The following is a 130,330-nucleotide window of genomic DNA, read 5'->3' as shown; positions in this document are numbered from 1 at the left end:
TTAGGAAAGAAGATTCCTGAAGATACACCAGACTGATTCTGGCAAGCCGTCTGTCGTCTAGATATGCAGTTGTTCGTCATGGTCAGCAATCTTCCTCGTTCGTCCTTTCGTTTTCCTGACCACGATGATGACAAGCAGCTCTCATGCTCAGGTTAGTGCTGTACTTGTATGTCTGGGCACACAACACATCTGAGATTCACCCACTGACGTTATCGAACTGAAGAATGCAGCAAGGGTTCCTCGGATTCTCTTGATTTCGGAACAAATTTCCTTCACTTTCACCCTCTCAGTCTCTTCCCCATGCCCTCCATGTGTAACGTGCGTGGTCTAAGGCTAGGAGGCTACTACCCACAGTCAGTCAACTAACATATCAGAACTTACTCCGGCACGGCCTGGAGGTTATCTTATATCAAAGTGAAAGTGAACCTGCTCTCTCTCTGATCTCTGATCTCTCGTATGAAAACTAGAGAACTTATACAGAATCTAACAAGGCCGTTGGCAAGGGGGCCAGCTAGGAAGCTTCAGCTGGTGTCTATTGCGGGAAACAAGCAGCAGGCAGCAAAACAGCTAAAGAATGTATGTGATAGTGTAGCAAGCAACCTGGAAATGCCATTGATTACTCGCAGCGCGCATCAGTGCTACAAAGGAAGCATTGGAGCATGAGACTGATATCGCAGTGAAGATAAGTCCATACAACTGCACAAGGACCTCTTGCAAATGAAACATAGCGGCACAAGTATTGTATTTGGAAACAATGAAGGCTACTGATAATTAGTGTTGGTCTAGCTACTCTCCAGTGTGTAGTGGCGCCATGCAAGGATCATGGAAGAACAATCGTAAATGTAGGAAGTACTGTATGCTTCTAAACAATAAGAGTCATGCAAAATACATGTACTACTAGTCATGTGTACTGTAAAGCAGGGATACTACACATGCATGCACAATCGAGTTTGCATTTCAAATGTTGTTTTTACTTTGGCAGTGCGTTCGATAACGTTAGGACAGTCTAAGTTAGGTGTTCTTCTCTTCAGGCTTATTGGACGTGTAAAAATTCTAAAAAAATAGCTTCCATATGCTAAACGCAGATCCCTATGAATACGGTTTTGCTGGGCAATGATGTTTACACCAATCTACACTCTATGCTGTCACAGCATCCACAACTGATCCTCTCTCTCTGAATTAAAGGGGAAGTTAAGACAAAAATTAAAATTTCACCAGTTGTAGTCTTCGGGGTGCTGAGTCGAATGGTCTTGGTCCGAGAAAGCTGAGACGCTCCCTTCCTACTTGAATCCCAATCGAACTCGCGCACTTCCACCGAAACTGGGTGACTGCGCCCTACTAGATGGGGATTTGTATGCAAAATGTCACTAAAAGCGCCATTTCGTTCTTATAAAAGCACGGATGACCGTGATTGGCCCATATGTTGTAGTCTTTTGGACGCTGAGTCGACTGGTTTTGGTCCGAAAAGGCTGCGATGTAGCGTTCCTCCTTTATTCCCAATCGAACATGGTTGAAGAAGCGGTCACGTGCTCCTGGGTGCCCAAATCACCTGGTCACCACGCCAGCAGGCGACAACTTTCACACCAAGTTTCAACTCGAGTGACAGGACTGCACCCAAAAAAGGTCAAACAGGCTAGTAAGTTGTACCCTGCAGGCACGGTGACCAGGTGACTGGCGTACGCAGGAGCACGTGACCGCTTCTTCAACCATGTTCGATTGGGAATAAAGGAGGAACGCTGTATCGCAGCCTTTTCGGACCAAAACCAGTCGACTCAGCGTCCAAAAGACTACAACATATGGGCCAATCGCGGTCATCCGTGCTTTTATAAGAACGAAATGGCGCTTTTAGTGACATTTTGCATACAAATCCCCATCTCGTAGGGCGCAGTCACCCAGTTTCGGTGGAAGTGCGCGAGTTCGATTGGGATTCAAGTAGGAAGGGAGTGTCTCAGCTTCCTCGGACCAAGACCATTCGACTCAGCGCCCCGAAGACTGCAACTGGTGAAATTTTAATTTTTGCCTTAACTTCCCCTTTAACCCTTTACCGTTTTAGGTATTTGTACAGCAAAAACCGACCATCATTGTTCATGCCGTAACTTTTTTATTTTTCACTTTTATTATGTACAAAATGGGGTGATTCTGAAAGTAAAAACCCTGAGGAATGCGATGCAAGAACTTTCAAGTCCAGAAAACGAACACAGATTTCACTATTTAGCACTAATATTTATTTGGATTTATTGCCGACCGGGGAAACTGTTGCAATATGCAATAAATCAGATCCTTGCACTGGAGTGGGTCCCTAAGGTAAGTGGATACCAGGTTCGTTCTCTGGGTGGAATGCAGGAGTGTTACCAGTCACAGCAGTGTCAGCATTGTCCCAAGTATTGCAAATATCGACTAGTGCAGGTTGCACCGCTGGCTGTACATAGTACCTGTGCACCACGACCTCTACCGTGCGACGGCCTATTCCACGGCCGAATCCTCTCTCTCTGCCACGTCCCCTTCCACCATTAGAGGCACTCATCTCAGCGACACTGTCGTCGTCTGTGACATCCATGTCACTCTCACTGGCGCTGCTTTCACTCGCCATGTCATCGTCGCGGTCGTCGTCAGAATAAATATTTTCAACAGGATTGTCTGGCTCCACAAACTCATCTTCGCTGGATGAGGCAGCGACAGAGTCGTCAGGTAGGTCTCCAGAAGCGAAAGAGCTTGCTCCGCGTCCATGGCTTGCACAGCAGGGCAGACAGTCGTGAGGCCAGCTCAAGCAAAAGTCGAAATAATCTGCAGGCAATACCAAAAGTCGCAGGGTACGCACTTTTCCCAAAGCGCATTTTTCAAGTCGCGATTTTCGCGATTTTTTGTATTGCATCACACACAAAATTTGTCGGCACCCTCTGCGCGTACATCTTGGCTACCAGTAGGGAAAATCCCAGCTCTCTGCGGTGAACCAGTCCAGCGCTGTGCGCATAGAAGTCATCGACCGCGAGCGGTCGAAATTTGTACGTACAAACGGTAAAGGGTTAAAGGGGAAGTGCATCGATTTTTCGAGTATGGTCCAGAAGAAGGACAATTTGATATCGGTTCGAATGGCATATCTCTCGCTTCCATACTATATGCCAAACTTGCCAAATCGCCAATTGTATACTCACGTTGCCATAGCGACCAGCGCAGTGATGACGTACGAAAGGCTTAGCTCCACCACAGAGAAGGTCGATCACTGCAGAATTTGGTCATTTTATTGGTTTATTGTATTCACGAAGTGAAAGAAGGGCTGTGTTCAATGCTGTTAGTGCAGTGAACTGTTTGTTAGTAGTCCTCTTGGTTGTGTACTGGGGCGTGACACCGACAGGAGAAAGCTGGAGTGCGGAGACGCCAGCAGACAAGCGAAAATAGTGACGAACAAAATGCTGAAATCTTGGTTGGGACAAATCAGACGTTCAGCATTTCCCCCAACCAAAGACCATGCCGTTTGCTCTTTCCACTTCCTGAAGATGAATGTGATGCTTCCTGGCGACTCTCCTATCTCTCGTAACATCTTCTGAAGCAAGGTGAGACGACGGGTGGTGGAGATTGATGTCTCAGGAGAGACGGTGAATTCCAAGCACCTTGTCCTGGAGGAAACCATTTCCTAGGCACAGTCAGCCTAGGGAAATGCATGAGAAGGGCGACAAATAGTTCACGGCACTAACAGCATTGACCACAGCACTTCTTTCACATCGTGAATACAATAAGACAATTGAAAATGACCAATTTCTGCAGTGATCGACCTTCTCTGTGCCGGAGCTAAGCCTTTCATACGTCATCACTGCGCTGGTCGCTATGGCAACGTGCGCATACAATTGGCGATTTGGCAAGTTTGGCTTATCGTATGGAAGCGAGAGATATGCCATTCGAACCGATATCAAAATTTTGTCTTTCTTCTGGACCCTACTCGAAAAATCGATGCACTTCCCCTTTAACTATTTGATAAAGCCAATCTTTAAATCGCTGTTGCACAGGATCTCGGATGGGAAGAAGCGATGAATCGATACATGGCATTGTGAAGAAAAGAAGAACAAATTCACATTGCACGTGAGACTCGGTTAGAAAGACTGAGTTTCTGCATTCATAAGAATGTCACACCCCGGGGATCATGATAGAGAAAACATATGTCGTGAAAATGACTGAAAGAACCAAAGAAGTATTTGATCTTCCAGCCAGCTTAGCCTGGCACTACCATACTAGCAATGCTACCAAGTACCAGCCCTCCATATTTTTCTGTATTTGTACGGAAAATCACTCCTTGTGCGCACTACAGAAATTGAGCAAATGGTATAGAAAATCGGAGAGGATCAATCAGCTGTGTAGAAGCATTGCAAGTGCAAGCTGAGCGATGAATAGTCTTGTACCAAAGTGAGTGCATGCCGTACCACAACAACATGTACATGTAGCACAAAAATAATAATGTCGTGAGTGCAAGTCACACATGTTTAACACTACCAAATGCAGCCACCGACATGCATGTGCGTGTCAAAAAACATTACAGTGCAAGTATGCATGCAATGTACACGGCAGTACGCAAAACACTGCAAGATACGGAAAATCAGAAGTCTGAGTACGCAAAACAGACTCAATTGGTGGGCAGCTCTGTACTGGCCTGTACGGAGGGAGTGAATCTCAATGTGTGCAATGCACGCACTTTGGCCGACAGTGAAAATTATGCAAGTCGTGTTGGTTTGCAGGATGAATGTGAGTCCTTTTAGACAAGCGCCTTAGTGGAGTAGCCCACCGAAAGAAGAGTACTTGACACCGCGAAGTGGAGTCTGCGCATACAACAGTGAGGGGGTAAAATTAGCTATGACTGATTCTGCATGTGTTCTGCATGTGTGTCACATTACACTAGCAGATAGGCACACCTGTTGTTCCAAAAAGATGCTTATGTCAGTAGTAAGTAACGAGCGGGTTCTGGGACAGGGGGCGCCCGGGTCCCAAAAAATGGGGTATTTTTGCGGTGAAAATTATTTTTGGCCCGGTTTTTTTGCGGATAAAAATATGTGCCAGGGGGTGCCCCTACCTCAAAAAAAGGGGGTATTATTGAAAATATGTATTGGGGTGTTATGCTCTACCCTAAACAATAAGGTAATATGGTGTCATGATTTGGAATTCTGCATGTATCATTAATTTTGATTTTTAGGGGTGGGTGTTATGTCCTGCCCTACATCATAATATTGCATTCCGATGTCTAAAATATTACTATTTCTAATGTCAATGTTATCTCACTTTTTCCAATTTTATATTAATCAGAACTCATAGTTTTGCAGTATTTTGACTTGTAATTTCAATTTTTCGGATCATTTTCCGGACATCATCGGCCTTGCGCTTCCGGCTTACTACAGTATCACACGAGACTTCCGGCATCTTCTCAGGATATCCTTCATCGTCAATGTCGATCGTGCCGACACGCACAACAACACGGGTTATCCTCGTCGACATGACTGAGAGGCGGACAGATTTCGTCGTCGCTTGTGTATCCCCGTCTTTTCGAAAGACCTTGCGCTCATTAAGATCCTTGATGACACGGATGAGTTCCTGAGCTTCGATCTGCTCACCATTTTGAAATGTCTCTTCGACAATATCCAGAACACCTGCAGCCTTCATCACGTTGTACATTGATCTGCGCCCGTCGTCCCAGCAGCGCAGCAGTCTGCCTGTATCCCGGCTTGATGGGCTTCCGTAGTCTGCAACACCGTCTACAACTATCTTGGGTAGACGTTGGAGTTTGTCACCGCTCACGAGAACGCGCGACGACACCCTACACAGATACTCCGCAATCTCCATTGGAGTCATGTCTACCCGATCCGGGTGCAGTAAAAGAGGCCTCAGTTCATACGCTGTACAAATATCTGTCAGTAAGCGCACGGTCAATTCATCCTTTCTACAAGAAAATAAATACCACTTCTCAACATATGGTTCGGAGGTTGACCAGGCCGACATCTTTGATCTGATAGAGAGAGAAATTCTGGAGACGGAACTCGATCATCCAATGGACTCAAAAATGAATTGTGAACCAAAAATGAAATTATATCAGGTTTTATAGGTCCCGCCAAGTCCCGTCCCGCCGGGTCCCGCCTCCGGGAAGGTGACGACCTTGGAGAACACGGTGAACACGGTGCGCGCCAAAAACCAAAACGTTGCTCGCGACATGCCGTGTCTTTTTTTGTTCGGGTTTGGAATCTTTCCATTGACATAAGTCAATTAGTTTTCCATCTATGTCCGTAATCGAAAGGTCCATGAGGTGTAGAATTTTTCTAGCTTTCCTCTCGTATAATTCTTTTCGACATACAACAATTCTTTCTCGAACTTTTAGCTGCTGGAATACCGGATTCATCTTGACCTCAGATGCACAGATCAGGCATCCATGCATTGACGTCACAGTACATCATTGCAGCACTGATTTCACTGTGAAGTGTGGAACATGGGTCAATGCGCGATAAAAGGATGAACGTGATTTCAGCGGGAAGTGCGCTAATTGGTCACATGTTTTCAGCGGGAAGTGCGGTAAGTGGTTAATTGTTTCCAGCGGGAGATGAGTGGATTGGTTAATTGAAAAACAACCAGTTATTCCGAATTCAACTATTACGAAAACCCTATAAAAATAGGTCCTCGGTACCTTGTCAAGCCATTGTGTGGTTGTCCGCCACCACCCCTGCTCAGGATGGAACCCCTTCGGAAGAAACCTCGTCAGTCTTTTGATGTAGTGAGATCATCTGATCTGTTGCAATTCTTTAGTTATTGTCCTGATCAAGAGTTTGCAGATGTACTAAAGTTTTTCTCTCATGTTCTACCGTCGCTGGAGCTGCTTCTTGAAGAGAATATTGAGCAATGGGGTCAGTACAAGTGTTCTTTGGTAGTTCAGGTGGTGATGCAGAAGCTGAATCCTGCTACAGGACAAATGGTTTCCAACACATTCTTCTTCCGATCGAGTACAACGCTGGTGCTCAACACCATGGAGCTGAGGGACCTTCTCAGTACGATGATTGCTCAGATCAACGCTCGTCTTGATGATTTCGTTCGTCATGGATCAGGTTGGGTAGTTGAACGGATTTCCTGTTTACACATCGAAATGTCACGCTATTGTGTACTTGGAGGAAGTTCGTACATCCCCTTGCCACCGGAGTTGAAGTCGAAGAAGGCCATTGTTAACGTGCAGAACACTGACAACAAGTGTTTACTGTAAGTATAGCAGTGGGGTTTCAGTGTTGTGTTATGGTGTATGGATTGAACTGTATGTTCTGTCCATGTCTTATGTCATCCGTACTTTAGATGGTCAATACTGGCTGCTAAATTTTCGGCAGACAAGTCTCGTCCATGTCGTCAATCGTCGTACGCAGAACATGCGGATACTGTGGATGTGAGCGGCATCGAGTTTCCAGCAAAACTGGAAGACATACCAGTCATCGAAAGACTGAACGACGGTCTTTACATCAACGTCTTCGGATATGAAGAGAAAGTCATATATCCGTTAAGAATTTCTCAGCAACCGCAGTCCGCCATCAATGTATTGCTCATCCAAGACGAACGCAATGACGTGGAGGTGCAGCACTGGGTGTGGATAAAGTCATTCAGTCGTCTTGTTGCTACTGGAGCACGTCGAGCACATTTCGTCTGCTTCAGATGTCTCTCAACACACGTCACGGAGAAGGCATTGAATAATCATATGATGTACTGCAGTGAACATCCTGAAGCTACGGTGGAGATGCCAAAGGCTGGCGATAGAGTGATGTTCAGGAATGTGAACAAGCAGCTTCAAGCCCCATTTGTAAGTAGAACACTTAATCAAGGTGAACACACTGTGGTATGTTTTTGTTTTTTTGTTTTTCTTCTTTCCTGCACATGTTTCTTGACTCTGATTGTTCACCTTTCTGCTGTTTTACTCGGTGTTGTCTCTGCAGCTATTCCTAATTCTCTATCTGTCTTTTCTGCTGTTTTACTCGGTGTTGGCCCTGCTGCTATTCATACTTCTCTCTCTCTCTCTCTCTCTCTCTCTCAAATGCAGGTGATCTATGCCGATTGTGAGGCCTTCATAGAACCTCTGTCCGCTGTCAAGAAAATCGGTCATTCGACATTCCAAAAGAACAAGCATGTAGCCTGTTCCTGTTCGTACATTGTAGTACGATCTGATGGCGTCGTCACGAACCGTTTCTTCTACCGTGGAGAAGATTCTATGTTCTGTTTTCTGCTGTCACTTGAGCAAGAGGAGGAGATTATCCGTGATGAGCTTCTTGCATGTAATGCTGGTCAAATGATCATTTCAGAAAGTCAGCAACGTGAATTTGAAACGGTAGTCTCCTGTTGGATCTGTGGTGAAGCGTTGGGTAGCGATCGTGTACGTGACCACTGTCACATCACCGGTGCTTACCGTGGTGCAGCACACAACCATTGTAACCTGAACATGCGGATTGAGCCATTCAAGATCAAGATTCCTGTGATCTTTCATAACTTGAAGGGATACGATTCTCATCACATCATATCTGCCATTGGGAGAACGTCCACTGATGAGATTACGTATGTGAACGAGAAAGGACAAGAACGGGTACGTTACATATGCGTGGTGTGTATGTGTGTGTGTGTGTGTGTGCGTGTGCGTGGATCATGATGTTTTTCTAAGAAGGAAGATCATTACTATGTTGGTACTCATATTCACGTTTATATGATTGATATTCATCTTTACAGCTGCACCTTAAAACTGTGTCTCCTCTTTTTCTTTCTTCTTCTCAGACCAAGCGTCTCGGTGCTATCAACGTGATTCCCATCAACAGTGAAAAATATGTCACATTCGGATGGAGACAGTTCCAGTTCATCGACAGCCTGGCATTCTTGAACACCTCCCTAGACCGGTTGGTTTCGGCTACACCACCAGATGCATTCGCCCTTCTATCCGCACGATTTCCAGACGAGGATGAACGCAAACTGTTGACACGAAAGGGTGTCTACCCGTATGAATATATGGGGTCGTACGACCAATTCGAAGAAACGCGTCTACCACCCAAGGATGCATTCCACTCAACGCTAACGAACACGGTGAGTAGTGTGACAGATATAGTAGATCTTTCTCTCTTTCTTTTTTCACCATCTTACTTCGAAGTACTAAAATAAGCCAAAATGTGTTTGAACGCTTCCTGCAGCTTCATACTAAATAATTGATTGTGTGGGCGAACTACTAAAATAAGTTCGTTGATTTGTTTTTCTTTTTGGTGTACATTTTCTATTCCCTAGGGTATCAGTGATGAAGACTATGCCTATGCGCAAACAGTATGGACTGCGTTTGACTGTGAAGATCTAGGAGACTATCACGACCTCTACCTGGAGACTGATGTGCTGCTGTTGGCTGACGTTTTCGAAAACTTCAGAAGAACTGCTCACGCAACCTATGGATTGGATCCCGCTAATTACCTCACCTTACCGGGATTTGCCTGGGATTCGCTGCTGAAAATGACGAAGGTGTCCCTTCATCTCATTTCCGACATTGACATGTTCAACTTCATTGAGCATGGCAAAAGAGGTGGCATAAGCATGGTGTCCGCTAGACACGCCACCGCCAACAACAGATATCTATCGGAATACAATCCAGACGAGCCGTCAAGCTTCATCCAATATTTAGATGCGAACAATCTATATGGATGGGCCATGTCTCAACCCTTGCCCGTGTCGGACTTCTGCTTTGAAGCAGTGACGGATGATCTTCTGGAGACGGTACTCGATCATCCAATGGACTCTTCGACGGGATACATGGTGGAGTGCGATTTAAGGATTCCAGATGGTGTGCATGACATGATGAATGATTATCCGTTGGCTCCTGAGAAGATGAAGGTGACACGAGATATGCTTTCTCCATATCAGACCCACATGGCAGAGAAACTAATGGCAAGTCATGGTCTATCTGGTGGATATGCTTGTATTAATCTTCTAAGGTTTGTGCATATCTATACTGTACTCTTGTAGGTGAGCGGTTTGGAAGCGAAGAAACTGGTGCCAAATCTACTACCGAAAGAGCACTATGTTCTGCACTACAGAAACTTGCAGCAGTATGTGTCCTTGGGTGTGGAGATTACAGATGTGCATCGTGTGCTCTCCTTCACACAACACCCATGGATGAAGCCATACATCGACACTAATACTGACCTGAGAAAGCTATCAACTTCTGATTTCGAGAAAGACTTCTATAAGGTGGGTACTCCACATCATGTGTGTGTGTGTGTATTTAGCGATAGTGTGGGATCTAGTATGTACTGGAAGTGTGAATGACCTGAAGATAACAGTTTTCTTATTGTTGTTTTTCTTGTCTTTTCTTTGTATGCCTGTTTATCGTAGTTGATGAACAATGCTGTATATGGCAAGACCATGGAAAACGTTCGAAACAGAGTAAACATCAAGCTCATTCGTGAACAGGATGAAAAACCACGTCTCCAGAAAAGCATCAACAAACCTTCGTACATCCGCAGTGTAACCTTTGAGAACGATCTGATAGCAATCGAGTTTGCCAGGACAAAGGTGACTCTCAATAAACCCATTTATGTGGGTACAGCCATCCTCGATCTGTCGAAGCACTTGATGTATTCCTTTTACTATGAAGTTCTCCTACCCCGCTATGGACAAAATGTACGTTTGCTCTACACTGATACTGATAGTCTGATCGTACATATTCAAACGGATGATCTGTACACGGATATGTCAAACAACATAACAGCCTATGACACATCCAACTATTCACCATCCCACCACCTGTACAGCACGGTCAACAAGAAGGTGGTAGGGAAGTTCAAGGACGAACTAGGTGGCAAACCCATCAAGGAGTTCATTGGTTTGCGGAGCAAGATGTACGCATACCGCTGTGAAGACAACGACGACAATGGCAAGCGTGCCAAAGGTGTGCAGAGAAGCGTGTTGAAAAACACCATAACCGTCGATGATTATCGAACATGTCTCGTCGAGGAGTCTCAGCTGAAGAGAACAATGAATGTTCTTCGAAGTCGACGACATTGCATTCACGGAGAGGACCTACACAAGATTGCCCTCAGTGGATTCGACAGTAAGTGCTACATTCTGGAGGATGGTATCAACACCCTGGCATTCGGACACAAGGATATTCCAAAGCACTGATGGATTTCCACACATACTAGAGCATATGTCATATCTTCTCATGAAATACATTGTAAATACTATGCGATTCATAATATTCACGTTAATCCAAAGCATGAGCTACATTGTACATATGAAATGCTAATACTTTTTGAGATCATTCACATCCTTCTTTGTTAACCAGGTATGGAATTTTTCGTCTTGATAACCCTTCCATTTGACGAGCCGACTGTTCTTGTTGTATTTCAACACCTTATCGAATCTCAATCCTGTGTGTCTGGCATGTTGTAGCTCAGCTCCATAGAACTGTCCTTGAATGACTTCTCCCATCAGGTCTTGAACACGATAGGTGTGGGGTACAGTGGGTAGGACATCGTTTATCATGAACACTTCCTCTGTCCAGTTGGGCGTGTACCCTTTCTCGAAATGACGTTTAGCCACAGCCAAACGCACATCATCGCCCACTTTGAATTTAGCTGGTGATTGCTTCGAGTGTACGTCTGCATCTTTTGGTTTTCCATCAAGAGAAGCTTTCGTGGGACTCATGCCGATACTGCGATGTTTCGAGCTGTTGTACTTGGCCATAAGCTGAGGAAGGACGTCAAGATACTGTGTCGTAGCTTTCTCCGTGAAATGGCGCCACACTCTGCCTTTCAGTGTTCTATTGAAGCGTTCCACCACCACGGCTTTTCCTTCGTTGTGGGTGCTGTACATGATGATGTTGTGATCCTTGACCCATTGCTTCATTGTTGCATTGTAGAACTCCTTGCCTTCGTCTACCCATAGTTTTTGTGGTACCCTGTTCGATGTTTTCAGGATCAGGTCGAATGCATCCCTGACAGCAGAGCCAGTTTTGGTTTTCAGGGGTACTGCCCAGGCATAGCGACTGTACAGATCGATGACGGTCAGCAGGAATTTGTAGTTCTTGTTGCTTCGGGCAAACCGTTGCATATCCACTAGATCGGCACTCCAGATGTGATCCACAGACCTGCTCTTCACCTTGCGTCTTTTGAAATGCACTCGTCTGGGTTTGTGCAATTCGTTAGCCAGTTGCGTGTGGAATGGTGTGGACTGCGACTTCTTCTTCTGTCTTCCATCATGAAGTGCTTTTTGCACTTTCGTATCCCACAAGGCTCCACCACCTCGCAAGGCACCTAAACTGAGAACCAGTTGATCGTTTTCCAGCTTTTCATCCTCATCGAAGACTCTTCGGAAAATTCGAAGTGCTTCATCCAGACCATATTTGGAAAATAGCTTTCCCATCAATATGGCATACCATCCACATACTGCTGTGCTTCTGTCTTGAACGGCTTGGGTGTTGGTGATGATCTTACAGTCTGCATAGGCTTCTTTAAAGAAATCGCACAGTGCAGGTTCAGTGTAATCTTGCTCCATAGTGTATAGACTGCGTCCGAAACTGTCAAAAACCAGGATCACGTTTTGCTCGCGACACACGGTCAACCAATGATGTCCACCTTCCGGTGCATCGTACACCGGTAGAACGTTGTCGGTGTTGACGATACAAAAGTCTCCATTGTTCAAGGGTGGTAAGAGGTCGTAACTTGTACACCCCACGAACCCTCCAACACCATTCAATCTTCCTTTGATGTCGGCACTGCTGAGAGGGTAGTCCATTCTTGATCATAGCCTGAAAATTTTCGCGCGCGTGATCACATTGAACGTCCACTCAGGATATCCTTGATGATACGAGTGATCCTGCTTTTATCCTTCAGAACCTCTTGAATGAATGATGCATCGTCCACCATCACCTTTTGTGCTCTGATCATGAAATGCTCGGGATGGATCAATTTTGCTTCAGTTGTTCTACCATACGTAGAAGTCATATCGTTGAGATCTTGAAACTTGAGCTGCGATCCTGGTACAGCTAGCACTAGGGTGGCTAGTTCATGAGTCTTTCGTTCTGATCGAAGGAATCCATCGACATGTTTGTGGATTCCCACCGCACCCGCTATGGTTGCAAACGGGTACCTGGACATGTAGATGCGATTCGTCTCGTTGACCAGAGTAGTGTAGTCGTTCATCGTCTGCGTCTTCAGGGCATCCGCAGCCGCTTCCACCCGACTCCTGAACCTCAGTCGATCTTCATCGTAGAGTTGCAGCAGTTGTGATCGGCTTGTGAAATAGTTGCTCTTCAAAAAGGTTGCCGGTATATTTGTATGTCGGAGGAAACTGTCCAGGATTTGTAGGATCCATCGGTCAAATTCGTGGTCTTGTAATAGATTGAAAGGCACTGATGTTAAAGGTGCCTTTCTCTTCTTCCTGACATCTGCAACGGAATCGCGAACTTGATCGGTAGTGGAATCATAGTTGAGTATGTTGGATGCAATCACATTTCTCACAGACGGGTAACTGATGTGATCGGGATTGTTTTTGAAGTGGGTGTCATATAGACGCTTTACTCGCGGATCAGCTTGCAGTTCCAACAGGGTGGAGGTGCTCAAACTGTGATCTGGCACTTGGGAAAGAACTTTCTTGACGCTTTTCAAGTAGGTATTGTATTTATTACCTCCTTTTTGCCGCATGAGTGGTGGTATACCGAGAACTTCCCACGAATTTACTCTCTTCTTGAGGATGTGTTGAGGATGTTTCGACATAAACTGCAAGGTTTGCAACCTTTTACGCTTGGGTATCGAGAAGGATCCCTTTCTGGACCCCACCCTCTGTATACTGCTCGGTAGCCCATTTGAGAATTTCACCGTAAGATGCTCCATTCTTATTCATTATTGGAATTTTTTTCAATGTTTCGGCTAACTTTTCGGCTAACTTTTCGGCTAACTTTTCGGCTAACTTTTCGGCTAAACACGCACATCAACGAGGTTTTTATTCAAAAGTCACCTTTAATGCAGTGTCTTCGCAATACGTGTAGTACTGATTAGAAGAGCAATCAATGGTTAGGATAGGTCTGCGACACACCGCCAATAACTTCTCATACAATCTAAAGATAATGGATGACTTCGTGCACAGACCACCAAACAGAGTATTGAGATAACGCTTGATATTGCTTTTATCAGTGAAGCGAAATAGATACATAAAGTTTGCATTGATCTTCATGTCCTTAATGTTATCAAAGCTCTGAGAGAGAAAGAACACGTTCAACTTATGATGATGACTGTACATGGTGAAGAACTTGTAGAGACACTCTCTTTGGCTGCCGTGCTTCAAACCCATCACTCTGATGTCATCAATGATCACATAGGTGTTAGGCTGGAGATCCATGTCTTCGATACACTCGGGCATGGTGCTGTAATGCTTGAAGGATTTGAGGCTTGGGAGACGATACTGATCGGCCGGCGTGTTGGAGATGACAACTATACGCTCAGGTTGCACACGTTTCAGGAGCTTGATGAGAAAGTAGGATTTACCCATGTTGCTCTGTCCCAGAAACAATACGTTTTGACCCCAGGATTTCAGAGCAGGAATGATTTCCGTGAACCAATCCTTAGACTCGAACTGAAGACCAGGAATGTGCAGCCCGTGTCGAGCAGTGGCCGTGGTCGGAACATCGTCGTTCCTTACGGGACTAGTCTTTTTCTTCCTCCCGATTTCCTGTCCAAGGAGCGAGATAAAGTCCATGATCAGATGTTGTAGGATGGACCGATGTGAGCGGAACTCATAGAAGACGGTCCTGCACTGTTAATGTTCTGTCGAATTTTTTGAGCAAATGGAGTTTCAGGACGGGTTAGGGATCTACGAGGTGCAGACAGGAACGATGAAGCTTCGTCGAGGGCACGATGTCCTAGTTTTTTGAACAAGGCCCTTCCTTGTTTCTTTATTCCTCGTGCCCTGCGGCCTTTGGAGCGAACTTGACGAGCTGGTTTCTTGGTTTTTCGAGATGCTCGTTGACGAATCTTCTTCGGTGCATGCCGACGACGACGACTTTTAGTGCGCTTCATGGCACCTGCTGAGCTTCCCTTCCTTACTCCTCTGCCGAATATTTTATCCATTACGTTGTCACCCAGTGATGCCATGGTACCCATGGCCAAGGGAGCAGCCAGGTTCGTCAGGAGTGGTATGGCCTTGGCGGCTAATCCTGGTGGAATGGCTAGACCTCCTCGGTGCATGGCAGGGTTGTAAGCTGTTTTCATTTGCGCTTCCACAATGTCTCCGGACTCTCCTCTCCCCAAAAGCATGGGAAGAAGTGTCATTCCTGCCATGGCAGCCAGGGGTCCAAGTCCACCGCGTTGCATTGCATCTTGTTTTGTCGTGGGTTCCGCCATCTGCTTTTCCATCTCATCCGGTCCAGCACCGATTAGGTTTTTCCAGAAGCTCTTTTTCCAGAAGAATCCACCGTGTTGTCGACTCGATGTTTTCAAATCACCACCGTAGACACGATGTCTGGTCTCCAGGTCACCACCTTCCATGATGCCCTTTTACTACTAGGTCGGAATTAATTCATACAACTTCGGCTTTGATACCTTCATCTTTGCTCATGGTGTACAAGTACTTGTCCATGCAGAGAAGGTTGACTTTGATCGAGGCGCCATTTTCGCTAGGTCTCCTCACGGGGGCGTTTGTCACGTCGCTAAATTGATAGTCGATGGACAGATTTCCTCTCGATCTTGGATTGTCTGTGGTCCGATCCAGATTCAAGTTGATAGGCACCATAAAGTAGTGATTGCAGTAATCTGCAGCGGTGATGGGGATTTGCGTTCCATACGTCTTGCCGAAAAAGTCTTGAACCAGATTGTAGCCACGCAGGTAGGAGGATTTGTTGTAATCGTAGAAGTATTGCCCTTCAGTATTACGACTCACATCCCACTGGAACTTGAGCGGGTTGTCAAAGAGCGTCTGGTCGTTGACAGTGACACGAAGTTGACTGAGATTTGCATGAATCATGGCCAGTCTGTTCGAAGAATGCGATGCTTGGCCTCCAGCCAATGCTGGCTGTGTACCATGAGTCAAATCTGTGAAGAACAGGATCATCCTGCGTGGAATGTCCGCATTGTGAAGCAGTTCCAGTGTACCAGCATCATCTGAAATGCTCTTTTGTATGAGACGAGGGCACCACGTGTGGAAATAGAGTTGTTTGGGAAGGCGTACACGATCGGTGAGATTGGGTTCCATGCGATAGGTAGTGTACACAAAGTCCAATTGGAGTAGATCGATCTCAATATCACCGACGCTCAGAGCACTGTTGGCACCACCGCCTTGATCGCTAAGCATGATGTATCTGGAAAGCTCGGATTGTGGCAGATCAAAGCGAAGCTTCACCTGTGTACCCGGGGGTAACCAAGCATCGTCCTGATTGAAAAACGGTAGGAAGGGTCTCAGCTTGTACTGAAACCGTCCAACAGCTGCACGAAGTGCATTTTCCTGAACCGTGTTGGAGAAGCCTTCGTTGGTGACAAGCTCGACGGTGGGTGCACGCTTGGGTGTGAAATTAGCGGCGAAATCCGGTGCTTGTGCTGCATTAGCGTTTGCAGCGTTTGTTTCGAAGGCATAGCCATGCTTACGCTTCACACCAAGTTGATAGGGCGTTAAATCCACACCTCTCAATGCTCTTTGCGGATCCAGTTTCTGTAGACCGTAGAGATCCGAGTCCACGTACTGAAGGCGTTCGCTGCTGCTTTCCATTAGACTGAGGATATGCTGAACCATTTGCATGTCGGCAACTTTACTCGATTGCGTGACCTCTGTTCCGTTGATCTCCACTCGAATGTTCTTGAACCACGAAAAGGCTGGTGACGTGGTGCACACCCATCGCGTGTAGTCTCCAGGCTGGTTATTGAGATTGTTTTTGACACTATAGCGCATTTTCACGATGAAATAGCTCTCCCCCAGAGCAATGAAATTCGGCGACGAGATGTCTAGTTCATTGTTCAGGGATGGTGGTGATCGATCTGCTGTGGAAAAGAGTCGTACTCCGCGTCTACCCTCAAGCAACGAGAGTTTCTTCTCCGTCCTGTCGAGGATGTTCTTCTGAACGATCTTCGTGTTGGTCAGGAGTCCCGTGAAGGACTCCGGAGCTTGTGGTGAGTATATCTCCTGTGCCATTCTTGCGAGTCACATTATAATAGGGGTGAATTTTTTTCAAAGATCCAATATCCAGTGTCTTGCGAAAGTCGTTCATCATCGATATCAATCGTTGATGCTCCTCGTTAGTGAGCTTCCCATCTTCAAGAGTAATGCCCAATTCCAACATGAACGAGTCTTCAGCTCTCTCCATCTGCTGCAGTTGTTCAATACACTTGACAAGCTGACGTTTGGTGTCGAGAACGTGTTTACCAATGCATGCCATGATCACGCCGATAATCGTGCTACTGATGGCGATGATTCGAATGCGATGTTCTCCAGATACAACACCACTCCCTTGAAGGATATTGAGAATGGTTTGAATGAGTATGAGAAAGGACAAGATTGCAGTGTTGTAAATCACGTACTTCTCCCGGCAACGCACCTTTTCGCTCTCCAATTTCTTTCGTTTTGCTATATCCTCCACCATGTCACGCACGTGACGGACACGAACATCTGGAAGATCCATCTAAGTCGTGTTGGTGATCCGAAGATCAAGGTAGACGGGATATCCGGAAGTAATGTGTTCACCGGTGTTGAATTTCAACCAGAACGAAATGCTAGTCACGTTTTCGTGTGGAAGCAGCAGTCGTTTGTCTTCTTTCCCGAACACGTAGTTATTCAAACCGTTGAGGGTTTGAATAAGAAAAGTCTTCAGCACCCTCGAATCAGTATTGTCTTCGTACTCCACAGCAGGTCCAATGAGGTCGGTGTAGAGCAGGACAAGTCTTCTACCTTTCGTCAGATCCACAGCGAACGGGAACGTGTGAGATCCCTCGATCGTGTATGGCTTGAGAATAGTGCCCACACCCAGCACCAATGCGGGTGAGTCCTTCTTCAACAAGCACCGTTTATTCCTGGGTACCGAGACACTTATGCGGCTGGTGTGACGAGAGTAGGAAAACACAATGTCTCCGTGTCCTGCTCGTTTCAGAGTGGCATTGATAATAGACGCCAAATCGTCTACATCGCTGTATGTTCCAGTCTTGATGGAAAGTCTATCCTCTTCTTCTTCTTCTTCTTCTACACCATGTACCACATAGAGTTTGTTCGTTGCCTCGTCTATGTTCTCAAAGTGTACTTCAAACTGAGCCGATTCAACATGCAGGACTTTATCACGCGTATCGAGCTCCTTCACATTTAGAGTAAAGTTCGGTTTGTGCAATCCCCTGCTCACGCCCGACGTGTTGTTCGCCACTGTCAATATCACAGACATTCTGGTGTTGTGATGACACTCACTATAGATAGGTTTTATTTTTCATTTTCATCTCAAGAATGTAGTGTAGCATGTGTGCTATATATTATGTACAATCAAAGTAGCACTTTCATATATCGTAGTGTGCCATGAGTTCTGTGTGGATGCGCTGGATTGTATGAGAAGATAAACTCTCTGCAAAGTGCAAATGACAGAACAACTTTGATGAAGTGCCGTTGAAGAATTGAGTACCACCAATGCTATAATTGCAATCTTCGATTCCATTGGTCCTGGAAAATGGGACAGTGTCTAAGTTGGAATGTATCAAAATGGAGTTTACGTATAGAGTGAATAGGCCTTCTGAATTCCGAGCGTAACTTATGACACACTTTGTACCCAAGAGATCCGTCATGCTCGACACAGGTTTATCCAAAGCCGCCGATAATTGGTTCGCTAAAGACGAAACGGGTATGTTGAATGATGAATGGCCGGGACGCGTGAAGTAGTTGCCACTTATGTGGGTGGCAGTGAACAACACGTACAAACTATCCAAGCTGAAATTTCCGACAGTATCGATATCGAATGCCTTCAATGACATGTTTCTAGGGTCAGGTGTGTCCACTTGAATTACTTGGAACATTGCAAAAGACATGTTGTCGTGAAACAGATTGACGAATCGTTCTCTAATGGAAACTTCGCTGGGTTGTGTAATGTTGAGGTAGAAGTGATCGTCTCGGAACATGTCGATGCTGTTCACGTTGATTCTCTTGTCCTTCATGTCAACGATATTTCCCCCTCTGTATCTGTTTCTGCTCACCCTGTTGACGGATTCAAATCTGCTAGGATGAGAGTATATGTAGAGGTAGGCGTTTCTCCGAATGAGAGGTAGTAGATGAAACGGATCGGATAGGTTCTGATTTGATTGCGGACCCATGGGACCTCTGGTTCCTTGAGGACCTATGGGGCCGATGATTCCTTGGAGACCCACGGAACCTCTGTTTCCTGGAGGACCGGTTGGACCGATGGTTCCTTGGGGACCCATGGGACCTGTGGTTCCTTGATCACCTTGCACACCACGTTCACCTTGTGGGCCGTCTTGCCCATCTTCTCCTCTAGGTCCAATCTCACCTTCAGGCCCGACCAATCCACGTTCTCCACGTGGTCCAACTTCACCTCTGGGACCTTCTGGACCAGGTATTCCTTGATCACCTTTTTGACCGCGTTCACCACCTTGCCCATCAGCTCCTCTAGGTCCAGTCTCACCTTCAGGACCGATCAATCCACGTTCTCCACGTGGACCAGCTTCACCTCTTGATCCATGAAGCCGACCAAACGCCTTCCATTTCGAGCTGAATTTCTTGTACACGATGAGCGTGGTTGCATCGAGATAGAAGTCACCATTTCTCCCTACAGAGTTCAGTGGCATGCCACCTCCGCTAAGCCATCCCAATCCCCGATCACCACGAGGTCCTTTCATCTTGCGCACAGTGTCCATACCAGTTTGCAATCTCGATGATGCTTGTTGGATTTCGTTCCTCACCCATCCAGCAGGGACAGCACATGTCAAAGAACTATCATCGTACGCCAAATTACAGATGGAATGCTCGTTCATGTCGAGGTTAGCATCCATGGACACGGATCCATCTGTTTTCACGTGCAGCTCATCAGCTGCTATGGCTTGATCTGTGTAGCGCGTAGATCTGTTTTCCACATCTTCCACTTTGCTCTCATCGGCTTTCACCTCTTTCAGTTTCTCCACATCATGAACCAAGGTGTTTTCGGTGTCATCGTTCCCCACAACTGATTGTATTTCGGTAATATCATTCTGCATGCTTTGCATGTGCTTGAGGGAAGTCTCCTCCCCATCACTCCTATGGAAATGCGTAGCCCAGTACGCCATCTTCACACACACACACACACACACACACACACACACACACACACTGTTCTAATTATGATAGGAAATATTTTCTTTCTCAAATAAATCATTATGATACTCATGTGTGCTAGTGGTAATCTAATGAAGCGATGATATGTTAGCAAGAGAGAGAGAGAGAGAGAGAGAGAGAGAGAGAGAGTGAGAGAGCATGAAAAAAAAAAAAAAAGGGTTAGGATATAAAGTCTTTCTGATCAATCAATGTGGTAAGATAGACTAAGCATTTAGCAGATTCAAGTCCAGTGAATTGTCCGGTAGGGTGTCAGGGAGAGACGCTGCCGCCGCCACCGTTGTGTCAAACGCAATGTCAGCAGTCACGTTGTCAGCAGTGCTCCACTTCTTGAGGAATGCAATCACCAGTCGAGTCAATTCAGCCTCGGGAAGGTCTTGCACGGTGTCGTGATCCCTTTCACAAAGCCGTGAGTCTACAAACATCAGGGGGATTGCCGAAAGCCATGCCTTGAATTCGCACTTCTCCCTGTTGAAAGATATAGTGGAAGGATGCAGATAGAGCTGACACTCTTCGTTCATCGGGAAGTTGGGCACACCCTTGGTTGGCTTGAGATACAAAGCAGTCACACTCTTCCCTTGGTACATTGCAGGGAAGATGTTACTCCGTATCCTGTTGATATGTGGAGATCTCACGGCACGTCTCAAAGGTGTTGAGGTCTTCAGGAAGAATTGAATGAGATCGTCTTGTGAAGCCTGGACGTACAGCTTAAGTTGACCAAAGCGTCCTTCACATACCGTGCCATTGACAAGCATGCCCGGTAAATCACCGCGCGTATAGTAGAAATCGGTGCCAGGAGCAACATGATAGTCGTGGGCGGTCTTGCTGTACATTGCTTGAACACACTCTGCTGCCCCATCCGTAATAATGGTGGCGACACCTGGTAGTATGGTAGGACGAGGAGATGGCATCTTGATCTTAGGCAGAGGCTCCAGATTCGGATTACGGCTAGCACGTCGCTTGTAGAGACCGGGTTTCTTTATCGTCTTGATAGCGAACGGGTCAATACCCAAACAGTCCACAACATCTTCACCAGCAACAACAGCATCAGTGGCCATCATGATATCAGTCACGAGAGATCCAGAGAGATCCAGAGGGAGAGAGAGAGAGAGAAGGCTTGAGCAACGAAACAACAAAGGCAGTTGTGAGTGAATGGAGGACTGTGCTTGCACATATATACCCTTTTGACCGCCGCCGAGTTTGAAATAACATCCTATGGGAGGTGACGACCTTGGAGAACACGGTGAAATTGTTCAAGAATCAACCAATCAGAGGACACGGTGAGCGGATGATAAGATTTAACCAATCACAGCACGACTTGCACTTGACCTGTCGGAACATGTCTCGGTCATGACTGAACGTGTCTCGACCATGTCTCAGAACAGGTTCCCGAGAGTGTAAATCTCCAACGCATTGCTAACATTGATGACGTACTGCAGTCTTGGTAAATTGATAGAGTATGTTGGCAAGATCAGGTGGGAGAGAGGTCACGTGATCTACTAAATATTCCAGACTGTAGTCATGCCAACAATAGGCATCTATTAGAAGATGCATCATGGACAGGTCTGCAGGTGACATCAAGGACAAATTAACTTTCAGAGTGTTCAGCTGTCTAGCGGACAGAGGACCCTTGATGTGTTCCATGAGATGTAGAAGAAACATCAGTGGAAAACATGATGGAAGAGGTTGTGTAATGCGGCTGCTTCTCAACCATGATACATTACTGCGCGGTAAAGAAGAACGCAGTGTGCGCACTGCATCATGATCCTCATGAAGTATACACGATAATGCTATTGCATAGTTCATGCTTTTATAGCTACTGGACTTCTTCATTGCTTGCAGTGCCTCTTGAACAGGGTGAAACTGTGCATGCGGTAAAGTGAAGTCGATCTTGTTGAGAAAATGTACAAGATGACGATTCACACCTTGAATGCGATCGGAATCCGTGTAGGTCTTTATGCTAGTACAACGCTCTCTCCACTTTACCTCGGGCATGTAAATGTCCGCCATTACCAATCCACACTGAGAACAAACTCTATGACCAGCATGCTCAACTTGTTCTTCACGATGATAACACACTTCTTCACTTTCCTCTATCTCCTTCTTCTTCTTCTTCTTCTTCTTTTCCTCCAGCGCACATTGCTTCTTTGAACGAACATAAGCATACAGGATCTCAAATTCAGAATCCATTTTCACTGCACCACAACAACTTGAAACTGACTGGATCATCATTCAAGAACACACCTTTTATACTTACATAATCATGACACCATATTACCTTATTGTTTAGGGTAGAGCATAACACCCCAATACATATTTTCAATAATACCCCCTTTTTTTGAGGTAGGGGCACCCCCTGGCACATATTTTTATCCGCAAAAAAACCGGGCAAAAAATAATTTTCACCGCAAAAATGGGGTACTATTAGTACCCCATTTTTCAATAATACCCCATTTTTTGGGACCCGGGCGCCCCCTGTCCCAGAACCCGCTCGTTACCTACTACTTATGTCAGTGTCTGAATATGTCGTGTACCAGGTAATATTGTTGCCAGGATCTCACGGTGAGAGTCAGACTTGGATATGGTATCAATAGATTATCAATTCAATATCATACATCACCATGTACCACCCAAAGTATAATAGCCGAAGGACCCGTTTGTGTGGTGGTGTATGATTTCGTGAGCAAGATGAAGTGGCTACAGATGTGTCTTATATAACACCCTAAGAAAAGATCATCAATTCTGGGAAAAGTGATTCTGGTAGCATGTTGTATCCAGTGTGGCATGATAAAGACTCCCTCGATTTAGCCTGTGGAGAATCCGTAAATACATACAATACATACAGGCATCGCAACCTTCGGATTATATGCTCTTTTGCTTGCCTCCTGGAGTGTGGTTGTACCTTGGTTCACTGTATTAGAATAATAGTAGACTTTGTTTTTCGAATTCGTTTCTATAACATTAGGTTTCTTTCTGTTGCTGCTATGTCTTTTCATGTGTTTTACAGGATTGCCATCTGTTGATGAATACCACTCTGAGGCACTCTCACGAGCGAAGGCGTTTGAGAATCCATGTCGGAATGATGGTCGTGTTGGCCTAAAGGTGCATTACATTGCCGATACTCGCCACCTCCACCCTGGAACATGTTCAATTTCTGTTTCTCGTATGGAAGGACCGAACAGGTTGTTTTCCTGTCTCAGTGGACCACTCAAGACTGAACAGCACTGATGGAAGAAGATTTGCCGTGAATCTCGTTCACATAATCAGCCTGTTTAATTGCTGTACTGAGGTGACTGCTTCATAACAATGACCATGCAGCATTAATTTTGCATAGTATTGCAGTGCCCCTAAAATTGGAGAATATCGAATTTCTCTGATAGCATCGTGATTCATTTGTGAATAAACATCACTACTCTTTTTGAGTAGCATAGCAATGACAGAGTTGGTTTAATGTATGACAAAATGGAGCCGCTTTTTAACTTACTTGTACTATAATCAGTACCGCCGGAAGCAGTTTTTGATTGGTCCGGTAATTTCATGGCGGGTACACACGTCCTCCACGGTAGGAAACGTTTGTTGGTGGCCAACAAGTTGGTCTGGTGATAACCTGACCAACCAGACCGGCGGGCCTGATAATTGTGGGGCTCATGAGCAGCTCAAGTACTTAGTATGGTTTTGGACATGTCCCCAGTTAACCAATGAGAATAACCCGAAAACAAGGGGGGCTTTAGATACCGGGCTGACTTAACAAGAGGCAGGATAAGCGCGTTACGGGTTGAGCTTGTCGAAAACCAATTGTACTTCATTATGTGTGAAGGGGTTTTATGAAGAAATATTTTATGAACCAGTGTACAGAGATGGTGCTTATGACGAAAGGAGAGAGGAGAAGTGTGTGAAAGTCGATAAAGGGCATCCGAAGGAACACATTGATCCTTGTTGTAAAGAATATTAAGTATAAATCTATGGTTGAACCCTACTTCCCCAAGCGTTCTCTGAGGGGACCGAGGTCTACTCTATCATGTATTCTGTGAAGTGACATGACCATTCGTGGGGACCTTGCTCATAACTGCAATAGTCCTCGTCTGATTTTTCCGCATCAATTGAACGTTATACATGTGCATGTAGTGAAAGCCACATGCAAAAGGCTGTTCCATGGCACTCATCTGCCACCAAGCTCTGGGTTCATTGGCTGAAAATATTCTTCGGCACAGTAAAGTCGTGCGCCCAAGAACGTGGAAGCCTACAGAACATCCAACCTGGAATACTAAGAACACCACAGCCCAAAATTAAGAATTGCGGTGTAGGTTTGTGCTGTTGTCAAACACCGGGATTGTTATGTTGCACATGTATCTGAGCTTTACCACTACATACACGTCTGTCTTTACACAATTACCAATCTGCAGACAGCATGCTGTTTCGTCCTTTAGTTACTAATGGACTCATCAATGCAGCACAGAGAAAATGAGGCAGATGAATGTCCTAGGCTAGAGAGCATCAAATACAGGTATAGAATCATGCCTTGCAGATCTCGTTACGGCCCCTTCGATGCATGTCTGAACATTAGATGGCTGTGTAGCTTCAGTTATCTCAGAATATGTACTATTTATCCAGCAGCAACAACGTTGGGCACACAACTATTCACTATAATGAGTATGCTTTGGAACACTTTACCCCGAGTCATACTATAGCAGTGTATGCCATGCATGGGTTTACCTCACACACTGAATTTCATAATTTGACATCCAAGTCACAGAAGAGTGGTGTTCCAAACTTTACGTAATTGCACTCCTGCGAGCTACAGTAGAATACTTCAATAGAAAACTTCTTATAGCACGTTCTTAGAAACAAATCGTATAGGTTCGAGGCTGTCAACCCACAAATTTGTGATTTCACAGCCATAGATGTTACCAGTCAGGTCACTGTATACAGTAGGTATGGAGAAGAAAATACTAGTAACTCTCTGTGGAAGAGCTGTGCCAAAATGTGTACAGTACAGTAAATTAATAAAAAAGGAGAAAAGCAGTGACAAGGCTGTGCATGATGTAGATCTACTCGTACCAGTAAGTACAGTGCACCAGTGAAATTGTTGGTGTAGTACCGGTATACTACTATAATTATGGCATGGCCCATGCCACTACAATCTATTTGCAGTGGGCCGCAGTAGGCCAGTGCAACAGAAAGCATTTCAGAAGCTGTGTGCAATGTGAACATCTATGACATACAAGTAAACTGCCATATAGCACAATCGATTACTCTCAGCCCACATAAGTACAATGTAGGCCAATCAGTAGTATAGATACATAGAGCACACTCTACATCATACATAGTCGGCACCAAATCTATGTTGTCGATGTACTTTGCAATGATGAAATGATGGCAAGCGTGCTTGATTCATCATAATATTGCCTTGTACTTGGTTGGAAGTTAGTTGTAAGTTCAGTGGTCGAGGTAAGCAGAGCTGCTCCAGCTTTCAGAATCCTGCATGAAAAAGGCAGAAAGCAAATGTAGGTATGATAGTAGCAAGCTGATGTAAAGAGCCTGTCTTTCAATGCAATAATTCCATCCACTGCATGGACAGACCTGGTGCTTCATTCACCTCTGTTTCTTGCTTTCTCAGAAAACAGCCATCTAGCTCATGATATACATTTTCTTTATGCCTTTTCAGCCGTGGTCGACTTTCGCCCCTCCTGTTTGATTGGCAATTGCAGTCAACCTGGGGAATACTGACCCTCGATTGTGAATGAGAAAAGTGTCGCTATTCGCATTGTTGTTACTCGTGAGGTGGGAAGTATGCAATCAAATGTTAACAAGATCTGAAGATTGTGTCGTTATTTGCGAGTTGTTTTGTAAACCCGAGAGAGATTATTCACAAGGTTGATTGTACATGCTATGGGATGTACAATAACTAACCACACAATAATGGTGTAACAATGATTTGAGTCCATATCCAATTGGATGAACCTAGAGTGCATGATCCATTCCAGAAAGGCGACTTCAGTGAGTCTTGAATTGTCAGCAGCATCATACTTCCATCGAGCTTTCTTTCTTTTTCGACACGACCCTCTCTTTTCAATTCGAACGAAGGTCAACATACGATTATGGCAGGCATGCACGCACTGATCTTCACTGTATACATGTGCATGTATACTGTACTGTAGTCTGTACAGTCAACTAGTCGTGTTCCACTTGGCTTACGGTAAGTATCACTACAAGTGCATAGTAGCCCCCCCCCCGGGAGTGCGCGTGAACGGCAACTGTGAACTGGTAAAAGAATTATTTGACACCTTCGTTCGTTTCGATGGAGAAGGTTCATCTGGCAAATTGAGGCCTTCGTTTCACTCCTAGCCCCAGGAGCGAAATTTTCACTCCTTGGCTGCCTGTTTGAGCCGTCCTTGTGGAAGGGATGATTTATGCATGCCCGCATATACATGTAGACCTTATTCAATAAACGTCACAATCACGTGAACCAGGGTCCCGGGAACCAGGGAGCGGCAAGAGACCTGCACTCAGTGCACAGTGGACTCGGCGTGGGAACATAGGAGTAGAAAAATACCGGTATTTTACTACTCCCTTGTACGAACTGGGCCTTTCTTGCCACTCGTTTCACGTACGCGTGCCCCAGCTTACAACAAATCCCTGGAGGCGAGTCCAAAAATCACGTTATCGAATAAGGTCTATAGAAACACAGATCACGTAGAACTACCCCATCCGGGGTCAAAACTCACAACGTTTTGGGTACTTAGGTCTCATGTCGTCTCCCCAGGTGCTATGAATTCCTGATGCACATGTATCTACATATACAATGTAACCGTAACTCTACCAATATTGCGGACGATGACCCCCCCCCCCGGCAAACAGAAAGTCGCTATGTCCTGGCCGAGTTTATCTTTTAATTAAATGGTTTTCTCGGTTGGGATTTCATACCTGACAACCATCCCGATTTGGCCGGGACATAGGAGTAGAAAAATACCGGTATTTTACTACTCCCTTGTACGAACTGGGCCTTTCTTGCCACTCGTTTCACGTACGCGTGCCCCAGCTTACAACAAATCCCTGGAGGCGAGTCCAAAAATCACGTTATCGAATAAGGTCTATAGAAACACAGATCACGTAGAACTACCCCATCCGGGGTCAAAACTCACAACGTTTTGGGTACTTAGGTCTCATGTCGTCTCCCCAGGTGCTATGAATTCCTGATGCACATGTATCTACATATACAATGTAACCGTAACTCTACCAATATTGCGGACGATGACCCCCCCCCCCCCCCCCCGGCAAACAGAAAGTCGCTATGTCCTGGCCGAGTTTATCTTTTAATTAAATGGTTTTCTCGGTTGGGATTTCATACCTGACAACCATCCCGATTTGGCCGGGACATAGGAGTAGAAAAATACCGGTATTTTACTACTCCCTTGTACGAACTGGGCCTTTCTTGCCACTCGTTTCACGTACGCGTGCCCCAGCTTACAACAAATCCCTGGAGGCGAGTCCAAAAATCACGTTATCGAATAAGGTCTATAGAAACACAGATCACGTAGAACTACCCCATCCGGGGTCAAAACTCACAACGTTTTGGGTACTTAGGTCTCATGTCGTCTCCCCAGGTGCTATGAATTCCTGATGCACATGTATCTACATATACAATGTAACCGTAACTCTACCAATATTGCGGACGATGACCCCCCCCCCCCCCCCCCGGCAAACAGAAAGTCGCTATGTCCTGGCCGAGTTTATCTTTTAATTAAATGGTTTTCTCGGTTGGGATTTCATACCTGACAACCATCCCGATTTGGCCGGGACCGTCCCGATATCGAGGGCGGTAATAGGCACCCAAAAGTGCACTAGTTCCATGCCTCACCGCGAGCTTCTTTTGTATACATTTTCATGCCTAGGTATGTCATTGGATCTCAGGTTTGCAAAGGTTGGCAGATATGGGATTTGTAGAGTGACCAGTTTTGACTATTGCCACCTGCTGTGCAGAAGTGTCATTCCTACATCCTGGCTGCAAACGTACCCCCCCCCCCCCCACACACACACCACCACCAACAATGTTCGATCCTATTTACAGGACCTCACTCTATATGAAAGTGTAGCAGAGGCACTGCCAAAGTATAAAAAACAGCATTTGAAATGCAAACTCGATTGTGCATGCATGGAGGGCATGGAGAAGAGACTGAGAGGGTGAAAGTGAAGGAAATTTGTTCCGAAATCAAGAGAATCCGAGGAACCCTTGCTGCATTCTTCAGTTCGATAACGTCAGTGGGTGAATCTCAGATGTGTTGTGTGCCCAGACATACAAGTACAGCACTAACCTGAGCATGAGAGCTGCTTGTCATCATCGTGGTCAGGAAAACGAAAGGACGAACGAGGAAGATTGCTGACCATGACGAACAACTGCATATCTAGACGACAGACGGCTTGCCAGAATCAGTCTGGTGTATCTTCAGGAATCTTCTTTCCTAATCGCATTCAGCAGTCAGCTTCGAGGTCAAGAACGCGATGATATTTTCAGAAGGAATAATTTTCAAAAATTTTAAATTTTGGAGAAGAAGCTTCCTTTCTAAAAAAAAAAGCGTTCCTTGCTTTCACGCAAGGAGGTGCCTTGCCGGACATGTCGTCGACAGCACAGTGTCGGCAGATCCACGTTTGTAGGCTGCAGACCCGGCAGACGTTTTGATCATCCCGGCCTGGTGGTGAGATTTTGGACCCGGGAGTACTAAAAAGCTGCTCGCATCCCAGGGTGCTCAGTTTTATACCTCCTCTCCGGCCGACCTCAACACGTTGCCACAGCACACCATCAGCAAAACGACACTTCACAAAGTTCACAGCAAACGGCCAAACCATCAGCAAAACGACACTTCAGACAGTTCAGTGAAGTATCGTTTTGCTGATGGTGTGCTGTGGCAACGTGAAGTGTCGTTTTGCTGATGGTGTGCTGTGGCAACGTGAAGTGTCGTTTTGCTGATGGTGTGCTGTGGCAACGTGTTGAGGTCGGCCGGAGAGCGCAACGGTGTGGTGTGGTGGTTGATAAACCACGATCGGGGACAAGGATTCTTCATTATTTGCCAAGTTTGGGCTGAGCTGCGATCATGGAGTGTGCTCCAAAAACAACAACAACAAAAACGGCCGAAAAAGTACGAAGTCATGACCTCGGGATTTTAGCAGCTGTGGCTGTGCAGGCTGTGGATATTGCTCTAATAATAAGGACGTTTAGCAACGCGAAAGTTCGAAAGAAAATTCGAGTCTGGGAATGAGTACAGAAACAAAGGTCGAAACTAATTACTTCGAAAACTTGGACGCGAAGTTGCAGTGATTTGCGAAATTACTTCGAAAACTTGGACGCGAAGTTGCAGTGATTTGCGAAAGTAACTTTCTCTTTTCTCAGTACGCATTTCACTACAGGGAGTAGTAATTTTACAGCCCCCTGCTTGAGACTGAGCTAGCTGCATATACCATGTATACGGTACGGTACTATAAAAATTCAAACAGCTTCGAGAAAAAGTCGTTTCGCATTGCTAAACCTCACAAGTTTTCTTTTTCGAAATAGATTTTCGCGAAATATCGCCACCACCAAAAGTTCGAATTTTCGCATTGCTAAACGTCCCTAATAATTCCAAAATATCAAGTGAGGTATTGTTGATGTTCGATCATGGTGGTAGGAGAGGTGGAGCTAGGAGAGAGATGAGCTGATTATTCGCAGGGTGAGGTTGATATTGGTTGGACGAGTATGATGATTACGAAGACAGTCAGTGAGTTGAACATGATAATTTTGAAAGGTAACTCAAACAAAATTTAGCAATGAAAATCTTTTTACAAAAGAAGTCAACTAGTGAATAGAAGATGCAATGTTTTCTCTTTTCTTTGTTGATCTCTAGCATGCATGGACACCTTGGTATGGGGATACTCATGTATTTTGTTGTATTTATGGCCACTTGCAGGCAGGCACAGTGGGTTGGTCTAAGACCATGATTGAGAAAGGAGAGGTACCAGGTTCAAGTCCTGCTTTGAAGCGGAAGGTTTTTTCCAACCGTGCTGCGACCCACAGTTAATTGGGAACTCGTGGCCTGGCTAGGCTCCGGCGGATTGTGCTCGCGAAATAATGGAATTATGCTTTCATGGATTCTCGCATTATGCCCGCAAAATCCTTTTAATTATTATGCTTTGGCACGCGGGGATACATATTCACATTGTTTTGTACTTATGGAGCCTCAAAGTTTGGAAAATTGTGCCTTTTTCGTACTTGCAAGTAGCCATAAGTACAACAAAATACATGAGGATCCCAATACCAAGGTGTCCATGCATGCTAGAGATCAACATGGAAAAGAGAAACCATTACTTCGTCTATTCATTAGTTGAGATCTTTTGTAAAAAAAATTCATTGCCAAATTAGTTTGAGTTACCAAATTACCATGTTCAACTATACTCGTCCAACCGATGTCACTCTCAACCTGTGAGTAATCAGCTCATCTCTCCCGTAGCTCCACCTCTCCTTCCATCCTTCATTTTTTTCAATATCCATAGCCTGCACACTCATAGCTGTTGAAATCCAGGGTCTGGCTATCTCGTCCGCTCCGTGATTCCTGATAAAGGCTGGTTCACTTGCATCTTTTTCTACATGTACTGTATCAGTGTGAGAAAAAACTTTGAAGAAGACGAGTTCGAGCATACAATAATGATTGTATTGCCGTGATTTCTACCCTGCTTTTCATTGAAAACACTACCTGCATGACCTCCGAACCCTTTATCATGGAGCCCAACAGCACTGATCAGGTGCATTGTACAACATTGTGTAGCCTACATACTAGAACTGTGGTAATTCGAAGTACAATCATTGTAGTTATGCTTTTACCTCCGAAAGGATGCCAAATTATGCCAATAATTATGCCGGCATAGCTCGACTTGTCAGGGGTCAGCGCAGCCATCACGGTACACAGTTTTTGGCTTTCACACTTTTTCAGTTGTAAGCATGCAGGGAGTACAGTACTCAGTACGTACTTTTTCAAGCTCAACAAAAAAAGGAAAGGCAAAGAAACATGACACAGGAACAAAACACAATCTGACAAAATTAATGAAAAAACAATACCTGATCTTTTTTCTCTTTACATTGCCTCACCCTGTTATGGTTTTCTTCAGGGAGTATTGTACTACTCCCTGGTTTTCTTCTTGTTCTGGTAGTAGTAGTAGTAGCAGTAGTAGTAGTAGTAGAATTTATTGTTTTGATAGGGAAGGCCCTACAGACGTTGCCGTCTTGTTACAGGGAACCCTAAGTGCTCTTTACAGTGGGAGTTCAGGCGCCACATATTGTGCCGGTACTCTTGTAAGTCCTGATCTGTGCGTTTTTCTCTTTGAATTTTCTCAGCCAATTTTTGAGGGGGAGGGAGGGTGATCAGTCGGGGAGATGGCCTATCTACTAGGACATCGCACTCTGAATGAGTCTGATTGGTTACCTGTCCCAGAGTTGTCATGGAAGCGTCGGTCGCGCACACGCGATGAAAAGAAGTGCTGCGTGAGCATTTCTGAATGTATGTGGAGGATGCACGATCGTAATGGCGATGGATTTCTTTCCGAATTGGTCAAGTTTGAAGGAATAGGCGGAGAATATCAGACATCGGCGGGGATTGAGGTAGTGTATATTCGATTCGCCATTGAACACCCGACCGAATGGCCGTTTTCGTTTGGGGATTGCATGTGGGGTTTCTCGTAGCCACGCGGCGCTTCTTCGGAAACGATTGGTTCTAATTATTTGAATGTTTTGCCTTTGGAATGTTTCTTCACGCCCCGTGCGTTCATTTCGCCCCAAACCTGGCCATGCAGTGCAGAGGAGGAAGACGAGGAAGCAGGCACTAGGCGCGTAAATCACTACCTGGAAGATATTATTTGGCCAAAGCTTGCTGTTGGCGTTTTTGATTTCTTGGATACGACAGCTCTTGGCTAAAACTGGACCTTGGACGGCCTTTCTTGGATATCAACCCAGGACGTGGTGGTCATGGACGTATCGCCATCGCTTTCAGCCAGATCCTTCTGCTGCCTGAAACCAATGGCGAAAGTAAAAACTTTATCGCAGCAGCAGCTACTGCTCTGCTGAAATTGCGAACACCAATTGCTTCGCCAATCCTCTTGTGCACTTGCAATTTTCAATGCGACCAAAACGATTCGCTTGCCAGTTCCTTTGTCCAGACGTCGTACTCCACAACGAGGAAAATAAAATTCGTGAAGGCAAGAGGCAAGATACGAATCTCGACTCGCTTGAGGCAAGCCGCCAGGAGAACGACAACTAATACACTCATTGCCGAAGTTGTGTTGCCATGGTGCAAAAATGGCGTTGGATGGCTACGCCTGAGCGCTCGCGCTGTCATCGCAGCCCACGACACGTCTTCCTGCTGTGCTTTCTTGACAAATAATTTTGTTTCGCTTTGTCTTTGTTGCTGGAGGGTTTGATTCTTTGAGATACTGTAGAGCGATTTGGAGTTGGTCAGCCGAGAGTAGTCGTGAGAAATGGAGAAAGAATGTGAGAGAACCTGGACTGCGGATAAGTCGCTCTGTTCCAGCGGAGGCGAGCAGAGGGTTACGATCTCAGTGCCCAGGCACGTCGCTCCTGATTATTTCAAGGGGCTCGATGTGCAAGTGGCGCTCGAAACCAGTGCTGCGCAGAGTGCCCATGTTCCTGCCAGTGTCGCTGCTTCAGCCGGGCTGGCGCTGGCGTCTCCAGTGCAAGCAGTATACCTAGTAGCTGAAACCACTCCTGAACCTGCTGTAAAACCCGCCGCTCAGGGCCAGTGCAAACAGCAGCTGATGCTGCTACTGAAAGGGCCACATATTCACTTCTGTCCAGCTCTGTCCTGCGCGCTCCCACCTCTTGTGGGGATATCATGCGCTTACGCATGCAAGGGCTGCGCCAACTTTGCAAAGACGGTATTCCCTACCAAGGGCGTGTATCCAGACGTGATCTTTACCTTCTCATCTGTGAACATTTCCACTTGAGTACTGCTGGCGAAGGGGTTCCAGACGAGGAGGCAGACAAGCCTGCATTACCAAAGCCAGTAATGGCAGCGTACAAGAAGCTACCAAGCTTTTCACACATAACATCTGGCTGGTCTCTATCTCGCCTAACTAAAATCCCTTTCTTCATTACTGAGGCTGTCAAGCACTATCTGTTAAATTCCCCGGAAAAAGATTATGACAAGGAGAGCTTGCAGTGCTACAAGCAACTTCGTGCGTACCAATTATTTGATGAGCACCACCTTCACCATTTGGAGGGAAACCTGTTTGCAGGTGGAACAAACTTTTGTTTCGTCCGTGCGAAATGCTGGCCATCCCAAGATACATCAAAGCAAGCCTACACGTGTATCGTCTGCATCAGCAGGGACGATCCAGTGTGCTAAGGTGGATACTGCCAGTGCATTTCCGGATAAGGAGAGTGCTGTTCACATGTCGCGGCTTTGCTGTTTGCGCAGGATGATTTTTGCAGCCATGGCATGCAGAGTTTGTCTGGACCTTCCGTAACAGACATGTTGTATGCATGCACGCTTGTGCTTCTGACTGTTTTTCTAGATCATGGCTGCTTCTCTTCTGATCTTTCCTCGTCATGTCTGTTGACGTTTGTGAATTATATCATCTTGTCCAACATAAACACAGTACACTGTGAACGAAAGCAACATTTCATTCCACCTCACCTCTCAACCCCTCACAAACAACCGAAAACTCGTCATCGATTGCACTGATTTTTTAACGACTTTCTGGATCAATAATCATCATTTTTATGTCTTCAAACCAGAAATTGGCAGAGATCAAAATGGTCTGTCATCATAGTAAAACATTGACTTACAAGACATTACTGAATAATAATTCGGACTGATGTTAGATTATTACTGGAACAAATCATTTCTGAATGCACAGATTGAGCTAAGTGGAATACTTGGTTGGTTGATAGAACTTGTATTTCCGGGGGAATATATGGAATATATGTAACAATCTTTTTCACATTCACGCAGTATTTATTGGAACAAATTCATATTCTGTGATGATGATGGTCAGCCAGTGTCTGAAACGTCTAATGGCCATCGCTGAGGACCAGTGGCATACAAATGTCTAAGGGTAGATAGGCCGCGCCAAGTTTGCATCCTCTTGGCTTTGGGTTCGAGGTATTTGAACAGGGCAGAGAACACTGCGTAGTTAGGCAGCCCGGTGAAGTGCCTGAACTTGTCAGGATTGTTTCTGATGCTGGCTAAATCGATCGAACGACACTTCAGGCTCTCGTACTCTTTTTTAATTTCACTGAAGTCTTTTTCTAGGCCAGCCATGTGATCATCAACTTCACTCGGGTCACTTACACTGATATATCTGTGATCACATGGCAAACCCTGCACAGGACCAGGGGTCGGTGCTGGGTCAATAGCCGAACAGACACCACAGAAACGACCCCGGCATCATCAATATCTTGTGGCTCCTCAGACTCTTGACGTTTTCTCTTCAGAACTCGTCTCGCTGGTTTAGGAGTTGGCGTCCACTGGAACTGGGTTGGCACAGCGGTGGGGTTGAGCCATTTTCTTTCTGGCTCCTCACCAGACAGGAGCTTGCCGACGTAATCATCTTGTTTGAAATGAGAGCTGCATACTCTGGTGTTTGATGTGATCTTGAAATTTGATCCCACGTCCCTCCTAATTTCAAATTGCCATAACTTGCACCTTTCTGCATCACTGGGAAAACGATGAAATGCAAGTGACATAATCTAAAGACCGATTACTGCAGAGCGGAACAGCACAGTAGTAGCCCTTGCCTGAAGTTCTTTTCGGCTTCCTGGCAGGTTGGCTGTCAGTGCCAGATTCCACTGCGGCTGACCCCACGGACACTGAAGGCGAAGAAACAACACCAACACTAGCTGCAGCGACAGTTTGTTCGACTGGAACCGGTTCAGGAATGGTTTTAGCTACTGCTTGCGCTGGAGACACCAGCGCCAGCCTGGCTAAAGCAGCGACACAGGCAGGAACATCGGTACTCTGCACAGTGCTGGTTTCGAGTGCCACTTGCACATCGAGCCACTCGAAATAATCAGGAGCGACGTGCCTGGGCACTGAGATCGTAACCCTCTGCTCGCCTCCGCTGGAACAGAGCGACTTTATCCGCAGTTCAGGTTCTCTGACGTTCTTTCTCCATTTCTCACGACTACTCTCGGCTGACCAACTCCAAATCGCTATGATCTCAAAGAATCAAACCCTCCAGCAACAAGGACAAAGCGAAACAAAATAATTTGTCAAGAAAGCACAGCAGGAAGACGTGTCGTGGGCTGCGATGACAGCGCGAGCGCTCAGGCGTAGCCATCCAACGCCATTTTTGCACCATGGCAACGCATCTTCGGCAATGAGTGTATAGGGCTTGAAAGTGATGACGTCAAAAACGGCTAGGGAGTAGTAAGTTGACATCAGATTTCTATTTTGGATCCACTAAGGTGTGACATTGCTATTGCCTCAGTATGTGGGTGCATAGCAACCCACTCATGTCGTATGCAGGGGTGACTTTTACTTCGCCACCAGTTGTAACCCCGCCCCCAGTAGCCAAATCAGTCAGTTTCACTGGCTACATCACCTTGCTGTGAGAAAGACGGCTTGAAATATGCTTGGATCCATACAAAAACTGGATCCAAGTGGATCCAGTTTTTGAATTTTTGAAATTGTTGCTATGCTGTGACGTAGCACTTTCAAGCCCTATTGCTTTTGAGACGAAAGGCCTTCGTTGCGCTTGTTTTGAGTGCGACATGTTCATCTTCCTCGGCCGCGACACAAAGTTTTGAGTCACGTGTCACGATTACCATGAGAACAGCATAGTATGTATGCTGGGGCATGCTGGGTTCCGTGATCATGGTGATGTCCTATCTAGGACATCTCCAGGACTGGTGATGCCTGATGGGCAGTATGACCAGTGTTCAGTTTCCATGGCAACATTGTTGTTGAGATCGAAATGCGGGCGTATGTGTTGGATTTCTTGCGAATTCAAAATACAAAGAACAACATTTCTCTTGTTTAGGTTCCATAGTAAACCTATTTACAATACAATACAATGTATTTGCTTTCATTTGTTGTTCAGTTCCCATGGCAACGTTGTGGTTGACGTTGCAGACACAATGTGACATGTACCTTGTTGCCAATTATTATTCATGAGCAGCTGTAATTGCACGTTCACATCCATGTTCATCTAGTACAAAAAACATATTCACGGTGCTCATGTAAGAGTTTTGTAAATATGTCCACTTGTTCAATTACCTTCCTATAATAAGATCATTTGATTGAGATTTCACACAGCGGCTTCCAGGCTGGCTCTTTGGGGTTTGTTTGGCTAGCTTGCTTTGGCCTACTCTCGCTAGGTATAGTGAGAGCAGTCCAAAGTCTTGGGCTCTTTCCCCTCACCTAGGGGATTATGAAGAATTTCCCTGGGTCAGGGGATTATCAGCCCTAGAACCCCTGACAAGTCGAGCTGGTCCTCGGAAGAATATTTTCATAATCCCCGCGGCGCTGCGCGCCTTGGGGATTATGAAAAAATATTCTCCTCGGATCCGTGCACTATCCTATACATAATCCGCCGGTGCCTAGTCTTGTATCGGACCATGGTGGGCCGCATCAGCGCTTTGAGGAACTTGACATGATTGTACATGTAGGATGGTGCTGGACAGGTTCTCCACTGGTAAGCCATGCAGCATTGTCACAACCTACTAGACGGCGATCAATGAGTAAGTACTGCGGACAAGTCCATGGATCCAGCGCACACACTGACAGCACACAGCTTCCTTGAAAGTGATGACGTCAAAAACGGCCTGGGAGTAGTAAATTGACATCAGATTTCTATTTTGGATCCACTAAGGTGTGACTTTGCTATTGCCTCAGTATTATTATTATTATTATTTTATTTATTTTACTAGGGTGTTTCTCACAGACCTATGGTCTTCTTACGGGAGCCCCTAGAAAGGTTAAGCATGAACGAACAAATGGGCGATAATCTGTACAAGAGCGAACAGTGGAAGGCAGCATATTCCACTGATCAGAACCTATGTAGCCAAGACGGGAAAAACCAGCTTTAGTGTGGGCGGAAGGCAAGGCCAGAGAAAAAGAGATTTGGGACCTAGTGACGGCAGTAGTATGTGCACTGGAGGAGCGGGTATGGAAAATTTCTTTTAGGAGGGAGCTACATGTGCCGCTATGGACAGAGCGAAATACAAGAATAAAAAGCTTCAAATTGACTCGGACAGAAATGTGAGAGAGATTGTATAGGCTAAGAATATGAGAGGCACTGGTAAAGTTATCGAAACCAAAAACTATTCTTAGACACCTGTTAAATAGCCGGACATACTTATCGAAATAGTAAGAACTGAGGGTGTGGACGTATGCGCTACTTGCATACTCCAATGACGACTGAATAACACTAAGGTAAAAGCTACGCCGTGCGTGGAATGGCAAGAGATGTCTTGACATGCGGTAGGCGCCGAGTTTCCTGTTGACAGACCCAATCAAACCGTCAATTTGTGGCCCAAAAGTCAGGTGCTCGTCAATGACAATGCCAAGATAGCGTGCGGACTGCGCTCGAAGAACATGGACGCCGTCAATGACGACACTGGCGGAACCAGGCACTGCTGTTGTCTTTCTGTGAAGGAGGAAGAACTTCGTCTTTGCTGGGTTCAGCGTCATGCGCTTCTCTTCCAGGTAGACAGACAGCTTGGCCAGATCTCCGTTCAAAGCTCCGATGACTTCCTCAGCAGAGTCACCAGCTGCATACATATTAACATCATCCGCAAACTGCAGAACTGTGGAACTGTTGACGCATGAGGGAAGACCACGGACATAGATGCTGAATAGGATAGGTCCCAAAACAGACCCCTGCGGAACACCCTGCGTACATGGCACGCGTGGCAGGCCCTCTGGTGCAATGAGCTGCTGCGTTCGATCACTCAGGTAGCTTTTAAACCATGCCAGAGCCGAGTCACCAATCCCACAATCAAATAACTCATTTAACAGCAACTGGTGATTGACGCTGTCAAACGCTTTCCTGACATCAGCGAGCACTACGCCAACAACCTTCCCATTATCCAAATCTTTCATCCAGCTATCAATTGCAACAGCCAGGGCCTCCTCACACGAGTGATATCGTCTGTATGCAAATTGCTGGGGTGGAATAATGTCGGGATTCTCTCTCAGAAGAAGGCTTAATTGGTTGTACACGTGCTTCTGGAGGACTTTGCTAGCGATCGGTAAAAGTGAAACAGGTCGGTAGTTTCGCGGTTCAGAGCGGTCCCCGCCCTTGAAAAGTGCTCTCACGGATGCATGCTTGAAAAGCGCAGGAAACTTACTCTCCTCAATAGATGCCCTGAGAAGAGCACACAGGGAACCTGCCATCACTTCATGACATTTCTTGAAAAGGATCGGAGGCAACCCGTCTGCTCCGGGAGCTTTATGTGCATTGAGATTACGAAGGATCTTTACAACGTCAGTGACCGTAGGCTGCGAGATAGCCAACATAGAAGTCTGGCGATGGGGACCAGATGGGCAGTGAAGGTGTGTCCGAATGGGGTCTGAAACAGTTTGTGCAAATGTGCGGGAGATACCAATGTGATCAGTCCTTCCTAAAGTGTCCTTGGTATGTCTGTGAAGCAGGCCATTGAGTAACTGCCATTGGCCCCTATGTGGGTGCATAGCAACCCACTCATGTCGTATGCAGGTGCAACTTTTACTTCGCCACCAGTTGTCACCCCGCCCCCACTAGCCAAATCAGTCAGTTTCACTGGCAACATCACCTTGCTGTGAGTGAGACCGCTTGAAATGTGCTTGGATCCATACAAAAACTGGATCCAGGTGGATCCAGTTTTCGAATTTTTCAAATTGTTGCTATGCCATTGCTATGGAGTGACGTAGCACTTTCAAGCCCTAATTGTGACCACTCTTTCCTTCTTCTCTTCTCCGCTGCAGGCTGTAAGTCCACTGTGCATGTGCAGGTGCAAGTACATCATCATGATACTGTGATGCAAAAACTGGCAAGCCTTGAAAAGTTGAAGGAAATGTTCAAAGGAAAAGTTGAAGGGGCAGATGTTGTCAGTCTTGAACTCTTGATCATACCGACTTACTTTCACTGTGCTGCTGAAGCGCAGCTGCTGTGTGCGTCCAATTACCACTGCACTTGGTTGCAGCCAACCAGGGTGTACTAAAAATTAGGGTGAAACCCTTATGTACTCTTGGTGAAACGAATAACGTTCGACAAGGTTCCCTCCAAATGGGTGTTGAACTTTAGGAGAATTCGATTCGCTCCTTCAAGGTGTCGAACGTTCGTCGATGCATGCGTAGGTACATGCAGTCCCATGCTTGTACAGTACTGTGCTCCAAATAACAATCTACATGACTGTACAGTGTATATCATGCACGCAGAGCTCAGCCAGCCACCCTCGGCCCCAGGTCCCCATTACAGGCAACAGCAGCTATTCAAAAAAGAAATTGATTGCAGATTGTCCATTTCTTGGTTGTTTTACGAATGTGATGGAGTGATTGTGTTTGATAGTTCGCGAGTTCGTCAAATGAAGCGTACAGTTCGTCAGAATGTTTCGTTTACCTCTATCCGGGTTCGTTTCAGGCCTACTAAAAATAGATCGGTAAAAAAAAGAAGTAAATTATCGTATCCGTTCCCGAAGGGAACTGACGACGGCCGCTAACAACCGATAAACCCTAGCGGCAGATGAAGCGCCTAACGGTGGGGGAAAAATAGATCGGTCGGTGTTTGTAAACACCCCTGCACCACCTATGGGAGCTGATGTTGTTGTTGTTGTTGTTGTTGTTGTTGTTGTTGTTGTTGTTGTTGTTGCTGTTGCTGTTGCTGTTGCTGTTGCTGTTGTTGTTGTTGTTGTTTCAAATCTTTATTCTCACGATTTCCAGTGGCCAATAAGAGATAATAGTGTAAGAAAGGAGAAAAACTGAGGAAGAATTGGGTGGGCAGAGCCTAGGGATTATTGACTACTTAATAAGTGTACGGGCAGGGGTGGTTGCTACACGAGCATACAGAGTTGTGCAACAGCAGGGATATCTGGGATTTGAAGAGAATACGAGAAGGGATTTCGGGAAGCTGGGTGGGCAAGCAATTTTAAAAAGTAATGAAGGGCCTTGTACAGGGGAGAATGGAGACAGCGATCAGTCCGCGGAGTTGGCAAATGCCAAGTACGAGAGCGACGTAAATTATACGAAGGTTGCACGCTGCTAGCAGTATGCAGCGAGAGTATATGTGGCGTTGTTGTTGTTGTTGTTGTTGTTGTTGTTGTTTTTGGAATTCTTTATTCTCACGGTGGCACCATCGCCAATAAGATATGTTGTTGTTGTCTCAAATCTTTATTCTCACGATAGCCAGTGGCCAATAAGAGATAATAGTGTGAGAGAGGAGAAAAAGTGGGGAAGAATTGGGTGGGCGGGGATTAATGACTACTTAAGTTTACGGGCAGGGGTGCTCGCTACACGAGCATACAGAGTTGTGGAACAGCAGGGATATCTGGGATTTGAAGAGAGTACGAGAAGGGATTTCGTGAAGCCGCGTGGGCAAGCAATTAAAGTAATGAAGGGTCTTGTACAGGGGAGAATGGAGACAGAGGTCAGTCCTCGGAGTTGGCAAGTGCCAAGTACGAAAGCGACGTAAATTATATGAGGGCTGCACACTGCTAGAGTATGTAGCGAGAGTATACAGGGGCGTGCTCGGCCCCCCAACTAGGGGGGTGCACGGGAGCCGAGGGGAGCCCCCCCCCGGCAATTTTCTGCAATTTGTTTGCAACCTTTCTTGAATTTTAGAGCATATTTGCATACATTACAATTGCACTTACCCAGATTGAAAATTTTTGGGGGTGCACGTGCCCCCCGTGCCCATCGCCGAGCACGCGCCTGGTATATGTGGTGGAGCATAATTGTGGCGCTTGTTGTTGTTGTTGTTGTTGTTGAAGTAGGAAAGTGAGGGAGGAAGAATATAAGAAGAAGAACAACTTGCCATACGTTGCAAGTACTAGTAGGTGGCAGCAGAATGACCAAGTTGCAAAGTTGCAATGCATAGAAGTGCATGTATTTAGTGCAACGCTAAGGAATTTCTAGGAAGATGGAACTGAAATTGTGTGGAGAAAGAACGTTCAAACTCAAAGGACAGGGTACAGGTAAAACTAAGAGTGTGTAACCTCTGGGGGGGGGGGGGGGGTATACTCTTGGTAAAATCAACACATCAGTTCCCAGGAAGGACAGCTTAAGGTGGCAGGCTACCTTCGGCGCCAGCCGATAACATACATGCATTCAAATGTCTGTAACATTGGCATCCCTCATTATTTTTGCACCAAATTTTCTACACATGCTGGTCAGATAATAAAGAACACTTGAACAACCACTACACATGCATTTCGACTTGGAGAACAGGATGCTGGACACACCAAACAAGAATATCGCAAAAATGCGGTCAACAAATTTTTGGTACAAGTTTTCTGCAAGGATTTTAGCAATAGCCAGATACTTATGTTACATAATGAGTGTTCTTGCTCAATACTAGATGCTCACGAAGAGATTTATGCTTCTAGATGTAAAGAATCTGGTTGACACACACATAAAGAAATCACGTAAAGAACGCGCCGTTGGTCCAATTATCTTTCTGTGCCCATACGTCAGTAGATGTGACAAAATCTTCAAAAGTAGAGACGTGAGCACCTTGCAAATGTGACGTAGATATGAATACATATATAGTTTACTGGATTTGGACATACCAAACTGGAGATATGGTGTACCAAAGGTCACACGGTACCCCCCAAAAAGGGCAACTTTTAGCACTCAAAAACCACCAGGACAGTACGTAACGCCTTCCGTCTCTTTGGCCTTGTCTGCATAACCCTTTTTGAAATTCCTTCGAATCACCATCGCCAATGTAGGATGTGTAGCGAAGGCCATTGAGAGCCTCAGATCGATTCCAAATCTTCACTACTGCTGCAGTCTCCATGGCTGGCGATGAGACATTGGTGTTGATGTCGCAGCTGTCAGCATGTGCAGCCTTCCAGGTGGCAAACTCCGCTGCCGTGACTGTCTTCGTGTCGCGTTTGTTGTCCCAAACCTTGCAATGGTTGCAATGCTTCGATAACACCTCCACATCCACCACCTTGAGTGTGTCGTACGCAATTACTGTTTGGACACCAAACACAGAAGAGTACCCACGCCGCATCCATGTGCCGTCAGTGCTTACGGCCACGTGTGACGGATGGTCAGATCCACTCGCTTGCCGCATAGCCAGTAACTCTGCAGCATGGTGCCGCATGCTATTTGTCCCAACTTCAACTGCTGCATCATGCAATGCTGAACAGTGAGACTGGAACGACCGTCCGTACATGGGCTCAGGCATATCCATGATGGCACAGAACATCCTCAGTGCTTCCATTCCCTTGCCAATCATCCGCATGGCCATTGCTGAACGTCTGTTCACATCATAAAATCGCATTGGTGTATGTTTTTCAGCAAGGCGGCCCTCAAATACATGCCCACAATGATCGCAGGTAAGCTCAAGAATTGGGGCTAGGCCATATCGAGTCGACTCCTAGACGAGCAATGACCCAGTCTTGCAGTTGGCACAGACACATGATGAGCCAAGAAGACGTGTCAGGGATGGCAAGTGGACGATTCTGCTACCACTGTTGTGCTCGTCCGAACTGTCATCATCATCATCATCATCAGACTCGTCGCTGGACATAACCTCATCGCTTGAATCACCAGTACAAGAATCAGATGCCACGGAAGATTGATTTGCAACATCCTCAGATGCTGCGACGAATACGTCCAAATCACCATCTTCAGTTGTGGGCTCTTCACGAGCCAAGACAGTCCTTTTCCGCGGGGGAAGGCACTTCTTTGGCCTGCTGAGAACCCTGCTCTTGCGTTTGTTACCCATGGCAGATGATCCACCACGGCTTACGTCTCCAGCAATGTCAAAACAAAACTGACAAGGCTTGATGAAACAAAGCTACAACAATTATTAAAGGGGAAGTATACCCTAAAATCAAATTTTCACCAGTTGTAGTCTTCTGGGTGCTGAGTCGAATGGTCTTGGTCCGAGGAAGCTGCGACGCTCCCTTCCTACTTGAATCCCAATCGAACTCGCGCACTTCCACCGAAACTGGGTGACTGCGCCCTACTAGATGGGGATTTGTATGCAAAATGTCACTAAAAGCGCCATTTCGTTCTTATAAAAGCACCGATGACCGCGATTGGCCCATATGTTGTAGTCTTTTGGACGCTGAGTCGACTGGTTTTGGTCCGAAAAGGCTGCGATGCAGCGTTCCTCCTTTATTCCCAATCGAACATGGTTGAACAAGCGGTCACGTGCTCCTGGGTGCCCAAATCACCTGGTCACCGCGCCAGCAGGCGAGAACTTTCACACCAAGGTTCAACTCGAGTTCAACTCGAGTGACAGGACTGCACCCAAAAAAGGTCAAACAGGCTAGTAAGTTGTACCCTGCAGGCACGGTGACCAGCTGACTGGTGTACGCAGGAGCACGTGACCGCTTGTTCAACCATGTTCGATTGGGAATAAAGGAGGAACGCTGCATCGCAGCCTTTTCGAACCAAAACCAGTCGACTCAGCGTCCAAAAGACTACAACATATGGGCCAATCGCGGTCATCCGTGCTTTTATAAGAACGAAATGGCGCTTTTACTGACATTTTGCATACAAATCCCCATCTAGTAGGGCGCAGTCACCCAGTTTCGGTGGAAGTGCGCGAGTTCGATTGGGATTCAAGTAGGAAGGGAGCGTCTCAGCTTCCTCGGACCAAGACCATTCGACTCAGCACCCCGAAGACTACAACTGGTGAAAATTTGATTTTAGGGTATACTTCCCCTTTAATTTTGCTTTGCATGCTGACATTTCGCTGACAAAATTTATTTTGATGTCAGCTGACTGTCTACCACGCGTACGTCATGAAGGGCAGCCATTTTGGAAATGATTGCCACGGCAACGGATCACAGAGGAGGCCCGCTAGCTAGAGCTCGCGTCAAAAAATGAGAGCGCTACGATCGAAATTGATGAAAATAGCGCAAAAATGACTTTGGTGAAAATTTTAATTGTTTTTGCAATTTCATGCAATTTATTTCATATTCAATTTTGTAATTGTCGCACTTACAATCCACTATAACTCCGGAGCCACTGGACCGATTGACCCAAAATTTTAAATTCTAATGCTTTGTGGCTACCCCAATCAGAAAAGTATCACAGTTAACCTCAAATCAAAAATTCGATTTTTCCCAATTCTGAAATAGTATTCGTTGGTATAACCTACATAATGTCATTGTAGTCTAGCTCGGAGAGCTTTACTCTTTCCGGTATAACCAAGACTTAGCTAATACCCCCGCTATGAAGACTACATAACCCCCTTTATGTACGCTTGCCGTCTTGGTATAATATATACATGTATTTAATTTAAACCAAGAGTACACAAAGTGTCTGAAGTCCTTGCTGCAAATAGTGCTCAATACCTCAAAAAGGGCAGAGCGTACTACACAAGGCAGAACAACAGAGACCAAAAATCTTTCTCGTACCTCCGAGTTTCGTGTTTCAAAAAACACTCATCAGACGATAAAACATAAATGCTATTCGCTTGTTATATCTTGAGCGAATAGTCGACGTCCATCCGTTTTGGTCGGTCCATTGTATGCAGCTCAGGGGAAAGTGCTCAACTGCTAGCAGGAGTGATATAAACCAAGAGTATAATTATAAGCTCCCGGGAGCATAGTACTCGTGACGGTTTATTCGCAACGTTGTTAACGCCAATAGCGGATTATAGCGTGAAACCATGAAGTAAGAACTAAAGCAAAAGCAAATTCGGAAAATAAGGAGAACACTGTAAGATTGAACACAAAAGCAAGCCGTATGACCTAAAATGGCCTACCGGTATACCGGCATGCAAATAGGCCTTTCCCAAATCGGCCGGCCGAAAAATTTGCTGAAAAGTAGCCTTTTCCGAAAATCGCCGATCTTTTGGCCGAATTCTGAGATTTTACCAAGAAATCGCCGAATATACATGTACATGTTTTGCAGGGTCGTGGGTAACTGGGCGTGACCGCTCGTGCGCGCCTGCGTCACGGCCCGTGGGCATTTCCCAAATCGGCCGGCCGAAACATTGGCCGAAAATAGTGGTTTTGAAGAAATCACCGATCTTTGAGCCGAATACGCAATTTTCGCACTGAATTCGCCGAAAATTGATGTTTTAGTGCCTCAATAGCATGCAAATACAATAATTTCTGTAGCCATTATCTGCGAAAGGTGGCTGCGACTTTAGAGCCGAATTTCCACCTTTTACAGAAATTTTCAGCTGATTCTGGCGATTTTTTCAGCCGATCGAAAAGCCGAATAGGCCAAAATTAATGGCCGATTTGGGAAAGGCCTACATGCAAAGGGCTGAAAGGCGAAGGGCCAGTGAGCTCTTGCCAGGCCAGGGAGTAGTAGAAATACATGTACTATCACTATCCTGTTTTACCTTGTGACTTTGTACCATATCTACCACTACCAGGGAGTCGTCGTTTGACGACTCCCTCCGGATCCTACCTCCGCATCCATGCATATGCCAGCATGCTTAATTATTTAATTAGTCTTTTCATTATTAAAATTGTCGTTGGCACGTGCTACATGCATGTCTTTGATTACGACGCCTTGGCGGCTCTGCGAGGCGCGCATTCAAAACAAGCATCGAAGGTTTGAATCGAAACATGCAGCATTGCAGGATTCGATATCGGACAGCCTTCATGTCACATTGTTAGGCTCTTCAGACTACTTTCGCCAGATAGTGGCTTCGCAACGAGTAGCATTTGACTGATCTCCATGCTTTTTCGGATATAAATTCCAGTGGAGTCTCCCTCTCTCAGTCTCCCTCTCTCTTCTTGATTCGTCGAGACGCCCTTGGACGCCGCTTTCCTGGACTGAGCTAGCATTAGCTCCCAGGACACAACCTGGGAGCCACAACTCAGGATATTCAGAGGTAGTACAACATGAATGAAACATGTTCATTTGAATTTTCCTTTGAAAGAGTTTTTCCTAGTGTGAGGAATCAGTTGCAATCTTGTTCTAGCTAGCCTCTCATCCAGTGCCTGCTTAGTTGAATATCACTCGGTACCTCTGTTCTCTGCGATGACCTCTTTTCTCTCGTGGCCGTGTGTGTTTCTCGAACTTTGCTTTCAGCATGGCTGCTGTGGACAAGAGAGCTATCGGCGTTGTTCGTGAGGTTAGGCCTAGAAAGCGCTGTCTGTTATTCCGTTGTCCTTGCTTGCTGTTCTTGTTGTTGCCGTATCTGACTTGCAGAACACGGCAAACCGTGATGCCGAAAAGCTGATACAGTATTTGGGAGATCAAATAAATGAAAATAATGATGATTTTTTTTGAAAAATCAATAGCTGGATTGGGTGATACTATTGCCAAATTCATAAAGTTGATATCATTGTCATCAGCTGTCATTTCAATTTATTAATAATGAGCAGTGTAAAGTTATAAAGCTGGCTGATATTGTGCAAGAAATGAAGCAGCCGTAAAGACAACTGATCCGCTACCGTACTAATGGGTGCCGAAGGGTACCCCGGGTGGGGATGGGGTGGATCTGAAACTTTTAATTATACCCCCAGCTTGTTCTTATTTTTCATGTACCGTAGAGTGCTGCGAGAGCGCGGCCCCACCTTGATTTTACAACCAGGGAAAGGGCAATCATATGGCAGAGTGCAAATTAAGTTTGTAAGGTGTGCGCATATGGCCGATTGGTTTGCAGGCCTGCCTGCGAATCATGAGGTCCCGAGTTCGAGACCCGCGCTGGTAGCAGGGAGCATGTAAAGACTTTGTATGCGTGGTGAACTGCGCCGACACCCACGGTCAACTGGGTACTCACAGCTCGGAGTGAGGGTAACAAGGATGCAGTTTACAGGGTTATGGGCCATTACACGCCCGATTGGTTGAGAGACTCGCCTACTCTCCCCTGACTCACTTGTGAGGTCTGCATTTGCCACTAAGGTGTACAAGGCATAGTGGTGGCCTGCGGAAGCGAAGGCTAGTTTGTGTGTTTCTGAACATTCAAGCGATGCCAACGCGAATCCCGCGAATTATTATTATTATTAGGTGTGAGAATATGTTAGTGTACTTATGTCACATTTACGGCATGTGTTTGTGTGGAGCTCGCATCCGCTCGAAGATTAGCTGAGCCTTGTGTGGCACCTATGACCCTGGATTTATACTTCAGGGTACACTCTACGCACAGTATAGATTGAGTGCATGACTATGAGTGGACAGTCCTGTTCATGGGCTTGTAACTTCACATGCTGTTCCATATTTTGTACCGTGGATGACCTAGCCTACAACTACAATGAAATGCAGTGCTGAATTTGGCTCGTGTATGTGCATGGGTGTTTGCGTAAGGGTGTATGTGCATCGTGTGCTCTATTGTCCACATGTATCTTTTTCTAGCTGCGAAATGTTATCTTTCTTGCGTAGATGGATGTTTTCAATTCCTTAGCCGAGGCTTGCAAGCTGTTGAATTGTGTGATCCCAGGACAAGTGGCTATGCATAACATGGCTTGTTCACTATCATTGGTTTGGTGATGGGCGTGTGTGTGTGTGTGTGCATGTGCGTGTGTGTGTGTGTGCGTGTGTGTGTGTATGTGCATGTGTGTGTGTGTGTGTGTGTGTGTGTGTGCTTGCGTGCGCGCGCGCGTGTGTGTGTGTGTGTGTGTGTGTGTGTGTGTGTGTGTGCGTGCATTGGCATGTGTGTGTGTGTGTGTGTATTTGTGTGTGTGTGTGTGTGTGTGTGTGTGTGTGTGTGTGTGCATTGGCGTGTGTGTGTGTGTGTGTGTGTGTGTGTGTGTGTGTGTGTGTGTGTATGTATGCAGTATTTTCTCCACCAGGGCAAGGAGAGCATCTTGGCTGCCCTGGATGCTGAGTATGGCCGTGAAGGAAGGCCATCTAACCAGGTGACTCTTACTTGCTGGGTGTTATACAACTCCTATGGGGCAGATGTCTGCACATCTCCTTTGACTAAAGTGCGCCAGATTGGCTATGTCTGATTTGCTTCAGTCAAACACCACTCGCTCCTTTGAAAGATTCTTCCAGTACTTTTTTCTCTGAAGTAGGGCACTCTGTTCCATTGTAGGGATAAGGAAGTGTCCTGCCTGAGTCACATGCATGTGCACGCACATGCACACGCATGTGTGCACGCACACATCACATTACATCACATGCTCACTGCATGCATACATACCTTCTTCATCTTCGTCCAAGGAATGTACAGTTTTTGTTTCACACCAAAATATGTGCACATTTGTTTGAAGCACCAGCATGGCAGCCTTAGTGATATCCTCTTCTTGTGATTGCTTTGATGCGCAGGATTACAAAGAATTTGTGTCCCTGCTAAATGGAGGCAATGGGAAGGCATTTTTCGCCCTCTGGGAGAAGAAGATCCCATCTGCTATTTTAGAGAAGGATAGGACATGCCGACATCTTGAATGCAGTTGCCAGTTGCACTTTGCAGTTTATCATCATCGTCATGGCAACGATCCACAGGTACGGCTGTCACGATGTCTGTTGTATTGTATACTGTATTTTCTGGAGTATAAGCCGCACCCAGACGAAATACAGACATCTACCCCCTTTACCACCGTTAATTTGACCATCGGAGTATAAGCCGCACCACCTTTTTGGGTTAATTACTGGTATTTAAAGTGCGGCTTATACTCCGGAAAATACGATACTGGTTTGCAAAGGGCTGCCCTTCCCCGTTTTTTCCGAAATCCGCACTCTAGGCTCTTATGATAATTTCAATTTTTCATTCACACCTAATCTCTTCACGTTTTCGAAAATCGCGCTCCGACTTTTCGTACGGTAATTTCTCAAAAGTGGCCTTGAGTACGTTCTCAGCAGCAGAGCGGGCCAGTTTCCGATGAACGGACTGTAGGTACCTGTACGGTGTCTTTGTGTACCACGGGGTAAAACACGTTGTCTGTCTTGTTGCAAACGACATTCACTAGCTAAAAAAGTATTGAGGGTACATCCTGGATCTGAAACACTCCCGAATCCATACAGAGTTGAGTTGAATTCACGTACAGTTGAACATTGATCATACACTTACATATACCGTAAAATCCCGCCAGCGCGCGCGCCCCTACCTCCTCGACGCTTCGAGTAAGTTCAGGTGGGGAGGGGCGGATGGGCGAGTCCTACTGGCCGCATTCAGTACTACATGAAAAAGTTCTCACCCTACGAAAACTGTTCGTGCATCTCGTACACCGACCAAATTGCAAAGGTCAAGAGCCAGGAGTCGTACAGACCAGTCAAAACTCAGGGTTTGTGCGATCCCTGGTCAAGAGGGCGGGCACTGTTGCGTACATTTCCAACGGGGTCGAGCACGCATCTGCAGTACAGTACGGCATCACAGAGTCATACGATGATACAATCAATCACTTCCCTGACAAGAAGTCAGGGAGGGGCGGATGGGAGACAACTTTCACACCAATGTTCAACTCGAGTTCAACTCGAATGACAGGAGTGCGTCCAAAAAAGGTCAAACAGGCTGTAAGTTGTACCCTGCAGGCGCTAGGCTAGGCACGGTGACTGGTGTACACAGGAGCACGTGACCGCTTGTTCAACCATGTTCGATTGGGAATAAAGGAGGAACCCTGCATCGCAGCATTCTTGGACCAAAACCAGTCGACTCAGCGTCCAAAAGACTACAACATATGGGCCAATCGCGGTCATCCGTGCTTTTATAAGAACGAAATGGCGTTTTTAGTGACATTTTGCATTCAAATCCCCATCTAGTAGGGCGCAGTCACCCAGTTTCGGTGGAAGTGCGCGAGTTCGATTGGGAATAAAGGAGGAATGGAGCATTTCAGCTTCCTCGGACCAAGACCATTCGACTCGGCACCCCGAAGACTACAACTGGTGAAAATTTGATTTCCCCTTTAAGAAAAAACTCGGATGTTGAGCCAATAGTAATATGTAAAGAGAAAAGGACCTATAAGTTACTAGTTATGACTAACAGTCGACCAAGTAACGAGATAATATACAGTCAGATAATGCGACAACGAGGCACAAAGCTGACAAGGATATTGAGACATTCAACGACCTGACACCTAGATCCAACACATCTACGAAGCGCAAACCAACAACCTTCCAAGTGCTCGCTGTCGCACTGTCTGGCTGTATATTATCTCGTTACCTTGGTGGACTGTTTAGGCATAACCAGTAACTTATAGGTCCTTTCCTCTTTGCATTTGTTAAGGCGAAGGATTACACCTAGTTCCTAGCCAGTCATCACGTTCACGTGGACCAGGAATATCGTAATGTTGCGTATCATCGCCGCATTTATCCTGTAGAAGCTGATGTCAATGCTAGGCTTCTATTCAAGTCAGGCTTCTATTCGAACCAGGTATTTCTATGTATGTCAACACCAAACCAGACGTACATGCTGCCAGTGCATCTTGATAATCAGACTTGTATTCAAAACAGGCTTCTATACGAGACAGTCTTAAATACTCAAGACACACCGGCACTTGTTTTTGATGTTCTCTTGATGCTGCGCAGGGCTCACTATGCCGGGCCGCAATGGAACTATTCTCTAACTACCTTGCAAATCGCGGCAGGAGCATGGCAGAATTTGACGACTTTCAGCCATTCTTTGCCCTTCCATATGTGCCAGACCCCAGGAGGCACAAGCCCTATGAAGACTTGTTCACGGTGCGTTGTGTTGTAGAACGATGTTACATAACGTATTGTTTTCCTGCATGATGACATCCCCCAAACTGTCTCTTGTCTAGCATGCATATGTGATATGAGCATGCATGATTTATGAGTCTTCAGTCTGTCTTCTCAGTCTTCTTGTTCGTCCCTTGCAGTTGTTGTCCATGTTTTCCCAGTCATGTCGTAGCTATAATGACAATTGTAAACAAACGTGTACTTGTCCTTGGTGTTCCTGCGTCTCGGGACACGGAATGGCCGTGATTCCACTACAGTTGTTCGAGTGTACTGACATATCTTCATGGTGCAGTGTTCAATCTTTTCTTATGCCAGGTCCTTGAAGCTGGTCTTTGACTCCTTGTACCCGAATGACCAGGTCCTTGAAGCTGATCTTTGACTCCTTGTACCCGAATGCACTGCCATAATGACACTGACAAGGAAGTATTGTCCATCCTGTCACTTCTTGCTTCGGTTGCCTTCGTTGAATGTCGTGAAGAGACGTAGCTCCGACGGTGAGATATGATTGTGAATTCTATTGTTTCCTCTCCGCGTGTGCGTGTGTCCGCATTGGACTATCCTTCCTCTCTATAAACACACAGGATCGCTGGGTGACTGATCTTCAGGCACGTGTCGGTGCCTTTCTCAAGTCTGCGCTACGTCCGGTGCAGGTGCCTGTGCTCCTGAAGCTTCTCGTATCCTGCACTGCACCTATTGCAATGCTGTTTACATGTCTGATATGTGCACCTATTGCAATGCTGTTTACATGTCTGATATGTGCATCTATTGCAATGCTGTTTACATGTCTGATATGTGCATCTATTGCAATGCTGTTTACATGTCTGATATGTGCATCTATTGCAATGCTGTTTACATGTCTGATATGTGTGCATCTATTGCAATGCTGTTTACATGTCTGATATGTGCATCTATTGCAATGCTGTTTACATGTCTGATATGTGCTTCTATTGCAATGCTGTTTACATGTCTGATATGTGCATCTATTGCAATGCTGTTTACATGTCTGATATGTGCATCTATTGCAATGCTGTTTACATGTCTGATATGTGCACCTATTGCAATGCTGTTTACATGTCTGATATGTGTGCATCTATTGCAATGCTGTTTACATGTCTGATATGTGCATCTATTGCAATGCTGTTTACATGTCTGATATGTGCATCTATTGCAATGCTGTTTACATGTCTGATATGTGCATCTATTGCAATGCTGTTTACATGTCTGATATGTGCATCTATTGCAATGCTGTTTACATGTCTGATATGTGCATCTATTGCAATGCTGTTTACATGTCTGATATGTGTGCACATGTGCATGTATGCTTTCCTTCTGTGGACTGATACTGGGCCAGTAGAGCACCTGCGCCTAGATAGCCGGGAATTGCTTCAACTGTACCCTGGCCTACGTCCCTAGTCTGTACAGCATTGCTCAGCCTCTCGGTGTACCATTTGCTGGGATTGGATTTTCAGTGTGAATTTTTCACACACTGGATGTACCATTTATTATAATTGAATTTTATAGTCGTATCAGTATACCGCTAGTTTTGTTGTAGTCTGTCAAAGCATACAAAGTGCATCAGTCCTTGACCAGTCTCACAACACACAGAGTGGCGGTGCAGCAGCAGCAACAGCAGGTAAGCTTAGTGTTGTGTTGCATTGCGGCTTTAGTTTGTTCCAGTTTTGACGCCTGCACAGTGTCATTTGCTGCTGCTCGTTTGAATTGGTGAGGCGCAGGTTTGGCGTGTTTTGTTTCAGACCCGGCACCTCACTTGTGTTTTGTTCGTTCCAGACGTACCAGTTGCAAACGGCGCAGAACTGGAGAAGCTGAGAATGCAGATGCAGGAATGTGAGGAGCGTGCGCTGCTGTACATTCGCAGGTGCACTGATGCACAGGTAGAGATGTTAAAACTGCTATATGCTACATGTTGTCAGAGTTTTGGAGAGTTGTGCATCAAAACCATGAACGCACCAATAACATTTGGCAGATTTCTGTGCTTCACAGATACACAGGTCGTTTTTTTACTGGCAATTCAGTATGTTTTTTTTTGAAATCCTTATTCTCACGATAGCCAGTGGCCAATATGAGATAGAGAAAGAGAGTACAAGAAGGGATTTCGCGAAGTTGCGTAGGCAAGCAATTAAAGTAATGCAGGGTCTTGTACAGAGGGGAATGGAGACGGTGTTGTTGTTCTTGTTGTCTTAGTTTTACTGCAGCTAGATAAACCTTGTTTTTATCTGAGACTGTCGATGGTGGAATATGATTTTGATGGGTTTTATGTTACTATTGAATATCTAAATGAAAACTTTTTGTACTATGACAATCCTTGCAGGGATGATTGCTCGTGGTGTTGATTTGCCTTTTGAGTTTTTCATATACATTTGTGTGTGTGTGTGTGTGTGTGTGTTTGTGTGTGTGTGTGTGTGTTTGTGTGTGTGTGTGTGTGTGTTTGTGTGTGTGTGTGTGCGCGCGCGCGTGCGTGTGTTTGTGTGTGTGTGTTTGTGTGTGTGTGTGTGTGTGTGCATGTGTGTGTGCATGTGTGTGCATGTGTGTGTGTGTGTGTGTGTGTGTGTGTGTGTGTGTGTGCGTGTGTGTGTATGTGTGTATGTGTGTATGTGTGTGTGTGTGTGTGTGTTCATGTGTATGTGTGTACGGCTGTACGTGTGTATGTACTCATATGTACTTGTGTATATATACACAGACAGATTATCAGTCATTGCTTAGTATAGCAATGGACCTTGTGGAGGCTCTCCAGCAGACTGTGTCAGGAAACCCGGTATGTACCTGATGAGAGTGTAGATTAGGATATGTTTATTCGTTTGTGACATGCAATCTTCTTTTTTTTCTGCGGTCGAGTCTGGTGTCATGCATTGTGTGTGTAGGGGAGGGGAGGGGGCTGGTTGAGTATACTGCACATAATAGCCCTTGTTTCGGCACAGCCTGGAGGCAAACGTAGATCGGTTTTATGAATAAGGAGACGAAACAAGTTTTAATGCTCCAAGTTCCGGTCAACTGTATTCTATGTGCTTAGTCGGCCATCAAGGTTATTTGCCATACATGTGCCATCATTCGTTTATTCCTTTTGTTGAAACTCAACGACTGTCATAGTCCCACACATAACAAAACAAGGAACAGGTAGACGATAGGGACGCCATTTATTGGGAGGAATTTATTGCATTCCCAACTCGTCACAACCACGCGCTCTCAGCCGAGAACCATGAAGACACCAGCAAGGACACTTCCGTTGAGAGAAACAGCTGGCTAGGGGCGTGGAAAAATATTATCTCTCAACGGAAGTGTCCTTGCTGGTGTCTTTATGGTTCGGCTGAGAGCGCGTGGTTGTGACGATTTGGGAATGCAATACATTGGAAATATGGCCGAAAGCTCTGTCGCAATATTTATTTATTGGTGGAGACGGAGAAACGAAAGACTGCATTGTGACGACGAGAGAGAGCGAGGGCGAGAGCGCAAGAGAGAAGGAGTGCTAGATAAAGGGCCTGGGCAGCTATGGCAAATCTGAGCGCGCCCAAGCCAACGGAACAAAATGTGCCACACGGGGTGCAGGCCAGCTGGCACAACGATGTACAGGAATGACGATGGTCAGATCTAACACTTGGGCAGACTAGCAAGGACCTAAGGTGCTGGCAAAATCAGGGGTCGGATTTCAGTTGCCAGCACTGTTGTATCCTGATTCTGCATCTGGAACAAAAATGTTGTGGTCCCCATGTCAGTTTTTGGTGATAACGAGGGTTACGCATTGGAATTCCAGACATTATAGCGACGTTTGCGACCTTTAGACGTCAGTAGGCACGCCCTGATAACGCCTATTTCTATTTCGCAGAATATTCCTGAAGACTGTATCTGCACATCCGCAGAATTCATACAGAATAGCGCTTATACCGGGTATAAAGGCTAGCCTAAACTACCCCCAGCCTCAAAAATCTAATTGCACAAAATATGAAGTTTCCAGTTTTATCATGCTTGGGCAAGTCTTTTCCGAAAGCAACTTCACTTCTGATATAATTATCCCATTCAGTGATGGGAATAGCCAGTATACCTTTTGGAAAAGACCTGACTGAACATGATGAAACTGGGAACTTTGTTGATTTGTTCAATAGCGGTTACATGTACAGTGTAGTACTGCATTTCAACCTCATACCTGCCAAGTACCGTATTTTTCCGGTTGTAAGTCGACCTTCTATGACTAAAAATAGAAGGAGAAAGGGTGGGGGTCGACTTACAACCGGGATTCGACTTATAACCGGGAACTATCAGAGTCTTACAAAAAATGACCTGCCCTGCATGCATGAGTGCACCATGTGTACACATGTTTTCCAGTTTATTGGCCTTTTTCAAGGATTGGGACTTTATACCCTCCAATAAGGAATGTTTACATGATTTGTTGATGTGTTAGTAGCAGGGCGTGGTTGGTAGTGCTTCGTTGGGTGAAAACATTACAACGCAGAATTGAGACCTCCGGATACGGGGGTCGACCTATAACCGGGGTCGACTTACAACCGGTAAAATACGGTATCCAAATTTTTTCGGGATTATCTCGCAATTTTGAATAAACTCCCGCGATCCCGAAATTCCTGTCGATTATCCCGAAATTCACTGTACAAGAAACAAGCTTGATATTGTACTTGGAGCACTTCAAATGACTTGTCACAGGCCAGTAAATTGTCCTTGTTGATCCCGGACCGCCATAGCCTGCAGTACCAGTGGCTCTACTAGTGCTCCTTCCATGAGCAGTCTCTGAAAAACCTCCGTTTTTGAGTCTTGAACATGTGTAAGTGTGATCCGATGATCACCATCAATCATCTATTATCGAAATATTGGGGCCATCAAAAGTTGAAAAAGGATTTTTTTGGTAAAAATATGACATATCCCGAAAACCAAGGCAAATCCCGCGATTTTGCCATGGCGATCCGGAAAAAGCACTTTCAGTACTTGGCAGGTATGCAACCTTAGTTACCTACACATGCTGCAATCACTGTGTACAGTCAAACCTCTTTAGGACGAACACCGAGGGACCGATCATATTTGTTCGCAATAACGGGAGTTCTTCTTATCCATATGTTTTACCCAGTGAATACACAGGGTTTTATCCAATACAGTTACGAATACTAGTTCTTCTTAGGCAAACATTTGTTTTATCAGTGTTCTTCCTAACGAGGTTTCACTGTACTTTGCTATCCTACAGCAATCACTGTGTACTTTGCTATCCTACAGCATCTCATACTGCACGGCCAATTTTCCTGGAGTGTGTTGTGGCCGCATGACTTCATGGCGCGTCCCCCCGAAGTACAATTTCAGCCAAAGATATCTCAGGAACGCTTGGTCGGATAAAAGTGGGACCTTCACCATTCGACTTCGTGTCCGAAACCCGACAGACCATGAAGTTTTTAACGTGGTGACGGTCAACTGGGTCATCTGTTAACGTGGTGACGGTCAACTGGGTCATCTGAATTTTCTCTTCTCACTTGCTGTTGTCCTGCTTGTGTTTTGTTTATTTTTGTTTTCAGGTCACTGCTGATCAAATCCAGCTGCTGTGCTCGCGCCTCTTCAAGGCTAATGCAACCATGGACTCATCTCGGCCTATTGCTGTATGTTCATGGGATAGTTTCTAGTCATTATCTTCTCAGAATTTTCCTTTGAGACAAAGTTGCTATCACACTTACAGAAGGAAGAGGACAAACTTCGGGCTCTTTTATATGAGCAATATTTCCGGAAATCTTCCACTTTACCAGAAGTCGCATTCTAGAATATTCCGGTTTCGGGAACCGATTTTCGTTTTGCCCGTTTTGGGGAGCGCCTTGGGCGTGCTGCGCTCGACAACAACTCTTTGTTCTTACGTATGCGGGGTCTCGTCATACACACAGTACCCATGCACCCAGAGTTTTGCAGGCACACATGCGTACAGCACTACTTTTATACTGCAGATCGTGCCAAATGGGCACCCAAGAACAGGAAAATTCTAAAAGCGACTGCTTTTCTGGTCAAAAGCTGGAATAGTAGCCCATTCTGGTTTCTCTACTTTTCGTTAATGGAATGCAACTATCATGTTAAAAAAAACCTAAGTACAGCATGTAACCGGAATGGGTCTACTTCTGTAGAAGGAGCATGCCGCATGCTTGCTTCTGCCACTTAGGGATAGTTCAATCACACACAGGAATACAAGCTAAGGACAGTTTGAGAGTGCATAAGATGTTCGTACAAAGTGGGTTTAGTCCTGTTTGCCCGGTGATCGCGCAAGCGTGTAACTCTGAGTTGCGATAAAATTGTATTCCACCTTACTTGTAGGATGTTTGTATTGAACTCTTGTGGCACTTCACCGGCAATGTTTTTGGATGCACTATACAGTATCATATGCAGGCACACTGTGATCTGGTAACCATAGTAATGATCTGCACTGCATACAGCACTATTGACAGCAATGTAGCGCTGAGTACAATGTCCACAATAGCATGCGTGCCTCAGTTCGACGTGCATTCGCAGGAGATGCAGAAGACATCTGGTTTCACGTTCGCGGTCAAACGGAACTACACAAGTAGCAGCTGCAACAGCTTATGGATTGACTCTGACCTGGTATTGTTAGAGTGTGCAGGCTTTAGTAGCCAATCTGTGTTTGAGCCGGTTGCTTGCATTGTGCTTAGGGGTGAAACGAGTACCGTAACGTCTTGTATAAAAGCCGCGGCTTCTATGACTTTCTTGGTGACATTTTGCAGGCTTCTATACAAGACAGGTATTTCTATGTATGTCAACACTAAAACCAGGCTTATGTGTGATTTGATGGGCTCAAAATTGCGGCTTCTATTCGATGGCGGCTTCTATTCAAGTGCGGCTTTTATACAAGACTTTACGGTATCTATTTTAACCAGTCGATCACTCATTCATAATATTCGATCTAGTATTCGATTATTTCAAGTATTTTGTCAAAATTCAAAAACTTAAAAAAAAGAAAAGAAACACATAAGAACGAGTTATGCAGCAACTATCCACGACTGTAACAAGATGATAAACGGTCAGAAAGTGCGATATCGCACTTTCTGACCGTTTATCATCTTGTTACAGTCGTGGATAGTTGCTGCATAACTCGTTCTCATGTGTTTCTTCTCTTTTTTTTTTACATTTTATTACTGGCTCAGTATCCGAGTTTAAATTCAAAACTGCTGGAGTTCTCGACCAATTCGGACAAAATTATCTGCGAGCACTGAACAAAAGTCGCCGTCTTGTAAAAAAAAGAAAAAAAGTAAAGTTAGCCGGATTCGCGGCCGCATCACCTGACAAGGCTGACATGTTTAGGAACATTCTCGTACAGAGTGTAAAGTAACCAAGGTAACGATTTTCATCAGTACTTTCATATCTCATAACTATTAAACTAACGTTACTTGCCGTGATGATCGCATAATCCAAGTCATAAACATTAAATACTGACTCAAGGCATTCATAATGCATGCATACCAGTGGACGAGCGGTACAACAAAAGCTTTTGAAAAATAGAATGCCCATACGAAAACGGTCGAGTACAAAATTTCGAATACTCGCTCGTTTGACATTTTCGAACGATTACTCAAATATTCGAACTAATCGTTTCACCCCTGATTGTAAGATGACAATGAACAGAATCAGCTGAAGTGACATGTTACGACGGTTTCTTCAGCTAATTCTGTTCATTGCCATCTTAAAATTGTTGTCACCTCGCCGCCTGTTCAAATACCCCTGGTTGTGCTCCTATTTCCCGTTTCTCCATGCTGTCTAGGCTGTGGATGTATTGCAGTCCACACTAACTGACATGAAGTAAGTGTTTGCAGATCAGCACATGCACACATGCATACATGCGCATGCACACACACACACACACACACACACACACACACACACACACACACACACACACACACACACACACACACACACACACACACACACACACACACACACACACACACACACACGCATACGTACATACTCCTATGCACTCACCTGAGGGAATTTTTTTTTAAACTTTGTGAATAGATTGACACTGTGGTGAAAAGGGCAGCGGCTGAAAAGACTATTGCCAGACAGCTACTTGTAAATTATTTCGCTTGCAAGCTTGTCCCTGGGGGCAAGGCTGGTGAGCTCACCGCCATCATCCGTGTGTCTGAAACTCCTTCTTACTATCCCAGTGAAGAAACTACAGTATAAAGTAGGTCTATGAGCAAGGTTTGAACTGGTTCGCTTGCTGTTCATTTCCGAATCCCAAAGAAGATCTACGTACCCTGCTTGCCATGTGTTAGATTGCAGACTGAGCCACATCATTCCCAAATACGACCATCACTGGACTATGACAAGATCAAAGAACAGCTGCCGAAACTCTCCCACAAGGATGCCGCCCTGCTCTTCCAAGCACTCCGTCTGGTAGGCTCGCTTTCCTGTTGTTCCTGTTGTTCCTGTTGTTCCTGTTGTTCCTGTTGTTCCTGTTGTTCCTGTTGTTCCTGTTGTTCCTGTTGTTCCTGTTGTTCCTGTTGCTCTGCTTGCATGCATTAGGTTGTACACGGTGTTAGTTTTTTTGTTGCAGGAACTACTTGTTTTCACTCTGAGTGCGGTCAATCTCCAAGCTGCACCACCACTACTAGTACCAGCTCGTGCGACTGTCCATCTTAAATTCATTTAGAATGGTATATTTACACTTGGAGTGAAAGTAACGAGCATGCACCATAGAAATTACATGTACATAGGTGACAACATATTGAAGATAGTATTCACAAACCTGGAATAGAGATGTGCGAAACATGTGACCGGTGCCTAAAGATAGGAACGAGGTATTACAATGCAAGTGAAGCGTGCATTGGTATTATGGATGAGTGCAAGTTACATAAATGATGTGAATAGGGCTTGAAAGTGCTACGTCACAGCATAGCAACAATTTCAAAAATTCAAAAATTGGATCCACTTGGATCCAGTTTTTGTATGGATCCAAGCACATTTCAAGCCGTCTTACTCACAGCAAGGCGATGTAACCAGTGAAACTGACTGATTTGGCTACTGGGGGCGGGGTTACAACTGGTGGCGAAGTAAAAGTCACCCCTGCATACGACATGAGTGGGTTGCTATGCACCCACATACTGAGGCAATAGCAAAGTCACACCTTAGTGGATCCAAAATAGAAATCTGATGTCAACTTAGTACTCCCTGGCCGTTTTTGACGTCATCACTTTCAAGCCCTATGGAGCGACTTTTTCTTTTTGTTTGCATGGGTCAGGATTACAAGGCGTCCCACTTCATTTAGTCACACGTTTCCATTTAGAATAGGATCTGACTTTTAGCGGTCGACTCCACTACACTTACGCCTTGCGCACAGTTGTTAACACACACACACGGCATGTGTCAACAGAGCTTGGTTACTCCCCAGAAATCTGCTATTGTTGTCGAACTGTAGCCGTTGTACCCTGTGCATTACTCTTTCTGCCGTGTGGCCTTCTCAGCGCCTGACACAGTCGAGCACCAGCGATCAACGCAACCACGTTGTCCGCGCGTATATCGAAGCCGACATCCTTGGCTGTACCAAGTCAGGCAAGTTCCAGGTGAGCACACCAAGCTTGCATACGTAGTAGTAACTGCAATATTCATCGCCATTTACGTTTATCGTTTCCTCGACAATTCTTCATTGAAAAAAAGTGTGACTTTGAAATACATTTGGGGAAATACGGTAACATGGCCAGCATTATCGTACTCTGATGTCATAGTTTTACAGAAACACATGCATGCACAGTCGAGTCTGCGTCGCACCCAGACGCAAGAGATAACAAAGCAAGTTTTTTGTATTTTGTATTTTTTTGTATTTACTCAATATCCGGACAGCTAGCTGTTTTCACCTTGTTAGATTTCATCAGCGGAGCTCATAGTGGCTAGCTGAACTGATCACAGTGAAGACAAGTCAGCGGAGCTCATAGTGGCTAGCTGAACTGATCACAGTGAAGACAAGTCAGCGGAGCTCATAGTGGCTAGCTGAACTGATCACAGTGAAGACAAGTCAGCGGAGCTCATAGTGGCTAGCTGAACTGATCACAGTGAAGACAAGTCAGCGGAGCTCATAGTGGCTAGCTGAACTGATCACAGTGAAGACAAGTCAGCGGAGCTCATAGTGGCTAGCTGAACTGATCACAGTGAAGACAAGTCAGCGGAGCTCATAGTGGCTAGCTGAACTGATCACAGTGAAGACAAGTCAGCGGAGCTCATAGTGGCTAGCTGAACTGATCACAGTGAAGACAAGTCAGCGGAGCTCATAGTGGCTAGCTGAACTGATCACAGTGAAGACAAGTCAGCGGAGCTCATAGTGGCTAGCTGAACTGATCACAGTGAAGACAAGTCAGCGGAGCTCATAGTGGCTAGCTGAACTGATCACAGTGAAGTCTAGTATTAAAACAACGAAGCATTTTTTAATAACGAAGGTACGTGTTGGGTCGTAAGTATCCACGCAAACACACATCCAGTCAAAATAAGGCACTTGTCAAAGTATCCGAACGTTTTCGGTCCCTTCTCATCAAGGATTATACAGGGAATGGCTCAAGTTGGAAAGACTAAAACTTATATAGCGTAAAGATATGAGATAACAACACTCGTGACAAGGTGGAAAAAGTATCAAGTTCAGCACGACACAAAACTCGAAGGAAATAATAATAGCGACAAGAACATAGTGAGCAAATTAAGTTACATTGTTAACACCTCGACGAGGAGTAACACCAAACAATTGTAGCGACAACACATTTTCTTTCTGTACGCAAAGTTCAGGATCTAACTTACGGATATACAAAGCTTCTAACACAGCCAGATGCAACGCACATCTACCACGTGACAATATTGAGAACACATTATCACTGTACAACTCACGACAATTGGTACGGGCTGACAGATGTTGCTTGATGGACAAAGTGCGATTCTTAGCTCCGTTGGGTGTAGTCTCCTCCAATGTCCCGTCATCTCGCCTCTTCGCGGCATCACCACTATCCGTCTCTTTGCTTTTCCGCGGCCTTCCACGTTTTCTGACACTAGCCGTTGTGTGCGCGATGCCCAGTGTCCTTTCAGCTACGTCTCCTTTTTTAATATTTATATTTACATACTTGCCAACCCCAGGCAAACAGTTTCCTTGACATTATAAAGGTTCCGGGGTACGATTTTCCGTGCCAAAATCCGTATGGGCGCTACGGATTTTTTCCAGGCGTGCTCTATACGATTTTTCGGCACAGAGAATCCGTGTGGACTGGCTTTCATACGAACCATGTTTCGTATGGAGATTTTGCGTCATCGGGTGCAGAAAGATTTTCGCGTACAAATTTGGTACGAGAAACATAGATTTTCCGCGGGAAGTTTTGATTTCGGTACAAATTTTCAAAATAAAAAGGCATGGCGCGGGAATGTGACGTGTTTGCGATCGTAACCTAGGCAATGACGGCAAACATGTAAGTTTCGTACTCCGGAACATTTCACTGGTCGAAAACGACGTATAAAAAATCCGTAGCGCCTCTACGGATTTTGGCACGAAAAATCGTTCTCCGGAACCTCCCTATTGATATGATTTTCCTTGATTTGCTATTGCAGTGTATATGATGCCCAATAGGTGAAATATTGGACCACGCTGCATGGTAGAGTTGAAGAGTTCCTAGGAAACATCATTATTGTGCAATAATGTACATGTATATGACATCATAGTGAAGTAATCATGACCGCAAACTAGTTTTGTCGAAATAGGCGGAGCTAAAAATGCTGCCGCTTTTTTGTTTACATGAACACCGATCAGAAGGTAAGAGTACTAGTAATATGTAGAATAATTCTTCTACCAGAACTAACTGTGTTCAAGCACAATGTCCCACAGGCACATACTATGTTATAACCACGTAGATACAACAATACAGCAGGTAAAAGAAAAAAAGGAGAAGAAATAGTCGAACGTGTAGCAACACACCGGAAATACCACAGCAGAACATAAACTAAATAATTTCAAGCTGGTGTTTGTACAGCAAAGGAAGTGCTAAATCCGCTGACTGAGTGTTTGTACAGCAAAGGAAGTGCTAAATCCGCTGACTGAGTGTTTGTACAGCAAAGGAAGTGCTAAATCCGCTGACTGAGTGTTTGTACAGCAAAGGAAGTGCTAAATCCGCTGACTGAGTGTTTGTACAGCAAAGGAAGTGCTAAATCCGCTGACTGAGTGTTTGTACAGCAAAGGAAGTGCTAAATCCGCTGACTGAGTGTTTGTACAGCAAAGGAAGTGCTAAATCCGCTGACTGAGTGTTTGTACAGCATAGGAAGTGCTAAATCCGCTGACCGTGTAGTACATAATAGCAAACAGTCCAGGGGCGAAATCAAGCAGACGACGCAGATTGCAAACTTTCCCGAGTGGCAGACTTAGCCAGGTGGACAAGATCTTGTGTGAACAGCTTGCCACTTTCGTGACACGCTGTGGTTGCCTGGCAATTGATTTTGACCTTCACCAGGTCTTAAACGGTTGATGGGAGAAGACGTCCACGCTGGTCTGTCTCCACCTTGTTAACCATGCTGAACAGGCGCTCAGGGTCAGCATTGCCATGGGGAAGGACAAGCAAAACCTTGGCCAGCTGAGCGAGCTGGCCAAATCGCAGTTTGCTGCTGTCGCCAGGCTTTGGTATCTTGCTCAGTGCATGCCAGAACGTGTCCAGGAAGCCACTTTCAGATGCATCGAAAGCAGGAAGCAGCTCATCAGGGGTGGCACGGAAGTCGAGAAACTCGGACATCACTTCATCTCCGAGAGCACTGCACGGAAGAAGTTCCTCTCAGCCTGTGTTCCTTCAAGTTCATCTGAACTGCTGAGTAGCAGGAGTCGGGCAGGTGTACCGATGCCTAGCTCCTCATCAGAATGCTGGACGGATTGGTTGGTGTACTGGACCTTTGTCAGATCGGATGCCGCTGATAGGACCTCTGGTTTGACGAAGTTGGCCAGAAAGCTTCTCAGTAATGTGTGGACATCGGTCTGCATTGAAATGCCATGTTGAAAGCGTTGAGCGGTTTTAACGCAAATGAAACAAAGTTCACGTACAACTTAGTCTCAGCCCTTCCAAGTAGCTCCGCTATTCTCTTCATTCGCTCGTTGCCTGTTTCTGCTTCCCGGTCGAAGTACGTGTGAAGAGCAGGCCAGAGAGCAAGCAATTGTGTTGTGGCGCGTTCCAGGCTGAGCCACCTCGTGGTACAGTGCTTGAGGACACGCATCGGGGCAATATCCTCAAAGTCGGCCAGCATGTCAGAGAACTCTTGCCACCTCTTCGAGGAATGCTTGAAGTGGTAGAATATATCAACAAGCAGCATGTCGATTGATATAGGTAGCACTTCCAAGCCTGCAGCAGCACCAAGAACGGCAAGATGGCATACGTAGGCAAGGCTGTACACTTTGGGCTGCTTCTCCAGAATGCAACTGACCACGGAATTCCGTTTGCCAACCATTACGCTCGCACTGTCTGAGGCGTAGCCAACGACGTTGCTCCACGGTATGGAACGCTTTTCCAACCCCTGCTGCAGTGCGTTAAACAGGGTTTCTTCTGCAGTGGCGATGTTACACACGGGCATCGCAAGGAAACGGCAAACAGCCGCACCGAGCGACTCGTCCCAGTACCTAACCATTTTCCAAAATATTTCTTATGCATTCTGTCGTTGCCTCCGTCGCACAGTATGGAGAATGCAGCAGACTTGCAGGCGTCCGTAACTGATTTGTCAGCTGCTGGGGCTAGAGCACGAGTCACAATGGCTGTGGTCTTAGTTCGCCCGCTTGCATATTCTTTGGCGATGTTGCTGTCAGGAAACATCCTCTTGCATAACTCCGTGAAGTGGTCTGACGCGGCGTGAGGAATGTTATGCTCCACAAGGAACGACGTGAAGTAGAGTTCGGCGGTGGTCACCTGGTCACGCACCGACGGCTGGGAATTGAACAGGGCAGCAGTTAGCGTTGGCTGGTGTGACATAGCCTTTAAATTCACCTTGTGCTTTCTGGAGTCGCAGTGCCTCTTGACCTCGTGCACTCCACCACCAGCAACGGAAAAGTCACAAGAGCAAAGAGTACAAAACGCAAATTGCGAACCCTTCTTGCTCGGCTTCATGCCATACTTAGTCCATTCCGATTGCCCCTTGCTGGAGGTGTGGCAAGCGATTCGCTTTTTGCGTGGTGTGCTCGGACCATCGCTTGAAGCATCGCTAATCTCCGAGTCGGACATAGTCACATTGCATACTATATTCACCGGTACTACGATGCAACGGTCAACGGCCACCACGAAACGACAACACCAACTTCCAACTGTCAAATCAATCAAATCAATCTCCTTCCTTGGACCTCTGCCTATGCAATCACAGTCCATTCATAAAAAGATGAGCCTTGGCTCTGGCCAGCTAGCTCTCGTATTTGAGCCCTGGCTCTGGCCAGCTAGCTCCCGTATTTGGTGAGCTCCCTTATTTGGCGATTTTTCATGATGTTATCGTACACAGTGCAGTGCTGCGAAATTTGACAAGTGAAAAGGGTACCTGAACTGGGGTGCAAACCGCACAGTCCATTGCAAAGCGGAACTGAGATAGTTTTTACACAGGGAGACGCGTGAAAGCCATCTGATTGCTTGGATGCCCGCTCCACAGCGTGCAAGCGCTAAACATATCGGCCCAAACTGGTCAAAACAATGAAAGCTTGAAAACAAGGTGCTCAAGCACATTTTTCGAAATTCCGGTAGATTTTAGAACTTTTCCGGTATGCCGGGAGGAAAGCAATTTTACCGGGATTATCCCGGAAAATCCGGTAGGGTTGGCAAGTATGTATTTAAAATCCGGTAGGGTTGGTAAGTATGTATTTACTTGTTCTGATACCGTAAATGTCGCGCATTAAAGCCGGGCTTATTCCTGTAGAAGCTGATGTCAGGGCTAGGCCTGTACAGTAAAATCTGTAATGGCGACCATTCGGATATGGCGACCATTCGGATATGGCGACCATTCGGATATGGCAACCACTCGACCATGGCGACCACTTTTCCTTGTCACGGACGCATTCACATTCAAAACAGCTCAGATAAGGCGACCACTCGCTCAACGCGACCAGCGACCACTCGCTCAACGCGACCAGCGACCACCCTCCCGTCCGCGACCGCGTTGCACCCTACTAGTACATGTACATGCACGCACTGCACTGAGTCTGTGCACCACACATGCTAGATCTACAGACCAGCACTGCACTGAGTCTGTGCACCACACATGCTAGATCTACAGACCAGCACTGCACTGAGTCTGTGCACCACACATGCTAGATCTACAGACCAGCGCAGCAGAGAGTGTAGATGTACATGGTGCATGCACGACACTTGACAGGCCTGATGCCCCCAGGCACGTGAGTCGTGATAGTAGCATAGGTACCTACATGACTGTATGCTAGGTGTGTGCAGTGTGATGCACTGATCAACAAAATGATAATATCACATGTACGTGTATAGTGGATATGTTCACGTGACCCACTGAACCTGGATAAGAAGATCACCTGGCCAAGGTGACCACTTTTTCTCGTCCTTTGAGTGGTCACCTTAGACAGGCTTCACTGTATTCACATCAGCCTTCTACTCAAACCAGGTGTTTAACCAGGTGTTTCTATGTGTATCAGCACTAAAACCAGGCTTTAAATATGTGCCGACAGTGTATCTTGAAAATCAGGCCCCTATTCAAAACAGGCCTCTATTCAAAACAGGCTTCTATTCAAAACAGGCTTCTATAATTATGAGATAGGATGTATTACTATACAAGACACTACGGTAGGTTTTTCCCATTGCACTGCTCTTACTGTCACTGTCACTGACTCTGTAACTGTCATTATTGCTGTCTACTGTTACTTTGTGTACAGGAGTACATACACAGAACACTGCAGTCAAGCAAGGTGGAACTGCAGGAAAGTGCTGTTCGACTTCTTAATGCCTTTGCTTCCATCGCTGCTGGTAAGGACTGGTATTTGTGTCTGGATGGATGGAGGGGTGGATGGGTGTGTGTGTGTGTGGGGGGGGGGGGGGGGGGAGGCGTGGGTGTGTGTGTGGGGGGATGGGGGTAACTTCCATCGTGCATTCATTCATGCATGTGCCTGGCAAACCTGTAGTGGGAAGTCTTGTATGCGCATTTTACATGCTTGTGTGTGTGTGTTTATGCTGTGTGCCCCATATAGGTCGTAGGTACCTGAGTCGACATCCGTCGCTTGTGGAGATACTGCACAGTGTGTTGGAGAAAAGTGACAGTGAGAGCGCAACAACCTACTGTTTGGTGGCAGCTTTGCAGAAGCTCAGTTTGTTGTAAGTCCCATGGTACTGCAGAATTCCAGTTGCATATACAGGTAGAGATCTGTTATAGCGTGGGTGTTTGAAGAAGTGTGATTTGACGATCATCACTACATGCGATGGGACAGGGCGGTACTTCCAAGTATGTAAGTGATAACTTTACGACTTAGGACGTACACAAACAGATGTGCATCATACATGCAAATACCATACCGAGACTTGTAAAGTACAAAATAACAAAAACCTGCATCTACTTTATGGCCACACTGCTAGCAGTACACAGCATTCACACAATCTCAATTTCCCAAACCTTCCTGGAATTACTGTCGTGGACATGGAAATCCGGTCACACGTCTAGCGGCCCCAAGGTGCTGGTCGCATCGCATCAACATGATTATGCACTGCATGCAACGTACTGTACGCGCTGAGGGCGCCGGCCCTGGCCAATCAACTGGATTTCCATGTCCACGACAGTAGCATCAGTTACAATGTAAATACTAAACACGCCTTGTCTGCGAAGAGCCGCGCAACGCAGTAGTGACGATGTGGGGTTGTGAATTATTTGATTCGCCACTCCGTTTCGTTGCAAGAGAACACGTCCAATGGCTTTGCCGTTGTGCTGGCCATGTATTTCTTCAGTCGGCCATAACTCCTGAAGGACACAGCGATGAAGCGGCAGGCGAGTAGCAAAAACATTTCGAAAATTCGCCTTGCTGTGGTGTTGTTTCCACATTCACAACCGGTGCAGCGCGCGCGGTTCTTCTTCGCCGCTGCACTGCAGATAGGGTCGCCTTCGAAATGTTCGTTCGTACCCGTCTCTTGCCCGATTTTGATGGCCAATAGCTTAAAAATTTCAGTAGGAAAATTAGAAGAATTTGTCCGAGAGACTTTTCAATTTTAGGACAATAATTCATGTCAGAATTACGCCTGCACCAACTGATACTTTGGCTCCGTATGTACGCCAAACCGCATTGATTAAAACAAAAAACTCTCGGACAAATCCTTACAATGGGTATTGAGAGTATGTTCCTAGAGTTTGAAAGGCCTAGGAGTTAGCATTGGTACAAATGAACATTTTGAATGCACCCCACTTGCAAGCTTCGTGAGATATTTGCCTGATCGCATGTACACGATTCTGGCATACTGCCTGGCTCGCGTGACAGCGGCCTGTCCAATATGGCGCCCACGCTTTTGTACGCGGCTGTGAGCCCTGTTAAGTTGTAACTGGCAGCAGACACTTGAAATGCACACATTCGGCCTGCGCAGGGTGAGAGGTGACAAACTTTGCAAGGCATTGCACTACTTTTCGAAGTGCATGCTTTTTCATATTCGGAGCATAGTGCGCACCTGCGATTTGGGACCTGAGATAGCATATCAAGTGCGCACTATGCTCCGGCTAATGCGGTAGTAGTCTTGTAGTAGGCAGGTCAATCTGTGAATGTTGGACTTCTGGGCAGGTGGGAAATGGCTATTGTAGGACAACACCGAGGATTGAAATCGTCTACTGGCATCTCTGTGATGCTGCTATGGAATACATGTCGAAATCTGGGGTTATTACATGGTCTGTTCTCTCTCTCTCTCTCCCTCTCTCTCCCTCCCTCTCTCTCCCTCCCTCTCTGTCTGTCTGTCTGTCTGTCTGTCTGTCTGTCTGTCTGTCTGTCTGTCTGTCTGTCTTTGTCCCTCAGGAAATCCCTGCAGACAAGGATGATAAAATGCGATATGATCAAGTGGCTTATGAATGCTCTTGCTGATGTCGACTCCATGTCCGAGCCCACCCTGCACTATACCAGTGCACTGATGATGAACCTGTGTTTGAGAACTGCAGGTAGGCAGTACACACACACACACACACACACACACACACACACACACACACACACACACACACACACGCACGCACGCACGCACGCACGCACGCACGCACGCACGCACGCACACACGCACACACACACACCTGCACACACGCACACACACAGACACACACACATGCATGCACACGCACACACACACACGCGCGCGCGCGCACACACACACACACGGGAGATCATATCTGATTTGTTCAGGTGTCTTCCATTTGAGATAGGCAGCTATACCAGATGAAGTCAGCAATGCCATATCTAGACCTACCCTGCAAAGTCTAGCTGAGGTCAGTACCATGTCACAGTTGTTTAGAGGGTTTGATAAGAGGCAGACCATACATGGTCAATGAAAATTCCCCCGTGTTGTCTGCTCGGTCAAACACTCCTCTGTACTCTGGATGCTGCCTAGTCATCAGCCGATCTGAAGCAATCTGTAGTTTGATGGTTTTTGGCTGTGTTTGAAAGAAAAATGCTGTCTGGTGCACTGATCAATTTTTTTGTTCAGGAAAACTGTACTGCATTACCGATAGCCATCAAATACTGAGCGTGCTGTCTGATCAGATGGAGGGGGATGACTTGCTGATCCGGTCTTACATCAATGGTTCCCTGTACAGTTTGCTGACTGTACCGCAGATCAGGGAGCAGGCCAGAGAAATGGTAAGACCGAAAAAAGTTAAAAAAACGAAAAACAAAGCTGACCGTTCATGTATTTTTTCTCGTGCTGTACGGTTGTGGCCTCTACTTGTAGCGCTGGTGTGGTGTACTGCCGGTGCTGGTGTGGTGTACTGCCAGTGCTGGTGTGGTGTACTGCCAGTGCTGGTGTGGTGTACTGCCAGTGCTGGTGTGGTGTACTGCCAGTGCTATGCTGTGTCGAATAATTCTGTTGCCTATCATGTGTAGGCGCATTGCAGTGTTTGTTCTTTGCTCTTTTTCGATGACTTTTACTTGGTCGATGCCATTGGCCCTGCCTCTGTTCTGTCCTTGACCCGCAGGGCCTTGGAGCATTTATCGAGGAGTTGCAGAAAACCAGTCCTCCGCACATGGCCAGTCAACTTGGCTACATTATCAATCAATTGAGCTCAGGTATTACAATGTAATGTACAAGCTGTCTGTATGTTCAGCGTGCATGATGCTACTGTAGCTCTGGACAGATGGTCTTTCTCCTCTCCTTGTCTTCTTCTCCTTCTGTCTTCACTCTTGAGTAATCCTGTCATTAATTATCCTGTATCCTCGCCAACCTATGGGGAATCGGTTAGAGCGAAATTGCAGCAAGCACTTACAACCTAATTAGACCATAGTGTCTACCTGGTTAGACCATAGTGTCTACCTGGTTGTTCCTTTGAAAGCGACGTCTGGCTGTAGTACAGCTAGTACAGGTGTGCTTGTGTTGCTGTGTAGCTGTGTTGCTGTGTTGCTGTGTAGCTGTGTAGCTGTGTAGCTGTGTTGCTGTGTTGCTGTGTAGCTGTGTAGCTGTGTAGCTGCGATGAAGGCACTACTAGCTGTGTAGCTGCGATGAAGGCACTACTAGCTTCGTTAATGTGATGACTACTAGTACTCTGCTAGTTTTGTTAATGCGAGGAATGCACCGTTTGTCTTCTGTGTTCATACAGATGATGGCATGATGGATACAAATGCCGAGTCCGGTGACGAAGAGGAGGAAGAGGAGGAGGTATGCTGGATGTGGGTGGTGGGTGCGTAGTTTGTGTGTGTGTGCGTGCGTGTGTGTGCGTGCGTGAGTGTGCGTGTGTGTGTGTGTGTGTGTGTGTGTGTGTGTGTAGGGGTGTGTGTAGGGGTGTGTGGGGTGTGTGTGTGTGTGTGTGTGTGTGTGTGTGTGTGTGTGTGTGTGTATGTGTGTGTAGGGGTGTGTGTAGGGGTGTGTGTGTGTGTGTGTGTGTGTGTGTGTGTGTGTGTATGTGTGTAGGGTGTGCCTTTGCATATTCCTGCATGGAATACGAGGTCATGAACTGGCTTGCAGTCGGGCTATGTGCAGTTTGCCCTAATATTCACCAAATTAACGATGTTCCTTGTCAGCAGCGTAGTTTGTTTGCGGGCTGCGATGCATTTCGTAGATTATCGGAAGTACAACATGCTTGCACGATATTTTATATGAGCCGCAATCAGCGAAAGCGACCCTTAGAGGTTTCGTCATTTTTTCAAGAAAAAGGTCGATTTGTGACGCTCAACGATTTTTTTGATCGCGCTGCAAACAGCGCGACGAGTTCTTCTTGAACTCCTTGCTTGAATTTATTTGAAGTAAATTTAGTTAGTTAGTTGAAGTGGTGTCGAGTGGCGACTCGAGTGTTCCTTGATCTTGTTGCGATGGCTGCGGACGCCAGAGCTGTTCGCAGAGCACACGCGGCAGTCATTGTGTACAGCTAGCTCGAGCCTGGTGGGGAGGGGATGCTGAAGTAGCCGCTGAAGTTCAGAGTGAGGATGAGACGTTTTTTGGTTCCGACATCGATGTCGACAGCGAGGCGGAATCGCAGCCGTCATCTCCTGCTGCGTTGCGGCTCAAGGTGGTCGATGACTCGTCAGAGTCGGAAGATGAGGAGTCATCACCTGAGATAAATTCTGAGTCTGGGGCTAGTGACGGCAGCGACGTCGTGTCGTTAGCTGCGGAGGAAGAAATGGAAGACATTGCGGAACGGCTCCACGCAGGATGCAGCTGCAAATAAGTCGATCATGTCTCCGCACTCTTCAGCTATTCTTTGTCATTCTAGCTGCTTACTGCATGTAGTACCGTAGCCCACGCTTGCCAGAGCAACTGCTTGGTTCCAGAAGATCTGTATCCTGATTCTGCATGATGCGACACTCGGCTTATAACACAATACGGAATGTGCCAAACTCTACACTAACTGTTATAGTATGATGGCGTTAATGCTATAGCCTATACTCTACAACATAACACTGACCACTATAATAGCACTAATCCCAGCACTACATTACTCCCTCTCAATGAAGAAGAGATAAGCAGAAAGGCTATAAGTATAAGCGAAGAACACAATGAAGGTTGAGCAGAACTTAAGTAACGCAATGTGGCAAATACCAAAGCTCATACAATGTCTAGCGCAGACTGTCCGAATACAGACGGGCCTTCTCTGTCAGCTTGATCTGCCGTCCGGAGCGGGTGACTGCCCCATCTATGAAACGGCGGTCCCCACTGCTGGACGCCACGGGTTCGCAATCAGCAGTGATCTGTTCGGTCGCCGACCGTTCGGATGTATCTTGGAGCTCAGGATTCTGGGTGACACAAGGCTGATGCGACGCCGGGGGTGAATCCACTGGATGCGGAGGGGTCAACACCGACCTCTGCGCAGAAGACGTATCCTGTCTCGACTGAGGTAATAATGGCATAGGCGGACACTCGACGGGTTTGTGAGAGCTAATGTACTCGCGGACATGCTGCCGGCTTCGGAGTAGGTATCGGGAGCCATCCGTTACTCCAACCTGACGACCGTACTGACTCACCACCGTCCACGGCCTTGCCGTGTCGCAGTAGCCATCCTGCACCACAACCTTCGTGCCAGGCCTTAGGTCAGGCAGCATGCGTACACCTCATCGAGAATCGTGATCGTTGGCCATGCCTGCTTTAGCCTTCAACTGATGCTGTGGATTGACGATCATAGGGTCTATACGAGCTGGGATTCTTGTTCGCAGCTGCCGAGAGAACAGTGCTGCGCTCGGTGATGTGCCCAACATCCTGTGACGCGAGCTGCGGATGTCAAACAGCACTTGGTTGAGCCGGCGTCGGAATGGGAGGTGTGCTTTCAAAGCAGCCAATCTCTCCCTCACCACCCTGTGTAGTCGCTCCACCATGCCGTTCGAGCGGGCGTACCGTGGGCTGGAGCGAACATGGGAAATGCAAAGGCGACTGAGGAAAGTCTCCATCTCCCCGGAGACGAACTGCGGCCCATTGTCGGAAACAAGGGTATCGGGTATGCCAAAAGTAGCAAAAATGTCCTCAAGCTCTTCGATGACTGCGGCAGAGGTAGTCGAGCGCAGTAGGAGAGGATACCGAGACCCGTAGTCGATGACCGAAAGAATAGAATATCCATCAATTGTCACGATGTCGATTGCCAGTTTGTTCCAGACGCCAACAATCTCTATCGGTAGAATCTCCTGCGGACTGTTTGCGCGCCTTCTCCAGCACTCGGAGCAACGCTCCACGAAGATTCCTGCGTCTCCGGTCATCCCTGGCCACCAGACTCTCTGGTGAAGAGTGTCTAAGAACGCCTCTTGCCCTGGATGCCCCTCGTGAGCCAGTGTCATAATTGCTGATCGCACTCCTTCCGGAATCACGAACCACCCGCCCATCATCAAGATGCCGTCGACCACAGTCAGCTGATCTCGGATGAGGTAGTACTGCTGCTCGCACGACGAGAGATCATGCCATGAATTAGTCAGCACGCGTTGGGTTACTTTGCTTGCGCCTGGGTCATCTCGAGCAGCACAGCGAATGTCGTCGAGACTTACCGGGGCTGCCTCCAGCACTAGACCAACATACTCGTGTAGAGAACGCGATTCTGCAGGCGAAGCATCCGTTGTTGGAACTGGGGCTCTGGACAGCGCATCAGTGCAGAATAGCTCCTTACCCGGCACGTGCTTCAGGGTATAATCGTAAGGCATAAGAGCCACCAACCACCGTTGGAGTCGAGGGGAACTTCGTCAAATGGTTTCTGGACGATCGGAATTAAAGGCTTGTGGTCGGTGTGTACCTGCACGTGGCGACCCAGGACATACTGACGAAACCGTGTTAGCGCAAACACTACCCCGAGCATCTCCCTATCCATTTGAGAGTACCGTGACTCGACGTCTGTGAGTGTGCGGCTGGCACATGTAATCGGCAGCCATTGACCAGACTCGCTCTGCTGCCATAATATCGCCCCAAGGTCGGTGGGTGAAGCGTCACAGCTGATGGCTGTTGCTACGTCCATAGATGGCTGGAAATAAGCGAGCGTCTGTAGGGAGGAGACCACTGCTTCTTTGCCGGCTGCGAATGCGCTCAACAGGCTCTCATCCACAGTGAACGGCTCACGCTTCATCAGCCGACGCAGAGGGTCTGTGGCACCAGTCAGACAAGGCACGAATTTTCCGAGGTAGGTGACCATACCCAGGAAGCGCTGAGCATCTGCCACTGTCTTTGGCGGTGCCATCTCGGAAATAGCGCTGAGCTTGCTGCTGTCGGCTTGAACTCCGTCGTTGGTTAGCATGTGTCCGAGGTACTTCACCTGATCCTTGCCGATGTTACACTTGTCCCAGTTCAGTTTGAGGTTCGCTGCCCTCAAACGTTCTAGAACACTCGCTAGACGAGCATCATGTTCCACTCGATTCTTGCCAAAGATCAAGATGTCGTCTATATAGACAGTAACACCGGGTAAACCAGCCAAGATGTCAGAAACAACACGTTGAAAAATTTCAGGAGCGCAAGAGATGCCAAACGGCAACCTCTTAAATCGGTATAAGCCGCAATGCGAAGCAAAGGTTGTGAAGAATCGGGATTCTTCCTCTAATAGCAATTGATGAAAACCAGATTCCGCATCCAAGACTGAGAAGACCTGCGCGCCTGCTAGCTCTCCCGTGATCTCATCCACAGTAGGTAAGCAGTGCCGCTCCCTAATGATAGATTTGTTCAATTGCCGATAATCTACGCATAATCGGAGTGAACCATTCGACTTACGCACAGGGACGACAGGCTACACCCAGGGCGACGCCTCTTTCACTGGTTCAATAATGTCCGCATTCACTAATCGCGTCCGCTCCTTGTCGATGTCAGCCTTGGCGCTGAACGGTGGACGACGAGCTGGCTGCGCCACAGGCCGTGCTTTCTGGTCGACAGTGATGGACACGGGAGCAGTGTCCACCAGCCGTGCCGTGTCTGCCAGGTGGGCGTTCACCAGCAGCTCCAGTTGTGCGATAACATCCTGGCCAAACAGTACAGTTCGCCGGCCTGCCGGTACAACGAAACATTCGCATTGGATTGACCTTTCCCCGACGGCAACATCGACATCCGCCATGCCAAGCGTCTTGACTTCGCCGCCATTGTATGCGCGCAGCTTACGATCACTGCAGCGAGTGGGCTGTACCACATCATCCGTCAGGATTGTCCGTGTTGCGCCGGTATCGAGAAGTCCCTCGCACGGCCTGCCATTCACCATGAGCGTCATAGTGAATTGACCACTGACTGCCTTGTCGCTGCAAGCGTAAATCGAATCGTACACAATTCGTGCGGCTTCACTGTCCTCATCCTGCACCGCATGAGCTTTGCTGGAGAGGCAGACTGCTGCAAAATGACCTACTTTGCCACAGTCCCGACACCTTACATGTGCAGCCGAGCAAAATTGCTTGCCTTTGGCATGTACACGACCACAGTATTTGCATCCTAGGCTCTTGGTGGACGTCTTCCCCATGGCGCGCCGGTCGCCACTTCCGATTCCACCCGAGACGCTGCCCGAAACTACAGCAGCCAATTCTGGTCCTCTAGGCGCTGATGTCTCCAAGCCTCCTGGACTCGTCTGACTTTCGTATAGCTTGCAGTCGGAGAAAGATGCTTCTAGGGCCACAGCCTTTGAAACGGCATCCGCTAGCGTCAGCTTTGCCTCCTTTAGCAGTTCCCGTCGCAGCTCCTGCGATCGCAACCCTGCAATCAGTTGGTCACGCACCTGTGTGTTGACGGCCGAGTCCACGTCTGTCGCTGCAAAGTCACACCACTCCACCTTCTCGCGTAACCGACTAACGAAGGTGGAGACAGATTCATCTGGCGTCTGTTTAATCTGCCGAAACTTGTGCCTTTCAGACGTCGTGTTTCTGGATGGGCGAAAATGAGCACGGACTGCCTCTGTAAGGGCTTTGTATGTGTCTCCTGGGTCGTCGTGTGTTGCATCACTTGGAGCGGGAACAACCAGACCCTTGACAATCTTCCTGATCCCAAGACCAGCCAGATTCAAGAAGAGACACTTCTTGTCCTCTGGAGTCGAAACTTGACAGATCTTCATGTAGTCGTTCACATCCTCCAGCCATAGGTCGAAGTCGGCACCCGTGTCTTGTCCGAAGTCAGGATGAAATTCCTTGGGTGGCCGGCCCTTCGCCATAGCGTCCAGATGCTTGACTGCCGGTTCACTGCGCCAATGTAGTACCGTAGCCCACGCTTGCCAGAGCAACTACTTGGTTCCAGAAGATCTGTATTCTGATTCTGCATGATGCGACACTCCGCTTATAACACAATACGGAATGTGCCAAACTCTACACTATAGTATGATGGCGTTAGTGCTATAGCCTATACTCTCATACCTCTCTTATCCGGGCGCTTCGGGACCGGACACTGCCCGTAACTTCGAGGGTGCCCGTAACTCCGAATCATATACATCTTGATGGGGAAAAGGCCATCGATATGGCATATGACGTCAATATTTCTACGAAAAGTGACAAAAGAGTAGTAATATTTCCGCTGAAACTCGCCCAAATAGTGCCCGGTAGACCGAAGTGCCCGTAACTTCAGGGTCCGGATAACCGAGGTATGAGTGTACTCTACAACATAACACTGACCACTATGATAGCACTAATCCCAGCACTACACTGCACTATTTCAAAGGTATTCAAGCTGCCTACCCACCTTAGAATGCTGAATATTTATTGTACACATACATTGTATACATACATTGCACCAATTTGGAGTACACCTTGTATATTGGTGTATACACCCGTTTTGAATATGAATATTGAACTTTTTCTTGGCTGAGGTCCTTCAGTAGATGTGTTTCAACAAATTTCTAACCAAAAGGAATTTTGAAAAAATTGACCCAAAGGGCTGTTTTCGCTGGTTGAGGCCCATATTAATTTTCTTAGTTTGATCAATGTCTCCTTGTTCTGACGGTTTGGAGAAACTGACTGTTGCCTGATGGCTCCAAGAAAAACGGTAGGATCAAAAAATGTCAGCTCTAGATGATTGTCACCTAGCTTCAACACATCTCCGTAGCGCTAACCGACAGCCTTCCAACTTGGAAGGTTCAAGGTTATGACCAAAGAGGGGAAGGCAAGCGCAACGAAAGCTTCGAATTGTAGTTAGACCGCTTTGTCAAATATCGTACTGGTCTCGTCGTCGTCCAGTAACAATCGACATTCTTTGTTCCGTTGGGACTGTAGCTTTTGCGGCTCGTTTTCGTTGCGCTTGCCTTCCCCTCTTTGGTCTTTCCATAACCTTGAACCTTGCAAGTTGGAAGGCTGTCGGTTAGCGCTACGGAGATGTGTTGAAGCTAGGTGTCAGGACGTCTAGATGATTGTATGAGGATTTAGTCACTCCAATCTTTGGCCCTGTTCTTTCCAGCAACTTTGTGAGATGAATGCTGTGCCTCCAAGCATTGGCCTTACCTTTCCGATCTCTCCCTCCCTCCCTCCCTCCCTCCCTCCCTCCCTCCCTCCCTCCCTCCCTCCCTCCCTCTCTCTCTCTCCCTCTCTCTCTCTCTCTCTCTCTCTCTCTCTCTCTCTCTCTCTCTCTCTCTCTCTCTCTCTCTCTCTCTCTCTCTCTCTCTCTCTCTCTCTCTCTCTCTCTCTCTCTCTCTCTCTCTCTCTCTCTCTCTCTCTCTCTCTCTCTCTCTCTCTCTCTCTCTCTCTAGCTAGAGGATTGCCAAGGATAAGCTGTATGTCAAAACTAGGGCTCAAACGGCTACGGTTTTCACCTTAACGGTTAACTGCTACGCTAACGGTCGGTTTATCGGTTATAACCTATAAGCTGCAGCAGTCTGGCGCGTAGCTAGTTTGAACAGTATTGTACAATATACTTGGTCAAAAATGTACTGTGCAGACCAGGGAGTCGTAAAATATTACGACTCCCTGGTCTGCAGACTTACTACTAAGTACTAATCCATGCACATGTTGGCATGCTCATTCACGCCTATTCACAGACCAGAAGCATTAAAGATGGCATGAAATTGATTCAAATTGTCACGGATGGTACGTATGTAGTGTGCATGTATGCATGTGTACATACACGATAGGTTGTAAAACTGCCAAAACTCGGTAAAAATGCGTACTTCGAAAACTCGAAAAAGTACCCGCGTAACCTTTACACAAACGGTTTACCTTTATCTTTTCAAAACCTTTATCTTAAACCGGTTAATCGGACTAACTGTTTGAGCCCTAGTCAGAACCGCAGGGTTCCGGGCTCATTCCCAGCAACTTTCGAAAAGAAGAAACAAGTTCGTTCATGCCCTTCCTTTGGGCCCCAGTAAGAAGGCCAATGTCCTATGGGAGATGCCAAAGTAAAAGAAGAGTGTTTGTTTTAGTTGAACTTTTTCTAAGCGGGCATCCACCGAGTAGCCTTGTGACAACAGAGGAGAATGGATTTCAGCCTTTCACGTAACTTGTTCTGCATGTGTCTTGTCTCTGCGTGCTGCCTTTCATAGGACGAAGTAGACAACTTGGATGATATTGATCGAGGTGACTACCTCACACCCAATGCTGACCAACCTTGTGGGGAGGATTTACTGTGCAAGAATTACTTGCTTGTGAGTAATTACTGGCTTATGAGTAACCTTGTCTGTTCGTGACTAGCCCCTGTTTGTTCATGTGCTCATGGCGCATACTGTATTTTAGATGCAAAATGACTCACCCACTACGCCATGCTGTAAAACTCAAAGTACACACTGAAATTTCAATCTAAATCTACTTGTTCACCCTTCCTGCTGGGCTGTAAGTTTGGTGGCATTGTACTTATTCCTTCATTTTTACAAAACATACTTCGAATGTCATTTCATTTACGAAGCCCACGGCTTTATAACTGAGACTGGCTTTATAATCGAATTTACCGCCATGGCTTTAAAGGTGCGGACATACGGTATGAACACACATAATTTCTGGACGGGGAGGCAGAGACATTCTTTGCCTGGGACATGTATGTCTTTGTCTTATGCAGAGTGAGTTTACGAATCCTGACCATGGTCCTGGCCTGAAATCTCTATTCAACCGTTATGCAGTGTGTCTGTACTGCAGGTCATGTTTAGCTTAGAGTTAGACAACACTGGAATGGAGGGAAGTAAACAAGAATGCATAGCTGGAGACACGGTGGCATGTTTTTGCAAACATGTTCCCTTGAGCACGAACGGTGGTGACATCCTGCAATGCACATGTGATTCATTGCATATGCGGTGTGGTGAACCCATAAGTGCGATCATTTCCAAGTCCACTCAGAATCTGGGATTTCAGAGGTTGTCGGTCGTTGGGCCGTTCAACAGCCTATTAAGTCATTTTCCAAGACTCCTTTTGAACCTCTCTCCCCTCTCCTGTGGAGCCCATGTGACCAGTCTATGGCAATGAGCAAGTAGACGTACAATTGTGTGTGTGTGTGTGTGTGTGTGTGTGTGTGTGTGTGTGTGTGTGTGTGTGTGTGTGTGTGTGTGTGTGTGTGTGTGTGTGTGTGCACATGTAGGTTTTCCCAGCCAAGGCTCAGCAGAGAGCACGTCCAAGGACTGGTGTCAGTGCGCAGCAGTTCAGTGAGCTGGACAGACCGCTTGATCGGCCGGTCACACCTCGACATCCTCACCTATTGGCTACCAGCAGAGATAAAACGCCGCCTACTGGTCGAGCACAGAAAGCTAAAACGATGGCTGCTGGGAGTAATGTTGTGAAGGACAATCGAAGACCGGCACCTTTAGGTGCTGAGCAGCAGCAACAGCAATCACATCAGCGCAAGCAGCAGCCAAATGCCCAACAGCAACACAGACAGCAGCCTGTTCAACAGCAGCGCAGGCAGCAGCAGCAGCAGCCAGCTCAGCAACAGCGCAAAGGTGCATCACAGCCTCATCCTAATCCAAGACCAGCAACAGACCATTGTGTGACCGGTGATCGGGCAGCAGCAGCACGTCACCAAGGTACACGGCATGGTGGCACAGCTGCTGCCACTACAGCCGCTTCTCATGACCGTCCTATGACATCATCCGGGCTGTCAACGACATCATCCGGCCTATCAACGACATCATCATCATCATCATCATCATCATCAAGGCAGCAGGAGCAGCAGGATAGTGGTACGGGTGTTATGGGGGACTCTGGAACACGCTACTCACCAGGCCATCATTCTCAAGCTCCGCGGGGTAGAGGCTATATACGTCCAATAGGACGCGCCCATGGCACCCATGGCACACATGGCGATGTAAGGAAATGAGGCTATGAAAACAACTGCACTATTCCTGTGGTGTCTTTCTCTCTCTTTCTCATCTGTCTCTTGTTTTCAACGTGATTCAACACAGCACAGATGTACTGTAGAATCTTATGTATTCACACGTACACGTATTGCCAGTATAGTATTGGCATGTAGATGTTATCAGCCTAATACATTGCTGTAAGTTAGACACTGATAATGGACAGATCTTCCCTGCACATGTACATGTACATTGCAATACACTGGTAGTGGATGGATGTGTTCTTTTTTTTGATTATTCTACATGTGATACAGGCAGCAGCCTTGAAGAAGCCTGGCACGCTAGCCTCTGTGCCAACACAGAGCATGACCGCTCAAACTGGTTAGCCGCTCACCTTTTGTTTTGGTTTCTATGCTCTCTGACTTGATCCTCCTCCTGGGAATGTGTTGCCATCTTTACAGTAGAGTGATTGTGCTATTGTGCATGACTCATACGTCTATTGTGCATGACTCATACGTCTATTGATTTATTGTGCATGACTCGTACATCTAAAGTTCATGACTTTGATGTCTATTGTGCATGACTCGTATGTCTACAGTGCATTGCTCAAACGATTATAGTACATGAGCCATGTGTTGATCCTTGGTATAGTGCATGAGTCATGTGTTGATCCTTGGTATAGTACATGAGTCATGTGTTGATCCTTGTTATAGTACATGAGTCATGTGTTGATCCTTGGTATAGTACATGAGTCATGACTCATGCGTTGATCCTTGGTATAGTACATGAGTCATGTGTTGATCCTTGGTATAGTACATGAGTCATGTGTTGATCCTTGGTATAGTACATGAGTCATGTGTTGATCCTTGGTATAGTACATGAGTCATGTGTTGATCCTTGGTATAGTACATGAGTCATGTGTTGATCCTTGGCCACTGCCGTATGCTATAGACAGTAAAACCTGTAACTAACAACCACCCCTTGGCGCCAGGAGGAGCGGTCTTTTGTGGCAGGTGGTCTTTAGTTAGAGGTTTGCACCGCGCAGCCATATAATTATGGCTCCCATCATATGATATGTTTGTCAAAGTGCAGCTATACAATTCCCGGCCACTTGCGCAATGTCATCATTCTTATCTCAGATAGCACAACACATAGAGAGAAAGAAAAAAATATTTTATTTGCTGACATCACGTTCAGTTGCTACTTCTGAAGCCAGGAGTCAAGCGTTCCCTGTGGATCGCTTTGCGCTGGGCTTCAATTTTGTTCACGAAATTGGTGATGTTGCAATCGTGCAAGTTGTCTCACCTACAGCCACCCTGATGTGAGTACTGTAGCATTCTAGCACTACAGAGTACGGTGTTCACCTGTGTGACCAGGTGACTGGGCTGATTGCACTTCGACAGAGCCACTCAGTCTGTGTTTCTCCTTCCAGCAGTAACATCGATCAGAGAGTGCTTTCGATGCTCTCTCCAAGACGTTTCCTATCATGTTTGTTCTTGACAATACTTTAAACTATGGCAGATGCAGTGCAGTCCATAGTCAAAATGAGCCTGCGTCATTTGTTCCGCTGTAGTATCAAAAAGTCCGTTCAGGACCATGGAAGATCATCAAAATTTCAAAGGAGCTATGAACAACCTTTGATTTCCTACATCGCGGTCGCTAGGTATGGGTCAAAATTTGACATTAGGACAAGAAAATGCGGTCGCTGGTCGCGTTCAGCAGCTAGTCGCTAGTCACAGTTCATTTTTGAATGTGAGACCGTCCGTGCCTGGTGAAGTAGTCAGTAGTATAATTATGTACCAGGCTGGTCGCTAGTCACGGTGGCCGCTAGTCACGGTGGTCGCTAGTCACGGTGGTCGCTAGTCACGGTGGTCGCTAGTCACGGTGGTCGTTAGTCACGGTGGTCGTTAGTCACGGTGGTCGTTAGTCACGGTGGCCGCTAGTCACGGTGGCCGCTAGTCACGGTGGTCGTTAGTCACGGTGGTCGTTAGTCACGGTGGCCGCTAGTCACGGTGGTCGTTAGTCACGGTGGTCGTTAGTCACGGTGGTCGTTAGTCACGGTGGTCGCTAGTCACGGTGGTCGTTAGTCACGGTGGTCGTTAGTCACGGTGGCCGCTAGTCACGGTGGTCGTTAGTCACGGTGGTCGCTAGTCACGGTGGTCGTTAGTCACGGTGGTCGTTAGTCACGGTGGTCGTTGGTCACGGTGGTCGTTAGTTACAGGTTTTACTGTACTTGTAAGCACACATGGGCTGAGATTGCATGCCCATTGACATTATTGCAAATGTGTTTTTTGCCTGCTGTTGGTGTCTGCAATCAATTCTCTGCTGCTTCCGTTTGTTCTAACGTCGAAATTCTTGTGCAGATGCGAACGGTCAGACAATTCGTCTTTCATACAATGCGCCAGCTGGCAGTTCATCACCAAGCACAGGTTAGACCCTATCCTAGTAGCCTTGGGTTGTGTCTCTTTCAATACAATGAAACAAGATACTCTTAGTTAGTGTTTGTCCACAGTGCTGCTGCATCTGGATAGTATCGCACTGTCTGGATAGTATCGCACTGTCTGGATTTCTGTTGAGAGTACTTTGCAGAGCGATTTCTTGGTTCCCATCGGTAGCGCTTGTGATCATTAAGGTTTAGGAATCGTCAGCCACATGCTTTCTTCTACCCCTGGCGTTCTGTAGGCGCGAGTGAACAACAGCAGCGACGACAGACAGCAGATGGAGCTTCTGCTGCAAGCGGTGCTGCTCAGACTGCCCTGCCTTCAGTAAGTTACTTTGTCGTCGTGACCACGAGTGCGTAACTCCCAACAGACAGTGTGCAACTCTCCACATAACTTCTGTGGCGACTGGTTTCAGAACTACGCCATGTTTTATGATTCAATGCACCTGACCGTGGTGTGATATTCACTCTGTATATATGACTGTACTAACGTTATATCGTCTTTTGTCATGTCTTCCATGTGTGGTGCAATTATTGCTCCATCACCACCAACAGCAGCAGCAACAGCAGCAGCAGGAGCATCATCAGATGTCCTACACAGCTGCTGGTAGCTCAGGCCAACAGTAAGTTTAGAGTGTGTTCTCGCTACATGCCGCCATGTGCTTCACTGCCACCAATCAGTGTATGTTGCATGCATGCAGTCGCATGACCAGCCAGTGCTGTGCTGTGCTACTCCATTACTAGCGTAGCACACCACCCAGTAGCTACTATAGCATACCACCCAGTAGCTACTATAGCTCACCACCCAGTAGCTACTATAGCACACCACCCAGTAGCTACTATAGCACACCACCCAGTAGCTACTATAGCTCACCACCCAGTAGCTACTATAGCTCACCACCCAGTAGCTACTATAGCTCACCACCCAGTAGCTACTATAGCTCACCACCCAGTAGCTACTATAGCACACCACATATAGCACACCACCCAGTAGCTACTATAGCACACCACCCAGTAGCTACTATAGCTCACCACCCCCCCCCAGATTTTGTTCATCCCTGCCCATCGTTCTGTGAATCCTCGTGTCAGCGTTATGTGCTCTGGAGTTCAACTGGCACAAGTAGAATCCGCAAAGTATCTTGGTGTCCACATGGACCAAGATCTAAAGTGGACCACAATGGTCGAGCTGCCTGTAAAATAGCTGTCCTGTTTAGAAACAGGCGCTGCATGCCCCTCCCGTGCCGCATCACATACCTGAAGTCCCTGATCCTTCCTGACTTCCTGTATGCTAGCAGCTGTTTCTCTGCTGGCCTCACCTCACATCAGCTCGAGCGCCTAGAGCGGCTACTCAAGCGCGCAGTCCGCTGTGTTTACAACACTCCATTTGCATCCCCATCTGCGCCGCTGTATTGCCAATTGCGATTGCACTCGCTAGAAGTTATGTACTGCCACAAGCTGCTTGGCTACACTTGGCGCTGCCTTCAGGGTAAATGCAGCACATTGCTTACCGATATGTTCAGTCCTCTTAATGCCGGCCATGCTACACGTAGTCAGGGAAATCGAGCACTTAAATTTCCAGTCACTAAGACATCCGCTGGCACGCATTCTGCCTCATTCCAATGTGTATCACTGTGGAACAGGCTCCAGCCCGACATCAGGAAAATCCCACAGTACCACCGATTCATGCGATCCCTCCCAGCACATGCTGCTTTTCAGTAATGCCACTGCCCGCTGTATTATTATTTCCTTTACTGGCCTAACTGGCTTTAACAAAGTAATACTTTACTACCCACTCTACTCAGTGTCATTACCTTCATTGGCCTTTTATAATTTATTCTCCTTTTTAGTCGATATCATGTAATTAGGCAAATTTGCCTGTTTGTTCGACTCTAAATAAACAAACAAACAAAACCCAGTAGCTACTATAGCTCACCACCCAGTAGCTACTATAGCTCACCACCCAGTAGCTACTATAGCTCACCACCCAGTAGCTACTATAGCTCACCACCCAGTAGCTACTATAGCTCACCACCCAGTAGCTACTATAGCACACCACCCAGTAGCTACTATAGCTCGCCACCCAGTAGCTACTATAGCATACCACCCAGTAGCTACTATAGCTCACCACCCAGTAGCTACTATAGCACACCACCCAGTAGCTACTATAGCACACCACCCAGTAGCTACTATAGCATACCACCCAGTAGCTACTATAGCACACCACCCAGTAGCTACTATAGCTCACCACCCAGTAGCTACTATAGCATACCACCCAGTAGCTACTATAGCTCACCACCCAGTAGCTACTATAGCATACCACCCAGTAGCTACTATAGCTCACCACCCAGTAGCTACTATAGCTCACCACCCAGTAGATACTATAGCACACCACCCAGTAGCTACTATAGCACACCACCCAGTAGGTACTATAGCTCACCACCCAGTAGCTACTATAGCATACCAGAGTGTGCAACTCTGCATATGGGGTCTCCGACGGCGAAAACTCACATCACGTGTCTCAGATACGTTCGTACTACGTACAAACGAAGGATAGCGTGCGCGCAATCCGAATATCTGCCATGATCATGCAGGGGATTTGCATACCCGCAGTGAGTTTCTGCCAGAGAGTGCTTTTTTATTACTCCACTGCTCCCTAAAAACGGGCTGGAAACGTACAACTGCGACACTGCACCATGTGATTTGAGTTTTCGCCGTCGGCGTACCCCATAGAAAGGGTATCAGGCAACAGCAGCAGCAGCAGGAGGAGGAGGAGGAGAGCAGTATGGGATCATAACACGAGGGTCAATAGTGTTGCAGAATTCTACTTGAAACGGATCATGGCTCTCTAGAGCTCTCCATCTGCGCAACGAGTGTACCTACATGAGCTCGCTTTGCAAATGTTGGCAAACCCTATACTATACTAAGTATGATGTGCAAACCCTATACTATAGTAAGTATGATGTGCACTGTATGTATGATGTGCACTGTATGTATGATGTGCACTTCCACCAGTTTCCTACTAGCCCATGAACCCTGAATGGAGCGACCAGCTGGGTTTACACTCACTGAACTACCATGCAGTCGACCAGCTGGGTTTACACTCACTGAACTACCATGCAGTCGCATGCACTGGCCAGTGCGGCCAGTGGTGCTGGACTCTGATTGAAACTCTCTCCTGCAAACTTGTAGGATATTCTACGTAGCGGTAGAAATGCTTTTACCCGTGTTGCGTGTCACCATTGTCCAGGCCAGACGAGTATAAGGCAGCGTTTGCAAGCAAGCCTCGCATTGCTCGCACTCCTGACAAGTCTGAGGCAGCAGTGAAAAGAGAGACGCTATCAACAACGCCATCAGCTACCGGCATGCATGATTACTCAAACTTGAAAGTTACTGTTTCCAAGGACGGCCGACTGTCGAAAATACCACCCACAACCGGCACGGACTTTTATTCCGCATCACCTCCACCTTCTGAGTTCCCCGGTGGCGACCGCTCAGCATCACCAACAGGAGCAGCAGCGGCGGCAGCACGGCCTGGTCAAGGAAGTTCCTCTCCAGTTTTGCATGACGGTGCTGCTGTGGGGCAGCAGCGAAATACAAAACCAGCAGCAGCAGCAGGACCTAACCACCAAGCACAGGCTTCGTCAGGGAATCAGGCATCAACATCTTCCGCAGGTGAGCCGTTCTTTCTGTGTGTGTGTGTGTGTGTGTACATGTACATGCAGGTCTGTGTGTATGCATGTATGCTTGCACGCGTGCACTCGTGGGTGTGGGCGCACGGGTATACCCACTTATGCGGTCGAGTAAGCATGCACATGTACTTGCATGTGCATGCCTGTGATCAGCACACCCATTTTGATTTTCCACCTCTCTCATATCACAGTATGCTATTTTTGGCTGACTACTTCCATGCAACCTGTGGCCAACACTGCTGTTGTTGTTGCTGTTACTGTGTGCTATATGTCAACACTGCTGCTGCTGTTATTTGTGTGGTATGTTGTGTGGTACTCTGTATGTTGTTGTTGCTCAGCTCCTCGTCGCTCTGCCCGCAACCGCTCCAAGGCCCCTTCAAAGACATGATCACTGTTTTGCAAGTGTTGATGGTGATGACGTCTTGTGTGCTGAGCTTTATGCTACTCTCTCTCTCTCTCTCTCTCCCCCCCTCTCTCTCTCTCTCTCTCTCTCTCTCTCTCTCTCTCTCTCTCTCTCTCTCTCTCTCTCTCTCTCTCCCTCTCTCTCTCTCTCTTAGCTCTCTCTTAGCTCTCTCTTTCCCCCCCTCTCTTTCTCGCTCTCTCACTCTCCCCAGTTAGATATAGCCCTTCTCTTTTGTAACCAGACTGATTCGAAATTGCTCTAGTTATGTTTTTGTATTAGTTTTCTCAAATAGATTATTGCCATGGCATGCGACCAGATCTGCAGAGGCGAAGGGCAATGGCCAGACTATTTTTTATTATAAATATTTGTTTGTACGTGTACAGTCAATGCATGTACTATGTATCATGTACACCGTATGTCTGAATGCTCTGTATGTAGGAATATGCAGATTTCTGTCAGTGCAGCATACACTGCTGAGTCATCGCAAGAAGCCAAGTGCATTGCAGCGGTGATCAAGCCGTTTAGAATGTCAAAGGTACGATTTTGAAATCATCCCACTTGCGAAATTCATGTCTACGTGTTCTCTTAGTTCAACTTCTGGCAGAAAAGTCTGCCCACCAACACCCTGTAGCGCCCTGGCTCTGGTTAATGATACGATCGCCGGTGGGATTTTAACTTCCCTGAATGGATTTGTATGCTGGCTGCTTATGTTGGCAGCATCAACCCTACCCACAGCGGCAAGAGAATTACATGTACCGGTAATGAATAGCATGTTGTGCATGTTCTGCACTGATACACAGTACTCGCATGTAGTGCAGTGTATTTTGTGTGTGGAGTGGCCTAGTGGGTGCAGCGTCACTGGAGTACTGTGGCCTAGTGGGTGCAGTGTCACTGGAGTACTGTGGCTTGCGGTAAGCTGCATGTCAGCCAGGATTGGCACAGGCCGATGCGATAACATGGCAATCTTGTGGTCTCTTGCAGCAAGTTGTGGATCACAGTTCTTGCAACGGCATTTTTGCTTTAGGGACACAGCTTGAGCGCTTCCTGTTATTCTTGATCAGGGGGTCTTAAAGCCCGCGACTCCCTGCTCTTGGCACATAGCCAGGCCACTCAAGCTTCACACATGAGTCTGTGCAACACATCACACATACCCAGGCCACACAAGCTTCACACATGAGTCTGTGCAACACATCACACATACCCAGGCCACACAAGCTTCACACATGAGTCTGTGCAACACATCACACATACCCAGGGCACACAAGCTTCACACATGAGTCTGTGCAACACATCACACATAGCCAGGCCACTCAAGCTTCACACATGAGTCTGTGCAACACATCACACATACCCAGGGCACACAAGCTTCACACATGAGTCTGTGCAACACATCACCATCACCCTACCTGTACTGTACATGCAGGGTATGAACTTGACCAGTTTAGGTGTGAACCATGAGTGGACAAAGATAGGGATGCAACTGGTCCGTGCAAATCACAGTACTTGTGTTACTACAGACTGTAGCAAGAGGGGCTTCCAAGAACACAGCACAAGCCGCTCTTGCAACTACAACACTAGTAAAAGTACAGTCAGACCTCGCATAACCGCACACATCCATTTTCCAGAAAAACCCGGATAGGCGAGGGAACCGGATAATCGAACACACATACTGTACATATCCACTACATTATGCTGTAAATCAGTAACCAACGATTTTCTTCCGGATGGCGAGGGATCCGGATAAACGAGGACCGTATATACGAGGTCTGACTGTATACAGCTCATTATATGATGCAGACGATTGCACCTCGCAGTCCAATGCTGGGCTTATGCCACAGCAGAACCCAACACAGCAGCGAATAGAGTGCAGAGTAGCACGGAAAATCTTCCAAGCTCCTTCATTCACCATCAGAGCTTCAAAGCTGTGACCGTCTTCCACACACGCAGTCTAGTCTGCAACTGAACCTTATATGGTAAGATGGATAAAAGACGGCGAAAACATTGAGAACATAGTTACCATAAAAGCACTTGCAAGATAGCAGTGACCAGGGAGTAGTACAGTAGAGGCGCGCGCTGAAGAACGTGGAGCCCAAGAACGTCCAGCCTGAAATACTAAGAACGCCACAGCCTGAAGCTAAGAACGGCGGTGTTGGTTTTCTGGCAGCTTGTGGGATACATATGATCCAGTACACACTGTTTCTAAGAGCGTGCTATAAGAACGGAGCCAGATTGCTGAAAAAATAACAATGTCCACGGCTAAACCCTGGGAAACAACGTTCTTGGGCGCATGACTCTACTGTAGATACTGGAGTTGTACTTCGAAGTAAAAGAAATACTGCAGGTATTTTACTACACGCTGGCCAAGAACAAATATGAGGAAAATACACAGGCAAATTGAGGCCACGTTTGGTAAAGTGAAACATTGCGTCGGAAGTTAAATCCAAACAGATATGAAGCCTCGCATTCTATAATGTAGCGGGGCACACAACTGTCAACTCGATCCCTAGCCTTAGTAACTTCGAAAACTGTTAACACTCAAGAGACACTCGCAACCACTATTTCGTACTCAAGAGATCTCGTGTACTACTATATTAAAAATACAGATACAAACTATACTACAACTACTGCAAGTAGGGACTGTCAACAACAAATGCTTGTATTTAGCATGGAGTCGGTATTTTACGACTCCCTGGTATTTAGCATGGCAGGAGCTGACTTTGAATTCTACCCTTTGCTTTTCCCTACATCCATGGATAGTCCAATAAACTTCTTCTCGCACTTCTTCGAGTGGATTGATATAAATCCGGATCGTGTAAATCCCCGAGTGAGCGGTATGTAGATGAGTGGGGCTGTTTCTCACAAACTTCGTAACCAAGGCGGGAACTGAACTCAGCGGCCTTCATCGCAAACTCTGCATATTCTGCTTCCTCTGCCTCCTCTACCTCCTCTAATTCCGAGCTGCCACCCTTATGGTAATGGACTCCTAGGTTTGGGTCCTCTGTTTCCTTGTTGCCATGGTTGTGTGATGAATTCCCAGGTTCGATTGCATACAAATTCTCACCCGTCCAGCTTGTAGATGTGGACATAACGTTTGTGGTCGTGGATTGAGTAAGCATCATTGCGGACGGGATGTCCTCACTCTTCTTGTGCTTGTTCTTCCATAGTAAGTAGAGTGCCAGCACACTGATGTTGAGTACAACACACAAAGTGATGCCCACAGTTAGGGCTGTGAGATTCGAGGACGTGCCTGCAGCTGTAATAGTAATAAGAATGTATGTGCACACGCACATGCACACACACACACACACATACACACACGCACACACGCATGCGTGCACATACACACACACGTACACATACACGCATACGCACGCATACACACACACACACACACGCATACGCACGCATACACACACACACACACATACACACACACACACAGGCGCGTAGCCAGAGTGGATACTTTGCAGTCAGGTATCCATACGCGGTTGGCCAGGACATGTCGACATGCAACAGTTTATAATTATTATATCAATTGAAACAGTGTACTAACTTGGTACTTTTGCTATCAATTACACGCTTCTGTATTGTATATTGCAACTGCCAGATATTTCGCCTAGCCTCTAAGGCTCTAGTGGAATAACATGTGTTATCTGTATCAAGGACCTCAAATACATCTAGACTTGGTTGGCCAAAGATATCCAGTATCCATACAAATATTTCCCGAGCTACGCCACTGTGACAGTGGAACCTCGGAATTCCGAATGCCTCTCGAACGGGGCAAAGTGGTCTGATTCGTGACAGGATCATCCCAGCCATGCACGGCACATGACTTTACTTGAAATCATGTTAGCCATATGACGTGTACCGTAAAAGCCCGTAAAACGCCTACCCAGTATAACGCCTGGCAAAGTGCCCCCGCTGTATCTGTGTATGCCAGCGCGGTCAGGGCTTTCAGTTCACAGCCCTCAGAAATGCAAAACAGCCGGAGCCACTCCAAAGGGAGACTGTGTTGTTAAGAGAGGCTGTTTTCATACCGTGAAGTACCATTGATCCCTCCCACGCCATGTCACTTCCCAGCTGGATTTTCGGCAGGGGACGGGAATTAGATCAAGGCTGCCAAGTGCAGTACGATGTACAACAACGTGGAGGATCAGACTCGATGTGCTAAATTGTGCACATTTTCATCCTGGATTGGCATGTACAGTGTATTGTGTACAGCAGTGTATGCGTCGGTTCAACATCATAATTTCGTTGTACAGTCAGACCTCGCTTATCCGGTCCTCTTTTATCCGGATCCCTCGCCATCCGGACGAAAATCGTTGGTTGCCGATTTACAGCATATGTCATGCATACAAACAGTATGTGTGTTCGATTATCCGGTTCCCTCGCCTATCCGGATACTTTTGTGCGAAACGGATGCGTGCGGTTATGCGAGGTCTGACTGTATACGCCGAAGTCGCTTCACAGGTAGAAAATCGACAGGGGGCGGGAATTAGAGAGGGGGCGGATCAACGGTACTTTACGGTACTAGTAATTGACGGCGTTGCGAAAGTGGAGCGAGTATGAATGCCAATCCGCATTGAGCCAAGCTCAGACATGGTAGACAGCAGCGGCCATCGTGAACCGACAGTGACTACATGGTAACGAAAGTGACCGAGAGAAGCGGTGCTGAAGCTCCACCATGGTGGTGGAGGAGGACTATGTGGGAAACAGCCCACCCCAAATCCGTCAGATTAGTGAATACTCCTCCGAAGATTGTAATCTACGATGTCGAGGTGGCAGAGCTAGCAGCTGTGTCTGACAAGTAGGGACAGGCAATCTGGGGACATACCACCCCAAAGGTAACGAGAATACAACTGGCGAGGAGAGGGCTACACGTGCCGTTGCTGTGGTCTCCATGAACGACCAGGTTTCAACGAATGCACATGGCTTAGAACGGTGCGTGACGTGGTGGGGCACTAGGTACAGATGGACCATCAAGTTCTTGAAAACCGGGCAAACATCGGGTGTCTCTAAGCCCTACATGTACATGTTATGTACTCACAACACAAGAGGATTCTCTATGACACTACTTAAAACAATTGTCACATCCGTACAGCTAGGGCAGTGATCATGTATGTACATCTGAGTACAGGCCAGGTTTGTTGCTCGTCTGTGACGGCATGTTTGTTTTTGATGACTTACGTTGTTCCCGTGGTGAGCATTGCATACCATTGCCAGTATAGTCATCAGCACATGAGCATACATAGGAACCTACTGTGTTCTGACATGCAGCATATGCATGACATTGATGGGTACCAGTGCTACATTCGTCAGTGTCTGAACACAGTGCAGAAGACGGAGATCATTTCTTAGGGCTGCAACGAATATTCTATTTCACAAAGGAACGAATACTCACCCATAACGAACGAAGAACGAATATTCTCTCAAAAATGCTCAATTATTTCTAGGAGTGAAACAAATATTTAAAATAGGAACGTAATTGAATTTTTTCTAAACGAATCGAATATTTTATACCAAAAGAATCTTAAAAAGAGTTTGGCTAGTCTCCAGTTGTTCTAGACCAAGTAGATGTCTAGTGGAGTAACGTCCACTAGTCTTGTGAGTCATACCCATAGTCGCCTTTCTCAACACATAACACATGTATTATGACTCCATCTGTTTTAGAATTACTACAGTCCATTTCAAAACTATAGACGCGTACCAAGGCAAAAACCGTTATGCCAGCATCTATACCACATAAAATCTGTGATCACTTTGTGCATAATTTTTTCCAAATTGGGCGTCTGTTATCCAATCGTTTTTTTTTTTTTTTACTGAATACCACAGTACCATCAGATGCTGCACAGCTAATTGTGGAGCGGTCCTGAGCAATATTCCGAAAACTATTCTCAAAAAGTTCCAGCCAAATTTGAAATATTTCAAAAACCCTACGCGTCTATAGTTTTGAAATGGACTGTAGGATAGATCAACACTAGAGCAGAGTGTGCGCACGTGTCACAACGAACGAAGAGTCCAAAGGTGAAAATATTTCTTCCATCGGGTTCCAAATGTCTTTGAGAGCGATAGCAATAGGGAAGTTGGTTTCTCGCCACAATCCAGCTAGCACCTTTCCCACCAACATGACTTTAAAAGTTTGACTGACTCACAACTGCTATCAAGAGCACGCGAGAATCCCATCAACACCCCCCCCCCCCCCCCCCCCCCACTTGGCAAACCTGCAGGAAAGCATCACTCCCTACGGTATCCAATACAGTTTCAGGAAGTTCACCCCAGGGTTCTAGCCATGCTGGGGGGGGGGGGGGGGGGGGATCACCTTACCGTCACCGTTCTCATTACGAGATGCAACGTACCGTTTAAAGTATGACCCAGTGTTGCAGAACCTGCTCTGGTCTGACTAGGGCGGATCGTGCTTGACTGGCTGGGAGATGCTGTTGGCACAATGCAGCTTGTGAGATTCACTACACGTTGTACTGAGCTTGCATGGCTGTCATCACTGCCAGCACCGCTGGCATCCCCGCTGGCATCACCTTGCAGCCGACCCGCACTGTGACCTGCGCAACAGAGAGAACATGTTGACAAGATACTGGTGAACCACAGCCGTACAATGCAGCCACTTGAAGGAAGGTAAGATGTTAGCTTACATTCCTTTCTCCTCTGCCAGCCCTGGTAGAGTCTCCGGACATTCGAAAGAGCATTATTATCACAATGTTGGTTCAAGTGGTATTTCCATAGCGAACGTCATGTACAAGCGGTAGTCCCTGCACCTTGTCCAGTGGCCTTTGACTTTTCCCTGGATAGGCGAAGAATCAAATGGTACCAGTGGAGCTGTCCAGCCACGTGAATACAGCTAGCGTACACAGCTCCCATATTTTACAGAGTATAAGCCGCCTTTGAACACTCAAAATTCAGCCAAAAAAGGCGTGGCTTATACTCCGATGATCACAATTAAGGTAAAAAAAAGGAGAAGGACAACATGTTACGAGTTATGACTAACTGTCCACCAACGTAGCCAGATCTTACAATTAACAGTGATAAATAGGGCAGATGTCTGCATTTTGTGGCAAAATGGGGGGGGGGGGGGGTGCGGCATATGCTCCAGTGCGGCTTATACTCCGGAAAATACGGGTAATTTTGCGGTGAACGTGTTTAGTGTTTTCACCGTTTTCACCGCGGTACAATAGAATGCCGATTACTAGTATCCAAACGATCAACTATCCAAAATGCTTGCTTACATTGAATCAATTGAGGGGTAGAAAATTGGGATTTTGCTGATTCTTCCCACTCAGACCATCATTCAAGCGATGCACAAGATGTATTACAACAGGCGGGAGTCCAAATATAATAACGATAGTGTCATTTTCAGGAGCTGGAGTGCACCTAGTTCCTGTCGTTGCCGAAGAGAATGACAAACGATGAAAACATGCAGGAATTCAACTCGGATGGTGAGCTAATTAAATTATTGTCAGTTTTGTGCCATTTTGTCACACTCGCTGACTGTATAAGATCTGGTTACGTTGGTGGACAGTTAGTCATAACTCGTAACATTTTGTTTTCTCCTTTTACATGCAGGAATATGCATGTTTTAGATCGATATGTGACTGCTCCCTCATCCGAGCATTCTCCTCATCCGAACCCCCTGGAGACTGCCCGTGGCCCGAGGTGCGGATAATCGGCACTTTACTGCACTTTTGTTCAAGATTATTGAAGGACGTCCTTCCAACACTGCAATTCAGCAATCTCATTGACAAAATTAATTATCATTACACGCACTGTGATATCTAGTCTTCGATGCACACCGGCTGTTCAGTTCATGGGCGTAGGAACCGGTCCGGCAGGCCCGGCGGTCGCCGGACCAATAATTTTCGAATTTTTTTATTTTATTTTATTTTTACATTTCAACCTTGTTGATGGCTTGTCGACTCTTGTACAGGTACCATGTTTTACATCGACAATGCGGTGTATCATCAGCATGCATATTCTTATTTCTCATATTATTCTGTAGCATTAAATATGGCCTTTTAGGCCCAATTTTCAAAAAAAATCCCGGGGGAGGACCCCCGGACCCCCTCTCACAATTTCGCCGCACCAATATTAAACTGCTTCCTACGCCCCTGCAGTTTCCCCCAGAACATACAAGAGTGCTCGCACCATTACTACTGTTGCGGTTGCTGCTTGCAGTAGTGTCCTGGCCAAGTACAAAGACATCAGATGCCCAGACAACCGGCAATGTCGCATGGACCTGAGCTCCACAGCGATATGCATAGGTGAAGTCGAGAGGATTCAGTAGATGTGGTGATACTACCAGGGAAAGACCACATTCCAAACGACAGTTATTGTCTTTTTTTCCTCCCACTGGTACGAGTTGCTTTGTTGCGTTCAGGATTTCAGTCTTATCCGCTATGGGATCAGGCAACTTGCTGCGTCCCCAGTGATATAGAATTCCTGGCTGCAAATCGTGAATGATAATTCTGCACTTAAAAGCCACACTGCTGCAGTGCTCTGCTGTGCCAGGAGCGCCACGGTGCGTAGAGAATCGAAAAGAAAATGATGTAGCAGGCGATGTAGCAGGTGATGTAGCAGGCGATGTAGCAGGCGATGTAGCAGGTGATGTAGCAGGTGATGTAGCAGGCGATGTAGCAGGCGATGTAGCAGGTGATGTAGCAGGCGATGTAGCAGCGGATGTCACTAAAATAGCAGTCCATGACACAACATACAATAGATAAATACACCTTGATTGGCATCAGTGCTAAAAGAAAAAAAGAAAACCCTGACCAAAACTGTGATGGGATTTTGACCATCAAAATCCCATCACAGTTTAGCAAGGGAAACAAGAAAACAAGGGAAAGACCACATTCCGTAGAACAGTTACAGGCCTGGATTTCTCCTCTCACTGGCATGAGTTGCTTTGTTGCAACTAGTATTTCAGTCCTATTAAGTTAGCTACGGAATCAGGCAGCTTGCTGCGTCCCCAAGGATATAGAATTCCTAGCCGTGAATTTTGAATCAGAGTTTGGAGTTATACGGGTGCTGGCTGCGAGTGAGGCAATGTGTCTCAAGATAGAGTGCGTGTGTTGGCTCAACATAGAGCACGGAATGATTGAACAAATAATTTCATATGGCATTCAATTGACCGTAACTTTGGTGTCTCTCAATGGATTTGAGTGAAATTTTCACCACACACTCCTGCCACTATGCTGGCCCTCTGGACATGATTTAAAAGTTCTTGCGCCTCACTGACAGGCTTTCCAGGCCGGGAAAACTCAAAATTCCGGCATAGTGCCACGGTGTGCGGCGCGGGTCACCCAGGAGCCAAAAAATGCATTATTTTTTCACATTTTCTTGCCCATTCTGTCCGTGTGCGCGATCCAAACCTAAAACTTAAAAAAAGCCCAGAAGCAGCCATGGCATGGGTGGTGGGATAGGGCCGGCCCTCAACGTGGCCCTGGAATCTGTCACATGCACAACGGCACGAGTGGGCGTTCTCTCACAGACTCCCACAGACCCAAGTCGATTTTTGATTTTTTTAAGGTTTAGGGCGTGCTACGAGGTCGTACCTTTGATACAACATCCAGTGCTGGGACCTCCACAGCAAGCCATTTCCACAGCGCTGCAAACCGAATCCAGGATACCCTCAAAAATCGGCAAAGACTACCACTCACGTTCATAACGTTCCACTACTGCCTAGTACTGAATCCTACCTGACTTCTTGACAATCACACCACACTGTCTATCTAGGTGACAGTATTTACTGGAAACCACTCACATGGTCACATTCGTGAATTGCTTGCGAGAAACCTGTTCAGACATTTCTCAAGTTATCTGGTGACATCTGCGCTGTGCTAACTTATTACCAACACCCAGCATATGAGTCAGTGAAAACTTGTGATCTTTCACTAGTTTTAGACATGTCATATTTCTAGCACTGAGGTAACATAATGTAGTCATAGAAATATTATCAACACCTAAGAACACCAAATTAGTGTATATAACTGCTCCTTTGGCAGACTTCCACTTCATATTGTATCCTCATGATGGCAATTTGCCGAAACGTTGAAAATGATTCTGTGAAATGAAATGAGTTGTGAATTTGCAGTGCCCAGGGAATGAGCATGTGTGCTCACCAATTCTCTTCGAATAATAATAATAATATCTTTATTAGGATGTTCGGCTGTTTCCTTTTCATGTGTATAATCTTCTCCTTCTTTTACCATGGTTGGCTTTCATCCACATCTTCCCGTTTTGGCTGCCATCGGAAGCCATAAGATGTTGAATAAATAAATAAATAAATGACCCAGAGGCTTGTCGCCTATCAAGGGGTTCACCGCTTTGAAGGGTGTACATGTACATGTATGAGCTAAAGTGAAAGTAGTGTCGTGGCTGGCTGATCGTCTCTACGTGTTAGTTATCCCAAGCCCGTTTGCACAAAGTATATGTGCGCCTCTTGGTAGTTCCACTCAGGCGTACCTCAGACCCAAAGCACAGAGAGAAGTCAGGGTGGCGGGGCCCTCAGGTCCGATAATAGTAAAGGAACAAAGGAACAGTAAGAAACTACAAAGTCAAAGGCCACACCGGCTCAAGCGGACAAGTCCGCTTCAGCGGTAGCGGAACTCCTATAAAGAAAGTCTATTCAAGAAAGCTAAAGAGAATCTCCAAGAACCCAATACGACTAATACTTCTCATACAAGACTCATACAAGACTCCTAAAAGACTAATACTTCTGATAGATATCTGGCCAAGTCAGCGAACTAAATTATACCGTACTGGCAATATATGTTGCCGCAGTGAGGCCATGAAGCGTTACATTGGCACATGTTTGCCGCACGCAGGGCGTTACATGCAAAGTCGCACAGGAGCCGTTACACAGGTTTCTATATTGCCGCAGTCCTTTTTTTGCTATTGCCGCATCACTTTTTTGCCATTGCCGCATCATTTTTTTGCTATTGCCGCATCATTTTTTGCAAACTGCAATGAAAAGATCGCCGCACCCCGCCGGACGCGCGTTACGAACTCAACGAAAATTTGTCGCACTAGCCTGGTCGCGCGTTACGCCGCACCCCCCTGCGTTACGCGTTACGCGGCAACATATATTGCCAGTACGGTACTAGCTGAAATCTATGTGAGCAGCTACGAAGGGAAGGATCGGGCAGGCAGCAGCGAACGAGTAGTGAGCTGTGCTAAACTCAGCAAAGAGTAATTATAAGTATTGAAGCTAATGCTAATCATGAATCGGAGCAACAAAGCGGAACAGAAGAACAACGGACCGGCAACAGAGACAATAGACGACAGTTCTATGGTAATGGATAGTCTAGGTCCGGCGACAGAAGAGGTAACCCTATCCTAATCAAAAGGAAGAGAACAATACTCTAGTAATGGGCATTGATGAGGGCTGCGGTAGAGGTAGGTGACAGGCTGATAATGAATGTGTGCATCACTACTATAGTTGTATTGGTGAGTAGTACTATCTACGCAGGGCCATGACATCAGTGGAAAGTAAAAGTAATTAGTTGTTCAGCGTGAATGCGTTGGGGAGCACACAGGGGGGATTATGTACATGGCGTGGGCACACCGGAGAGCGAAGCACTATGTTTGCAAGTGAGTTTGCGAAGCTCATTCTTGAAAACAATAATGGATGGTTCTGCAGTTAGTCTTGGTGGGAGGCAGTTCCATAAGAGGGAGGTTTGGAAGAGAAACAACGATTTTGATGTGGTCTTTGCTTTAGGGAGAATTATTTTGTTTGGGCGTCTCGCACTCTGCGTGATATTGAAATGGAATGAAGCTAGGCAACGTCTATACCTGAAAACAAATTTGTGCATGGTAACAAAGCTTAGGCTGCAACCACACTACGTACAAAATCAAGTACGCGTTTGCGTTCAGCTTTTAGATAACGCAAAGTCGCATCCACACTGCCATTTCATGCGCAAGGAATCCTTGCGTTTTGTCTACATTTCTGGGTCCCAGAAAAAAATAGCGCTGTGAAAATGTATTGTCTACATGTAGTAGTAGTTTGAAAAAGAGTCGCGAGCGCCTTGACATACACGTTCAAGGCCTCCTTCATCTCCTTCTCTCGTATGGTCCGCTCCAGGCTGTCATCTGGCCCTGCTTCGTCTTCTGGTACGCTGCCCCAAGCTGCATGAGCTTCTCAGTTCGAGATTATCAGCGAAATACAGTGTAGTTGCGCGGCATCTCGAACTAACAACAGCAGGCAACAGGACTGTCCGGAAATTATACTGAAAGCAAAGCCCTGGCAGATGAAATCTCAAATTCTACAAACTGACAAGGAAGCCGTCTACTACCGACACAGTGCAAGCCTCAAGAAGAATTCTAAGAAACATCTACCCGTATGAAGAACCGAGCGAAACGCAAGGAAAAGGCGAAAAGTTGCTTTCTACAGGGGTACCCGGTTTGCTGAAACGAAACGCAGCACGTTTTGCGTTTCGCACGCGTTTCCTTGACGACATAAGCAGAAAAGTTGCGTTTACGCAGTTTTGTACCTAGTGTGGTTGCAGGCTTGCAGCCTTATAAACTGCCTGCGGTAAAGAAGGGATTCAATGTTAACTTTTTTGATCCTGCTTGGGTGTATTAAAGTCGATTCGGATTTTGCGTTTCCTAAGGTAGGATTTTGCAAACCTGGCCTGGACTCTATCCAGCTCAGTCAAGTCGCTTGAACGAAGACGAAAGGACCACACTACAACACTATACTCCAATCCGTGACAGGTCTAACATAGCACTTGTAGAGGAGCATCATGGCCTGCGGTGTAAGACGATGTGCCATGTGACAAAGTAGGCTTACTCTTTGCTTGAATTTGCGGCTGATGTCAAGGTAGTGTTGACGGAAGTTTAGGTCTGCACTGAAGCGAACTTTCAGATGTTTGAGGATGTCAATATTGGGAAGAGGTAGACCCTCCAGAGTGTAGGTGGCAGATGTTGGTGCTGGTGACGATGCTGCCGCTGGCTTAATAATAATAATATAATAATCTTTATTTTCAGGATTACCCAAAGGCTGACGCTTATAACGGAAGCTTAAAACAGAAGTTTTTTTAGGGCGAAACTCTCCGCCTCTTTCCCTGGCCCAGTTTTGGCATGCATGAATGTCTGCTTGCATTCCAAGACTGGATAGAGAGCCTTTGTAGGGCAAAATTAGAGAGACATCATCCGCAAACAAGAAGGTGTTCGAGTGAAGTATGGCTTCTGGTAGGTCATTAATGTACTCAGTAGATCACGAACAGTAGAGGTGACAGATGCGATCCCTGGGGTACACCACAGTTGGTGACTTTGGGCACTGACATGCATGCCTCAATCAATCTTCACGGCTATGCGTCGACCCTGCAAATAACTCTTAGTCCAGGCAGTGACTTTATGGTCCGAGAATTTCAAGTGCTGACTTGACGGAGGAGAGTTGAATGGCTTACTCTGTCAAATGCCTTGCAGAAATCTAGGGAGACCAGGTCGAAGTTCAGACGCTCATCAATGTAGTCGGCCATTTGCTGGGTAAGTATAATAAGCTGGTCTGTCGCAGACTCCTCCTTCGCGTACGCGTATTGTTGACTGCATATCTTCTGTTTTATTGTTAGGTAAGCCTGATCAAGCCACATACCGGTATCTGCAATGTCACGAGGGTGCTGGCAAAAGGCCTGCGTGCAGCCCAATACATGGCTAAAAAACGTGAATTTTTGGACTTGGAGCAAAATTCTGCACACTTTCGCCTGTTTCCATGATACGACAAGTTGCGCACGGTCTGCTCAGATTCAAATACAGTGCTGCTAAAAAATGACAGCGAAAAAATCTTTCCTTGCAAGGGCACATTTTCGGCCATAACTCTTGAACGGCCGGTCAGATCGAGACACAATTTTCAGAGATTTTGCAGCTGTTCTTGCTCTTTCAACTGATGTAGCACTCGATATGAATTTACAAATTCGATTTTCAGGGATTTTACGACCAGGCTGCCCCTATCGCCGTTAAGAGTTGTGCCAGCACCCAGTATTTATTGTGAAAAGTGGACCGGTAGTGGAGGTCCTGGTTATAGATAATGGTAAGGGTGGGATGGTGGGAAAAGAATTCAGAAGCCAACCACTTCTGCTGAGCAAGAAGCGCCAGAAAACAACACTAAACAGTTTGAGCTCTCCAAACTGATGTGATATATAGTGTATGTTCGATCGTTGAGCTGTAAGTGAGACTCAGAGCCTGGCTGGGACAGTCAGAGCCTGGCTGGGACAGTCAGAGCCTGGCTGGGACAGGTGCACAGTCCTATGTACTGTACCTTATACTAGCATGCTGCATGCGGAACGCAGACAGGTGCATCAGATGGCATATCGGGTGCTCCAATCAGTGCAGCGTGCGCAGACGTGCACGAGCAGTGACAGAAGAAGTCAGCGATGCGACGTCTTGCTGATTTGGGTACGTCACCATGATATTCGCACGGTTTGGTACAACTTGTACAAATTTATAGGCAACTCTTGAACCTTTGTACAACTTTGCTGTAGAAAAGGTCAAAATCGTACGCCAAATCGCTTGTCGCATCGCAAAAGTTCAGCCAAGCTCAACTTCTGTGATGGCCCAGTTGCGGCAGTTGCATGGGGTGCGAGATGGCTGCGATTTGGGGATTTCCCGGTTTCGCGGCAGTCATGTCGCGTGTCGCATCGCAAAAAAGCTTCTGTGAATCCCGCTTTACGTCACGAAGGCACTAGCAGACAAACTGAAACTACCACTGTGTGTGTGTGTGTGTGTGCATGTGTATGTGTGTGTGTGTACACGTGTGTGTATGTGTGTGTTTGCCCCTCAGTCGAGCTCCACCATGCCCAAGTCTGTGCATTGCGCAGTGTGTGACCGGAACTTCTCACGGGTCTCAGATAGAACGCGGCACAAGTGCACTACTCAGAGACGGCTTCCCATCCAGCTCCAGCGTGGATCAGTGCAATGCCAGAACTGCCAGAGGTGGTTCCGCAGCAAGGGTGGCTACTCTGTTCATCGATGCCAGCCTGTCACGAGTTCTCCTACACCAACAGTCAGTCTGTCTGTGCCACTTTCAGCTTGTTGCCAGCAGCACTGCCCAACATGTCAGCGATGCTTCCGTTCTGCGGCCGGGTTCAAGCGTCACAACTGCAATCGTGGTGCGAGACCATCTGCTGCTGAGAGAGCAGCTCTGCCCCTCAGCTGCCCACGTTGTAAACGCAATTTCCGCCGGCAGCAGGACCTAGCCAGACATTCGCGGTCCTGCTTGTGATCCGTGTCCCGTTTTCTGGTCCCCTTTCCATAGGGGTGACACTTGCCCCTCTGGGCAGTCATGCTGCTAGTAGTAGTAGCTAGTATGTGTGTGTGTGTGTATGTGTGTGTGTACGTATGTATGTGTGTGTGTGTGTGTGTGTGTGTGTGTGTGTGTGCGTGTGTGTGTGTGTGTGTGTGTGTGTGTGTGTGTGTGTGTGTGCACAGCCCCGGTGGATTGGCTACCCATCGGTGCGACCACGGACCTGCTCCCAACATCGAGCACCCCCGCAACCCGGTCACTCCGCAGTGCAGCACCTGCCACCAGAGTTTCAAGTCCAGCAGCGGCTTGGCCAGACACAAGTGCGACCGCACGAAACGCAGGACAGTGTCGGAAAGGGCCGACTTCCCGTTTGAGTGCCCTTGCCAAAGGAAGTTCCGACTACGTCACCATCTAGTGCGCCATCAGAAGTGCTGCTCCTCAGCCTCTTCCACCCCTCTCCCCTGACGGGGACCGTGTAACCTATCAAGGCAACGTGTGTCAAGGTCAAGGTCAAGGTGTGCACGTGTGTGTGTGTATATGTGTGTGTACATGTGTGGGTGTATGTGCATCTAAGTTCGGATATCGTACACCTTTTGTGTCACAAAGTCCAACCGTGAAGCTAGTGCAGTGCGTAACCATGGCAATGCATGCATTAATCCTGATCTGGCCAACTTGCAAGCGTGCGGTACTAACCCTTGTAGCTATTCGGCAACTGCGGTGTCACGGGTGCTGGTGGTTTGGATATTGCCCAACGAGGTGGGAAAGTGTATCTGGTAGATCAGCATTTGAAATGTGCAAACACAGCAGTCATGAGTCAGATACATTGAGCAACCAGCTGTGCACGTGCATACTCTATACTCTATACATACTGTACAAGCAGAAATATTCGTCTGGAATTTAATTTCGTCTTTTTCGTCCAAGGAGCTGTTGGACTAAATTAAATGCTGGACTAATATTAATTTGTCCAGCTTTTCAATACACTCTTATGATCCATGGACGAAATTTACAACCGGACGAACTCCCTTTCTTTGGAGTTGGACGAAATTATTGACCGACGAAATTTTCTGCTTATACAGTACTCTATACTCTATACTCTGTACACTGGACTGTGCACTCTGAACACTGCCACTGCCACTGCCACTGGGCATGCGACTGTGCTGCACTGCGTTTAGCAGCACACCAGGCCAAGCCGAGTGGTTGAAACCAGGGTACATGACATTGTACACGACGTATAGAGAAACGGGAAACAAAGCGCTGTTGCTCTTACTTGGAGTTTCACGCAATACGCACGCAGTTAGCGACCATCAGACAGCACTGAATACAAATAACTGTCCCGCCTAAAGTGGGATTCACAGAAGCTTTTTTGCGATGCGACACGCGATGCGACTGCCGCGAAACCGGGAAATCCCCAAATCGCAGCCATCTACATATAGCACCCCACGCAACTGCCGCATCTGGGCCATCGCAGAAGTTGAGCTTGGCTGAACTTTTGCGATGCGACAAGCGATTTGGCGTACGATTTTGACCTTTTCTACAGCAAAGTTGTACAAAGGTTCAAGAGTTGCCTATAAATTTGTACAAGTTGTACCAAACCGCGCAAATACCAGGGTGACGTACCCACATGCATTGAAATTCGCACCAAATCTGCAAATCGTCGTCGCATCGCTGACTTCTTCTGTGAATGGTATTTCGCGAGCTCACATCGCACGCGTCCGTCACAGATCACGTCGCATTGCGTGTCGCATCGCAAAAAAGCTTCTGTGAATCCCGCCTAAGGCTGTATTTCATATACAGTTTGTGCGATTGCATCATCAGTTGAGATGCCATTAGCGATACTATGTGCTTTATGATCTCCCTTTTTTCTTAATTTCGTAATTAACGCTTTTGGGCGTCATTATTTTCTCCTCATTATTTCGCACCAAGTTATTATTGTATCCTCGTATGACTCTGTGATGCCGTACTGTACTGCAGACGCGTGCTCGACCCCGTTGGAAATGTACGCAACAGTGCCCACCCTCTTGACCAGGGATCGCACAAACCCAGAGTTTTGATGGGTCAGTACGACTCCTGGATCTTGACCTTTGGTCGGTGTACGAGATGCACGAACAGTTTTCGTAGGGTGAGTACTTTTCAATGTAAGGCCACACGTTTCTATTTCTATGTTTCTCGTCACCCGCGCGCATACGATTCAGGAGTCTGGAAGAAAAAAATAAAAAAACTGTGCTGCACTCATGACTGTGCATGTGGGGACCAGCACACTCATGCACATGTACATAATGTGGCCTGGCCTGCGCGACACATGTGACATGATGCAAGGACGGTATTTTTGTGCGCAATCTAGCTGCACGTGACAGAAGCTCCTATACCACATACTAGTTGCTAACTATGGATAATATTTTGCATGGTGTATTGGTGGATTTTAGTGTGAACAAAGGTCTACAAAGGTTTGTAATAAACTTTTTATTTTCGGTCATTTTTTATTTTTTCCACCTCTCGCATACGTTTTTAGATTTTCAGGTGACGAGAAACATAGAAATAAAAACGTGTGGCCTAATACTGAATGCGGTAAGTAGGACTCGCCCAGGGGCATCCCCACCTGGACCTACTCGAAGGGTCCGGGTGGCGGAGGTAGGGACGCTCTGGTGGGATTTTAAGGTAGTAAAAACAAAAACAAACAAAAACAAAAAAAGATGCTTCGGCAAAGTAGCAGCACAGCGCGCGCACGATGCACTAGCGACTCGTTCCGTATACACAGCGTCCAGAAGCGGTTCCGCTGTATACTTCTGGGCGCTATGTAGACTGTACGAGAGGCTGAATTGATCGATTCATTCGAAGGACGGAGCAAGTCACCAATCGAAAGTTGGTTGGCTAAACATTACTAGGTAACTTGGATCAGTGTGTGAACATAGTTGGTTTGGCTGCGCTCCGTTGTTGTGAGCAACAGTGACCCCTTGTTATTGTACCTTGTTTCAGTGCATATTTTAGTCAATTTTTTGTTTTGCCCACTTCACAACAGAACAACAAGGACAATCAAGGCTTGTTTGCTGCTACTTCAAGTTTCATGCTCACGCAATCATCAGACAACACCCCCCCCCCCCCCCACCATGTTGCCTGATGATTGCGTGAGCATGAAACTTGAAGTAGCACCAAACAAGCCTTGATTGTCCTTTTTTGTTCTGTTGTGTATTACGCTCTGCCTTTGTGGTGTTGAGCACTGTCAGCACTCTGGGTACATCCTTTGGTGTTTTGCCCAATATGTTGTTGATAAATGTAAACTTCATTCAATATGTTGTTTGTGGTTGTTTTCTTTATTTGAATTCGCTAAAAACGGGGAGAGAGAGAGAGAGAGAGAGAGAGAGAGAGAGAGAGAGAGCCAAGAGAGAGCCAAGAGAGAGAGAGAGAGCCGAGAGAGCCGAGAGAGAGAGAGAGAGAGAGAGAGAGAGAGAGAGAGAGAGACTGAGAGAGAGAGGGGGGGGGGAGATATATATCCAAGGACCAAACTGTCATAGTGGGCGAACAAGGTCCACTCAGGGATAAAATGAGCCAACTTTGAGCGAAATCGGAAATTTGGCCATGTCGGGTGATGTTTGGTTTTTACAGACATTGACTCTTAAACCTAGTATGTCTCTCTGTGCTGCATTCATACTTGCCAACCCTTCCGGATTCTCCTGGGAAATCCAGGAAAACCCTCTTTCGTCCCAGTATACCGGAAAAGTTATAAAATCTACCGGATTTTCGAAAACATGTTAGTCAGCACCTTCTTGTTGTTGTTGATTTTCAGTGTTTTGAACGTTGGTGCACAGCGCCCACAATAGTCATAGCCCAAATTTGCTAGCAATTCTTTGAGCAAAATATCGGATGGGTAAGTTTCCGGCAAGTTGTGAGCAAAATATCCAGTTTTGGTGGGCTTTTCGGAAAATCCAAGGCTTCTGAGGGACTTTCTCAACACAATCAGGTTGAAAACAAGCACAAAAGTTGGGAAAAAAACTCATGGCCACATTTTTGTAGAAAGTTGAGCAGCAGCAGGCGCTCAATCAAAAATGCCGTTGTCATCAGCGACAACTATCGTTGAGTTTTCCTTGAAACACATTTATCTCGAGCAAAACCAAAGCAAAATGTCGACGGAAAAAGGAAATGCCAAGCAGATTAAGGACGTTTAGCAATGCGAAAGTTCGAAAGAAAATTCGAGTCTGGGAATGAGTACAGAAAAAAAGCTCGAAACTTCGAAAACTTGGACGCGAAGTTGCAGTGATTTGCGAAAGTAACTTTCTCTTTTCTCGGTACGCATTTGACTACAGGGAGTAGTAATTTTACAGCCCCCTGCTTGAGACTAGGCCTCGGCGGGTAATGCTAGCATTGTAACTGGCATTACGAGCATCGTTTTGAGAACTAGCAATGCTCCAGCATTGTACCCGGATTTGGAGCCAAAACAAGCATTAACGCCCAAAAGTGTCATTTTCTCACTTCATGAGTGTGCATTACTGAATAAAACAGGAGCTCTACAATGTAACGTACACACTGTACTTTGTACCAGCGGCTTTTGGCAGTTTTGCTTAAACGTTAGCCTGCGACTTCACAACATGCGTCTCTTGTTGCGAATCTTAGTGGCAGCTGCTAGGTATAGACGTACCACGTTGATGCCATCATGGGAAACGGAAAGAAACCTTGTCTTTCTTATTCACAGAGTCATGCAGTGCTGGCTTGCTTGCACCATGAGTACATCAAATGGAAATGTGTTGGAAGTCTCTGATTCTTCGGAGGAAGAGAGTGAGGAAGATGAGTACGAGACATAGGAGGATAATAAGGAAGACTAGAACGAGGCAGAGGTGGAGGATGAGCCCGGTGAGGCATGCGCACGACTGCCCAAAGCCAAAGGAGCAAGCATATCGAGGGTTAGATCCTTTACTCGCTCAGGTCAACCATTGGGTAAAAGAACGAGAATTCGCGAAGGAAAATCAACCCAGGCACCTCGAGTTCACCCTAATAAACGAATCAAAGAATTTCCGAAGGAGTATCTGTGTATCTCTGCTGGAAAACTCTTCTGCGAAGTTTGTCACGCTATCGTCCAACCGAAAAAGAGCGTAGTTAAAACCCACATCCTGTCCATGAATCATCGGCTGTCAAAGGAACGGAGGGCTAAAGCGAAAGCACGCCAAGCAACACTCACAAAATCCTGGAGAGTGTACGAGGAGAAGAATGCACAGCAGCTCGTGGGTACCGGTCTGACGAAGGCAGTGGGCGACAACGCAATAGTCAGACGCACTTCGGAGATGTTCAACCCTTTGTGGAAGAGTGTGAGTCAAGCCCGAATGCCTGTCGACATCTTCTGTCCATTCTTCGCAATGAAGCTGCGCCAGATAGCTCGGATCTGCTTCAGGTTGAGTTAGCAGCAACGGTCGATGCTGGTGAACCATTCGTTCGCAAAACCTATCTCATCGAGGGTGATGGTATGCTGAGCTTGGATGCGTACACTCACCTCCAGGAAGTAGCAACTGCTGCCCAGGATGCTGTTTATCCAAATGTCGAAGCTGTCGTGAAGAAATTGGCACCAGGAAATGTTGCCCAGCAAAACGAACTCAGAAGGTACGCGGCAGATTGTATCCGTCCAGCAGTCCAATACTTCTTGAGAAAGTTCAATCATCACAACTCACCTCTATTCGCCAATGTTGCGGCATACAAGTCTGCCCGGCTTTGCTGCCCACAGTTCATTGCCAAAACCATGCCACCCCCTACTCTGGTAGATGACCTTCGATCCTTGTAGCCGAGACGTTATAATATCAAACTGATTCAGATTGGGAGAGCATAACTATGTCGGCTACAAGAACACTGTTATCATACTGTTGACTGCTGTAATTGCTGGTTGCGGACAGACTAAACTACGTGGCGACCACGATGAGGTCTAAAGGAAAGAATAGAGAAAAGTGGCTGAATACCACAGCTAAACCAAAGCGTGCGTGCAGGCAGTAATGTGTATGCGCCGGCGGTAATGTGTATGCGCAGCAATACACCAAATACACAAACGACCAAAGCATGCGCGCGGGCTGAAATGTGTGCGCGCAGCAATACAACAAATAGAATACACCAAAAGGGGGTAAAGGGGCTACAAACTACGTTTCTGTATTCGAAGCGTAGGCGTGAAGTGTGCAGAGCAGCGTGCACGGAAGTCAATGCTGAAGGTAACATAACTAGCCTCCGTGGCAATGTAACTGTTCTTAGTACAACGACAAGTCTCCGCACAGGCAGTGCGGATGAAGACCGCGCATGGAAGAGACACCATAAACAAGTGCATAGTACAGACTGAATAGTTACGGAATGCTCGAATGTGGGCTTTATCTATGTTTAGATTTAGAGCACTATAAGTGAGACATGTACGTATGTACAAACATACGTACGAGCGTGCATAGGTCCGATAATGGAATCTAGACATAACGGACACAAATCCATACAGGGCGCAGATCCATACAGGGCGTGGATCCATAAGGGGCACGAATCCTACTTTGAAGTATATGGGAGTTAGATAGACATTATTATTATTATTATTATTCATACATATCCGCCGGATGAGTACGCGTGGCCCATGCACCATGGGGACCCACGAATACAAACCAGCATATGTTCCCTCAGCAATACAAGCAAGCAAGCAAGCAAAGATAAATGAGAGCCCAGGCAGCGAAAACAAAACGAAGAGAGATGAGGACATAGGTAACGAAAACAATTCCAAAGCGTAGCCAGGGATTGAATGTGTGCATCTGGGTACGACAGTTAATACGGCTAGTGCAGCCGTACAGAGCGCAGCAGCACGAAAATACAAAAGTGCCACAGCAGCAGCCAAGAGGGTGCAAACACTAAAAAAGAAGATCAGTCCATGAAAAAATTCTTGTCGCCACAGGTAGACATTTCCGGCAAGAATGCATGCGTGCGCACGAGTAGGCAGGCAAGCATGTCAGGGGTAGGCGTATTATTATGGCCAGGCTAATTAACAGTGCTGTTTCGCAATGAATTCCATCGGCACTTATCATGCGCCACGTTCCGAAGCTGGGCTAGGCCAGGTTGCGACAGAAGCACAAGCCCCAGCTTCTCCCGACAATCCAGTGAGAGAGTGGTTAGCAGTGTTGTTTTTGGTCTGCCTCTCCTTCCCCGCAAGGCACCAGAAGCAGCAAAATCGAGAGCGACTTGTGGCGGTGCCCCTGATGGCATCCGGAGCACATGCCCCAGGAAGCTCCATCGCCTCGCCGCGATCTCCTTGGAGATGGGTTGCGTGCGACAGCGGTTGTAGAGTTCCGTGTTTCTGATTATATTTGGATACTTTATACGGAGTAGCGAGCGGAGGTGACGGCGGTGGCAAACGTCCAGAGACGTTCTGAGTGCCTCGGTGAGGCCCCAGGTAGCGCAGTTGTAAAGCAAAATGCTTAGAACGTAGCAATTTTACAGCCTCAGCTTCAACGTTAGGGAGATCCCTGATGACTGTAGAAGGCTTTGCATCCTAAATGTCTGCGATGCCGGAACCATTCGGTGTTTGATGTCCTCGGCAGTACCAGCTCTCGATCCAACCGACTTTGCCATCCGCCATTCTTCTTTTCCTCTTTTTTCCAGGTCTGCATCGAGGTAGAAGTGGGTCCGTTCAGTTTTCGCGCCGTTGACCATCAATTGGTGTTCTGGCATCTTCAGCACGCATACGTCATGTGTTTGTTCAAGATTTTGGTCATTTTCATCGAGGAAGTCAAGATCATCTGCGTACTGAAGTTCAGGGATAGACGGTGCTAGGCCTGTACTTTCTCTTCGGAACTGATGTCTCAGCTGCTGCAGAACATTTTCAAAGTAGCACGTAAACAGGACAGGGCTCAGGCAATCTCCCTGTGGTGTGCCAATGCCAGATTGAAAGGCATCTGCAGTCTGTCCGCATACTCGAACACTGAGCATTGTGTCCACAAGCAGCGTTGAGACCATGGCTCGAGCATCAGGTACGCCAGGCGCTGCAGTGAGGATTGATTCAAGCAGGCTGTTTCTATGCGGAGTGTCAAAGGCCTTGGAGAGGTCGATGCCCAGCTTGTTGAATGACCACTGCTTATTTTCTACTAAACTGCTGAGAATACGAAGAGTGAATACAATATCACTCGTCGACCGGCCTGGTCTGTACGCACTCTGTGAGGATGGCAGGTACTGTTCCACCTGGTGTTGAATCCGTTGCAGTGTGATACTTGACAGGATCTTTCTAACTGAATTCAGAAGAACAATTGGACAAAGGCTGCTACATGGACCCTTGGGTTTCCCCGGCTTCTGCAGAGGTATCAGCACGCCAGCACCAATCGCAGAATCTGGTGTCGCCGACTGTACAGAAGTTTGTAGGATGTGAGCAATGGATGTACATAGAGGCTCATTGCAGACATATTTAAGCATCTCGTTGGGAATTCCATCTGGCCCTGGTGACTTGCCATTCTTCAGTCTGCGTATGGCAGAGGCCACTTCTGCTGTCGTTATGTTATTGGTTAGAGTTGTTGTTTCCTTCTTTAACGGCTTACTGCTAGAGTCTGAGAACTGCCCACAAAAATGGTCCGAAACTCGCCTGGCTTGCTGTGCTGGGTTGCATATTCTTGCGCCGTTCCCATCATCAACAGCTATCCCAGACCTTCTCGGCCTGCAGAGGGCAGCAACAGAAGCATGCATTTTTGAGGTGTCGTTTTTGATGCATTCTATTTCCACTGCCTTGGCTTCCAGACGGTGTGCTTCACATTGCTTGACTGCAGCACTCAGCTGATGGAGCAGGCGATTTCTTTGCGTTTTCAGAGCAGTTTTTTCCTCGACATTTGGTGTTGCATTGATCTGGATTCGTAATTGTTTCTGGCGCGTAGATAGATCACTGATCGTTTGGTCATCGGTGACATAGCTGGAAGACTTTTTTCCACGGGTGTCTTTGCCCAGGACAGCCTCCGCTGAGCACTTGATAGTCTCTGCAAGCTTTTCCCATGTCACGCCACTGTCCAGGCTGGATATTGCATGCGATACTGAGTCTCTGTACACTTGCTGAAGGCTGGGATTTGTGGAGAGCTTTTCAATTGGTATGCGACCGTCCTTCTGTTTACTGCAGTAGTGGTTGCTGATGGCTCTTGATGGCTCCACCATGATGGTCACCACCATCTTGTGATCAGATGTCAGTTCACATCCCGCATAAGCTCTACTGTCTTGCAGTCCGTGGCATATTTTGTCTGGGATCAGCACATAGTCAATTTGGTTATAGATATTTACATTTTGTTGATTACGTCTGTTGGTACGACCAAGTCACCCCACAGATCTCCACTAGTAACTTGCTCAGTTTAGACCAAGACATGAATAACCTTGGATAGTAGTAAACCTAGGTGCTGTTGTGCACATGTCTGTACTGTTCCCCGGCCCTCAGTTACCTCAGCCTGCTCATGACTACTGAGTACTGTGTGTTGTGTCTTGTTGATGTCCCTATTCATCACTGCTGCATGCATTCATTGCTAGTGCCATGCATAGTTCTTTGCCCCACTGTGGCGGGAAGGTCGTCTCGTGCAGCCGCAATGATCAGCTGCGCTATGGAGGTTCAGTTCCGGCAAACATGCGTGTGGATTTGCATTTTGCTGCTTGATTTTGATGTATTTGTGGTTAGTGCAAGGAAAGAGCTTGCGGGTGCAGTTGTTGTGTTCTTGGTCTTTGGCTGTTTCTGTTACTACCAGGTAGTAGCTAGCCTTTTGAAGTATTGCAATCAGTTTGCAATGGATACAGTCTTCTCCTAGTGATAATATTCTATAAACCTCAGACTCTGTGTTGTGAGTGAGAATACCGGCGCAAACATTGGTCCTTCGAGCCGGATCGCGAATGGCGGAGGAACAAAGAACGAGTGCTCGTTCAACCAAGGGAGTTGCTCCCAGGCGACTGGGGTTTGAGGACGAAGAGAGTGCGACCAGTCCAAGAACCAGCTTCAACAGGCAGACACCGTCGCTCGCATCAAGCCGCACGTCAGGAAGTGCGCCATCAGTGATGGAAGCAAGGTGCGCCCTGCTAGAAGCGAGAAAGAGGGTCGCAGAGGCGGAGGCTGACCTGGCCAGCTTGAATCTCGAGAGGGCGTCCAGACGCTCTGGCACACCGAAGTCTTCATCGCCCGCGATGAGAGAGGAAGTGTTCGAGGAAGAGCGACGATCTGAAATGCAAGCGCCCACAGCTGCAAATGGTAGCGATGAGGTGAGCGTGTTGTACCCTGCTAAATCCGTACAGTCAGGGCAAACTAGTGACCCGGACTTGATAGACCTGAGTGCAGATAGTGTCTGCGACCCACGTACAGTCAAGTCCCGTTCTACAAGCGGTAGGACAGTAGAGCGACTTCAAGGAGTTGGCAAAAACTCAGTTTTAGTGTCAGACTCAGTAAGTACCGGTACACAGCGCACGGAGCAGGTAGAGCAAGGTACTAGTGCCTCTTCACACATTCCGTACAGCATGGCAGAACGCGCAGATGCCACACCGCTAGCTCTAGCGCCATCAGCGCTCCAAGCACTGCAGGGTAGTCCTGAACCTGTGAATCTCTCTGAGCAGTCAGCTGTAACCGCACACAATGCTCAGTCACAGGCCAACGAAGACGCACTCAGTCACGCACACCGGATGATTGATTGCCTGCAGCAAAGTTTACAACAGTCCGCTGACGAAAGTCATGAGAAGGATCTTGTCGTGCAACACCTTCAGTCTGAATTGCGGCGAACACGTCGCGAGCTAGACCTCCACAAGAGCACAGCTCAAGCTGAGAACAGCGACTTGTATGATTGCAACACCGAACTGCGGGCTGAACTCGACAAGGTGAAGCGCGTATCGGAGCAGCGCAAGGTAGAGTTCGAGGCGATGGCCTGCCAGAGACAGCGGTCACGCAAAGAACTCCAGGAGATCGAGGAGCAGGCTGCGCACGCGGAGGGTGACAAGGATCACCTACGTGAACTCCTGAGTCAAGCCAGGCAATCTGCGGAGCAGCAGCAAAGGAAAGCTGACCAGTGGCGCCAGCTGTTCCTAGAGAAATGCGCAGCGCGAGGTAGCCCTGCAGACCGGGCAGTCAAACAGAGACGGGATACCGTGACTGACACGAGTAGTCCTGGTAACGATGCTCGATTCCACGCCGTCCACGAGTACGAGCCTCGACCTGCAGAACTCAGGGGAGCGAGTTCTGTGGACAAGTCATCGTCATACCACCGCCGGACTCCAGCTGAGTACCACCAACCCGTCCCGAAAGATACTGAGGATGTGGAGTCCCTTGGCGACAAGGCTGAGCCGACAGAACGCCTGCCGCCCGCAGCACGCGCTAGGGACCAGCCAATCGCAGATGAAGAGCACACCCCGGCCCAGGCCGCTCAGACTTCAGTGGTGACAGCTGTCAGTCAGCTTGCGGAGGCCTTGGCCGGACACCTGACGACAGCCACGCAGAGACATGGCTCCCAAGATACTGGCAGCGACCTTCACAAGATAGTCGCCCGACAGTCCACCGCAAAGGACCTCCCAGAGTTTAACGGCGACCCGGCGTCCTGGCCGATGTTCCGCCATATGTTCACTTCATCGACGAGTGAATGCAAATTCTCCAATGCGGAGAATATGGCCAGGCTACAGAAAGCCCTCAAAGGGAAGGCTAAGGACACCGTCAAAGCCATGCTCATCGTACCTGATAACGTCGATCGTGTCATGCAGACTCTGGAAATGCGGTTCGGGCAGCCAGAGCAGGTGATACAGACCATAATTGACGGCGTCAAGAAACTGAAGCCAGCTGGAGAAGAGGACTTCGAGGCCCTCATCGACACGGCAAATGCGGTCGGCAACCTCGTCGCAACAATGCAGCTCATGAACGATACCGGACATCTCACAAATCCTACCCTGCGGCAGGAAGTGATCATGAAACTTCCCAACAGCCTGAAGCGGCAATGGGGGGAGTTCGTCCACACCCAACACACCGGAGTGACCCTGGCAACACTCTCCGAATGGCTATCACAACGAGCGGACGCTATCAGCCACGTCAGAAGACTCACCGCCACTGACAGAGCTGAAAAGCCGCCATCTGGCAAGCGACCAGGCGGCCTCCGTGGGAACACCTTCACCGCACGAGAAGAACAATGTGGTTTCTGCAAGAAAGCCGGGCACTCCGCTGCCAACTGCAACACCTTGAAGAAGGCCCTAGTCAAGGACAGGTGGAAGTGGATCAAGAATGAGAACCGCTGCTTCGTCTGTTTTGGCTGTGGACACCAAGTCAGGGACTGCCCGAAGAAAGCACGGTGCGGACGTGACGGGTGCGAAAGGCTACACCACCGACTCCTCCATCTGCCGCAACCGAGCACGCAGGAGAGGACGGGGGACCAGCCAGCGCCGTGCAACGCAACTCAACGACCTACCAGTGGGAGGGTGATGCTGCGCACAGTACCCATCAACGTCACAGGCACGAAGGGGACGGTACACACGTTCGCTCTGCTCGACGAAGCATCTACAGTCACGTTGCTTGACGCTAGCCTAGCCAAGGAGATCGGCGCCAAGGGGACGCACTGCCCGCTGACACTGACCTGGACGGACGACACCAGCCAGACTGACAACAACTCCAGGAAGGTGGAGGTTTCGGTGTTCGGAAGCGGGCAGGAGTTCTACCTGAACGATGTACGAACCGTTACACTGGATCTACCCAAGCAAGACCTCGACGTCAACAGCACCTGCCAGCACTGGAAACACCTCCGAGACGCTGATCTGACAGTGGAGGATATGCAGAAGCCCAGAATGCTCATCGGGCAGGACAATTGTGACCTGATCATGCCCCGAGAGTGGGTCGAGGGACCGCCCGGATCGCCGGTAGCCACGCGGTGCAAGCTAGGCTGGGCAATCCACGGCAGAGTCGATGACCTCAGCACCGAAAACGCCCACAGCAGCCTGTCAGCGCAAATCAAAGATGGCTGCTTCGATGACGACCTACATCTGCTCGTCAAGTCTTTCTTCACCACAGACTCGTTTGGTGTCAAGGTCACCAGCACTAAGATCCGGTCCCGACAGGAAGCGCGAGCTGAGAGGATCATGGAATCGACCACCAGACGAGTCGAAGACCGCTGGGAAACCGGACTCCTGTGGAGAGAGAGTGGCATACTCCTACCAGAGAGCAAGCCCATGGCCCTCCGGCGGCTGTTCTCCATCGAGCGAAAGATGGACAGGGATCAAGTCTTCGCTGACGCGTACTGCAGTAAGATCGAACAGTACCTGGCTGCCGGTTATGCCTTCAAGCTGACACCAGAAGAGGAGACAGCATTCCACGAGCGCAAGTGGTACCAGTCGCACTTTGGTGTCACGAACCCGAACAAACCAGGGAAGCTGCGACTAGTCTTCGACGCGGCAGCCTCAAGCAACGGCATGAGCCTAAACGACGCCCTGGTTCCGGGTCCGGATCTGCTGAATTCTCTCACCGGCGTTCTATTCAAGTTCAGGGAGCACCGTATTGCCTTCGGCGGCGATATACAGCAGATGTTCCACCAGGTTCAGATTCGGGGAAAAGATCAACCATCCCAACGCTTCCTTTGGCGAGGCATGAAACGTGACAGAGAGCCGGACGCGTACCAAATGAAGGCGATGACGTTCGGAGCGGTATGCTCGCCTGCCTCGGCCCAGTTCGTGATGCGGAGGAATGCTGAGGAGTTCAGGGACAACCACGAAGAAGCTGTCTACGCAATCAACCGCAAGCACTACATGGACGACTACTTCGATTCAACGCCAACAGTGGAGACAGCTGTCGCCAGAGCGCTTCAAGTCGTCAAGATCCACAAAGCCGGCGGGTTCACCATTCGTAGCTGGGTAAGCAACTCGTCAGAGGTCCTAGCAAGCGTGCCACCCGAGCTCAGGTCCGACAGCGCTCTCACGATCGACAGCGGTGAAACGGCCACCCCGACCGAGAAGACCCTTGGCCTCAAATGGATGCCGCGGGAGGACATCTTCAGCTTCAAGCTAAGTGCACGACTGGTGACACAAGAAGCAGAAGTGACGCAGCCGACAAAGCGACATGTGCTACGCATGTGCATGTCAGTATTTGATCCGCTTGGCTACCTGGCATTTCACACGGTATCGGCAAAGGTACTTCTCCAGCGGATATGGCGCACCGGAGTCAGCTGGGACCAGCCGCTACCGGATGACCTCGTGACACGCTGGAAAGAGTGGTGGCAAATGCTACTCAAGCTGAGCGAGCTGTCTGTGCCACGCCCCTACAGTGAAGATATGACCAAGAGAGCCCAAGTTCAACTACACGTCTTTGGAGATGCCAGCGAGTCGGCCTTTGCGGCTGCAGCCTACCTCAGAGTCACCTTCGCCGACGGGAGTGCCCAGGTCGCTTTCGTGCTGGGAAAAACACGTGTAGCGCCATTAAAACCACTCTCCATTCCAAGACTTGAGCTACAAGCAGCTGTCATGGCCAGCCGCATGACCGAGACGATCAAGTCCGAACATGACATCAGCATCGACAGCGTCACTTTGTGGACTGACTCCGTAACAGCGCTACGGTGGATACAGGCCGATGCCCGACGTTTCAAGCCGTTCGTGGCTCATCGGGTTGGAGAGATTACGGAAGTGACCGATGTAAGCCAGTGGCGCTGGGTGCCGACCGATGAGAACCCAGCTGATGCAGCAACCCGTCCACGTAACGACAGCGGATTGGCTGAGAAATGGCTGAAGGGACCCGACTTCCTGAGACACCCAGAGTCGGAGTGGCCAGTTGAAAAGCCCGGAGCAGCTACACCACGCGAAGATGACAGCGTCGAGCTGAAGAACGAGTTCGTGGCGACCGCTCGGGAGGCACCAACACTCGCTCTACCTGAGATCGAGAGGTACTCATCTTGGAACAAGCTTGTGAGAACGACTGCATGGGTGGTCAGGTACATCAGGAATCTGCGGGCCTCAGCGACAGGAAAGCCACCAGTTGCAGGCGAACTTCGCCCATCGGAGTTCCGGCGAGCTCAAGAGCTCTGGTGGTTGCGCTGCCAGGCCGATGCCTTTCCGACAGAGCTCCTGGACCTGCGGAAGACGGGAAGCGTCGCGACGAGCAGCACCTTGTACACACTGTCGCCGCGTATCGATGAAGCCGGGCTGATCCGCATGGCAGGCAGAATCAGAACGGCCCCGGCTGGCAGCCTGGTGGAGCTGGACCCGGTGATTCTACCTCCAAAACACCCGTTCACCCGCCTACTGCTCCAGCAGACTCACGAATGGTGCGGGCACAACGGACAAGCGCACATGACCAACGAGATACGCCGAAGCTACTGGATCCCGACCTTGCGAGCTGTAGTGCGTCGAACATGGACGGAATGCCAAAAGTGCAAGAACGACCGGGCGCAGCCGGTGGTTCCTCAGATGGGCGCCCTCCCAGACAGCCGACTTGCAGCTTTCGTCCGACCGTTCACACACTGCGGTCTCGACTATTTCGGACCCATGGAGGTAACCATTGGACGCCGGCACGAGAAGCGGTATGGTGCGCTATTCACGTGCCTCACCACCAGGGCAATACACCTCGAACTTGCCCGAGATCTCACCACGGACAGCGCTATCATGGCCATCCGCCGAATGGCTAGCAGGCGAGGACAACCAGGCATCATCTACTCGGATAACGGCACCAATTTCCGTGGTGCGGACTCGGAACTTCGCAAAGCTGTCCAGGACTTCGACCACACCAAGATTCAAGGACACTTGACACCGAAGGGTACAGAATGGAGGTTCAACCCACCCGCTGCTCCGCACATGGGCGGAGCGTGGGAACGTCTTGTGCGCTCAGTGAAGACAGCTCTGAAGGCGGTACTGACAGCACGAGCGCCCCGTGAAGATGTGCTGGTCACCCTGCTTGCTGAAGTAGAGTCGCTCCTGAACAGCCGCCCGCTGACCCACGTGTCTTGCGACGCGACAGACGAAGACAGCCTCACACCAAACCATTTTCTCCTCGGTACGCCCTCCAACCATCAAGCACCTGGCGAATTTGATGAGGCTGAGCTGTGCATGAGGAAGCAGTGGCGGATTGTGCAAGTGCTAGCCGATCACTTCTGGAGGAGGTGGCTGCGTGAATACCTGCCGACGTTGACGAGAAGGACGAAGTGGCATCAGCGACAGCAGAAAGAAGTCAAGGTCAATGACATAGTCGTGATTGCCGACAGAGACCTACCCAGAGGCAGCTGGCCGAAAGGTACCATTACGGCCGTCTATCCCGGCACCGATGGACATGTCAGAGTGGCCGACGTCAAGACAGTGTCCGGGACATACCGCAGGCCGGTGTCAAAGATCTGTGTGCTGGACGTTCTGAATAAGGGTGACGCTTGAAGACGTCACCGGGGGGAGGATGTTGGTACGACCAAGTCACCCCACAGATCTCCACTAGTAACTTGCTCAGTTTAGACCAAGACATGAATAACCTTGGGTAGTAGTAAACCTAGGTGCTGTTGTGCACATGTCTGTACTGTTCCCCGGCCCTCAGTTACCTCAGCCTGCTCATGACTACTGAGTACTGTGTGTTGTGTCTTGTTGATGTCCCTATTCATCACTGCTGCATGCATTCATTGCTAGTGCCATGCATAGTTCTTTGCCCCACTGTGGCGGGAAGGTCGTCTCGTGCAGCCGCAATGATCAGCTGCGCTATGGAGGTTCAGTTCCGGCAAACATGCGTGTGGATTTGCATTTTGCTGCTTGATTTTGATGTATTTGTGGTTAGTGCAAGGAAAGAGCTTGCGGGTGCAGTTGTTGTGTTCTTGGTCTTTGGCTGTTTCTGTTACTACCAGGTACTGTAAATATACAAAATTTCGGCGCTGCAAAATTTCGGCACTTAACGATATTTGACATTTCGGCGGCGATTTATTTTCGGCGTGGGGTAGAGGGCATGGTATAGTGTGACAGATGCTGTGAAAATTTCATCGGCGTTTTAATTTAGGCGTTTTGGGTCGGTGCCGAATATAGCCGAAATTAAATAGCTGCCGAAAATTTGTATATTTACAGTAGTAGCTAGCCTTTTGAAGTATTGCAATCAGTTTGCAATGGATACAGTCTTCTCCTAGTGATAATATTCTATAAACCTCAGACTCTGTGTTGTGAGTGAGAATACCGGCGCAAACAACGTCGGATGGTGCCAGTCCAGGTAGTGATGTGTCTGGCAGGGTGCTGAAACGTAGTATTTGCGAGTCGCATGCCGGTTTCCTCACAGCTCTCCAACAGCGCTTCCTCGTTCGAGTTCCTTCGACCGTTCGCCCACCTGCCTAAGCAAGTGTATGCGTCGGATGCGTGGCGGCGGCCGACCTTAGCGTTGAAGTCGCCTCCCACGAGCACGAGCGTTCTCTTGGCAAAACTACGAATTAGAGTGAGCAGCGAGTCATAGAATTCCTGTCGTACTGCGGGAGTCTTCTCAGACGTTGGGAGAGTTGGAGCGTACGCCGAGATATATGCCATTGAGTTCTTGTTCGGGGACGGAAATGAAAACAGAGCGTAGTCGAGCCGGTCAGAGACTGCTCTCCAGATAGACATAAGCGGCTGAATATATTACAACTATAGTACTGTACAAGAAAGATTCGCGAATGGTGGTGCCCAGTGTCTGCTCTAGGATTGTAGGACAGCCGGGTACACGTGTACCTGGCGCAACCATTTCAACCGGGTCGGAGCCGGGTACACATGTACCTGGCGCTGTCTCACCAGCCGAGTCACATGCTTTAACTGGTTGGTTGGTTTATTTTAATTCGGACAATAAACGGGAACTAGGCCCAATGATATAAAGGCGAATGGATAAGCCGCATTTAGAAAAGAGAGGACAGGAATTAGAAAATTACAAAAGAAGAAGAAGTACTGGAGTCTGACACATACAAGCCATGGAGTCAGTCCTTTCAAAGTTCGAAAGTGTAAAGTACCAACCGGGTCACAGGTGACCCGGTACTATAATATTTTCAACCGGGTTCAAGCGCCGCCCAACCGGGTGGATTACCCGGCTCACCCGGCGCTGGAGCAGACACTGGTGCCATTCGCGACAATCCTTCCCAACTCTAGATGACGATGGGATTATTCAACGCCTGAAGAAAGAGCTCGCTGCATACAAGGTAGCAGCAGCCGATGTCCAACTAGGCCAAGACCGCCTGGCATGGTGGAAAGACCAAACTAACCTTCCAGGATGGCAAAGTGCAGCATGCATTGTGATCACTGTCCCACCATCGTCGGCAGCCGCCGAAAGAGTGTTCTCCCTTTTGGAAGCAGCTACTGGCAGCCGGCAATATTCAATGCTCGTTGATCATCTGCAGTTAGAGATCATGCTCCAGTACAACCGTGGAAGAAACACAACTGAGCTGTAAGCAGCACAGGATGAGATCCAAGGAATGACCATGAGCTGAGTTATGTGGTGTTGTCATGCTTGAGCTCTGGAGCAAAATCTACCAAAGAATTACAGTGTGGTTTCGTTGAAAGTAACATTCCTACTATTGTGACAGTGTGTTCACTGGGATTATGCCCCATTGTGTTGCTAATGGATTGCTGCAATGAATCACCAAGTTTTGGTGTCTGGACTGATTACCTATACTCATGCACTAGTTGCCCACTGTGCTGATTGACTCATTCCACGAAGTGATACGTTGACTTATATTGTACTTTTTCATACCACACAATATACTAAATTTCCAAAATAGCATTCCGTATGCACCCTCAAAGTACTTTGAAGACTGTCGACGTAACATAGGGTTCTGATTTACTGTTATTCACTGCTAGTTCATGATAGCAACTTCAGTTCCACATCATTTTGAAATAGCGTCACCATATAATCTACTTTCAAAGTACTAGGTACTTCCAATAGCAGTATTCCGTGCAGTGTGACTTACATTATGACACAATGCCATATGAGTGGTTCACATTGCCTTTTCAACTAGCATTACAAGTCCAAATTAGCATTCTAACGAGCATTATATGACCGAATAACTAGCAATGCTAAAAGCATTTTGAGCTGAAATAACTAGCATTACCCGCCGAGGCCTACTTGAGACTGAGCTGCATATACGGTACGGTACTATAAGATTCAAATAACTTCGAGAAAAAGTCATTTCACATTGCTAAACCAGGCAGGCACAGTGGGTTGGTCAAAGACCATGATTGAGATACGAGAGGTAACTGGTTCAAGTCCTGCCTGGGAGCGGTTTTTTCCAGCCGTGCTGCTACCCACAGTCAACTGGGAACTTGTGGCCAGGCACAAGGGGTACATGGATGCAGCTAATGGGGTCGTTCTCGGCACTTGTGCCAGTGGTTGTGAGGCTTACCCACTCACCCCCACCGTTAGGCGCTGCATCTGCCGCTAGGGTTTATCGGGTGTTAGCGGCCGTCGTGAGTTCCCTTCGGGAACGGACACGATAATTTACTTTTTTTTTTAACCTCACAAGTTTTGAAACTCAGATGTTGAGCCATAAATAAATGTAGAAAGGAAAAGGACATATGGATACGAGTTAAGAGTAACTCTCCATCACTGTAACTGGATACTATATACAGTCAGAAAGTGCAATAACTAGGCACAAAACTGACAAGAGTACTGAGACATTCGACGTCCTGACACCTAGCTTCAATACATCTCCGTAGCGCTAACCGACGTGTTGAAGCTAGGTGTCAGGACGTCGAATGTCTCAGTACTCTTGTCAGTTTTGTGCCTAGTTATTGCACTTTCTGACTGTATATAGTATCCAGTTACAGTGATGGAGAGTTACTCTTAACTCGTATCCATATGTCCTTTTCCTCACAAGTTTTCTTTTTCGAAACAGATTTTCGCGAAATATCACCACCAAAAGTTCGAATTTTCGCACTGCTAAACGTCCTTAAATCGAAAATTTTGTGGCAAAATTGTGCGGCAAAATATCGATGTGGGCAGAGCAAATTTGGGCCATGACTAGCCCACAACGAAGCTCTAGCGAGCAAGAACTAATGAGTTAACGTATGGACAAGTACGCTTTGTCGTGTACGGTTTAAGAATGTTTTGTGATCACGATGACGACACTATGATGACATGGATACAATATTTTGCACAATAATGATGCTCACAATAATGATGCTCACAATAATGATGTAAAATAACAGATCAAGAAGCTATTGGCAATAGGGCTTGAAAGTGATGACGTCAAAAACGGCCAGGGAGTAGTAAGTTGCCATCAGATTTCTATTTTGGATCCACTAAGGTGTGACTTTGCTATTGCCTCAGTATGTGGGTGCATAGCAACCCACTCATGTTAGGGATCTCAGCGCGTGAACTGCGCAGCCAGTCTGCGCAGGTGAGATTTTCGATCCCAAACGCGTCCAGTGCAGAAATCGTGGAAAAGAACATTTTTTCCAAATAAATCAAGTTGAAGAAGACAGTAGGAATGGCTGAATATTGCGTCCAGGAAAGCACGTTCTACGGCCATCTCCAAGCTACCTATCTCCCAGACACTCTCTCAGAGGAACTATGGAGGGTCAAAGAGCACAATCTTTCACTCTTGGACGCAGCGTGAACACCTCTTCTACTGAGCGCGATGTCTTCTCTCTGAGTGATAATGGCGGCGATGTTCGCGATGGCGGATGCACTGAAAATCGAAGTTAGGACAATCTAACCGGAGAAACGTCTGAATTTTTGACTGAATCCTCTCTGAAGTGGGTTTTTGCCGAATGGAAAATTATAGGAAAATCGACCGGGGCAATATCGCCTTGGCCACGCTGTCCTTCGGCGGGAATTACAAAGTATGTTCGAACGACGATGAAGATGACGATTCCGCTAGTGTCCACCGCGTCCCCTAGTGTCGAAAATCGACCGTCGCCATTTTTCTGCTGTGTCCGCGAGCTGCACTCAAAACTCGATGACGCAATGTATGCGCAAACACCCTGCGCACTGCACGCGCTGAGATCCCTACTCATGTCGTATGCAGGGGTGACTTTTACTTCTACACCAGTTGTAACCCCGCCCCCAGTAGCCAAATCAGTCAGTTTCACTGGCTACATCACCTTGCGGTGAGTAAGACGGCTTGAAATGTGCATGGATCCATACAAAAACTGGATCCAAGTTGATCCAGTTTTTGAATTTTTGAAATTGTTGCTATGCTGTGACGTAGCACTTTCAAGCCCTATTGCCCCGCTATATGCCAGGGGCGTAGCAGCCGCATACTGACCAACCACCACAATCTCAATCCCTTGACAAGACATGCAGAATCCCTGGATTTCTCTCAAAATCCCTGGATGGCACAAAAACAAGTGAAATTGAGCTTTTCCCGCCAAAAAAACGTTCGACTCTACAGCTGTGCGTACAGCACAGATCGACCCTAGGCCATAGGCTGTACGAGAGCTCGTAGACATAGTGCAGTTTGATCAGTCGGCGCCCGCCTGTCACTTTGTCAGTGCAGATCTTGCAGGCATGGTCAGGTCTTCAAAGTGCTGTGCACTGTTCCAAGTAGGGAGTAGTACAATACCCGGTATTGTACTACTCCCTGGTTCGAAGTGCGAATGAGCACCGTACATACCTTTGAAAAAAGTTCAAAAAACCGGGATATTCAGGCAGAAACCATGGAGTTTTCTAGAAAATCCTGTATCAGACAAAACTTTGGTTTTTCCGGGAGTTTGCTTGAAATCCCCGGGACCCCGGGAGGAGTGTCGATTTTCCGGGATTTTCCCGGGAAAAACGGGAGGGTTGGCCAGTATGCAGCCGCTCCGGCCGGTCCGGACCACTTTAACGCCCGACCACGACCACCATAGTAAAACAATGCCAAAAGTGCCCAGAATGCAGGATTTGCACCCTAATTTCAAAAAAATCAGGGGGGACATCCCCCGGCCCCCCTGGCCGGACCACCGCCAACGGCGGTGCTACGCGCCTGTGTGCATTCACCTTCCTAATCGCCAGGTAAGGAAGCTGTATGAAGTTTACCGCTTCTCAGTTTCCGGCATACCTAGTTTCACGTGTTGAACAATATAGTCTAAATTCGCTACTGCAGTTATTTTGTTTTAGTGCCTTTCCAGTGTTCTATTAAGTATTAGCACCCCTGGTTCTCAATCTATTGTTCTTCCTCTCATTTGACTTAGAAAATCTCAGATTTTGAGTTTTTTGCGCTCCATACATAATTTTATTTTCATTATTTTATTGGTTTGGTGAGACTCCCATGATAGGTATCCATTTACCTCTGGAGAATCCGTAAATAAACAAACAAACAAACCTTCCCTCTACTGAGACAGTACAGCTGCATCCCAAAAGCTATGAAGTAATTATGATATAAAGAGTCAGACTAAGTCACTTACAAGATTATGAAGGCATTCACCGTGCTTGTGCTGAAAGTGCAAAGCAGAAGGAACAATAGCACACTCGCCGCCTCCACCATGCTTACTGTCTACGGTCTGGTAGTGGTGATCGTGAGGAGGTTTGCTCAGGAAGGATCCGAGTTAGGTTGAAGTGCGAAAGGGAGCCATTTGGCTTGCGCCTCGAAACTACAGTACTTTTCGCACGCTTTCAGTCTTTTGGGAAGGAACTGTAGTGGCACGTGGGCAGTTCTTGGCCCGGCCCCTAATATAATAAGAGCTACAAGGTCAAGGACTCCCTGCCTGAAACGTAGAGAAATCACGTAGAGAGAAGGTGTCTGATCTGGACTCAACTATATATTATACGGCTTCGCGTAGATCTACGTGTTTGGGGTCCAGATTTCTACGCGTAGTACTAGCAAGAGTACATGGGGTTATGTACTCTTGGTACTAGCAAGAGTCCATAAACACTGAGTTATCGCCCCTCCCCCCGAGACACACACATCATAGCACCATAGAATGGGGTTGCATTTTTGTTGTTTTTGCCATGTGATTAAGCAATCACGAGTGAAACGAGCTAGTTGCTAGTCTTGAAGAAGAAAAAAAATCACGCCCATCTGCTGCTGCTGCTAGCTGCCAAATTGATGCTGTCCCTGCGTTCGCCACCTCCATGATCCAACTGCTGAGGTGCCTCGTGCTGTGGCACTACCACACCTTGGTCCGCCCTGCGTTGATCCGGCATCGTACTCTCGTACTCTGCTCATGCTGCCGTACTCTCGCGTTGTGGCCTCGTGGGTAGACCTACGTCTTACGCTATTTGCGCTTGCCACGTGCTTATGCGGCCCGCCTTACCTGGTGGGCTCTCGCGCCTTATTTCCCATATAAGCATGGTGGTGTCTGTCATTGTGGACCGGGCGGCATCCGGGGACTTCGCCTCTTCCATACGTGGTATGTTTGCTCCGCCACACCGCCTGTTCTATCTTGCGTACTCGGTTAGTACTGTACCTTGGCTGAGGCTTAGTACGCGCGCTGGAGGCTTTCGTGCCATGAAAGGAACTGCTTCCTAATATAGAGATTAGGCGCCATGAGCCCTGTTTATAGTAAACATTGCATTAGTAGCGCTGATACCTTTATGCAAATATGGGGTAGTCTCGCCCGCGCATATGGGCGTACTCGTACTGCGGCCTGGGCTTTCCCCAGTACGGCTGCCCGCCATTGCATGCCAGACACCCCCATTGTTGCGCGCCTAGCCACGCGCGTGGCTTTTGCCTGCTGCTCGGTTGTCAGCGATAACTACGGTTTGCCGTACGCTGCAAACCTACATTTTTTTGTTTGTTTATGCACTCTTGGTACTACTATAATTATAGCAGGGAGTAGTACAATACCTATTGTACTACTCCCTGGTAGTGCACTGGTACTAGCAGATGAAGTTCTCTACGTTGTGTTGACTGCGTAAAGATTAGGGAGGTTCTGCTATACGTGAAACGTAGAGAAATCACGTAGAGAGCAGGTGTCTGGGTTAGAGTCTACGGCTTCGCGTGTTTTGGCTCCAGATTTCTACGCGGAGATGGGGTTCTCTACGTTGTGGCACACGCAGAGAAAATGCGTACGGATTTGCTGGGTATCGATCAACTGCATGCAGAAAACTGCCAAATATGGAAGGGGAAATTCCCAGTACACATTCCACGTGACTTCTCTAGGTGAAACGTAGAGCAGAACAGCATTTCTTTACGTAACGTCGTTACGGGAACGCGAAGAAAGTTCGCGTGATTCTTTGCGTCGCGTTCCCAAAACGTAGAGCAGAACCTCCCTAATATCTCATGAGTACGAGGGTGATACCGACGAATCCCGACTGCGAAGCAGAAGGGATTGATATGAGGGTACGGTATCACCCGAGCTACGAGGGTGATATTCTACTTATCACATATGACCCTACGAACCTAACACGTAGATCTACGACCGTCATATCCTGCTTATCACATGCTACATGTGTACATCGAGTCCATAAACATAAACATGATACTACAATTGTACATGTAGTACTACCCACTACTATACTGTACATGTAGTAGATTTGACCCTGTGAACTGAATGGGACATCACATTGTGTGGAGACCCTCTCCGATGCCACACCCATTCACCCCCGTCTGACACATCATTCGCGGGACAGAAATATTCAAAGCTTCGAATTGTTTTAATTGAAGTCTAAGCAGAAGTGAAAGGACATCAATGTAAAAGAGTCCCAGGAAATATAGATAGAAGAGAAGATTATGAAAATGAAGCAATATACTGCACTGTATCTGAGAATTAGCGCTGCTCACAGGCTTTGACATCATGAACGTGGATGTGAACAGCGCCTGCAAAGTTTCCGGAGAAGATGAACTTTGCGCTGTTCTCCGAAGTGACACACGATGAGGCTGGCGAGGCTGGTGGTACTTGTGGCCTTTCCAAGGCTTCCAATTCAGCCGGAGTTGACTCCTGCAGAGCTTTATCAACCTCCGCATCGAGCAGGCGAGCTGTAGCAATCTTATCTTGCTCGCTAGGCTGCAAGTAAGCTGTTAGGCGCTTGTATTTCTGAACCCCTGAGACAGAAGTGATATGTGATGACGAACCAGACAAGGTAGGTGAGATGCTCGGGGTTGTTTTTCCAGTCTTCTAGATGTCTCAACTGGGTACTCACAGCTCGAGTGAGGATAACAAGGATGCAGTTTACAGGGTTATCGGCCGTTACACGCCCGATTGGTTGAGAGACTCACCTCCTCTCCCCTGACTCACTTGTGAGGTCTGCATTCGCCACTAAGGTGTAAAGGCATAGTGGTGGCCTGCGGAAGCGAAGGCTATAGCTTGTGTGTTTCTGAACATTTAAGTGATGCTAACGCGGATCCCGCGAATACTTTTATTTTATTATTATTATATCTAGATGTCTGTAGATTTTGTCTTTGCCTTCGTCGGAGATTGGTGGCTTGTGTAGAATCGGGGTTGCCAGGCCGTCGCGCTTCATCTGCTTCAAGTAGCAATCTAGGACTTGGTTGGCTTCGGTGAATTCTAGATCAGAGTATAGGTTGAATCCGTTGCTCACAAAAATGGCAACTTTGTCCGGTATACCCTTTCCTTGGTTATGTTCATACAATTATCCCTTCACTGTGCATTATATTAGTTCGAAGCTCCCCCCCCCCACACACACACAATGGTTGCCTCTTTGCTTTGTCATACCACAACCATTCAATGCGGTGAACCCCTCGATAGGCGATTTGCCTTTGAGTCATCCTAATAAAGTTATTATTATTATTATTATGTTACGCTTGAGGTCTTGTAGCTGGCGGTGAATAGCACTGCGGAATTGCAGCAAACTGTTCTTGGAGTACGAAAGCTTGTTGATCTGCCTGATTTCCACATACGCATGCTTTAGGATTGAGGCAAGGTTGGTAGCTGAGATGGTTTTCAGATCACATTTTTTCTTATAGACTGTACACCAAACATCCGAGACACGTTGGTGGCTCGCTTCGTGTTGGTTGAAACACGGCTTTCTCGGATTCTGTCGATCTCATCCTCCGACACTTGCACAAATCGTTGAGACGTTTCTTCTACAATACTTGGCTCGGATGTTACACGTTTTTCCGTGGTGGTCTTCTCCAGTACTTCGCCATTCGACAAAGTTGCAGTTGCGGTTGATGATAAAGAAAAATCAGACACTTTGGCTAGTTCGCTGGGTGATAAAAAATTGAAATAATTTGCAGTAGCCTCTAAAAGCTCTTGATCTTCCAAGTCACCTTCACAAACGCCCAAATCAAAGCTATCCATTTTTCTCACGAGGACACGATAAGGACAAGCTTTAGAAGAAGAATGGTAAGTTTCTGTTTGTGCTTACCCTCGGCCTTGTCAATGAGTTGTCATTCTTCATGGTAGGTCAACTTGGATGCGCGTATGGAATTGCATATGTAAGGAATTCATTGTTGTCACTAGCCCCTCCACATAGACCCCCTCAAGCCAGCTGGCCGAAGGAGGGCCTGGGGGGGGGGGGGGGGGGGGGGCTGGCGACGGCAGTGAAATCCTAAATATCAGTTCCCTCGGAACGGCACGATAAATGACATGACAGGTGCATTCACGTCTGCTATTATGGAAACACTAGATGAGTACGCCCCCTTGGTGGCGAGGCGCAAGCGTGGTCGCCGTATCTGTCCTTGGTTAACTGAGTAGTTGGTATCTGCAGTACGGCACCGCAACAGGCTACACCATCGACTCATGAAGGATCAAGCCAATGAGGTGCTTCGTGAGCAACATTTATTTATTTATTTATTTATTTATTACAGCATCTCATAGCACAGTGAGAACACCGGCCAATACAAAGAGAGAGAGGGTGTTAGCCAACCACGGCAAGGCAGGGAGAAGGGGAGGAGAAGAAAAAGGAACCGGCATGGATAAGCAGTGATTGCAACCAAATCAGAAACACAAAATCAAAATCAAGGCGCGACAAGGCTCTTAAAAAGGCGGAGGGAAGAAAGGTCCTTAGCTTCTTGGGGAAGTGCCAGCCACGCAGAGTACGCAATAAAAAAGGGAGAGTGAAGTAGAAAGGAGGACTTAGGTTTCGGAAGGGAAAGGGAGTTTCTCGTGCTACGGGAAGAGAACCAGTTGAAACAGTGGAGGTGAGGTGGACACAGATTGAGTTTGAGAGAATGGATAAGGGTGACAAGATGTGAATTACGTCTCTTAGACAAATGGGAAGTGTCAGCAAGGGCACTAAAGGGTGGAAGATGGAAGCATGCGGGGTTTTCGGAGGAGGATTTTGAGAACTTTTTTGTGTTGAATCTCGAGCTTGGCAGCACGGGTTGTGGAAATTCCAGCCCAAGCAGTATCTGCATAATCAAAATTGGGGAGTAAGTAAGCTGAGTAAAAGAGGAGTTTACAAGAGATTGGGAGATGGTAACAGTGAGAAGAGAGAATTCCTAAAGATGAACTTGATCGTTTACATATGTAATCGATGTGGGGTTCCCATGAAAGATTAGAGTCAATGAAAATGCCAAGATGCTTATGGCTGGAGACTATGTCTATAGGCTGGGGGAAAGTGGGATGGAGGAGGGGCGGAACATCGGGCTGAGAAGGAAAGAGCATGATTTTAGTTTTAGACAGATTGGGCGATAACCGCCAAGACGACATCCAGGAAATAACTCTTTGTTGTTGTTGTAGAAGTTTATTTAACGTCGCACCACAAACAGGCGATTTCGCCTCCTTTGATACATGTGGACGACAGAAGGAATGAGAGAGAAGGGGGGGGGCAGAAGTATGGAGAGAGGAAGGGTAGAAATAAATAAGCAATCAACCTCAGGGCTACACCAAAGCAAAAACGGAATGGGAACATACTATAAAATAGCTTCATACATATATTGCAAAACACGTTTACTATTCTTCAGTCCGCTATACCACAGAAACACACTAGCCGAAAAGCATTTAAACGGAGCCATGATGCGCTTTTAGCAGGGCACAGAACTGAAGGTGGCTGGGCTCGGAACGGAGATCAGGCGGGAGCTGGTTCCACAGGACTGCGCCGATAAACTGCATGGTCGCTCGACCCGCAGGACCGGGCCAAAATGGTACTCGAACGAGGTGATGTGCTGCTCCCCGAGTGCGGTCACCAGTAACTCTCACGAAGAAGCTGGTGAAGAGGGAGCTAGCTGGGGAGAACAGACAACGACGGACAAAGATGAGGAGCTTAATGTTAAACATGTCCTCCAGGGTGGTGAGGCGGAGCTGTTCAAAGATCGGGCTCGTGCGCGACCACGGTGGCAGACCGAAGAAGCCGCGGATAGCGCACTTCGTTAGACGTGTGAGGGGCTCCATGTTGCCAATTTGAAGTGACGGATAAAAGGCGTTGGAAGCGTACGACAACCTACCCTGGATCATCGACCTGTAAAACAGGATCTTTGACGCCAGGGTGAGGCTTCGGCGGCTCCGCCACAGCGCACCTACTGACTTCCGCACCTGCTGGATTGTGTG

The 130,330-nt window shown here is 47.2% G+C and overlaps 3 protein-coding genes across 4 annotated transcripts; 2 read left to right on the top strand and 1 right to left on the bottom strand.

Moving 5' to 3' along the window:
* Nucleotides 1-7,146: 7,146 nt before the first annotated feature.
* LOC135825202 (uncharacterized) lies at nucleotides 7,147-10,450 on the top strand. Its single transcript, XM_065337941.1, has 5 exons — nucleotides 7,147-7,801; nucleotides 8,039-8,575; nucleotides 8,761-9,063; nucleotides 9,259-10,209; nucleotides 10,354-10,450. The coding sequence occupies exons 1-4, from the start codon at nucleotides 7,700-7,702 to the stop codon at nucleotides 9,982-9,984; spliced, it is 1,668 nt and encodes a 555-aa protein (XP_065194013.1). The 5' UTR covers nucleotides 7,147-7,699; the 3' UTR covers nucleotides 9,985-10,209; nucleotides 10,354-10,450.
* A 35,635-nt stretch (nucleotides 10,451-46,085) lies between these two features.
* On the top strand, nucleotides 46,086-87,474 carry LOC135825178 (lisH domain-containing protein ARMC9-like). The gene is made up of 27 exons (XM_065337910.1): nucleotides 46,086-46,290; nucleotides 46,491-46,533; nucleotides 48,179-48,259; nucleotides 48,672-48,848; nucleotides 50,868-51,020; nucleotides 51,620-51,712; nucleotides 52,644-52,671; nucleotides 52,827-52,930; nucleotides 53,737-53,811; nucleotides 56,561-56,641; nucleotides 58,798-58,835; nucleotides 59,318-59,438; nucleotides 60,506-60,604; nucleotides 66,910-67,000; nucleotides 67,222-67,345; nucleotides 69,016-69,155; nucleotides 69,695-69,846; nucleotides 70,182-70,272; nucleotides 70,800-70,858; nucleotides 78,588-78,689; nucleotides 79,610-80,332; nucleotides 80,636-80,702; nucleotides 82,685-82,750; nucleotides 83,004-83,086; nucleotides 83,317-83,384; nucleotides 86,009-86,433; nucleotides 86,789-87,474. Exons 2-27 carry the CDS (start codon nucleotides 46,492-46,494, stop codon nucleotides 86,836-86,838), a joined length of 3,333 nt encoding a protein of 1,110 aa, XP_065193982.1. The 5' UTR covers nucleotides 46,086-46,290; nucleotide 46,491; the 3' UTR covers nucleotides 86,839-87,474.
* Nucleotides 87,475-88,616: 1,142 nt separating this feature from the next.
* Nucleotides 88,617-124,596, bottom strand: LOC135825188 (uncharacterized). Of its 2 annotated transcripts, XM_065337929.1 has the most exons (7): nucleotides 124,343-124,596; nucleotides 102,794-102,870; nucleotides 95,008-95,544; nucleotides 93,210-93,410; nucleotides 92,041-92,175; nucleotides 89,915-90,106; nucleotides 88,617-88,818 (listed from the first exon to the last, which is right to left on the bottom strand). In XM_065337929.1, the coding sequence occupies exons 1-7, from the start codon at nucleotides 124,420-124,422 to the stop codon at nucleotides 88,802-88,804; spliced, it is 1,239 nt and encodes a 412-aa protein (XP_065194001.1). In that variant the 5' UTR covers nucleotides 124,423-124,596; the 3' UTR covers nucleotides 88,617-88,801. The 2 variants fall into 2 exon arrangements, with proteins under 2 accessions (XP_065194001.1, XP_065193992.1); XM_065337920.1 differs by having other exon boundaries at nucleotides 88,617-90,106.
* Between the last annotated feature and the right edge of the window lie 5,734 nt (nucleotides 124,597-130,330).

The sequence above is a fragment of the Sycon ciliatum genome, chromosome 1, assembly GCF_964019385.1.
Source record: "Sycon ciliatum chromosome 1, ocSycCili1.1, whole genome shotgun sequence".
Taxonomy (NCBI): Eukaryota; Metazoa; Porifera; class Calcarea; order Leucosolenida; family Sycettidae; genus Sycon; species Sycon ciliatum.
The sequence above is the reverse complement of the archived record's forward strand: the minus strand, read 5'-3'. Positions and strand labels throughout refer to the sequence as shown.

Coding starts and splice junctions, on each gene's coding strand:
- LOC135825202 (XM_065337941.1), top strand. CDS start 7,700: ATGATGTACTGCAGTGAACATCCTGAAGCTACGGTGGAGATGCCAAAG. Junction 8,576..8,760: donor ACGAGAAAGGACAAGAACGG/GTACGTTACATA, acceptor TCTTCTTCTCAG/ACCAAGCGTCTCGGTGCTAT. Junction 9,064..9,258: donor ACTCAACGCTAACGAACACG/GTGAGTAGTGTG, acceptor TCTATTCCCTAG/GGTATCAGTGATGAAGACTA.
- LOC135825178 (XM_065337910.1), top strand. CDS start 46,492: ATGGCTGCTGTGGACAAGAGAGCTATCGGCGTTGTTCGTGAG. Junction 70,273..70,799: donor TATCAATCAATTGAGCTCAG/GTATTACAATGT, acceptor GTGTTCATACAG/ATGATGGCATGATGGATACA. Junction 70,859..78,587: donor AAGAGGAGGAAGAGGAGGAG/GTATGCTGGATG, acceptor TGCCTTTCATAG/GACGAAGTAGACAACTTGGA.
- LOC135825188 (XM_065337920.1), bottom strand. CDS start 124,422: ATGGTGGAGGCGGCGAGTGTGCTATTGTTCCTTCTGCTTTGCACTTTC. Junction 102,871..124,342: donor GTGAATGCCTTCATAATCTT/GTAAGTGACTTA, acceptor CTGATCTACCAG/ATACACTTTCCCACCTCGTT. Junction 92,176..93,209: donor ACTGGGTCATACTTTAAACG/GTACGTTGCATC, acceptor CACTGTGTTCAG/ACACTGACGAATGTAGCACT.